Below are 143,517 nucleotides of genomic sequence, written 5' to 3' on the forward strand. Positions count from 1 at the left end.
TGCTTAAGGAAATCGAGGCTCAGGTGATTTTTAGTGCGATTCTGCCTGTTCCTAGAGAAGGGCAACAAAGGTGTGACAAGATTATGACTATCAACAGATGGATTAGGCAGTGGTGCTATAAGGAGGGCTTTGGGATGTATGCCCACTGGGATGCATTCATGGACAGAGGACAGTTCTCTTGGGATGGACTTCATCTGAGTAGGGAAAGAAATAGACTTTGAGGATGGAGGCTGAAACAACTGATTAAGAGAGCTTTCAACTAGGAATTTGGGGGAGATGTCCAGGTAATCTCCACGCCGGATTTTAGCATTGAGAGGGAAGAAAACGAAGTAAGAAAGGATACAGCCGTGGGTAGGAGAATGGACATAAGGAGGAAGGGCAGGATACTTTTTAACAAAGTAAATACTAATGGAAACTGAGTGATCATAGGAGACTTTAACTTTCCAGATATAGACTGTGGGACAAGTGCTAGTAATAATAATAGGGCTCAGATTTTCCTAGATGCGATAGCTGATGGATTCCTTCATCAAGTAGCTGCTGAACTGACTAGAGGGGATGCCATTTTAGATTTGGTTTTGGTGAGTAGCGAGGACCTCATAGAAGAAATGGTTGTAGGGGACAATCTTGGTTCAAGTGATCATGAGCTAATTCAGTTCAAACTGAACGGAAGGATTAACAAAAATCTGCAACTAGGGTTTTTGATTTCAAAAGAGATGACTTTCAACAATGAAGGAAATTAGTTAGGGAAGTGGATTGGACTGAAGAACTTGTGGATCTAAAGGCAGAGGAGGCCTGGGATTACTTTAAATCAAAGCTGCAGAAGTTATTGGAAGCCTGCATCCCAAGAAAGGGGAAAAAATTCACAGGCAGGATTTGTAGACCAAGCGGGATGAGCAAGCATCTCAGAGAGGTGATTAAGAAAAAGCAGAAAGCATACAGGGAGTGGAAGATGGGAGGGATCAGCAAGGAAAGCTACCTTATTGGAGTCAGAACATGTAGGGATAAAAGGAGACAGGCTAAAAGTCAAGTAGAGTTGGACCTTGCAAAGGGAATTAAAACCAATAGTAAAAGGTTCTATAGCCATATAAATAAGAAGAAAACAAAAAGAAAGAAGTGGAACCGCTAAACACTGAGGATGTAGTGGAGGTCAAGGATCTTCTAGGCACAGATTAATAAACACAAGTGATTTTATTAAGTATAAAAAGTAGGATGCAAGTGGTTTCAAGTAATAACAGACCGAACAAAGTAAGTGGCCAAGCAAAATAAAACAAAACATGCAAATCTAGGCCTAATACATTTAAGAACCTTAATACAGGTAAATCTCACCCTCAGATGTTCCAATAAGCTTCTTTCACAGACTAAAAGAAAAGAAGTACTTGTGGCATCTTAGAGACTAACCAATTTATTTAGTCTCTAAGGTGCCACAAGTACTCCTTTTCTTTTTGCGAATACAGACTGACACGGCTGCTACTCTGAAACCTTTCACAGACTAGACTCCTTCTTAGTCTGGGCCCAATCCTTCCCCTGGTACAGACCTTGTTAGTTCCAGCAGGCATCTTATGTGAAAAGCAGGGGATTCCACATGACTGGGACCCCTTTGTTCTGTTTGCATCATTAACTGGATGCAACCTAGTTACAATGTCACCAGGCTTCAAGGTAAGCAGAGCCATCTACAGTCAATTGTTCTAATTAATGACAGGTTTCAGAGGAACAGCCGTGTTAGTCTGTATTCGCAAAAAGAAAAGGAGTACTTGTGGCACCTTAGAGACTAACCAATTTATTTGAGCATGAGCTTTCGTGAGCTACAGCTCACCTCACGAAAGCTCATGCTCAAATAAATTGGTTAGTCTCTAAGGTGCCACAAGTACTCCTTTTCTTTGTTCTAATTAATGGGAGCCATCAAGATTCCGAGCCATTATGAATGGCCCACACTTTGAAGTCCTATTGGAATTATTCAGAATTATATTTCATATTTCTAGTTTTAGATACAAGAATAATACATACATAGAAATAGGATGAACACACAGTAGATTATAAACTTTGTAATGATACACATTGAAACACGTTCACAATGAAACCCACAAAAGAAAGGAAATAAAAAGCACAGCCAGTTCCCATGACATGGCTCCAACTTCTCCAACACAGTCACACTGTGTCATTACCACAGCTTCCGTGCTCCACAAGCCCCCCGAAACGCCAGCTTTTCATCAGCTGGGTGCACTCAGTGCTCCCGACACAACCAGCCACTGCATCGAACATCCACAACACTAGTGCTGCTGGGGAAGAACTGCTCTGGCGCGGGGACAGCGTTCCAGTTGCAGTGTGTGGTCTGTGTTGTGTGGGGGACGTGAAGCTCAGCCTATGCTGGGAGCCTCACTAGCCCTTGCAGTCTGGGCTTGGTCTCCTGCATCAGCTCAGTGTTTTGGCTCAAACAGCCTCTGTGCTGAGCCTGAGTTTAACTCCCCCAGGTTAGACATAGAACACTTCTGAAGAGCTTCTTCATTCTCGTTAATTACCCCATCTCGTCCCTGCCCTAGTTCTGGGCATGACCCTACGCCCAAGTGTGTGGAAGTTCATCATACAGGGCCAGATCCTCAGCTGGTGTGAATGGGTGTTAGGATATAGATATTCAGGTCTGTCTGTAAAGGCCTATACTCTAAGAATTTAGGTGTATTCTTATCACTTGGCTAATTATAGAGGTATAAAAGAATCAAAATCACTGTTTGCCGGTGTAAGGGCCTTCTCTTACTGTGACAGTCTGAGGCCCTGTTCTTAGGCTAAGGCCTTTGGCTAAGCAGCAGAGGCAGCCATAAGCTGGGAAGCGACCGGTCACCTCCTCACATTCCAAACTAGTCACATTGAAATAAGGTGCTATTGGGCTGTTAGGAACACAATCCTGTCCTGATAATGCCTACCGCCTCCAGAGAAAGGGAAGTGCCTAGAAGATGTAAAAGGAAACTTAGTTTGATAGCATCCTGTCTGGCAAGAACTCACTTATCACTAGCTGGGATGTGGAATCCTCACTTCTGTATTGTTTTGTCATTATAGTTCCTACTTTGCTATTGTTTGTCTGTATCATCTCTGTCTGGTTCTGTGATTGTTCCTGTCTGCTGCATAATTAATTTTGCTGGCTGTAAACTAATTAAGGTGGTGGGATATAATTGGTTACATAATCATGTTACAATATATTAGGATTGGTTAGTTAAATTTCAGGAACATGATTGGTTAAGGTATAGCAAAGCAGAACTCAAGTTTTACTATATAGTCTGCAGTCAGTCAGGAAGTGGTTGGGGGTGGGGAGGAATGGGGGTAAGGAAATTGGAATCATGTTTTGCTAAAGGGGGAGATGGGCACAGGGAATGGGAGTGGGGAAACTGGAATCCTGTTTGGCTAAGGGCAGGAATCGGAACAGGGACACAGGTGTAAGGCTCTGTGGTGTCAGAGCTGGGAAGGAGGATACTAAGGAAGGAAACTGGAATCATGCTTGCTGGAAGTTCACCCCAATAAACATCGAATTGTTTGCACCTTTGGACTTTGGGTATTGTTGCTGTGTTCCTGCGAGAAGGACCAGGGAAGTAAGTGGGTGAAGGAATAAGCCCCCTAACAGGTGTGTTGACTCCAAAGGAGCTTTGCCCATTTAACCAGCTGGGGATCTGGCCACATTGACTTCAATGGAGCGATGCTGACTGACACCAGTTGGGGATCTAGAGCATTGACAATCTGTTTCTTGAAGGAGATAGTTGCAGATGTGAGCTATAATCATAGCTGAGATAACCATCTCACTGATAAGGAGCCACACTGCCATCTGGATGAAGGTCTGGGTTTTTATTAAGATATGTTACGTTCCAGTAAGTGTATTCCTGGGTTTAGGAGAGTGTATATAAGTGACCTAAGCATTATATTTGTACTGCCTTAGGATGAATAGTTAAAGACCCCAAGACACTGCTTACCATCAGAATGGACTGAGATTTCAATGTTCAGTCTGGGCATTACGTACGTTCCGTTGAGGCCAGGACTCTAATGGTGCTGAGCCCTCTGCTCTGTGGTAAATTTCACCCATGAGGAATAAGTTACTTGGGGAAGCAAATGATTATGAGGGGCCCAGGCTGGGCGGTGTGGTGGGGCAGCAGGAAGTGTGAGCAAGGCAGGGTGGGAAGATAGCTCTTTCCTGTCTGCAATACTTTTGGCTGATATGATGGCATGTAATAAGATGTACATCAGGTTGGCTTCCTGTGTTTGTTTTTCTGAGATAAGGGATCTGCAAAGCTCAGAAGCCTCAGCGCTCGTCCTTTCCTGATAGCCTCTGAGTCGCCGTGGGAAGCCGAGGTGACAGGACTCTGTCCAGTGAGTGGAATGAAGTCAGTGGGATGAATTCAGGGGTGGATTAGGAGAGTCCAGAAGGGTCTAAGTTGATGTAATTTGCAATTACTTCTGGTCCCTCCAAAATGAATGTTCCACCAACTGAGATGCTGTCCTGACAGTGAAACATCCTTAGATTCACAGGGCTAGATTCTCTGGTGTGCCTGCGCCAAGAGGAATTGTTCAGAGTCACAGATTTTAAGGCCAAAAAGGATCATTAGATCATCAAGTCTCCTCTCCTGTGTAACACAGACAATAGAATTTCATCCAGTTACCCTCTATTGAGCCCAGTAAGGGGTGCTTGAGTAAAGCATCTTCCAGAACGGCAGCCAGTCTGGATTTGAAGACTCAGGAGCTGGCAAATTCCCCTCTTGATCTTCATTTTGATATGCTAAACAGATTGAGCTCTCACTGTCAGGCATTTCTTCAGCTCTTGAATCATTTTTGTAGCTCTTTTCTGCACCCTTTCCAATTGTTCAACATCCTTTTCCAAATGTGGACCTCAGAATGGGAGGCAGTATTCCAGTTTGTGCCTCCTCAATGCCATATGCAAAGGTGAAATCACCTCCCTGCTCCTACTCACTCCTGGGATCACTGCTCAGTCCCTCACCTGTTGGTTGGGAGTGAGCGCCTGTGGTACTTACTCCTTGTGAAGTAGCCAGCCCTGGAGCAGGAATTGGTTTAGTGGCTGTTTGCTCCGTTTCTAGGTGCTGCTTTGTTTTTTCTGTTAAACACACTCTTCTGAGCTGCGGGTCTCACTAGGCAGACCCCAGCCACCAGTTTTCATGTACTGCATGTTGGGTAATAATAGGAGAGGATTCCATGCTTGTAAAACTAAACTGCTTTTTTTTATCAAGACAATTATTTCAGATGTGTGACCACCACAGATAGACTTCCAGCCATGTGCACACAGACTGACTTCCAGCTGCCTGGAAGGAGAAAGTAGTTAAGGACATTGAGGTCAATGGTAATTAGGACAAAATACAACATGGTTTTACAAAAGGTAGATTGTGCCAAACCAACCTGATCTCCTCCTTTGAGAAGGTAACAGATTTGTTAGACAAAGGAAATGCAGTGGTTCTAATTCACCTCAGTTTCAGTAAGGCATTTGATACAGTTCCACATGGAGAATTATTAGCTAAACTGGAAAAGATGGGGATCAATATGAAAATTGAAAAGTGGATAAGGAACTGGTTAAAGGGGAGACTACAACGGGTCAAACTGAAAGGTGAACTATCAAGATGGAAGGAAGTTACCAGTGGAGTTCCTCAGGGATCGGTTTGGGGACCAATCTTATTTAATCTTTTTATTACTGACCTTGACACAAGAAGGGGGAATGTGCTAATAAAGTTTGCACATGACACGAAGCTGGGAGGTATTGCCAATACAGAGAGGGACTGGGATATCCTACAGGAACATCTGGATGACCTTGTAAACTGGAGTAATATGATGAAATTTAATAGTGAAAAGTGCAAGGTCATGCATTTAGAGATTAATAACAAGAATTTTTGTTCTAAACTGGGGAAGCATCACTTGGAAGTAACAGAGGAGGAAAAAAACCTTGGAGTATTGGTTGACCACAGGTTGACTATGAGCCGCCAATGTGATGTGGCCAGGAAAAAAGCTAATGCAGTCCTGGGTTGAGGTATCTCCAGTAGAGATCAGGAGGTGTTAGTACCGTTATACAAGGCACTGGTGAGGCCTCACCTGGAATACTGTGTGCAGTTCTGGTCTCCCATGTTTAAGAAGGATGAATTCAAACTGGAACAGGTACAGAGAAGGGCTACTAAGATGATCCGAGAAATGGAAAACCTGTCTTATGAAAGGAGACACAAAGAGCTTGACTTGTTTAGCCTGACCAAAAGAAGGTTGAGGGGAGATATGATTGCTCTCTATAAATCTATCAGTGGGATAAATATCAGGGAGGGAGAGGAATTATTTAAGCTCAGTACCAATGTGGACACAAGAATAAATGGGTATAAACTGGCCATCAGGAAGTTTAGACTTGAAATTAGACGAAGGTTTCTAACCATCAGAGGAGTGAAGTTCTGGAATAGCCTTCCAAGGGGAGCAGTGGAGGCAAATCTGGCTTCAAGACTAAGCTTGATAAATTTATGGAGGGGATGGTATGATGGGGTAGCCTAATTTGTTGATTCATTGATCTTTGACCATTAGCAGTAAATATGCCCAATGGCCTGTGATGGGATACTGGATAGGGTGGGATCCGAGTTACTACAGAGAATTTGTTCCTGGGTGTCTGGCTGCTCAGTCTTGCCCACATGCTCAGGGTTTCGCCATATTTGGGGTTGGGAAGAAATTTTCCTCCAGGGCAGAATGGCAGAGGCCCTGGGGCATTTTCGCCTTCCTCTGCAGTGTGGGGTACAGGTCACTTGCTGGAGGATTCTCTGCACCTTGAAGTCTTTAAACCACGATTTGAGGACTTCAATAGCTCAAATGTAGGTCAGGGATTTGTTACAGGAGTGAGTGGGTGAGATTCTGTGGCCTGCGTTGTGCTGGTCATCAGATTAGATGATCATAATGGTCCTTTCTGACCTTAAAGTCTATGAGCCTCCTCCAAACTCCAAGTTCCATGTGTTTGCTAGAGAGTTTGTGAGGTTCTGAGTGTCCCCTGGGAAACGCAGAGTTCCCCTCACACAGAAGGAATTGAGGTTGCTCACCAGTGCCTCCTGGAGGTGATTGGCCCATCTCAGGGTAGGGCTAGTCTTGAGCAAGTATAGCAAAAAACAGATGTGACTATTCTTGCATCACTTCACAACCCTTTTGATTCAGGAGCTTTCGGGAGAGTGACACTTCTGCTTTCCATTGACTTGGCTGAGATCAACAGTGAGAGAAGAATGGGACCCAATGTGATGCTGTGTCCATTAGCAACTGATGATAGCAGACACCATCCAAGGTGATGGGGCAAAGGAAGAGCCCCTCAGGTCCCCATCCCTTTTCTCCAGCCCCACAGAAACTCCTGACCTGAGGGGTTGGCTCATGATAGACTGGAGAGATCTCTGCTCCGACCAGGGTCACTCATCAACATGGATTTCATCCCATCACACCCTGCAATCCCCCTCCCTCCAACTGCAGTAGCAGAAAGAGACTGACACCTGCCCAGGAGCCCAGGATCCTGAATCCCAAAGCCATGTCCCCCCAGGCATCCTGCCTCCTGTGCAAACCCTCTGCACAGGCTCCACCTCCCCTGGGTTCCCAGCTGGTTTCATTGTCTCCAGCTGTCAAGGTTCCTTCCCCACTCTGAACTCTAGGGTACAGATGTGGGGACCTGCATGAAAACCTCCTAAGCTTACTTTTACCAGCTTAGGTTAAAACTTCCCCAAGGTACAAACTATTTTACCCTTTGCCCCTGGACTTCCACTGCCACCACCAAACTTTTATCTGGGTTCCCAAAAAAATGGAGTTTGGACACGTCTTTCCCTCCAAAATCCTCCCAACCCTTGCACCCCAGTTCCTGGGGAAGATTTGGTAAAAATCCTCACCAATTTGCATCGGTGACCACAGACCCAAACCCTTGGAGCTTAGAACAATGAAAAAGCATTCAGTTTTCTTACAAGAAGACTTTTAATAGAAATAAAAAGGAATCATCTCTGTAAAATCAGGATGGTAGATACCTTACAGGGTAATTAGATTCAAAACATAGAGAATCCCTCTAGGCAAAACCTTAAGTTACAAAAAAGACGCGCAGACAGGAATATTTATTCTATTCAGCACAGCTATTTTCTCAGCCATTTAAAGAAATCATAATCTAACACATACCTAGCTGGATTACTTACTAAATTCTAAGACTCCATTCCTATTCTGTCCCCGGCAAAAGCATCACACAGACAGACACAGACCCTTTGTTTTTCTCCCTCCTCCCAGCTTTTGAAAGTATCTTGTCTCCTCATTGGTCATTTTGGTCAGGTGCCAGCGAGGTTACCTTTAGCTTCATAACCCTTTACAGGTGAGAGGATTCTTTCCTCTGGCCAGGAGGGATTTTAAAGGGGTTTACCCTTTGCTTTATATTTATGACACACACCCCAAATCTCAGCTAGGGTAAAATGCTGGCTGGGATTTTTTCCTGGAGCTCTAGGAAAAAACAAAGTTAATAAGACACATGCACCTCTAAATATACTACCAAGTACATAAAGACTAACAATATTTTCCACATCTCAAGGACGATTTTAATCAGTTGATTCTGGGAAACTTTCACAGGAGAGTGCATCAGCCACTTTGTTAGAGGCTCCTGAGATGTGTTGGATGTCGAAATCAAAATCTTGGAGAGCTAAACTCCACCGAATAAGTTTTTTGTTATTTCCCAGGGCGGTAAGAAGTGTGGAAGTATAACATTGTATAAGTATAACGTTGTATAAGGGGACATGCTGGATACATTGTATATGAGAGGGCATGCCAAAACATGTTACAAAGTATCTGAGGGAGCACACGTAGGGACAGTTAGCTTTTGAATGGAGAAGCAATTAAGATAGAGCCAGCACATCTAAGAAGCAGGCATCAGAATGGAAGGTGTGAAGGGCAATTAGTTAAGTTAACTGGAAGCTGTTAAAGGAGATTGTTAAGGGTGGCAGGTAATTGAAGATACGTGACTGGTCTCAGGGATCTCAAAGGGTGATGACTAAAATCTTTTTCTTCTTTTGTCCGTAACTTCTCTGTAACTTGTTCTCCAGCAAGCTGTATAAATTAAGAGACACAAGCCTCACTCGGGGGGCTCACTTCTAAATGTATTAGCAGAGCAGCTTTTCTAATAAAACAGAGTGGTCTGATAAATTGTGAGTCTGAGTCAAACTTTGACAATTTGGAGGTCCCACCAAGATGGCAAGCAGCTTCACTGGGGCTGTGTGATCCCTGACTGCCTTGCAGGACGATCGTGGCAGCCGGCGCCTGGACGCTTAGTCCAAGCGATCCTCCACAAAACAGAAAGGTACACAGCAGCAACGCAGTCTACGCCATTGAACTTGTTGGTTCCCACTCTGTTCGGGTAGGGGTCTTTGGATCCAGCTTCTGGAATCAGACGTCTCAGGTAATTATTATTTTTGTGCTTTAACCGGTTTGAGGACTATCTTGTCTTTGTGTCTGTCCGTCTTCCCCGTGGTGTGTGTGTGAATCTGGGAGCCATCTCTGTCCGGAGACTGGCTGACCAAGGGGTCCCCATCCCCACGGTCTGAATAAGTGGAATCTGCACAGCTGCAGCCGCACCACGCCTTGGGTATAACCCCTGGTGTGAAAGCAAGGGCAGTTGAGGCAGTAGCCTGTGGGCTCCTTTCTGTGTGTTGCACCGGGTACTGCTCTGCTGAGCCCGAATTTCCTTTTTGTGTGAGCGCTGTGTGAAGTCCTCCTGGATGGGTAATCAGAAGTCTAAGGTAGAACAGTTCCCTAAGGGAACTCCAGCTTATTTTATGTATTTTAGGAGGGGTCTGGACTCTTGTAGGTTTCTTGAAAAATGGTACAAATTAGCTCTAGAGAACCCCAAATTACAGTGGCCACTGTTAGGTTCTTGGGACAAGGATCGAGTGGATGCTTTAAAAAGCAAACTCGTCCTCCCAAAAACCAAATTGGAGAGACGAGAAGTAGACTGCTTCATGCAGTGGTGGGAAGAGGCAAATTGTAGATGGACTGAGTCAAAACTCACCTCTCTTAAAAATTCTATCAAAAAACTAACAGTTCAATTGGATGCAGTCTCTCCCACCACTAGTCTGAGCGCTCCCCTTTGCCCAGTCCTGTACAATGATCCAGATCAAACCCGACCCCCACCATACTCCTGCGCAAATAAGAAATCAGAAAAGGAAAAATCTTCAGTGACTACAGATAATGAAAGTGAAGAAGATACCCTCATTGGCCTCACAGCTCTGCAAAATATTATGAAGAAGAAATCCAAAGCAGACTGCAAAGATTCTGTTGACATCTCTTCTTGGAAAAGAGAACCTGATGGGAGGTTAATGAGAGACTGATCAAACTGTTGTGGCACCCTTACGAGTCCTTAAGATGGGAGAAAGTGAGTCCATATGGGATTATAAGCCCTGGACTCATACGGAACTTTTATCTATAGTTAAAAGTTTTCCCAAACCACAGGAAAACTGTCAAATTTGCTGAGGCGTTTCTGTTAATCTGTGAAACCTATGAACCCTCTGAGACAGATCTCCTCCAACTGTGTAAATTGTTAGCTCCTGCCAGTTATTATGAAAAATGGTTGGCTGCCGCAGACTGGCCAGCTGAGGCACGCCACTCAACCATAAAAAGAACTGGCCCAGATTCGGCATACAGAGACCGGTGTATGGCTCTTTGGAAGCGCCTGCATCAAGCCATTCCCAAAGTGTGGTCTCCTAAAACAAACTGGACAGCAATACCTTGCTGTAAGCAAGGGCAAGGAGAAAGCCCAGGCAACTATAGGTCCCAGCTAACTGATATTTTCCTACAACATTCAGGAATACAAGAGCCCGATGTAAATGGGCAGGGGGCCTTGGCACATGCATTGGTTGATGGTCTTCTCCTTGCCACAGGCAGCATGTTAAAACGAATAAGTGTGGGATGGGAGACTGAAACCATGGACAAATTGCTGACAGTAGCAGAGCATTGCCACCACACTTTAAAAGGAAAGGAGGAACAGTCCTCCCAAAAGTTAATGGCTCTGCAGATACAGCATTATTCAGGATTAAGCAGACCACACCGGGGACAGGGACGGGGTTGCGGAAGGGGGCAGGGAGCTGGATTAACTGGGGTTTGTAACTACTGTAAACAGCCTGGACACTGGAAAAAAGAGTGTCCGAGATGACCTAATAATTGTATGGGAAATCAAGTGAACCCCCCGCTGGTTCCTCCAGCTGATCCCCAACCCTATTTTTCACCCCAACAATGACGGGATGCTGGGGAACCTCACAAAGTTTTAGCTCCCTTATTACCTCTGTCCCCTACAGTGTCCTGACTGTAAATGATCTCTCTCTCCCTTTCCTTGTTGATACTGGAGCTTCTCTTTCTACAATCCGCACCATTGACTTGCCTGAGGTTCCCCGATCTGGAAGATCTGTGTCTGCTGTTGGCATTACAGGGATCCCTACCTCTTTTCCCCTCTCAAAACCTTTGTCTGTTCAGGTCGGTCCCCTCTCTGAGGAGCATGCATTCCTCCTCTCTGATTCCACCCCTGCAAACCTTCTGGGACGGGACTTGCTATGCAAACTTGGCTGTTCTATTTACTGCTCCCCAGATGGTGTCTATCCGCAAATCCCTCTGTCTTCCTTATGTGATTCTGTAGCCTCCCTGCTGTCTGAAACTTCCCTCTCCACTCCGGTCCCTTGCTGTCCCTTAACTCTGTCCCTAGAGCACCTAATCTCTCAGGTTCCTTCCTCCCTATGGCCATCTCACCCATCTGAAGTGGGCCGATTAAATACTGACCCAGTTCGGATTACTGTAGACAATTCCAAACCTCTGCCTCTCCTGTCTCAGTATCCTTTGAATCCTGAGGCAGAGGCTGGGATTGCTCCAGTTATATCTGCATTAAAAGAACAAGGAATTATTGTCCCTTGTTCCAGCCCCTGTAACACCCCTATCCTCCCAGTTCAAAAGGCTGATGGCAAATTGTGGTGATTTGTTCAAGACCTTCGAGCTATTAACCGTATTGTCAGACCTCCTTTTCCAGTGGTTCCTAACCCTGCTACAATACTAGCGTCTATTCCCCCAAATGCAACCCACTTCACTGTTGGAGATTTGTGCTCCGCTTTCTTCTCTGTCCCAGTTCACTCTGAATCCCAGTATCTCTTTGCCTTCTCCTACAAGGGTCAGCAATATACATGGACTACCCTTCCCCAGGGGTATACAGAGAGTCCATCCTATTTTTCTCAAGCCCTAGCCAGGGATCTTGCTGATCTAGTTTTCCCATCAGGATCCACACTGATCCAATATGTGGACGACTTACTCCTGTGCTCCCCCTCTCTGTCTGCCTCAGAAACTGATTCACTAACACTTCTCACAGCTTTAGCGAACAAGGGTCATAAGGCTTCTCGCACAAAATTGCAGCTCTGCCAAACCTCTGTCACATACCTAGGCTTCCTTCTCTCCCAGGGCTCCCGTGCACTCTATCCAGCCCTGGTACAAGTCCCTCCAAGAACTCACTCGATCCTCTGTACCTAACCCCATGCCATGGCCACTTGAAGCAAATGCTGCTTTCATCTCCCTTAAGCAGAATTTAGCCTCTGCCCCTGCCTTAGGGTTACCTAACTATGAGAAGCCTTTTAACGTTTTCTGTCACGAACAATCTGCTTGTGCCCTCGGGGTTCTTACTCAGGAGCACGGTGACAGAAATCGCCCAGTGGCTTATTTTTCTGCAACCTTGGACCCTGTAGCCCAGGGTTTATCCCCTTGCCTACGCGCTATCTGAGTCCCTTGTCCTCCGCTCTCCTCTCACTCTCATGGTTCCCCATTCTGTGGAAACTCTCCTTCTGCAACACAACACTGCTCACCTCTCCTCTGCTCACCTCACTAGGTATGAACTTTTGCTGCTTTCAGCCTCACATATCACAATTAAGCGCTGCTCCCGGTTAAACCCTGCTACCCTCCTTCCTTTACCTAGTGATGGTGAACCCCATGACTGCCTTGCAACTGTCTCTGCTATCACTGTCCCGCGCCCCGACCTTTCAGATGTACCTCTCCCTAACTCTGACCTGGTATTATTCACTGATGGGTCCTGTTATAGAAATGACCAAGGCTACCTTCTTGCAGGGTACGCTGTGGTCTCTCTCTCTGAGACCACAGAAGCTGCGCCCTTACCCTCTGTGACCTCTGCCCAGGTGGCTGAACTGATTGCTCTAACCCGTGCCTGCTTTCTAGCCAAGGGGCTCTCTGCCACTATTTTTACTGATTCTCGGTATGCCTTTGGGGTTGTGCATGACTTTGGCACCCTCTGGCAGGCTCGAGGTTTTCTTACCTCTACTAGTACCCCATCAAGAATGGACCCTACATTGCCGCCCTCCTGTATGCAGTTTTACTACCGTCTGCCTTGGCAATTGCTAAGTGTACTGGCCACTCAGCGGCAGACACCGAGGTGGCAAAAGGTAATGCACTTGCTGATGCTGCTGCAAAACATGCCGCCACTATAAAACCTTCACCAGAAGCGTTTCTTGGTCCCCTCTCTGTCTCTGTAACGCCACCATCCCTGTCTCATCTCGCTCAGCTCCAGGATTCTGCCCCAGAAACAGAGAGAGACTCCTGGAGTGCTTTGGGTTGCTCTTTGCATTCTGATTCCCTTTGGCGATCACCCACCAGTACCTTTGTAGCCCCCCTCTCACTCTACCTGTCTCTAGACACGCTGCTACATGGTGTTTCGCATGTCGGCAAGGAGGGGATGGTCTCTGCTATGAGTAAGGCGGGGTGGTGGGCTCCCCATTTCAGCTCCTTTGCAACCCGCCACTGTGCCGCTTGTGTTACTTGTCAAAGCCACAATGTAGGCAAATCTGTAAAAGTAACACAAGGGTTCCAGGGTTTGCCTCAAGCACCTTTCCTACACTGGCAACTTGATTTTGTACAAATGCCAAAGTGTCAGAAATATGAATTCATTTTAGTTATAATATGTCTGTTTTCGGGTTGGATTGAAGCTTTTCCCTGTCGCAAAGCTGATTCATTGTCCGTTGCAAAATGTCTGTTAAACCACATTATCCCTACCAAGGGAATTCCTGCCACTTTTTCTAGTGACCGGGGAACACATTTTACTGGAAAAATTGTTCAACATCTAAACCAGGTATTACATGTCACCCACCTATTGCACTGCCCTTACCATCCACAGAGTGCAGGGGCAGTTGAAAGGCGAAATGGTGTGCTTAAAAATAAGTTGGCAAAAATCTGTAGTTCCATAGGGTTAAACTGGCCAGCTGCTTTACCACTGGCCCTTATGGAAATTTGGTCATCCCCATCCCAGAGACACAAATTGAATCCATTTGAAATCATCATGGGACGCCCTATGCGAACAATGGTTACTATTACCCCAGCCCTAAACCTAACTCACAGCATGCTCCTCCAGTACTGCAAAGGGTTAATGCAAGCTGTGAGCTCCTTCCATTCGCAGGTGCGAGCAGCTTGGCTGAGGGAACCCACCTCTGCTGCCTGTCACACTCTTGAGCCTGGTGCTTGGGTCTGCCTGCGGCACCACCTTCGGAAGCACGCCTTGGAACCCCGGTGGAAGGGTCCATACCAGGTACTGCTCACCACCCAGACAGCAGTGAAATTATCCGGCATCGCTGCATGGATCCACGCCTCACAGTGTAAGCCAGCGCCACCTCAAGGGGACCAAGCACCTCTGCAAGACCACGCCGAACCAGCTTCAACCCCAGAAGACACAGAGGAACAGCCTGCAATACCTTACAATCTCTGCTCTCATAAGGGTTGCCAGAAGCAGAGGGTAAGCAGGCAGCAGGACCCAACAAACAAGAAGCAGCAGTGAGCCTAGCGCCTGCTGCCTGGTGGACGTAAAACCGTGACTGCGGTTCCCTCGAAAGGGGTTGTCGGAACCAGAAAGGGTCCTGCTTCCAACATGTGTCCTTTGAGAAGCTTAATCCTCAGCTCCTGTGTCCTGAGGGTCTGGGGAATCCAGAGTGACAGTGACAATTCTTTCATCCAACAACAGGTGCAGATAGCCCAGATCCTGAATATTTCTAATTGCTGGGTCTGCAGCCACATCCCAGCTCACTCACAAGCTAGTATCCCCACCATGGCAATCCCTTTGAATTCCTCAGAGCTTGCTGGAGAACCCTATCCACTTAAAAGGACATGGAAGGAAAATGACACTTGGGGGCTGGGAAAAACATATGTTCCTAAACTTACAAGTGTGGTGAAAGGAAAGGGCCACTGGTGCTGGGTGTGTAGTGGGACAGGGCTGAATCTAGGGAGGAGCAGCTGTCTCCAATACATCGTGTCCCATGGTGTATGGGACTATTCAAACAAGGTTGGAGAATGGCGAACCGGGTATGGAAAGATAAACTTCCTCTCAACCTGGGACCAAACCAAAGATTCAATCTCTTGCTCCCCCTACAGCCTCCCTGAGAAAAACAGCACCATCTACAAATGTCATGTGAATGCTACCTCTTCTCCCAGTGAAAATCATCCTGTGCCCTTTGGGGGATACTATTCCTCCTTCGTAAATTCTTACATGTCAAAGGGTTGCAGTCAACACTTCCCAGCTTTAATGGGACATCATTGGGTTTGTGGGGAAAATGCTTACACTGTGTTACCAGCAAATTGGTCAGGTATCTGTTATCCTGCTCAGCTTTTCCCACAATTCCGGGTGCTTCAATCCCTCCCACGAAATCGCCTCCGTAATTTCAGGCGAAAAAGGAGGGACTTGCCAGATGCTAAATGGTATGTGGATAACATAAGCCCCCTAACTTGGGAAGAAGCTGTTGGCATTTCTTTAGTCCTGGTAGAGGGGGTAATCCACCATGCAAAAAGGCTTTTAAGGTTACAAGCAGTGGTTGAGATCATGGCCAATGAAACAGGAGAGAGCTTAAAAGCTCTAGCCAAAGAAGCAGGAGCGGTCCGACAACTGGCCCTCCAAAACAATCAAGCATTAGATATAATACTGGCAGCCAAAGGAGGGACCTGTGCTCTAATTGGAACAGAATGCTGTGTATACATACCTGATAATACTAATGAGGTAATAAATCATGCTAGCCATCTGGAGCAAATTGCATACCTTCCCCATGAAGAACCAAGTTCCTTGTGGAAATGGGTAAGTAACTTATTCAATTTCTCTAGTCTGGGAAACTGGTTGTTTCAAGGAATCCTGACTATCCTATTTGGAATTCTAATAATCTTTGTGTGTTTTCAATTGATTTCTTGTTGTATCCAAAACTGCACAAGACACACCATCCATCAGAGTGCTAATCTAATGTTGTTAAATGTCACCAGTGAAAGTAATGAAAAAGAACGATTGATGCATGGAATCCAGTAAGTCATTGGTCATGGGCGTAGCCTTGACCAAAAGGGGGGATTGTGGAAGTATAACATTGTATAAGGGGACATGCTGGATACATTGTATATGAGAGGGCATGCCAAAACATGTTACAAAGTATCTGAGGGAGCACACGCAGGGACAGCTAGCTTTTGAATGGAGAAGCAATTAAGATAGAGCCAGCACATCTAAGAAGCAGGCATCAGAATGGAAGGTGTGAAGGGCAATTAGTTAAGTTAACTGGAAGCTGTTAAAGGAGATTGTTAAGGGTGGCAGGTAATTGAAGATACGTGACTGGTCTCAGGGATCTCGAAGGGTGGTGACTAAAATCTTTTTCTTCTTTTGTCTGTAACTTCTCTGTAACTTGTTCTCCAAAAAACTGTATAAATTAAGAGACACAAGCCCCACTCGGGGGGCTCACTTCTAAATGTATTAGCAGAGCAGCTTTGCTAATAAAACAGAGTGGTCTGATAAATTGTGAGTCTGAGTCAAACTTTGACACTACATATGCCATGTGACATATCTTTGCAAAGGTTATGTTCTACGGAATGTATTCTTCCTATCCATATGCATGTATCATTTTTATATATGAAGTTATGAGCATTGGCTCTATGCTTGTATTTAAAGTGTTTGCTGTAGGAAGCACATAAAACAGATGTGGTCAACATAGTGTGAAGTGGTTATTCAAGTAATTAGGAGTACTTAACTAACGATGAACATTGAAAGACGCCAATCCACAGCTGAGTTTCCTGGGAACGCTCAAACTAACATGTAGTCAATGGTGTTGGCCGGTAAAGAACTGAGTCATGCATGGACATGTGACTTGCCCATGTGACTCCAAAACTCCATCTTGTAGCTGTGATTCTGCATAGTAAAACACAAGGGGTTTCCACCCATAAGAGAGACTATGTAAGACCATTGGAAACCCCTCCATTTTGTCTTCATCTGGCTCAAGAGAGAGCTTCTCCACCCCAAAGAAATGCCTGAAAGAAACTGGAACAAAGGACAGTAACTATAGGGGTGTGAGTGATTGCTGGACCCAGACTAGGAAGGAGTCTAGTCTGTCAAAGAAGCTTACTGGAACATCTCTGAGAGTGAGATTTACATGCATTAAGTTTCCTACTGTATTAGGCTTATACTTGTGTGGTTTTGTTTTATTTTGCTTGGTAATTCACTTTATTCTCTCTGTCATTACTTGGAACCACTTAATCCTACTTTTTATATTTAATAAAATCACTTTTTACTTATTAATTAACCCAGAGTAATACTTGGGAGGGCATACAACTGTGCATCTCTATCAGTGTTATAGAGGGCGAACAATTTATGAGTTTACCCTGTATAAGCTTTGTACGGAGCAAAAGGGATTTATTTGGGGTTTGGATCCCATTGGGAACTGGGTATCTGGGTGTTGGAGACAGGAGCACTTCTTAAGCTGTTTTTAGTAAAGCCTGCAGATTTTGGGGGACGTGGTTTGGACCTGGGTCTGTGTTTGTAGCAGGCTAGTGTGTCTGGCACAACCAGGCAAGGCACTGAAGTCCCAAGATGCCAGGGAAAACGGGCTCAGAGGTAGTCAGAGCACATCAAGTGGCAGTTCCCAAAGGGGTTTCTGTGACCCAACCCGTCACACCCCATCTTTGCTCCAGTGGCTGAAAAGGGGTAATAGACTCATATTAATGTCACTCAGCTGGGATAATGCGCTTCTTCTTCTTCCTCCCTGCCTGTACCTGCTGGCTCAGCCTGTAGAGAGCCTTTCATTGGAGCTTCCTGGGTCCAGTCTGTGCCATAATCCCAGAAATCAGTGGGAGCTTACCCTGAGGACAGCAAGAGTTTGGTCTAGTCCAGTTACTGACCCAAGGTATGAGGAAGGGAGGGGCTGCACCATGCAAGTATTTGGTGGGGGAAAGGATCTACATTGGGTGGAGTGAAGATGACAAAAGTCCATGCGGTTTCTTCCCAGAGCTCGGGATGGAGAGATTAGTTGCAGCCTAAAAGTGGCAGGGAAGAGCCTAAAGACAGGCGCTGGAAACTCTGACTCAGATCCTGCACTCAGTTACGCTGGTGTAAACTGAGCCCACTGGAATCACTTCATTTTTAACTCTAAGCAGAATCTGGCCTCTGTGATCCCATTGATCCATCTCAGCCCTGGCAGTGCCATCAGCTCTGTGCATGGGGAGGGACCGAGAGCTGCCAGAGGATATTACAGAAGAGGGGATCAATGGTCCCTGGTACTGCAGTGTTCAGATCTGTCCCCTGGGATCGTTCTCTGCCTCAGCTCGAGTCATTGGCCCCGGATGAAACGTTTCACAAGAAATATTTTCAGCTGTTTCCACAGATAAATGTGACGTTCTTTGCCCCGACCCTGTGGATCTTGAGAAACAGACTCTCCTCCCTCGGCGCAGATGCGTCCACTGTCAGAGACCATAGTTGAGAAGGCAACAAAGCAACCCTGGAGGGTCAAATGCCTTGGTTTGGAAGGTCCTTGGCATGCGGAGGGTGTGAGGGATTGCAGGAGGGGAACAGCATATCTAGGATCCATGGGAACAAATTCCCAATGTGTTCTCACTGACAGTAGCCCTGTCCCACACAGGAAGCAGGGGCTGGTAGCTCCACGCCACTCTGCCCAGATCCTCCTGACCCAATTGCTCTCCATAGGGTTATTGTAACGGGATCTCTCCATCTGCCTGTATCCAGGTTACTGACCTTTAAAGCTATTGCCCAGCTCTTCCTTCTGGGCTGCACATGGAGCTTTGGTCTCCTCCAAGTCGGCCCAGCAGTCCCCATTGTCAACAGCCTGCGGGGAGCTTTCATCTTCCTGGGTGCAGTGTCTCCTCAATCGCCAGGTAACGTCAAGAGCATTTAGTGGTGCAGTGACAATGCTGAAGCTGAAACGCGGTTACAGGCCAGGTCCTCAGCTGGTGTAAACTCGTGCATTTCCAAGGGTCCTTCGGGGCCTTGGGAAGCAGACAATAGCCACGAAGCAGTGTGCCTCAGCCATGCCCTCAGCAGCACCTCCACCCCACCAGTCACAACCCCCATGCCAGGGGCTGGGAGCAGGGCTAATGGAGAGATTTTATGCCAGTTCCACAGCAGCCAGGAAGGACTCCTGCCCAGGAGGGCTAATCACAGGGCCATTGCTGCCCACTTTAAAGCCCCTTTACACCTTTAAGCCAGACTGGCATAAAGAGGCTTTAGAACTGGGCCCTAGGTTTCCAGGACAGGCAGAACCTGACAGCAAACCCTCAAACCAAAGAAGCAACCAAGCTCCATAAGCAGGTTATTTTATTATTTACGCATTACAGTGAAACAGCAGAGCTAGCTCACACACACAGCACGCGAGGCCTCTGCAAATCGCCTCCCACCCCCCAAACCCCCCCACATGTTGTGCTTTCCCTAAGAAATAACTGCTCTCTGACCTGGGATCTGGCCCTTTAAATCTGGGAGACACAAGCAGCTAAAGCCCTAGGGTGGCCTTTGAATTCAGTAGGAGTTTTGGATTTGGATTAGAGAGAGGATTTTGTCCAATCCCGCTTCCCCTTCCAGGTTTTGTATGTAGTTGGGATGAAGAACGGCAACTGCCCCGCTGGCACAGCAAAGCCGGCTGTATGATAAACATCGTTGGTTGGAAAGATGATTGTTTCATGGAGATGAAGTGGAGGGCTCTCCCCAACTCACCTGCCAGCAAAACAAATATACATTGAGTGCCAATCCCATGGGAAAACTCCAGTCAACTTCAATGGGATCAGGACTGGGTCCTCATTCAGGAATAGTGCAGAGTCTGCAAAAATTCAGCCAGCCTCCACTGAAGTGACATCACGTGCAGGAAAATAACTAGACAGCAGCACAGACAGCTGCAGCAGCACAGGAGCTAGCAAACAGAGCTGTAAACAGGGGAGTTTGAGTGGGAGTTTGAAAGCGGAGTTTGTCTTGTGGTGCTTGTGTGGGGTTTGGTTTTGCTGTGGGTGGTGGTGTTTTGGTGTGGTTTGTGTTTCCCAGATTAACAGGATTTAGGTGGGAAGGCTATGACAGATTCAGAGGTGGCAGTGGGAGTGACCCATGTAGCAGATGACACAATGAAGATGACTGGATGTGGAAGCTGTGGTATGTACATGATCCTGGAGGGGGCACCTGGTAAGAGTTTTGTCTGCATGAAATGCCATCTGAGAGAGCTGATGGAGGAAAAGATCTGAGGTTTGGAGATGCAGGTGGAAAGTCTGGTAGAGTTTAGGAAGGGGTTTGAGCAGATTATGGAGCAAAGACATGAGGTATCTGAAGGGAAAAGCTCAGACTTGCAGATGGAAGCAGGACTAGGGAATTCTGAGGGGAGACTGGGTGAGGAAAGTGGTCAGTGGAAGCATGTGACTAAAAGAACTAGGCAGAGGAAAAGACGGGCTAGTGAAGGAGAAATAGAGCTTCAGAATAGGTTTGCAGAGTTGGAAAATGAAGAAGGGGCTCAGCAGGTAGTCACTGAAGGTGACAGGGCAAGGAAGAAGAGAAGAGCGGTTAGTCCTATAGGAAAAGGGGAAGAGTTAATGGAGATTACACCAAATATGAGCCCCAGGAGGATACAGGATGGGTTAAAAAGGATTACAAGGGAGAATGGGAATGGAAAAAACTTGCAGCCAGAGGGAACAGGGGATAGACTGGAGAATAGCACCGTCACTAGGAAAAGGCAGGTCTATGTGATTGGGGACTCTTTATTGAGAAGAATAGATAGGCCTGTAACCAGAGCTGATCCAGAAAATAGGAGGGTGTGCTGTCTTCCAGGTGCTAAGATACGGGATGTAGACCTGAGGTTAAAAAGGATTCTAAAGGGAGCGGGAAAGAATCCCCTAATTATCCTTCATGTGGGAACAAATGATACGGCTAGATTCTCACTGGAAAGTATTAAGGGAGACTATGTTAGGCTGGGGAGGACGCTTAAGGAAATTGAGGCTCAGGTGATCTTTAGTGGGATTTTGCCTGTTCCTAGAGAAGGGCAACAAAGGTGTGACAAGATTATGACTATCAATAGATGGCTTAGGCAGTGGTGCTATAAGGAGGGCTTTGGGATGTATGGCCATTGGGAGGCATTCATGGATAGAGGACAGTTCTCTCGGGATGGACTTCATCTGAGTAGGGAAGGAAATAGACTTCTAGGATGGAGGCTGGCACAACTGATTAAGAGAGCTTTAAACTAGGAATTTGGGGGAGATGGTTGGGAGATGTCCAGGTAATCTCCACGCCAGAATTTAGCATAGAGTGGAAAGAAAATGAAGTAAGAGTGGATACAGCTGTAGGTAGGAGGAAGGGCAGTGTAGATACAAGTCTAATAGGTTATACTGGTAGTAAAATAACCGTGCCTAATAGGGTACAGAATGTGAGTGAGGCCAAACAGCAAAAATTAAGATGTTTGTACACTAATGCAAGGAGCCTAGGTAACAAAATGGAGGAACTAGAGTTACTGGTGCAGGAAGTGAAACCAGATATTATAGGTATAACAGAGACCTGGTGGAATAGTCGTCATGACTGGGCTACAGGTATTGAAGGGTATGTGCTGTTTAGGAAAGACCGAAATAAAGGTAAAGGTGGTGGAGTAGCACTGTATATCAATGATGAGATAGAATGTAAAGAAATAAGAAGCGATGAAATGGATATGACTGAGTCTGTCTGGGCAATAATTAAATTGGGGAAGAAAACTATTAGAGCCTCCCCTGGGATAGTGCTTGGGGTGTGCTATAGACCGCCGGGATCTAATTTGGATATGGATAGAGCCCTTTTTAATGTTTTTAATAAAGTAAATACTAATGGAAACTGTGTGATCATGGGAGACTTTAACTTCCCAGATATAGACTGGAGGATGAGTGCTAGTAATAATAATAGGGCTCAGATTTTCCTAGATGCGATAGCTGATGGATTCCTTCAACAAGTAGTTGCTGAACCGACTAGAGGGGATGCCATTTTAGATCTGGTCTTGGCGAGTAATGAGGATCTCATAGAGGAAATGGTTGTAGGGGATAATCTTGGCTCAAGTGATCATGAGCTAATTCAGTTCAAACTGAATGGAAGGATTAACAAAAATAAATCTGCAACTAGGGTTTTTGATTTCAAAAGGGCTGACTTTCAAAAATTAAGGAAATTAGTTAGGGAAGTGGATTGGACTGAAGAATTTATGGGTTTAAAGGTAGAGGAGGCCTGGGATTATTTTAAATTAAAGCTGCAGAAGCTATCGGAAGCCTGCATCCCAAGAAAGGGGAAAAAATTCATAGGCAGGAGTTGTAGACCAAGCTGGATGAGCAAGCATCTTAGAGAGGTAATTAAGAAAAAGCAGAAAGCATATAGGGAGTGGAAGAAGGGAGGGATCAGTAAGGAAAGCTACCTTATTGAGGTCAGAATATGTAGGGATAAAGTGAGACAGGCTAAAAGTCAAGTAGAGTTGGACCTTGCAAAGGGAATTAAAACCAATAGTAAAAGGTTCTATAGTCATATAAATAGGAAAAAAACAAAGAAAGAAGAAGTGGGACCGCTAAAAACTGAGGATGGAGTGGAGGTCAAGGATAATCTAGGCATGGCCCAATATCTAAACAAATACTTTGCCTCAGTCTTTAATAAGACTAAAGAGGATCTTAGGGATAATGGTAGCATGATAAATGGGAATGAGGATATGGAGGTAGACATCACCATATCTGAGGTAGAAGCGAAACTCAAACAGCTTAATGGGGCAAAATCGGGGGGCCCAGATAATCTTCATCCAAGAATATTAAAAGAATTGGCACAAGAAATTGCAAGCCCATTAGCAAGAATTTTTAATGAATCTGTAAATTCAGGGGTTGTACCATATGATTGGAGAATTGCTAACATAGTTCCTATTTTTAAGAAAGGGAAAAAAAGTGATCCAAGTAATTATAGGCCTGTTAGTTTGACATCTGTAGTATGCAAGGTCTTGGAAAAAATTTTGAAGGAGAAGGTAGTTAAGGACATTGAAGTCAATGGTAAATGGGACAAAATACAACATGGTTTTACAAAAGGTAGATCGTGCCAAACCAACCTGATTTCCTTCTTTGAGAGAGTAACAGATTTTTTAGATAAAGGAAATGCAGTGGATCTAATTTATTTAGATTTTAGTAAGGCGTTTGATACTGTGCCACATGGGGAATTATTAGTTAAATTGGATAAGATGGGCATCAATAGGAAAATTGAAAGGTGGATAGGGAATTGGTTAAAGGGGAGACTACAACGGGTCCTACTGAAAGGTGAACTGTCAAGTTGGAGGGAGGTTACCAGTGGAGTTCCTCAAGGATCAGTTTTGGGACCAATCTTATTTAATCTTTTTATTACTGACCTGGGCACAAAAAGTGGGAGTGTGCTAATAAAGTTTGCAGATGATACAAAGCTGGGAGGTATTGCTAATTTAGAGAAGGACAGGGATACCCTACAGGAGGATCTGGATGACCTTGTAAACTGGAGTAATAGGAATAGGATGAAATTTAATAGTGAGAAGTGTAAGGTCATGCATTTAGGGATTAATAACAAGAATTTTAGTTATAAGCTAGGGACGCATCAACTAGAAGTAACGGAGGAGGGAAAGGACCTTGGAGTATTGGTTGATCATAGGTTGACTATGAGCTGCCAATGTGATATGGCTGTGAAAAAAGCTAATGTCGTCTTGGGATGCATCAGGAGAGGTATTTCCAGTAGGGATAAGGAGGTTTTAGTACCGTTATATAAGGCACTGGTGAGACCTCACCTGGAATACTGTGTGCAGTTCTGGTCTCCCATGTTTAAGAAGGATGAATTCAAACTGGAACAGGTACAGAGAAGGGCTACTAGGATGATCCGAGGAATGGAAAACTTGTCTTATGAAAGGAGACTCAGGGAGCTTGGCTTGTTTAGCCTAACTAAAAGAAGGTTGAGGGGAGATATGATTGCTCTCTATAAATATATCAGAGGGATAAATACCAGAGAGGGAGAGGAATTATTTAAACTCAATACCAATGTGGACACAAGAACAAATGGATATAAACTGGCCACTAGGAAATTTAGATTAGAAATTAGACGAAGGTTTCTAACCATCAGAGGAGTGAAGTTTTGGAATAGCCTTCCGAGGGAAGTAGTGGGGGCAAAAGATCTATCTTGCTTTAAGATTAAACTCGATAAGTTTATGGAGGAGATGGTATGATGGGATAACATGGTTTTGGTAATTAAATATTCATGGTAAATAGGCCCAATGGCCTGTGATGGGTTTTTAGATGGGGTAAGATCCAAGTTACCCGGGAAAGAATTTTCTGTAGTATCTGGCTGATGAATCTTGCCCATATGCTCAGGGTTTAGCTGATCGCCATATTTGGGGTCGGGAAGGAATTTTCCTCCAGGGCAGATTGGAAGGCCCTGGAGGTTTTTCGCCTTCCTCTGTAGCATGGGGCACGGGTCACTTGCTGGAGGATTCTCTGCTCCTTGAGGTCTTCAAACTACAATTTGAGGACTTCAATAGCACAGATATAGGTGTGAGGTCTTTTTTAGGAGTGGTGGGTGAAATTCTGTGGCCTGCATTGTGCAGGAGGTCAGACTAGATGATCATAATGGTCCCTTCTGACCTAAATATCTATGAATCTATGAAACTAAACAAATGTAGACAAAGCCCGCTCCCTTCCCCAACCCATGCACAGGTAAGCCATAAAGTAGCGCTTAATAGAGGCTGCTCTAAATAAACCAGAAATGTGTACTTCCAGACAAAGGTTGTGGCGTCTCATGCTGGGACTGGAGCAGGGAGATTTTCCCAGATATAAGTCTCCACTTTTCACTCCAGACAAAGCTTCTGGATCCTTTCCCAGTAGAAGAGCCAGAGGAAATTCCATCCAGTGCTAACTCTTCGTTGGCCTGGCTCATCTACACTGGGAAGATTTCCACCCAGGTTTTGGTTTGCAAACTTCCCCAATTGGATAATTACCTGAATTTGTATCCCAGCCCATTCCACAGTGAGTGATGCATGGAGCTTGCAAAGAAGCAAAGGAAAGGGAATGTGGAGGTGCGCAAGAAAAGAGGAGTTCTGTGCTGGGTTCTAGGAGACCTGGGATTCCCCCTTGATTTGGATGCAATTGAATTTCACTAAGACTCCCAGTGCCGTTCTCAGATGGGTTAAAACAAGCATGTGTCACTCAGGGGACAGACCCAGATGGATGCGACTTTTGGATGCTGATATTGGAACAGAATAGAGGATCTCTTACCACCTTGGTGTTGGTAGCGACAGTGGCCACAGACGGACTAAACGTTTGAGTTGTGGGGCTGGGTTTTCTTGTGCCTTTAATCCATCTCCTGTACTCCTCTCTCACCTGCAGAATAAGGGACATGTTCACTACATCATGTAACTAACACCCTCAGACAGGCCACTGCTAGTCCCGTGAAGTCACTGGGTGGCTGATGACATGCCATGGGCGTTACCTGGCGATTGAGGAGACAGTGCACCAGGAAGATGAAGGCTCCCTGCAGGCTGTTGACAATGTTGAATAAATACGCCATGACCATTTTTGCTGAGCCAACTTGGAAGAGACCAAGACTCCATGTGCAGCCCAGAATGAATAGTTGGGCGATAGCTTTAAAAGTCAGTAGTCTGGATAAAGGCAGACGGAGAGATCCCATTATAACAATCCTCTGGTGAGTGACTGAGTCAGGGGACTGCGGGCAGTGTGGGGCGAAACAGCTGGCACCCGCTTTACTGTGACTTAGGGGTACTGTCAAGATGAACACAATGGCAACTTACGCCTATGAATCCAAAATACAATATTGTGCCCAACCATCTCTCCCACACACACACACCTTAACCTCCCACAGGTGGCTCTTCCAAAGCAAATGGTTCAACCTCTCATTACGGTTTTGTTTTGAATCCCTTCACATCAGGCCCTGGCAATGTGACAATCAAGAGGGAACAGGATATTGGGCTCTCGGGAACCCATCTATCTTGGTCCATCGATAGACAGAGGGGTTGCTACAGAGCAACAGCAAGCCACACTTGCCTTCCTCCTCAATGGATGGCACTTTACCTCGACAGTATCCACAGCCACAGGGAAAAGAGATGAGTTTCCTCCCTAAGTAGCACACGGCCCAGCTCTCACTATCAGCACAGACTTGCAGTTCTCCTTACACAGCACTACGCACGGGCAGTAAGACCATGGCTTTCTGAAGCCTCAACATTCTGAACTGGTTCCAAAATCTTTTTCCCCTCTCATGTCTCCACCCAGCACTCCCAGCTGGCGGCCCTGATCTTGTTCCTCCCTAACAAACAGATTTCATGATGAGCTAATTGAAAGACAATTTGCATGCCACAATCTGAATGTGCCACAGGACTTACTGCAAGAGCCTCACTGATCTAGCAGTCTCTTCCGTACCAATACTTCCACTGACTTCAGCAGGCTTCGGAACAGACTGCAACTGTCATCTCAAAATCCATCCAGGGACGAAGATGATACACATGGCAGAAAAGTAATTCCCATGATGATCCTTTTCTGCCATAGACCTCTCCTCTCTCCTAACCTGACCCTTCCTTTGCCACCCTGGCTGTGGTGTGTCTAATTTAAGGTCCGATCCAGCATACTCTTACTCATGCAAATTGTCCTTATTTTGGCAGATGGTCCCATGGACAACTTTAGGACTCATGAGTAAGGGACTGCTGATGTGAGTTAGGGTTTATCAGCTCCTTGGACAGTGAGACTGTTACTCTCTCATCAAGCAGAAGGTCACCAAGATAACCTGGAAACCCTACAGTGGCATCTGCTCAGCTGTATTCTAGCAGCACTCTCTGGGGAATCCCACAGGAATTCCCATACAGGAGGCTCACTGGACCCTTCTAGTACAGGGGTGGGCAAACTACGGCCCACTAGCCAGATCTGGCTCATCAGGGCTTTCGATCCGGCCTGCGAATTGTCAGCCCTGTGGTGCCGTGGGCCCCGCACCACTCCCAGAAGCAGCTGGCACCACAGCCCTGCAGCCCCTGGGGGAAAGGGAGAGGAGAGGGCTCCGCACGCTGCCCTCGCCTGCCGACACCGCTCCTCTACCCCTGCCCCCCTGCAGCTCCCATTGGCCAGGAACAAGGAACCATGGCCAATGGGAGCTTTGGGGGAAGTACCCGCAGACGAGGGCAGCGCACGGTGCCCTCTGCCCCCTCCCCTCCAGGGGCAGCAGGGACTTGGTGCCGGCCACTTCTGGGAGCAGTGCAGGGCCAGGGCAGGCAGGCAGGGAGCCTGCCTGAGCCCCGCTGCCACCCCGGAGCCACTCCTAGTAAGTGGCGCCGGGACGGAGCCTGCACCCCGAACCCTTCCTATAACCCAAATCTCAACTCCCTTTCCTGAGCCCCCTCCTGCACTCCGGACCCCTCCCTGCACCCCTGCCCTGAGCCCTTTCCCCCACTCTGCACTCCATCCTGCACCCCAACCCCCTGCCCTGAGCCCCATCGTACACCCCTCCTCCACCCCAACCCCTTGCCCTGAGCCCCTTCCTGCACACCGAATCCCCTCCCACACCCCACACTCCCTCCCGCACCCCAACCTCTGTCCCAGCCCTACTTTCATGGCCCTGCATGCAATTTCCCCACCCAGATGTGGCCCTCGAGCCAAAAAGTTTGCCCATCCCTGTTCTAGTAGATATAGTGCTGTCCTACCTGGTGTCTTTGAGAGTGGACACATCTTCATTAAGGGAGGAGAGTTTGTCTCTCAGGATCCAGAGGGTTACAATAAAAAATGTTAAATTTATCTGTGGAAACAGCGTGAAATATTCCTTGTAAAACATGCTAGCCAAGGCCAGTCTCTCTGCCTGAGGCACAGAACAATCCTATGGGATCAGACTGCTGCAGACCAGTGACTGCTCGTCAAGGTGGGTCATATACCATTCGCTACCAAATCTTGGTCCCAGGCCATGCAGGGAACAGTTGGCAAAGGCAGGGCTGCAATGCATCACATGTGATCATACAGCCAGAGGGCCACATTCTGCTCTTATCTGAATCTGGAGTGACTCCACTGATTCCAGATTTAGAGCTGTGTGATTTGGCCCAAAGCTTCTAGGTCCTGTCTATAGAGGATTCCCTTCAACCTCTGTTTTACTGGCTGGCTGAGAGTCACGTCTGACTGCGAAGTTGGGGTGCAGGACCCTCTGGCTTCCCCAGGACCCCGCCTGGGTGGACTCGCTGTAGGAAGTGCACGGAGGGGCAGAGGATGCTGAATGCTCTGAGGTCAGACCCAGGAAGATGGAAGCTGTGTGGGCTGTGTGTCCTGAAGACAGGCTGCTCACAGGAAGGAGACTTCCACAGAGTCCTGACTGGCTTCGTAGGGAGCAGTTCCAGAGCATCGCCCGGGGACTCCGTGACACCTGCCTCTTCCCACCCCCACCCCACCTCTTCCCACCCAGTTCCACCCCCTCCCCCACCGCGCGTCCTGCACACCACAGAACAGCTGACTGCGGGAGGCGCTGGGATGGAGGGGGAGGAGTTGATCCGCACGGCCGCCGGCAGTGGGGAGCTGGCTGCCAGTGGGTGCTGAGCATCCGCTATTTTTTTCGGTGCCTATGAGCAAGACAGACAAAGGGTGGGAGGAGAAACAGAGGTACAGCGAGGGGAAGCTACTTCCCAAGTTAACACAGCAGGCCAGTGGCAGAGTCAGGTCCCCTGACTCACAACCCAGTGCCCGACCCATTCGCCCGGACTGCCTCCATAGAACGTAGGCTATTCTGTTAGTGGGAAATCCTGCACTGGCCAAAGAGGGAGGAATGAAATGGGATCTTCTTGGACTCTTTCATCTTAAATTCTCTGGGAGATATTCCTCTCTTGGCTCCACAGGACTCCACAGGGTCGCAGAGGAGAGAGGAAAATGGGGCCCTGTGGTTCTGTGAGGTACCCACCAGGATTATGGCACAGACTGGTCCCAGGAAGCTCCAATGAAATCCTCTCTCCAGGCTGAGCCAGCAGCTACAGGCAGGGAGCAAGAAGAAGGTGACTTTAATGGGATTATGACCCTTTTTCAGCACCGTGGGCAGAGAGAGGGTGTCACAGGGCAGCTGGCTCTCAAAAGCAAGATAGATCTCAGCCAGCCTGTGACATGGCCGACTCTCCTGCGGGCTGCAGGCTAACAGCTCTCCCCATCTACCTCAGCACCTCAGCTTTCAGCCACCACTTCCTCTTCCACCTCCTCAAATGACCCTTCCTGGTGGATGGGCGCAGTATTGAGGGAGGGCCAGACATGCAGCGGATGTATATGTGCCTAGCTGCACTGAAGGAAGTGAAGCTACCCTGATTTACACCAGCTGAAGATCTAGCCTGGGGTGTCTAGAATCTGCCATGCCCTGTTTTAGTGGAGTCGCTCACTTGAGAGAGGGGATCCTCAGGGATTTGCCCACAGTAAGAAGGTGCATTTGTTTCCTACCCACCAATGCCACAAATCCAGCCTGGGAGCTGGAAGTCAAGCTGGGATCTTTCTGGCTTGTTCTTCCACATCATCAGTGTGGCGAGGAGTGTAGATGTCTGACAGGTGGGTAACTCAACTACAGCACTCAGGGCAGCCTAGTGTCACAGTCAGCTCCCAGGCAGGGTGAGCAGGGAAATCTAGGTTCAAGTCAGACCTGGGGTGAGCCGAACACCTCCATGGAAGCCAGATCCCAGCTCCCCTTTGGGATGGGCACTGCACTTACTGGTTGGAAGTTCCGTAGCCTCCAGGATTCACCGCTGCAGAAATAGCCACCACCAGGGCTGGGAATCCATAGCCGAACGGGTACATAAATCTCTTCTTGAACCGGCTGGCGCTGGTGTAATTCACGACCTTCAGGTTCCGGACTGTGAGGAAGAGGTGCAGTCCCTCCAGGAACATCCAGGTGAAGCCGGCCAGGAAGAGGTAGTGTAGGAAGCCAGCAATGACAGCACACACCACCTGAGGACAGGACGAGAGAGAGCTCTGGGACACTGCTTCTGGGAAGGGAAACACTGAATTTGGAGGTGGGGGGACTTTTGTGAGGATCATATAGGGCTTTTTATTAACACATCTCTCCAGTTACGGCTCTCTCCCAGAGAAAATACATTCTTCAGTCTACGAGGGCTTGTCTAAGGGCAAGCTGGCTGGCCCTTTCAATCATTCAGAGACCAGGCCGGTCCTGATCTCCACTCAGAAAAGATGGTTTCTGGGGGTTGTAGTTCCCAAATGAATCGTGGAAATTGTTGGATACGGTGAGGAATCCTAGGATAGGGAGCAGGGACATAAACAAGTTTCCGGTCCTCATAATAGGGAGAGACCAGGATGGTGTCGGTTCTCTTCTCTGTATCTGCTTCAAGATATAGGTGCCTTGCATCTGCCCATCAGTGTGGGGGCAGAGAGGACAGGCAGGGGACTGTGACTCTGGAAATCGAGGTTCCTTTGTCTGATGAAGGATGGAGCCCACAAGGGAAAGGGAAGGACTGGTTTCACCCAGAGAGATTTCTTTTGGAGGGGAGTAAATAATTATTTCTTCAGGACTAAAGAGCATGGAATAAATGTTACCATCCAGCTGAGGGTATAAAAAGGTGCTGGAGTGAGGGGAGCGTTAGAAATGCTGACAGAGGATCTGGACACAGCTCAATTTTAAACCAAGAATAAAAGTGGGTAACAGACCTGACTGCGGGTGCGGGTCACCGTGGTGAGGAAGAGCAGGTCGGCCAGGAAGAGGCAGAGGCAGAGCTGCAGGTGGAAGGAGGTGCTGACATTGTGGATGGAGCGGCAAAGGAGGAAGGTGAGGATGGCGAGGAGGAGGCACAGCAGGGAGAAGGTCAGTCCCACGTAGGTGACGACGGTCAGTGGATAACTCTCCTGTAACACAGCAAAGGGAGACTCACCAGTGAGCCCTAAGATGCTGCATGGGAAATAAAGGGAAGTAAGGACACCCCGGGGAATTACAGACCGGTCAGCTTAACTTCCGTATCCGGAAAGATAATGGAGCAAATAATTAAGCAATCAGTTTACAAACACCTAGAAGATAAAAAGGTGATAAATAACAGTCAGCATGGATTTGTCAAGAATAAATCATGTCAAGCCAGCCTAACAGCTTTCTTTGACAGGGTAACAAGCCTTGTGGATGGTGGTGACAAGGTAGATGTGGTATTTCTTGACTTTAGCAAGGGCTCGTCTACACTGGCAATGCTAAAGTGCTGCCATCGCAGCGCTTTACCGCGGCTTGTGTAGTCGCAGCAGAGCGCTGGGAGAGAGTTCTCCCAGCACTTTAAAAAACCCACCTCCACGAGAGGCGTAGCTACCTGGTGCACTGCTTCACTGGCGCTTTATAGCGCTGAAACTTGCTGTGTTCCAGGGGGTGTTTTTTCACACCCCTGAGCAAGAAAGTTTCAGCGCCATAAATTGCCAGTGTAGACAAGCTCTAAGGCTTCTGAGACTTCCCATAAACAAACTAGGCAAATACAACCTAGATGGAGACACTTTTAGGTGGGTGCATAACTGGTTGGAAAATCGTTCCCAGAGATTAGTTATCCGTGGTTCACAGTCAAGCTGTGGGTGGGGGGAGAAGGATGAGGCAGCAAGGATACTGAGCCACCCGGCCCGCCTCACGGAGATGGAGAGTCACAGTTCCCCACAGAGACCCCCGTACCCTCTCCCTACGCAGAATGTGCGCGTGACGTTGCACTCCATAATGTTTTATGAAAATATGCTTATGAGTGTAACTATGATGTTTCTGAAATATGCTTTACGCAAAAGGTCTCTTGTAAGGTATCATTACAAAGCTTAGGATCTACTGAGTGTGTTCATCCCATTTGTTTGCATGTATTATTTCTATGTTTGGAGTTAGGAGAATAAGATATAAACTTGTATCACTGATGTACACATGTTAAGTGGAAGCCATTAAGGGTGCTTCAGAAGCAATCACCTGTAAATGGCTCTGTTTACTTGCAAACATTCCGGTACCTGCAGGCCAGCCCTGGAGGAATGGAGACTAGGGGGGTCTCACAGGACATGTGACCATGTCACACGATACTGGAATCCATCTTAAATCTGGCACTTTCCCAGATTTAATCTGGTACTTTCCCAAGGTAGCTCCCCAGCCCACCTCTTCTGCCTGTGGCTCCGCCCATACTTCACCCCTGCTCCACCCCAGGCCCCGCCCCCACTCTGTCCAGGCCCCGACCCTCCCCACTGTCTCCCTCCTCTCTTCCCTTCCACTCCCTGCTCATCCCCTTCCAGCCAAATCCCTGAATCCAAATGAAGCAAATGACATTAGAAAGAAATTGCAGAAGATGGGGAGGGGGGGTTCAAAAGATAATGGAGCATGTTTTCCACTGCATGCCAGAAGGTGAAGACTGGACATGCAGAAGGTACCTAATTAAAAGCACTAAATTTAGGAATAAAAAATGTCAGTCTCAACTATTTTGATATACCCTGAAGTTTGTCAGAGATTTATTTGAAAAAACTTTGTAGTAAGGGCAAGTCAGCTGTCCTGCCGAATACAACATTAAATATTATGGAATACATGATGCAGCTCTTCTCTGTTTTATATTTTCTTAATCAGTATTTCTACACTCGTTTTATTTTTTAAATGTACTCTTAAGCCTTCATAAAGTAATCATTCCAGATGACTACATATTTAACTCACTGAAACAAAGATATTATTTTAAATTAATCAGTCACAGAGGTTTAGTGTGTTCATAACAATGTTCATTGCTTTTAGAGAAAGGGAAAACTAATTTACTTTGTGTGATCTCCATAACAACAGACACATTTATAAAATTTCACCAACTTTAAAAAATATGTTTCCAAAGATTTTAGGCATAACAAAGGATTTTATATCTTACTAAGGTACTGATTTCGCTGGATGGTTCTCTTAAAACTAGTTCATCAAATAGTCAGAAGTAAAGAAAGGGAAACTCGTTTGTCCAGCTATTTGGAAGGAAGGGGGTGTTGTCCCTTTAAGAGCTAGCCTCTCTTCAATGAGGGGTGGGGGAGAAAGGGATAGACAGGAAGACTTTGGAAGTAAGTTTTTTGTACTATAGTAATTCAAATTAAAATGTGTATTTTAGATAAGAGTGGTTGTTTGAAGGATTTATTTAAAAAACTAGATGTCTGATGATCCAAGCATTTAAAGCTAAAGATGAATACTCCGATTGTGGATCTTAAAATCTATGCAAGGATTCTTTAGAGATGTGATTTTATGATCTTCAGCAATCTTGTAATGAAATACTTTTAAAGCACATTTTAAACTAAGGTCCTGTAGACTAATATGTTCTGAGTAAATATTACAGTAATGCACAACTGTTTTTGTCAGTAAATTCAGAAACTGACAGTATATACCTAGGGGTTGGCAAATGCCTGTTAAATGGCTTCATTACCACTTGAATGGCTCTTTAACAGTTTCAGTGTTGTGCTAATAGGTCTGGCAGACTGGAGGCTTTCACTTTTAAGTTACTGGATCCCCTCCAGAGTAGAGTCACCAGGCTGCAGCAGCTAGCTGTGTGAGCCTGCAGGAAGAGTCAGAACAGGGATAGGAAGAGGCAGAAGGGTGGACACTAAGCCCCAGCAGTGCCCCAAATTTTCAGGTGCCCTACACAGCCACATATGCAGCTACGTATGCCTAAGGACGGCCCTGAGTGGATCACAGAATAAATATGAGTGAACAGTGTAACGCTGTTGCAAAAAAAGCAAACATCATTCTGGGATGCATTAGCAGGAGTATTGTAAGCAAGACATGAGAAGTAATTGTTCCGCTCTATTCCGCGCTGATTAGGCCTCAACTGGAAAATTGTGTCCAGTTCTGGGCGCCACCTTTCAGGAAAGATGTGGATAAATCGGAGAAAGTCCAGAGAACAGCCACAAAAATGATTAAAGGTCTAGAAAACGTGACCTATGCGTGAAGAGTGAAAACAATGGGTTTGTCCAGTCTGGAGAAGAGAAGACTGAGAGGGGACATAATAACAGTTTTCAAATACATAAAAGTTTGTTACTAGGAGGAGAGAGAAAAATTGTTCTTAACCTCTGAGGATAGGACAAGAAGCAATGGGCTTAAATTGCAGCAAGGGCGGTTTAGGTTGGACATTAGGAAAAACTTCCTAACTGTCAGGGTGGTTAAGCACTGGAATAAAGTGCTTAGGGAGGTTGTGGAATCTCCATCATTATTTTTAAGAGCAGGTTGGACTAACAGCTGTCAGGGATGGTCTAGAAAATACTTAGTCCTGCCTTGAGTGCAGGGGACTGGACTAAATAACTTCTTGAGGTCCCTTCCAGTTCTATGATTCTATGGAATATGGGTGACCATTTATATGTGTAACAATATTACAAAATTTCAGTGAATCTTACCTTACCATGTAAGGTATTAGTCGAAAAGTTACGATTTGTAAGTATGAACATCTTGTTTATATGTATGTATCATCTTTGCATCGTGAGTTATAAATGTGTGATATGTCTGTGCTGTGTTTCTGGGTGACACCCCCAGACAGACTGGCATCAGCACTATCCAGTTTGTTTGATGGCCCATCAAGGGTAATCAGCTATATCTGTTGGGTCGCCCTCAAAGCTATATAAGTAGGATAGAATTATAATTATGTAGTAGTAGAAATAAAGATAGACAAAAGAGTATATAGGTATTGTAAAAAGGTATAAACATCAGTTCCGTGCCGTTGAATTTCACTCTGTAACAAATGCAAGGCCAAAGCGCTAATTATTTCAGGCTGATACAGGACAAAGAGTCTGTGCTGGAAAGTGATAAGAACTTTGAGGAAACAAACGCTGTTCTTTAAAACAACACCCTGATGCTCTTCCCCCGCAGGGACTCCTTGTCATGCCTATGTAAATCTTGGTATCCAAAGAGGGAAAAATAGATAGTGGGATAAAACTTGTTAAATGAATCAAGAGTCATAGATTGTGTTGTTAAGTAAAAGAATGAATGATGAGTGCATGGAATTGAGAGCCTGAAGCAGGGACATAATTGGTTAATAAATGGTGCCAGCCTAATCCTAAGAATTTCAACCTTGATATCCGTGGGCCGAAGAATATGCAAAGTGGAGATAACCGGGTGACCCCTGGAGGGCGAACCGGAATCCACCCAAAACGCATCAAGGAAGAGCAAGAAGATAACACCTAGCCATCATGGAGCCATCATGGATGTACCACCTGCTGATTGAGCTGATTGATGGTCATCTCAATTGTAAATTCAGCATGATGAAGCAACTTCCATAGACTTGTATTGAACCAGAGACCTATAAAAATTGGGTCCAGGGACTGTGTTCTTTGAGTCTGGTTCTACGACCACCCTTCAGGAGCATCGGATGCGCATCTGACAACGACTCGGCTCCACTCTCGTGTCCAGGCCACCTGGCCAGTGACTTGGCACGAGCAACATCTAGGCTGGTAACTATAACAACCTTTATGTAGAACCTGTGTGTGAATGTCTGTGTGTGTGATTGGATCTATATAGAAATTGCATATAGGAATATTTTGTTGTATTTACAATAAACGTGGCAATTTGCCTTGTCCCTCTCACAAGATCCTGTTGGTATCATTTTTATTGGTGTAACGTACCAGCATTTCTCAAACGGGGGTCCGCAAGGACACTCCAGGGGGTCCGAAGACCCTGCTGACCAAGTCCTCTACCTCCCTCCCAGTGCCTTCTGCATGCCGGAGAACAGCTGTTCAGCAGCATGCAGGAGGCACTGGGAGGGAGGGGAAGGAGTGGGCATGGGGGGCGCTCGGGGGAGGGGGCAGAAAGACACAGGGAAGAGGAGGAGCAGGGGTGGACCAGGGGCGGGAAGATGTGGGTGGGGCCTTAGGGGAATAGATGGAATGGGGGTGGGGCCTTGAGCTGAGCAGGGGGTTGGGGGTCTGCGAAAAATTTTAAATCAAAATGGGGGTCCTCAGGTTCCTCAAGTTTGAGAATCGCTGAGCTCTAGAATGAACGCATTGAGAGAAGCCAGGGGCTATGCCCAAGAGTCAGTAGGACATGTAGGAACATGCCTATGAACAGGAGACTCCAAGTACCTTTCCATGCCCATGTGCTGTGATCTTCTCTTTGGGACAGAGGAAGTACAAGCCACATGGAAAAGGATAGAAAAAGGCAGCTGCATCACCACTATTTTGTCTTCAATCCTGCTTCTCACCTCTGGAGTAACTTCTCGACAAACTGAAGCTTTGAACAAAGGTCAGACAGACCCATCTAAGCTTTGGATGTGTTCCAGAGGGACTTTACAAGCCAGCAAACTCACCAACGCTGCTAAGAACCTGATATATGGACCTTGAAGTCATATGTATCGGATTGCTTTGATCATTTAACAACTCTCTTCTCTTTCTTTTCTTTTTATTTATAACAAAAACCTTTAGTTTTAGATACTAAAGGATTGACTGGCAGCATGGTATTTTGGGTAAGAGCCAAACTAATATTGACCTGGCAATGTGGCTGCCCCATGGGAGATCAGAAGAACATTTTGTTAACTGAATAGAGCTTTTAAGTAACTTCTCATTTTACAGGCCCTATCTGCTGATTGGGAGCCAGAGACTGGAATTCAATAAAGGGGGCTGTGTGATTTCTTTTTTTCAGCTTCTCAATAACCAGTGTTGGGGATCTGGAGCACAGATTGTGACTGGTTGGTGATTCTAACTACAGTGTTAACCAGCAGTTTTGGGGAAATCTGCTCTCCTTTTTGCAGCCTGCCGTGACCTTGGCATTTTCAGTGTGGGCTACTCTAGGCACCTCAGATCAAAACCCCACCCATCCTGTATAGCCACAGATTATACCCTGAGGTTCCTACTCAGCGGTCATTCAGACAAAATTCCCACTGATTTTATCCAAGTAGGAGCTCAGAGTTCAGCCCTTTGATCTGAGTCTGACACTGAGATACCTCCACTCTGGTGTGACCCATCAGGAGTGCGAAGCTGGAGAGATGGTCACAGCTGCAGATGGTGTGAGTGCTGTTCGTCTGGAGATTTTTGCAGCCATCCTCAGCCCAGGTGCCTTTCCCAGGGATGAATTTCCAGTGAACGCAGAGAGCCTCTTCCTCCTCTTTCTTTGCCTGGAAACCAAAACACCCCATCATCATCCTCACTGGGTCATGGGGAGAATACTGTTTCTTTTGTCACACGTTTCAAATAGACAATAATAAACCTGAAGTCATCAACGGCTTCATGACTCTCATTGTGCTGCACGTAACAGCCATTTGGGACTTCCCATTGGCAGTGGAAATACAAGCGAGATCCTCCCGCTCCAATAGCACAAGTCCCTGACCCCAGAGCTAAAGTGGTAATTCCCTTAACTCTGGGCACTGTGGGGTCTATGACACACAATTGTGAAGTTTTGATTTGAGCCATTAAAAGGCATTCACACACCCGCCCACATATACCCACATGCACTCTAGCAAGTTCATTACTTTGTCAAAGACGGCACCATCTCATGCCGTTTCCCTGAACTCTTCTGTCTATAGGGCAGAGGTCCCCAAACTGTCCTTTGGAGGGACATGACAGGTCCTGGGTCAGCCCCCATGGGGGGCAGAGAGGGAGCACCACCCAGCCCCTCCCCACCCTGAGCTCTGCTCTGGTCCCACCAGTAGTCGCATCCCTGACTTCCAGCCCCAGGTCTGGCACCGTCCCCAGCTTCAGCATGGCTCCTCTCCCAGCCCCAGCCTCTTGCAGCTCCATTCCCGGCCCAGGCTGGGGGAAGGGGCGGGGCTGGGAGTGGAGCCGCACCTCGCCATGGACTCAGCTGCTGGCCCCCACCGCAGCCTGGCTCCTGCTCCATTCCTGCTCCCAGCCTCAGCTCCCGGCCACGGCTCTGGCCCTGCTTCCAGACCCAGACCCACCACCAGCTGCAGTCCCAGCCTTGGCCCCCTTACCCCTGTCTGTGTCCTTTGCTCCTGCCCCCGAGCCATGGCCCCGCTCCTGGCCCTGGCTCAGGGGAAGAGCTGTGAATGGGGTCGGGGGGGGTGAGACCCTCAAAACTTTGGGGACCACTGCTATAGGGAATTGCCTTCCATTTATTCCTGCTCTAAGGGGTGAGCCAGGCACAATTGTTATTCCTGAGCATTTTACATGATTAATCATAACCCAGTCAGGCCTGGTGTGAAAGCTATGTAATGTCCTCCCCAGCGTCAGGACTGAAGAAGCTCCCTCTCTTTCTCAGATAACTGTTTCTCAGTCCAGAAAGGCAGCAGAACTCAAATGCCCTACAGAACACGCACCTTTCAAGTGACCAGCTGGAGTCCTGGGCACACAGCAAAGTAAAAGGATCTACACTTACCTGTCTATGGCGCAGGGTGAAATTCACAGGTTTGGAGAGGTTCATGGGCCTCCCATCTCCGATAGCCCCACTCACCACCCTGGAATTCAGGTGAAAATTCCTCATTTTCTCATCAGCCATTAGATCTCCCTCATCAAGTAATGTCGTGCTAATGATGCAGTCCAGGGTGGAGTAAGAAATAAAAGCAACAGCCCAAGGATCTGAAAACATGAAATGATGCCTCATCATAGAGACAGGGACACTGAGACAAAGAAAGTGCAAGCCAGGTGCCAAAGGTCACAGCGAGTCTGGGGCAGAGCTGGGAAAAGAACCCAGAAGTCCTGGCTAGCATTTTGAGCTTTAACCACTCAAATATGTTGCCTCCTCCCTCTTCTTCCACAGAAGCACTTCTGTGTTGGAAACATCTGGCGTGCACTATGGGAGTGTGATTCCTAAAGTGCACGAATGTACATTAAAGCACACTAGGGAACCTTTAGTGCACACTAATAGGGTCTATATGGACCAATTAATGCACGGTTAGTTAGTGCTCTTTAGAAATTGTATCCCCATACTGCACATTATCCAGCTCGGTACACAGCCCTAGGTGAAAGGCACTGAGGTGAAGCCATAGTTTTTCTTGGTTAGGAGAGGCAGAGGGGTTTGGTTAGTGAGGAGCTTTCCCTGGGGCTAAAGAATTAAGAACCAGTCCTGGTTCCATTCCAGGAAGTCACACACGTCAACCTGGGGCCCAGCTGGGCTCATCCTCAGGACATCATGTGTTGGGCCAACGGATCTCTGATCTTTCCATTCTCTGGACCAATTCATATGCCCATCAAAGCTTCTCTCTCCTCTCTGCCCCACATGGGTTGGTTTTCATGCTGAGGGACAGCCAGGAATGAAGGGCTCTGCACAGCTCAACGGCCTGAGAAACACTGGCTCAGCCAACAAGGTCCACACTAGTGTCAGGATAACAAAGGCAAGCAAGCCAGCGTGGGGCGAGAGGAAGGGGAGAACTAGGGCCGGGGTTTGGTGTCTAAAGGGGTGAGTGCCTGGGAAGCACCAGGATGGTACCTTCTGTGGCTGCTCTGGTGACGGCATTGCAGTGAATGTCCATTGTCTCCTCCTGACCTCTCAGCCTGAAGACCTCATCACAGCGACTTGCAGCTTGGATGAGGAGAGTCTCAATAGCTGTGGAGTGAAATGGCAACGCCTCTTGCTGCAAAAGTAAGGCAGGTTTGGAGCTACACTATCTCAGAATCCCACCACCCCTCCCCCTTCCTCCTCATCTCCATCTCTCTGTTTCCCTGAGCCCCTCTGGCTGACCTTCTGTGATCCATCATGCCTGCGCCCCCATGAAGATGCCACTGTGCCAAGAGGCAGAAGGCAACTTCTCCCTGCTGCCTCACCTCTGCGCTTTAGCAGGGGAAGCAGCAAGAAGGGGTATTGCTGGGGTAGGGAGTGAAAGGAGGAATTAATGGCAGCTGCCTGTGGCGACAGGAGATTGGCATTGCTTTTAAACCCCTCTCAGGCAGCTGCCATTGCTGAAAGCCCCAGGGCTGGGTTTATGGGTGGTGGGTAGCATAAGCCAGGGAAGGCTGTGCCTCCCTAAACAGCCTGGCATGGCCCCGCCCATGCTTTGCCCCCAGGCTCCCTCCTGCCTGCTTCCAGTTCCCTTCCGACTCTTCCATGGCTGAGAGGCTGGGGCAGGCAGGCTGGGGCAGGCAGGTGCTCACAAGGCCCAGGGCTGGGGGCGCTGGGGCTGGGGCCATGCCACGTCACGCTGTCTGCCCATCTGCCCGGCGCTGGAGTTGGGGACGCTCCAGGTCTGGGGTAGTGCGGGGTGCAAGGCAGGTTTCTCTGGGCTCTAGTGGAAGATGGGGGATGGAAGAGGAGGGGATGGGCCTTGGGCAGAGAGGGAGGGGCCTGGGGCTAGTTTCTCTCAATGGTTAACGTCTCTCAGTGGCTCATTCACCTGCTGCCCAGGGCTGGGTTTTAAACCCTGAGGGAGGGGCAGTGAGGCTGCAGTGGTGTTCTGCACTGAAAAGTGTATAACCCCCATCTCACAGCTGCCACGAGGCGATGTGGGAGCCTCTCATCCTCCTCACCCATAAACTCTGTTGTCACGTTCTGGGTCTTAGTCTCCGGAGACCGCAAAGCAACCGTCAGTGCAGCCAATTCCACACTCTGCAGGAGGAAGGTCACGGAGGAGGCCACCTCCCACTTGCTCTTGCTCCCACCAGTACTGAAGATGGAGCTATTCAGCAAGGAACCAAAGGGGAGAGCAACTTCCTGGGTGAGGGAAAGGAAACACCCTGAGAAGGACGGAGGATTTCAGTGGTTCATGAGCCACATTCTTCAGACTCCCAGGGGAACAATGACCCTCTTAGGGACATACGGGTTCATAGTGACCTTCCCACTCAGAGGGACTGCAGCTTTCTCAAAGAGGGAGCCCTTTACTGAGCGAGTGAGGCTACTGAGGCTTGCTCAGGACTTCACAGTAACCTGAAGCCAGGGACGTCTAACACCGTGTGTCATTCGCGCCTCATCCCTGGTCCCTTCAGTGTAGGTGCCAGAGAACATTACAACCAATCAGCAGACATCTCGGTTCTCTCTGTGTTGCCCCCAGAAACAATTTGGATCTTCCTAGGACCAGTGGGGACAGAACCCAGATCCCCTGCCACTTCATGCACATGCGCACACACACCCCTTTTCTGAAGAGCAGCTACAATTTCCCCCAAAGTGAGAGGACTATACCAATGCGCAGGGCATTTGGCCATGGAGCGCCCACCCACGTAGGGGCAGAACCTCTAACCTCCAGTGATGCTGCTCTGTCCTCTGCACACATGGTCTCCAAATTCACTAAGGTTGAATTCATGAAGGAGCAAAATTCACTGGTGCTGCCCTGCAGAACCATCAGAGGAAATGGGTTATTTCTACAAGCATGGAAAGGCCACCCAAAATTAAGGTAAATGGTTCCTCATCGTGATCTTGCTTTGACCTATGGTTGGCTGGCTGTCCCACTACAATGCCCACAGATTAAGACATGTTAAGGCTAAGTGTGCTGAAGCCCACAGACGTGCTGATATTTCACATAGTATTGAAGGTTGAGTTTTCAAAAGCACTTTGTGTTGGACTGATTCTGCTCCCACTGAAGTCAGTGGTAAACCTTGGATAAGCAGAGAATCCTCAGGCTCAAAGTTTTCTGTGTACTCTTTGTGAAAACCCTCAAAGCCCAAATAAACCCCTTACACGTACCTGCTGAAAGATATCTTTGCACATCTTCAACAGCTCTTTTATCTGTTGAGTCTCAGTCTGGCATTTAAAGGTAACATCTAGCAACAGAAAGAGAGACACGGACAATTACATCAAGTCAATATCTGCAGTTTTCAAAAGTGTCTCATGATTTCAGACATCTTAAAAGGGCCCTGACTTTCAAAAGTGCTGAGCACTCACCCTTTAAGGTGTCAGGTTAGGCAACCAAAATCACAAGGCGATTTTGAAAATCTTGGCCAAAGTGACACACCTAAGACCACACTCACACGGACTCTATGACGGAGCTGGAAATGGAAGCTTGATCAATTGCGTCCCAGCCTAACATTTTAGCCACAAAGGCCATCCTTTCTTCCTTCCAGAATACAAAATTGATGATCTCCTGAAACCCAGCAGGTGTTTTCTCCCTTTAGCTCCATTGATCCCTTTAGCCCTGTCTGACAACTTTCAACTGAGTTTATAATCAGTTAGCAATACATTCAGCCCTAAAAGCCTGGTCTCATCAAGGTTTGTCTACATGACGATGGTGATGGAAGGGTTCTTCCATTGCTGTAGTAAATCCGCCTCTCAGAGGTGGTAGCTAGGACAAGAGAAGAAGTCTTCTGTTGACCTTGTGTTGCCTACCCTGAGGCTTAGGCTGCCTTATGATTGACTGAAGTTTTAGGTGTTGAGCAGGCCTCAGTTACACTAAAAGCCTTACATTGCTCTGGCCTGGAAAAGGCGGTTCAAGTGGCTGGAAAAGGATTCTAAGAATGTTCCCTGTGGAGGGACCCTCCACAGTGAGTGTGGAACTGGTATAAGGGCCTTTATATGATCTTGGCTTCATCTACAAGGCAGATCAAGGATGTGGTCAGAACATACCATGCTACAGCTACTTTCTGGTTCTCAGGGGCCATGGGAAGCAGAGGGTAAATTACAGCAACCCTGCATGGTCCCAGAATGCACAGAGCACAAAGGTGGCTCAAAGCGACCTGTTCCTCCACCATTGCTGTTCCCTGGTGCAAGCACAGGACTGGTATAAGTAAGAATCAGGCACAAAATTCCCTTGGGTACCCAGAGGGCATCACAACCAAGTGTGGGAGGAAAAGTGCAATGGTCCTTAAACCAATTCAGACCAGCTGGCGAGCAGCTGCCTAACTGCATGAGCTGGGCGGAAACTAGTAGAGTGCAGCTAGCAACACAGGTACAATCTTAGGCCTGGACTACGCCTAAAACTTCGGTAGATCTAGCTATGTCACTCAGCGGTGTGAAAAATTCACACCCCTGAGAGACGTAGTTAAGGCGTCCAAAGCCCAGTGTCGACACCACTAGGTTGACAAAAGAATTCTTCCGTCAACCCAGATACCAGCTCGCGGCGGGGTGGATTCACTACAGTGACAGAAAAACCCCTTCCATCGCTGTACCAAGTGTCTACACGACAGTGCTTCAGAGGCACATCTGCAGCGCCGTACCTGCTGCTGTAGCTTCTGTAGTATGGACACAGCCTGAGTAACTGTGGCTAGTGGTGGCCTAGGATGGCATGCTGGGCCAAATTCTCAGCTGGTGTAACTCAATGGAGCCCCATCAAAATCAACAGACTTTACACCAGGCCCATGGTTGCCTCCCCGGTTGTGACACTGTTTTCTTTGCATCATGCACAGAAACTGTGGTCAAAATAGATTTAAAACCCAGGCTACTCACTCTTCCTGCAGGAACCTGGAGTCCCATAGCTGTCCATGGGAGCAGTGCCAACACTCAGGAGTGCGAATGGAGAGCTGGCATGTTCCACAGCATGGGATCTCATGGCAGGTCCAAGCGTACGCATGCCCCAAACGAACTCAGTGCCAGGGACTGGGTTCCACTTCACATCCTTTAGAGGCTGATTGTCTAAGATGATGGCGCCAGTCTCTGATCTATTGGCCACCATCAAGGCAAAGTTCTTGAAGCCCTCCTGCTCATTTATAGAATACATCAGGCAGTAACTGGCAACATCTGGAACATTCATCAGGAAGGCGTGGGAGGAATTAGGGATAGCTGCGCCCAGGCTGTAGAACACCACCTGGATGCTCACGTTAGCAGAGATGTAGACTGGGATTGAGGGCTTGACAGGAAGTTGGAGTACATTGCCTCCTGTTAGAGTAACATTTTCTTGCAGGTCCCCTCGTTGATACAACACAGTCGTGCTCTGGGAAGCAGTGATATAGACTATGTCATCTACTTTCTGCCAGGGTAAGGGAGGAATGATGTATGTTGTTCCCCAGCTGCAGACTGGTAGGAGCTGCTCAAAGACGTGGTTGCATTTTGTGCTATTACAAAAACACACCTGGCCAACCAAGACGGCCACTGGCTTTTCTGAGACAATCCTGGTGCCAGACAGATCTTCTATGCCTTGTAACTGGATGACATGGAAACTGAGGGGCTTAAATTTCAGTTTGCTGCCAGTGGTGTGAACCTGTGTTAGGTAATGTAACTTGCCTTTCACATGGACCTCCACGGAGTTGGGCTCCTGGTACGTTATAATAGAGAACTCTGGGTAACTATCGAAGGATTCCGTGGAGGGAGTCACTACGTAGTGTTCATTTCCCAAGCTGGAGACAGGATACAGCACAGTGGTCTCAGGGCTCACATGTTTGTTGCTGACAGACGCTACCGAGATATCTTTGTCAGCCTTGACTAGGACCACCTTGGAGACCACGTCACTGCCCTTAACTCCCACTGACTCTGGTAGCCTGACCCGCACCATCTCTCCCTGATTTACCATAGTCTTATTCTCAAACCTTGCCCCGTGAAACAGGTAATTGGGGATGGAAACAGACACTGAAGTGAAGGCAAAGTAGCCAGTAATTTGCATTTCAAATTGACTCGAGTTCCCACAGTCCTCCATGTAGGAGGTGATGAATTCTCTTCCCAGAGTCTCAGTCTGACATGTGCCTGCAAGGAAAAATAGCAATAAAACATTGGAGGTAGAGAGAGACACTGTCAAGAGGTGGATAGAGTAAAAGGGACTGGATCAACTTTGTTCAGGTCAAAAATTAAGACCCAGTAAAAAGAAATGGAGCTTGAAAATCTTAATGCAGCTAGAAATTTTCCCCATTATATTTTTAATCTAAATGAAAATATTTTTTATTAATAGTACACATTATTTTAAATAATGAACAAGGACAACTTAGACAGCTTAGAACCCAACAAAGACTTTGGAACCAAACATGACTTCGGGGAATGTTCCAATCTGGATCAGAACTCCATGATTGTCCCTGATCTCTATAATTGTTGAGAACTAGAATCCTGGATCCAAACACTCATGGAAACACAGAAAAATGTCAGATCCAGATGCACACTTAATGATTTGGACTCAGCTCTAAGAATAATTGTTTCCCCTTCCCTAGCACCTCCTGTCTAAGCTCCAAACACGTTACAGACAGACATTCAATAATTCTTAGTCCCACCAGGAGATGGATCAATATTACTGTCCCCATTGCACTGAGCGGAAAACTAAGGCACAGAGAGGATTAGGAGCTTGCTCAAAGTAACCCCACAAATCAGCAGTAGAACTAAGAATAGAATCCAGGTTTCCTAATCTCAGTCTCTTGTGCTCTAAGCGTTAAAACCTATAGAACTGTAGTCTGTTGTGTTGAGAAGGGTAGGTGCCTTGGGCCTATTTGGCTCAGGTGATAATAAAACCCTTTTGTACTGTTACAACATTAAACCCATAAGTGTGGTTTGGGTCTTGTGTCAAGTTATCGCTGGCACCGTTTCCTGTTGTGACCACCACCGTTAAATATATATATACAGAAAGAGACAGAGAGAAAGAGAGAGAGAGAGAGAGAGAGAGAGAGAACCTTTCTTTAAACATACATAAGAAACAGATTAATAAAATTACAATTTAAAAAGTTCAATAAAAGTTTCATTTAATCAGTTTCCTTTATTTCCCTTTTAATTATATAGGGCCAGATCTTCAGACAGTGTAAATCAGTGTAGCACCACTGAACCCCCTGAACATCCGGAGTATTACAGTTTTGGTACCCCCGCTACAGAAGGGATGTGGACACATTGAACAGAGTCCAGTGGAGGGCAATGAAAATTATTAAGGGTCTCGGGCACATGACTTACAAGGAAAGGCTGAGGGAACTGGGGTTAATTTAGTCTACAGAAGAGAAGAGTGAGGGGGTTTTGGTAGCAGCCTTCACTACTTGAAGGGGGGTTCCAAAGAGGATGGAGCTCAGCTGTTCTCAGTGATGGCAGATGACAGGAAAAGGAGCAATGGTCTCAAGTTGCAGTGGGAGAGGTGTACGTTGGATATTAGGAAACGCTATTTCACGAGGAGCGTGGTGAAGCACTGGAATGGGTTCCCTAGGGAGGTGGTGGAATCTCCATCCTTAGAGGTTTTTAAGGCCTGGCTTGACAAGCCCTGGCTGGGATAGTTTAGTTGGTGTTGGTCCTGCTTTGAGCAGGGGATTGGTCTAGCCCAGTGCTTCTCAAGCTATCTGATGTGGGGGACCAGCAATTTTTTTTCCAATGTGCGCACAGACTTACAGCCGATGGCTTGCAGACCAGCTCCAGTCCACGGACCACCACTTTGAGTAGCACTGGTCTAGATGACCTCCTGAGGTCTCTTCCAAACCTAATATTCTATGATTCTATGATCCTACAAATGGAGCTAAATCCTGAGAGGCATTGAGGACCGGCAGCCAGGGCCGGCCCTAGACCAAATGGTGTGCATCCCCTTCCATTTGTTAAACCTTTATATACCTTATTTTTGATTGCATTTGTAGTCCATTTCATGACTTTGATGCACAATTTGTATGCATGATTTATCCCTGTCTCATGAGATTAACGGGTGATACTAGGGTTGCCAGGCATCCGGTTTTCAACTGAAACGCCCAGTCGAAAATGGGCCCTGGTGGCTCCGGACAGCACCACTCACTGCGCCATTAAAAGTCAGGTCAGTGGTGCAGTGAGGCTATGGCAGGCTCCCTGCCTGCCCTGGCTTTGCATAGCTCCCCGGAAACAGCCAGCACGTCCGGCCCCTAGGCTCAGCGGTGATCAGAGAAGCTCCAAGTGCTGCCGCTGCTCCCAGGGCCAGCTCCGCAGCTCCCATTGGCTGGGAACTATGGCCAATGGGAGCTGTGGAGACAGCGCCTGTGGGCATGGGCAGTGCACACTGCACAGAGCCACCTGGCTGCTCCTCTGCCTAGGGGGCAGAACATGCCGGCCACTTCTGGGAGCAATGTGGAGCCAGGGCAGGAAGGGAGCCTGCCTTAACCCCGCTGCGCCACCGACGGGGAGCTGCCTGAGGTAAGCGCTGCCCATCCAGAGCCCCCACCCTGAACCCCCTGTGTCCAGTTTGGACCCCACACTACAAGAAGGATGTCGAAAAATTGGAAAGAGTCCAGCAGAGGGCAACAAAGATGATTAGGGGGCTGGAGCACGTGATTTATGAGGAGAAGCTGAGGGAACTGGGATTCATAGAATCATAGAATATCAGGGTTGGAAGGGACCTCAGGAGGTCATCTAGTCCAACTCCCTGCTCAAAGCAGGACTGATCCCCAACTAACTCATCCCAGTCAGGGCTTTGTCAAGCCTGACCTTAAAAACTTCTAGGGAAGGAGATTCCACCCCCTCCCTAGGTAACGCATTCCAGTGCTTCACCACCCTCATAGTGAAAAAGTTTTTCCTAATATCCAACCTAAATCTCCCCCACTGAAACTTGAGACCATTACTCCTTGTTCTGTCATCTGCTACCACTGAGAACAGTCTAGAGCCATCCTCTTTGGAACCCCCTTTCAGGTAGTTGAAAGCAGCTATCAAATCCCCCCTCATTCTTCTCTTCTGAAGACTAAACATCCCCAGTTCCCTCAGCCTCTCCTCATAAGTCATGTGTTCCAGTCCCCTAATCATTTTTGTTGCCCTCCGCTGGACTCTTTCCAATTTTTCCACATCCTTCTTGCAGTGTGGGGCCCAAAACTGGACACAGTACTCCAGATGAGGCCTCACCAGTGTTGAATAGAGGGGAACGATCACGTCCCTCGATCTGCTGGCAATGCCCCTACTTATACATACCAAAATGCCATTGGCCTTCTTGGCAACAAGGGCACGCTGTTGACTCATATCCAACTTCTCATCCACTGTAACCCCTAGGTCCTTTTCTGCAGAACTGCTGCCTAGCCATTCGGTCCCTAGTCTGCAGCGGTGCATTTGATTCTTCCGTCCTAACTGCAATTGTCCTTGTTGAACCTCATCAGATTTCTTTTGGCCCAATCCTCCAATTTGTCTAGGTCCCTCTGTATCCTATCCCTACCCTCCCGCGTATTTACCACTCCTCCCAGTTTAGTGTCATCTGCAAACTTGCTGAGGGTGCAATCCACACCATCCTCCAGATCATTTATGAAGATATTGATCAAAACCGGCCCCAGGACCGACCCTTGGGGCACTCCACTTAATACCAGCTGCCAACTAGACATGGAGCCATTGATCACTACCCGTTGAGCCCGACAATCTAGCCAGCTTTCTATCCACCTTATAGTCCATTCATCCAGCCCATACTTCTTTAACTTGCTGACAAGAATACTGTGGGAGACCGTGTCAAAAGCTTTGCTAAAGTCAAGGAACAACACGTCCACTGCTTTCCCTTCATCCACAGAGCCAGTTATCTCGTCATAGAAGGCAATTAGATTAGTCGGGCATGACTTTCCCTTGGTGAATCCATGCTGACTGTTCCTGATCACTTTCCTCTCCTCTAAGTGCTTCAGAATTGATTCCTTGAGGACCTGCTCCATGATTTTTCCAGGGACTGAGGTGAGGCTGACTGGCCTGTAGTTCCCAGGATCCTCCTTCTTCCCTTTTTTAAAGATGGGCACTACATTAGCCTTTTTCCAGTCATCTGGGACCTCCCCTGATCGCCATGAGTTTTCAAAGATAATGGCCAATGGCTCTGCAATCACGTCTGCCAACTCCTTTAACACTCTCAGATGCAACGCATCCGGCCCCATAGACTTGTGCACATCCAGCTTTTCTAAATAGTCCCGAACCACTTCTTTCTTCACAGAGCGCTGGTCACCTTCTCCCCATGCTGTGCTGCCCAGTGCAGTAGTCTGGAAGCTGACCTTGTTCGTGAAGACAGAGGCAAAAAAAGCATTGAGTACATTAGCTTTCTCCACATCCTCTGTCACTAGGTTGCCTCCCTCATTCAGTAAGGGGCCCACACTTTCCTTGACTTTCTTCTTGTTGCTAACATACCTGAAGAAACACTTCTTGTTTCTCTTAACATCTCTTGCTAGCTGCAACTCCAGGTGTGATTTGGCCTTCCTGATTTCACTCCTGCAAGTCTGAGCAATGTTTTTATACTCCTCCCTGGTCATTTTTCCAATCTTCCACTTCTTGTAAGCTTCTTTTTTTGTATTTAAGAGCAGCAAGGATTTCACTGTTAAGCCAAGCTGGTCGCCTGCCATATTTACTATTCTTTCTACACATCGGGATGGTTTGTCCCTGTAACCACAATAAGGATTCTTTAAAATACAGCCAGCTCTCCTGGACTCCTTTCCCCCTCATGTTATTCTCCCAGGGGATCTTGCCCATCAGTTCCCTGAGGGAGTCAAAGTCTGCTTTTCTGAAGTCCAGGGTCTGTATTCTGCTGCTCTCCTTTCTTCCTTGTGTTAGGATCCTGAAGTCGACCATTTCATGGTCACTGCCTCCCAGGTTCCCATCCACTTTTGCTTCTCCTACTAATTCTTCCCGGTTTGTGAGCAGCAGGTCAAGAAGAGCTCTGCCCCTAGTTGGTTCCTCCAGCACTTGCACCAGGAAATTGTCCCCTACATTTTTCAAAAACTTCCTGGATTGCCTGTGCACCGCTGTATTGCTCTCCCAGCAGATATCAGGGTGATTGAAGTCTCCCATGAGAACCAGGGCCTGCGAACTAGTAACTTCTGCGAGTTGCCGGAAGAAAGCCGTCCACCTCATCCCCCTGGTCCGGTGGTCTATAGCAGACTCCCACCACGACATCACCCTTGTTGCTCACACTTCTAAACTTAATCCAGAGACTCTCAGGTTTTTCTGCAGTTTCATACTTGAGCTCTGAGCAGTCATACTGCTGTCTTACATACAGTGCAACTCCTGCACCTTTTCTGCCCTTCCTGTCCTTCCTGAACAGCTTATATCCATCCATGACAGTACTCCAGTCATGTGAGTTATCCCACCAAGTCTCTGTTATTCCAATCACATCATAATTCCTTGACTGTGCCAGGACTTCCAGTTCTCCCTGCTTGATTCCCAGCCTTCGTGCATTTGTATATAGGCACTTGAGGTAACCTGCTGATCGCCCCTCTTTCTCAGTATGAGGCAGTATGAGATTATTTAGTCCGCAGAAGAGAAGAATGAGGGGGGATTTCCTTTCAACTACCTGAAAGGGGGTTCCAAAGAGGATGGATCTAGACTGTTCTCAGTGGTACCAGATGACAGAATGAGGAGTAATGGTCTCAGGTTGCAGTGGGGGAGGTGTAGGTTGGATATTAGGAAACACTGTTTCACTAGGAGAGTGGTGAAGCACTGGAATGCGTTACGTAGGGAGGTGGTGGAATCTCATTTCTAAGAGATTTTTAAGGTCAGGCTTGACAAAGCCCTGGCTGGGATGAGTTAGTTGGGGATTAGGTCCTGCTCTGAGCAGGACGTTGGACTAGATGACCTCCTGAGGTCCCTTCCAACCCTGATATTCTATGATTCTATGTGTGGCCTCACCAGTGCTGAATAGAGGGGAATAATCACTTTGCTCAATCTGCTGGCAATGCTCCCACTAATACAGCCCAATGTGCCACTGGCCTTCTTGGCAATAAGACTTTCCCCGCGCTTCTAGTTTCTACATGAAATTGATCAGGATCTCAATTTTCATTTGCAATTCTGTAATACTCACAGCTCCTTAAAGAGGAAGCTGCCAAAACGACAGATCCAGAGTTACTGCTACTTCATTCTCCCTCGCTCCTTTCTGACAGACTTCCAGGGACTGCAGTCCAGTATAGGAAGTCACCAGCTACCGCTTTCTGGGCCCACCTCTGGCTTTTCAGTGTGGCCTAGTGACACTATTAAAAGACCTCTCAGTGGGACATGGAAGCAGAAAGAGGTTCTTGTCCACCATGGGACAGAGTGTGAGCAGACTAAAACTAGAATACCCTAAGGAGTGACAGAGGGAGAAAGAGGGAGTGAATGAATAAACGAGCACAGAGAAGGAGGAATTATCCCTGACACCCAATCTTCCCTGTTCTCAAAATTCTGGGTTTTCCCTTCAGGGCCTGTTTAGAACCTGAGGTGGACCCACCCCTCTGGGCATTCTGCTGCGCCTAATGACCCAGATGCAGTGAACCCCCACATTAGAGTCCAGAGAATGCTGCTGAGAGCTGCCAAGCCAATACCAGCTTCATGACAGACACTCTCCATGGGATTCACTTATTATGGGCACAGAAACGTTACACAAGGCATTATGTTTCACTAACCTGAGAATTTACCAATTCTGTTTGTCGTCTGGGCGCTTGCTGGTGGTAGAAACCAGAACAGTCCAAGGAGGAAAAACACTTGAGAGAAGATGAACAAAGTTTGTTTAAAATCTAAGATATGGCAATAAACAACACAGGGAGACATTACTAAATAGAGGAGTCTAAGCACCTTTGTATGAGTCTGACCCTAAACTCAGTTACACTGGTATCAATTTGGAATGACTCCATTGATTTACTTTTATTGGCGTTATCCTGAATTTATCCTGGGACTTAGCAGATCAGAAATAGGATCAGGGCATTGGACCTCATTGATGTGGGGAGAATGGAAGGTAGACACTGGATTTTTCCATTCTAGTCTCATCCTCTGATGCCCTGTAGGAGGCAGCTGGGAAGCTGGAGTCTGAGTAGCTTCTCAATGGCCTGGGGCAGGGTGTCATGGAGTCACAGGGTCTGGTCTATGCCACAGCCTGTAACCAGTCCCTTTGGAGAGATCCCTGTAGTGTGCTGGGCCCCAAGGACCTACACAGTTCCACAGGGGCAGACCCGTGGCCTCCAAAACTAGGCCTTTGGGTGCCAGCAATCCCCATCATTTTCCATGGCTCCCAGTAGTAAGTCCAGCAGAGCCAGACTCCAGTGGGAGGTTTGTTCTTTACTCCTTCAGGGAACAATGCTCTCAGTGAGTATTTTCAGTAATGCCAGGCAGCCTTTTCAAAACAAGCTAAGAATGTATTAGCCACCTGGCCTGCAGAATCCGACAGTCCTTACTGTAGCATAGAGAGGCACAGATTAAGACATGGTCCATGCTGACCAATGCCAGGGCTCCCATGAAGCAGGCTGCTGTAGGAACAAACCATCTTGGCGCTCTCTCGCCGTCTCTGTTCCTTTAGTTCCAGGTGTGTTTCCTGTGTCTCTGAGAGCTCAGCTCTAAATCCAGCCACCTGTCACCTTTCCCCTTTGTTCTCCCGCTCAGTGCATTTGGTTTGCTGCCCTGCAAGCCTCCAGCTATTCAGAGGATAGCGGCTTGCCTGCCACACTCTCCCATACACCACGGCTGTCATCACTAACTCGGTTCTACTTACTTGGAGGAAACGCGAAAGCTCGGTGTTCCATGGCTGCTCAGAAGACAAGCTCTGGGATTCTGACCCTGGCACCTTCCAGATTAACCCGAAACAAAACCAAAAGCAGAACTGACACAAACTCGCTCACAGCAACTTCCTCTTTACTCCCCTTATCTCTGGACTGTGGAAACAGAGTCTATGAGCCAAGTTCACCTCAAGGAAGTCAGCAGCTGATCCCACTAAGGGGATGGGCCCTTTATTATTTATTATCTTCCCCAACCCCTGAAGTGTGCTAGGTGCCTGTCACGGAGTCCCCGGGCAATGCTCTGGAACTGCTTCCTACGAAACCAGTCAGGACTCTGGGGAAGTCTCCTTTCTGGGAGCAGACTGTCTTCAGGGTACACAGCCCACACAACTTCCACCTTCCTGGGTCTGACCTCGGAGCATTCAGCATCCTCTGCCCCTCCGTGCGCTTCCCACAGCGACTCCGCCCAGGCGGGACTCCTCGGGAAGCCAGAGGGTCAACTCCGCAATCAGACGTGACTCTCAGCCACCAGTAAAACAGAGGTTTATTAGACGACAGGAACATGGTCTTGTCATAAATATAAAGGGAAGGGTAAACCCCTTTGAAACCCCTCCTGGCCAGGGGAAAGCTCCTCTCACCTGTAAAGGGTTAAGAAGCTAAAGGTAACCTCGCTGGCACCTGACCAAAATGACCAATGAGGAGACAAGATACTTTCAAAAGCTGGGAGGAGGGAGAGAAACAAAGGGTCTGTGTCTGTCTGTATGCTGGGTCTTTGCCAGGGATAGACCAGGAATGGAGCCTTAGAACTTTTAGTAAGTAATCTAGCTAGGTATGTGTTAGATTATGATTTCTTTAAATGGCTGAGAAAAGAATTGTGCTGAATAGAATAACTATTTCTGTCTGTGTATCTTTTTTGTAACTTAAGGTTTTGCCTAGAGGGGTTCTCTATGTTTTTGAATCTAATTACCCTGTAAGATATCTACCATCCTGATTTTACAGGGGGGATTTCTTTATTTCTATTTACTTCTATTTTTTATTAAAAGTCTTCTTGTAAAACACTGAATGCTTTTTCATTGTTCTCAGATCCAAGGGTTTGGGTCTGTGGTCACCTATGCAAATTGGTGAGGCTTTTTATCCAACATTTCCCAGGAAAGGGGGGGTGCAAGTGTTGGGAGGATTGTTCATTGTTCTTAAGATCCAAGGGTCTGGGTCTGTAGTCACCTAGGCAAATTGGTGAGGCTTTTTACCAAACCTTGTCCAGGAAGTGGGGTGCAAGGTTTTGGGAAGTATTTTGGGGGGAAGGACGCGTCCAAACAGCTCTTCCCCAGTAACCAGTATTAGTTTGGTGGTGGTAGCGGCCAGTCCAAGGATAACGGATGTAATATTTTGTACCTTGGGGAAGTTTTGACCTAAGCTGGTAAAGATAAGCTTAGGAGGTTTTTCATGCAGGTCCCCACATCTGTACCCTAGAGTTCAGAGTGGGGGAGGAACCTTGACACAGGGCCAGATCCTCAGAGGGTGTGAATGGGTATTGTTTGGATATAGATATTCAGGTCTGTCTGTAAAGGCCTATACTCTAAGAATTTAGGTGTATTCTTATCACTTGGCTAGTTATAGAGATATAAAAGAATCAAAATCACTGTCTGCTGGTGTAAGAGCCTTCTCTTACTGTGACAGTCTGAGGCCCTCTTCTTAGGCTAGGCCTTTGGCTAAGCAGCCGAGGCAGCCATAAGCTGGGAAACGACCGGTCACCACCTCACATTCCAAACTAGTCACATTGAAATAAGGTGCTATTGGGCTGTTAGGAACACAATCCTGTCGTGATCATGCCTACTGCCCCCAGAGAAAGGGAAGTGCCTAGAAGATGTAAAAGGAAACTTAGTTTGATAGCATCCTGTCTGGCAAGAACTCACTTATCAATAGCTGGGATGTGAAATCCTCATTTCTGTATTGTCTTGTCATTATAGTTCCCACTTTGCTGTTGTTTGTCTGTATAATCTCTGTCTGGTTCTGTGATTGTTCCTATCTGCTGTATAATTAATATTTTGCTGGGTGTAAACTAATTAAGGTGGTGGGATATAATTGGTTACATAATCATGTTGCAATATGTTAGGATTGGTTAGTTAAATTTCAGGAACATGATTGGTTAAGGTATAGCAAAGCAGAAGTCAAGTTTTACTATATAGTCTGCAGTCAGTCAGGAAGTGTGTGGGTGGGTGTGGGAGATGGGAGCAGGGAATGGGGGTAAGGAAATTGGAATCATGTTTTGCTAAAGGGGGAGATGGGAACAGGGAATGGGGCTGGGGAAACTGGAATCCTGTTTGCTAAGGGCAGGAATGGGAACAGGGACACAGGTGTAAGGCTCTGTGGTGTCAGAGCTGGGAAGGAGGATACTAAGGAAGGAAACTGGAATCATGCTTGCTGGAAGTTCACCCCAATAAACATCGAATTGTTTGCACCTTTGGATTTCGGGTATTGTTGCTCTCTGTTCATGCGAGAAGGACCAGGGAAGTAAGTGAGTGAAGGAATAAGCCCCCTAACATCTTGGTGCCGGTGACTCGGATGCATCGCATTGGATAGGTGAGTAGCAGCCTGTAAGTCCCCCTTCCCAAAGAGTCCGCACAGCTGCTTGGAGGGGGTATCGCCAACTCTCGTGATGGTAGTTGCGGGTTCTGGCAAGCCAGGGTAAAGGATTTTTTTTGGATAAATGGATAAGGAAGAACCAGGGCCAATACCAGGTGCAGGGGTCAACCTGGAATGAGATTAAAAAGGAAATGGAGGAAGTGTTAGGGGACCCAGAGGGATGGGGGGTGGCTGAGGAGCCCACCCTCCTTGGTATATGGGTAGTAGAAGAAGGTCCCTGCCCATGGGGACTGAATGCCTTCCAGGGAAAGGAGGCACTTCAGTCCGCTTGTGAGAGGTTTGAAGTAAGGGCAGCATTATGGGAAGCTGCCAGTAATCTTTCAAGTTTGGTGCTGCTTCAGCAAGGGCTGCTGAAGGGTTGTAAATTAGTTAGGGGTAGTGAAAGATGATTTGGCACAACAGAGAGTTAACAGACTACCTTTAGAGACTGGAGCTGGGACTTGGTCCTGGGGGAGTGGAGAGAAAGAAGGGGAATAAAAAAAAAAGAAAAAAAAAAAAGAAGAAAGTTTCAAAGTGCAACCTGCCTTTCCACACTCTTGTTTTTCTGACGTTTTAATGGAGGGTACTTTGGATACTTATGTGAGATGTCAAGAAGGAAGTTTTTGTTTAACGATAAAACCCAGTTATATAAATGTAACTGTATGTGCAACTCTGTGGAGTCACATTGGATGTAAGCTTGGTAATTAAATTATCCAAGGGGGTCAGGTAGAGTGGCTACTATCACCACTACGCTTCTGTTCCCAGAAGCCTTTACAGCTATTCTGAGGGAAAATGGGCCCTTTTCCCACAGAAATGGTCTATAGGGGACTGCTGCAGGCAGCAGGTGGAGAGAGAATCTGATCCAAATGATTTGACTTTGGGGTAATGTAATCAAAATCACTAAAGGACGGAAGGGGTTTCTATTGGAACTTAACTTGGCTGCCCCTGGTTGTGTCTAGTTGTACAAGATGGCAATGTAATCGGGGTACAGTTGTGTAAAAGAGTAATCACAGTGCAAAGGATGTTAGGCAAAAGAGAATTGTGTGTGTGTGCATGGGAAAAAGAAAAGGAAAAGGGGAGGAATGATGGGAACTCTCAGCCTTGGGGTGTCTCTGGGGGATCAGATTGTTGCTTTGGTGGGTGTGCATGAAAACTCTGGGCATGGGGGAGGCAGTTAAACCTTGTGTAAAATTAATATGGCTAATATAATGTTATAGAGGTTAAACTATATGGAAGGAATTTGCATTTTCCCAGGATGTGTGCAGAGTATATTGGAGAAGGGGTAAAAGAAATGCAAATAAAACATGGTACTTCATTAAAATCCTAATAGGGCTCCAAAAGGAGCCACAATAGGTTGTGCTTTCTTTTTCAGATCTCTGTGTTTTGGAGCAGGAGATGAAAGTGGAAATTAATCAGAACTCTAGTGGAAGTGGAATGTTTCCCTTTTAAGACACTCTCTAAACTGCTAACAGCTTTGGATCCAAAGCAAGCCAGTAAGCCTCTGTGTGTATGCAAATTACCTAGCTGATGGGCACAAAGGAACTGCAAATAACGAATACATCTGGTCAGCAAACAAGCTACTAAAAGACTATGGCAACACATTTCCTCCAGGAAAGGGAGGTGAAAAAACAAGTCAAGCCTGAAAATAAGGGACAGGTTAACCTTAAGGGGTGTGTGTGTGTGTGTACAGTGCTAGAATGTGAAGCTGTGTCTCAGCTATTACCTGAGAATAAACTTAAAGCTTGGTACAGCAGAGAAACTATTGCAAACTTGGTCTGTTGTATAAGAGGGGAAACTGAGGTACACCACCTCATGAATTTCATAAATGACCAGTGAGTGGGGTAATTCACTAGCTTGACTATAGAACAGCCTGACTATAGAACAAAATAAGTACAGCCTGGAGGTAATTCTTCTGTTTTTCCTGCAATTAGCAAGGAAATTTCTAAAAGAAAGTGGTATTATTAGTAAGCAATAGTCTGTCCCCACCAGGGGGGTGGAAATTGTTTCTTTTGTTTTTCAGACACTCTACAAGCAAGCTGGCACCAGCAGAAGAATAACTCAGAATACCATGGATCTGTGTTTTGTGGTGTTTGTCTGTGGTGTTTGTCTTGTTGCTAGCATTGCTGTGTTTTAATGAACAGAAAACCGCATGACGTGGGTGGGGGATGGCTTCAAAAGGCTGACCCTGGGGGGAGATGTGTATGGGAATGCAAAATGCTCCACTAGGAGGCCAGCATCTGTGTAATAGCTACCGTGGTACCTGGAAATGGAATGGCAACTAAGGTGGCCCCCACAAGCCCTATGGAACTAATGAGAAGGGGAGGAGCTCACTGGGAATCAATGAAGGGGTGTGTCAAATAGTGTTAATCAACAGAAGATGTTTGGATGTGCCCCTCTCCTATGACTATAGAGGAGCGGGATCAATGGCCTATGCAAGGGGTGGACAATTGGGTGTACTGTGTATAAGGTGTTTTGCTGGGAATGTACATATTACTGGGGGCACAATTACACCAGCCCATAACCAAACTACACACATCTACATGCTGCTATCTGGACTTTGGTGCACAAATGGATCTGTCAATCTTATTGCTGTGAATAAGTCAGGGCCTACTGCCTGATTCCATACCAAGTGGTCAAGCTGGTTTTGACAATATCCCATTTCTCTGTGAACATTCAATGGACTTATGATATGGACAAAAGCAAGCAAAATCTGCAGGGGCAGCTTGTTGCAACTACCAGCAACAGGACACATAAGATCGTGACCTCATCGAAGGAGGAGAGGCAGTGTTTTGGTGGTTTCTCAGATGTTGGACCATACTGCACTGGTCAGGACTCAGTGTTGCTGTGGATTTTGTATTGTTAACTGTACTTGTATTACGTTGCATATGGAGATAACCTATAAGTAATGTAATAAGTCCTCCAAACCCTACAGTGTACTAGACAACCCGGACCCAGCCTTCTTGGGCCCACTCTAATGGGAAGTCTGGAACACCAATTGGAATAGGTGTGGTATGCCCATACGAGAGAAGGTGCAGGGCACTATACTGCACAAGGGGCAGTGGGACAAATGGAATATCGACACCTTCCACCTTGATGCCTGGCCCTATCAGGAAATGTGTCGCCATATGTCCTATGCTTTTCCAGGGATACCTGGGCAGGAGGATCCCAAAAGGAAAAAAAAAAAAAAGGGTGGAGTATTAGGATATAGATATTCAGGTCTGTCTGTAAAGGCCTATACTCTAAGAATTTAGGTGTATTCTTATCACTTGGCTAGTTATAGAGATATAAAAATTAAAATCACTGTCTGCTGGTGTAAGGGCCTTCTCTTACTGTGACAGTCTGAGGCCCTCTTCTTAGGCTAGGCCTTTGGCTAAGCAGCAGAGGCAGCCATAAGCTGGGAAGCGACCAGTCACCTCCCCACATTCCAAACTAGTCACATTGAAATAAGGTGCTATTGGGCTGTTAGGAACACAATCCTGTCGTGATCATGCCTACTGCCCCCAGAGAAAGGGAAGTGCCTTGAAGATGTAAAAGGAAACTTAGTTTGATAGCATCCTGTCTGGCAAGAACTCACTTATCACTAGCTGAGATGTGGAATCCTCACTTCTGTATTGTTTTGTTATTATAGTTCCCACTTTGCTATTGTTTGTCTGTATAATCTCTGTCTGGTTCTGTGATTGTTCCTGTCTGCTGTATAATTAATATTTTGCTGGGTGTAAACTAATTAAGGTGGTGGGATATAATTGGTTACATAATCATGTTACAATATGTTAGGATTGGTTAGTTAAATTTCAGGAACATGATAGGTTAAGGTATAGCAAAGCAGAAGTCAAGTTTTACTATATAGTCTGCAGTCCATCAGGAAGTGTATGGGTGGGTGTGGGGGGGGGAGATGGGAGCAGGGAATGGGGGTAAGGAAATTGGAATCATGTTTTGCTAAAGGGGGAGATGGGAACAGGGAATGGGAGTGGGGAAACTGGAATCATGTTTGGCTAAGGGCAGGAATGGGAACAGGGACACAGGTGTAAGGCTCTGTGGTGTCAGAGCTGGGAAGGAGGATACTAAGGAAGGAAACTGGAATCATGCTTGCTGGAAGTTCACCCCAATAAACATTGAATTGTTTGCACCTTTGGACTTCAGGTATTGTTGCTCTCTGTTCATGCGAGAAGGACCAGGGAAGTAAGTGGGTGAAGGAATAAGCCCTCTAACAGGTGTGTTGACTCCAAAGGAGCTTTGCCCATTTAACCAGCTGGGGATCTGGCCCCATTGACTCCAATGGAGCAACGCTGATTGACACCAGTTGAGGATCTGGCGCATTGACAATCTGTTTCTTGAAGGAGACAGTTGCAGATGTGAGCTATAACCATAGCTGAGATAACCTTCTCACTGATAAGGAGCCACACTGCCATCTGGATGAAGGTCTGGGTTTTTATTAATATATGTTACGTTCCAGTAAGTGTATTCCTGGGATTAGGAGAGTGTATATAAATGACCTAAGCATTATATTTGTACTGCCTTAGGATGAATAGTTAAAGACCCCAAGACACTGAAATCTCAGTCCATTCTGATGGTAAGCTATGTTCAGTCTGGGCATTACGTACGTTCTGTTGAGGCCAGGACTCAAATGGTGCTGAGCCCTCTGCACTGTGGTAAATTTCACCCATGAGGAATAAGTTACTTGGGGAAGCAAATGATTATGAGGGGCCCAGACTGGGCAGTGTGGTGGGGCAGCAGGAAGTGTGAGCAAGGCAGGGTGGGAAGATAGCTCTGTCCTGTCTGCAATACTTTAGCTGATATGATGGCATGTAACAAGATGTACATCAGGTTGGCTTCCTGTGTTGTTTTTCTGAGATAAGGGATCTGCAAAGCTCAGAAGCCTCGGCGCTCGTCCTTTCCTGATAGCCTCTGAGTCCCCATGGGAAGCCGAGGTGCCGGGACTCTGTCCAGTGAGTGGAATGAAGTCAGTGGGATGAATTCAGGGGTGGATTAGGAGAGTCCAGAAGGATCTAAATTGATGTAATTTGCAATTACTTCTGGTCCCTCCAATATGAATGTTCCACCAACTGAGATGCTGTCCTGACAGTGAAACATCCTTAGATTCCCCAGGCTAGATTCTCTGGTGTGTCTGTGCCAAGAGAACTTGTTCACAGAGTCACAGATTTTAGGGCCAAAAAGGATCATTAGATCATCAAGTCTCCTCTCCTGTGTAACACAGACAATAGAATTTCATCCAGTTACCCTCTATTGAGCCCAGTAAGGGGTGCTTGAGTAAAGCATCTTCCAGAAAGGCAGCCAGTCTGGATTTGAAGACTCAGGAGCTGGCAAATTCCCCTCTTGATCTTCATTTTGATTTGCTAAACAGATTGAGCTCTCACTGTCAGGCATTTCTTCAGCTCTTGAATCATTTTTGTAGCTCTTTTCTGCACCCTTTCCAATTGTTCAACATCCTTTTCCAAATGTGGACCTCAGAATGGGAGGCAGTATTCCAGTTTGTGCCTCCTCAATGCCATATGCAAAGGTGAAATCGCCTCCCTGCTCCTACTCACTCCTGGGATCACTGCTCAGTCCCTCACCTGTTGGTTGGGAGTGAGCGCCTGTGGTACTTACTCCTTGTGAAGTAGCCAGCCCTGGAGCAGGAATTGGTTTAGTGGCTGTTTGCTCCGTTTCTAGGTGCTGCTTTGTTTTTTCTGTTAAACACACTCTTCTGAGCTGCGGGTCTCACTAGGCAGACCCCAGCCACCAGTTTTCATGTACTGCATGTTGGGTAATAACAGGAGAGGATTCCATGCTTGTAAAAGTAAACTGCTTTTTTATCAAGACAGCTATTTCAGATGTGTGACCACCACAGCTTGAATTCCAGCCATGTGCACACAGACTGACTTCCAGGTGCCTGGAAGGAGAAAGTAGTTAAGGACATTGAGGTCAATGGTAATTAGGACAAAATACAACATGGTTTTACAAAAGGTAGATCGTGCCAAACCAACCTGATCTCCTCCTTTGAGAAGGTAACAGATTTGTTAGACAAAGGAAACGCAGTGGATCTAATTCACCTCAATTTCAGTCAGGCATTTGATCTGGATGACCTTGTAAACTGGACTAATAGCAATAGGATGAAATTTAATAGTGAAAAGTGCAAAGTCATGTATTTAGAGATTAATGACAAGAATTTTTGTTCTAAACTGGGGAAGCATCACTTGGAAGTAACAGAGGAGGAGAAGGACCTCGGAGTATTGGTTGACCACAGGATTACTATGAGCCTCCAATGTGATGTGGCCATGGAAAAAGCTAATGCGGTCCTCGGATGTATCAGTTGAGGTATTTCCAGAAGAGATCAGGAGGTGTTAGTACCGTTATACAAGGCACTGGTGAGGCCTCATCTGGAATATTGTGTGCAGTTCTGGTCTCCCATGTTTAAGAAGGATGAATTCAAACTGGAACAGGTACAGAGAAGGGCTACTAAGATGATCCGAGGAATGGAAAACCTGTCTTATGAAAGGAGACATAAAGAGCTTGGCTTGTTTAGCCTGACCAAAAGAAGGTTGAGGGGAGATATGATTGCTCTCTATAAATCTATCAGCGGGATAAATATCAGGGAGGGAGAGGAATTATTTAAGCTCCGTACCAATGTGGACACAAGAATAAATGGGTATAAACTGGCCATCAGGAATTTTAGACTTGAAATTAGATGAAGGTTTCTAACCATTAGAAGAGTGAAGTTCTGGAATAGCCTTCCAAGGGGAGCAGTGGAGGCAAAAGACATATCTGGCTTCAAGACTAAGCTTGATAAATTTATGAAGGGGATGGTATGATGGGGTAGCCTAATTTGTTGATTCATTGATCTTTGACCATTAGCAGTAAATATGCCCAATGGCCTGTGATGGGACACTGGATAGGGTGGGATCCGAGTTACTACAGAGAATTCGTTCCTGGGTGTCTGGTTGCTGAGTCTTGCCCACATGCTCAGGGTTTAGCCATATTTGGGGTCGGGAAGGAATTTTCCTCCAGGGCAGAATAGCAGAGGCCCTGGGGGGTTTTCGCGTTCCTCTGCAGTGTGGGGTACAGGTCACTTGCTGGAGGATTCTCTGCACCTTGAAGTCTTTAAACCACGATTTGAGGACTTCAATAGCTCAAATGTAGGTCAGGGATTTGTTACAGGAGTGAGTGGGTGAGATTCTGTGGCCTGCGTTGTGCAGGTCATCAGAGTAGATGACCATAATGGTCCCTTCTGACCTTAAAGTCTATGAGCCTCCTCCAAACTCCAAGTTCCATGTGTTTGCTAGAGAGTTTGTGAGGTTCTGAGTGTCCCCTGGGAAACGCGGAGTTCCCTTCACTCAGAAGGAATTGAGGTTGCTCATCAGTGCCTTCTGGAGGTGATTGGCCCCTCTCAGGGTAGGGCTAGCCTTGGGCAAGTATAGCAAAAAACAGATGTGACTATTCTTGCATCACTTCACAACCCTTTTGATTCAGGAGCTTTCGGGAGAGTGAGGCCTTGACACTTCTGCTTTCCACTGACTTGGCTGAGATCAACAGTGAGAGAAGAATGGGGCCGAATGTGATGTTGTGTCTATTAGCACCTGATGATAGCAGACACCATCCCAGGTGATGGAGCAAAGGAAGAGCCCCTCAGGTCCCCATCCCTTTTCTCCAGCCCCACAGAAACTCCTGACCTGAGGGGTTGGCTCATGATAGACTGGAGAGATCTCTGCTACGACCGGGGTCACTCATCAACATGGATTTCATCCCATCACATCCTGCAATCCCCCTCCCTCCAACTGCAGTAGCAGAAAGAGGCTGACACCTGCCCGGGAGCCCAGGATCCTGAATCCCAAAGCCATGTCCCCCCAGGCATCCTGCCTCCTGTGCAAACCCTCTGCACAGGCTCCACCTCCCCTGGGTTCCCAGCTGGTTTCACTGTCTCCAGCTGTCAAGGTTCCTTCCCCACTCTGAACTCTAGGGTACAGATGTGGGGACCTGCATGAAAACCTCCTAAGCTTACTTTTACCAGCTTAGGTTAAAACTTCCCCAAGGTACAAACTATTTTATCCTTTGCCCCTGGACTTCCACTGCCACCACCAAACTTTATCTGGGTTCCTGAAAAAACGGAGTTTGGACACGTCTTTCCCCCCCCAAATCCTCCCAACCCTTGAACCCCTCTTCCTGGGGAAGGTTTGGTAAAAATCCTCACCAGTTTGCATCGGTGACCGCAGACCCAAACCCTGGGATCTTAGAACAATGAAAAAGCATTCAGTTTTCTTACAAGAAGACTTTTAATAGAAGTAAAAAGGAATCATCTCTGTAAAATCAGGATGGTAGATACCTTACAGGGTAATTAGATTCAAAACATAGAGAATCCCTCTAGGCAAAACCTTAAGTTACAAAAAAGACACACAGACATTCTATTCAGCACAGCTATTTTCTCAGCCATTAAAAGAAATCATAATCTAACACATACCTAGCTAGATTACTTACTAAATTCTAAGACTCCATTCCTGTTCTGTCCCTGGCAGAAGCATCACAAAGACAGACACAGACCGTTTGTTTTTCTCCCTCCTCCCAGCTTTTGAAAGTATCTTGTCTCCTCATTGGTCATTTTGGTCAGGTGCCAGCGAGGTTACCTTTAGCTTCTTAACCCTTTACAGGTGAGAGGAATTTTTCCTCTGGCCAGGAGGGATTTTAAAGGGATTTACCCTTCCCTTTATATTTATGACACCCCCCCCAAATCTCAGCTAGGGTGAAACGTTGGCTGGGATTTCTTCCTGGAGCTCTAGGAAAAAACAGAGTTAATAAGACACATGCACCTCTAAATATACTACCAAGTACATAAAGTCTAACAATATTTTCCACATCTCAAGGATGATTTTAACCAGTTGATTCTGGGAAACTTTCACGGGAGAGTGCATCAGCCACCTTATTAGAAGCTCCTGAGATGTGTTGGATGTTGAAATCAAAATCTTGGAGAGCTAAACTCCACCGAAGAAGTTTTTTGTTATTTCCCATGGCGGTATGAAGCCACTGTAGCGCAGCATGGTCGGTTTGCAGGTGGAAACGCCGTCCCCAAACATATGGGCGTAGCTTTTCCAGAGCGTAGACAATGGCGTAACATTCTTTTTCACTGACTGACCAGTTGCTTTCCCTCTCAGACAGTTTTTTGCTGAGAAACACTACAGGGTGGAATTCTTGATCCAGTCCTTTTTGCATTAAAACTGCTCCCACACCACGCTCGGACACATCTGTGGTTACCAGGAACGGTTTGTCAAAGTCTGGGGCCCTTAGTACAGGGTCAGACATAAGTGTTGCTTTAAGCTGGTTAAAGGCCTTCTGACACTCTTCGGTCCACTGAACGGCATTTGGCTGTTTCTTTTTTGGTTAGGTCTGTCAGTGGGGCGGCGATTTGGCTGTATTGCGGTACAAATCGTCTGTAATAACCGGCCAAGCCTAAGAAGGATTGAACCTGTTTCTTTGACTTTGGGACAGGCCACTTTTGGATAGCATCCACTTTGGCCTGTAGGGGGCTGATAGTTCCTTGATCCACCTGGTGTCCAAGGTAAGTCACTCTGTTTAGGCCAATTTGACACTTCTTAGCCTTAACAGTTAGTCCTGCCTCCCTTATGCACTCAAAGACTTTTTGTAGATGTTCCAGGTGTTCTGCCCAGGAGTCCGAAAATATGGCCACATCGTCAAGTTAGGCGACTGCATATTCTCCTAATCCCACTAGGAGACCATCTACAAGTCTTTGGAAGGTGGCGGGTGCATTTCGCAGCCCAAAAGGGAGCACATTAAATTCATACAGCCTGACATGTGTGGTGAAGGCTGACCTTTCCTTGGCGGATTCATCTAGCGGTACCTGCCAGTACCCCTTGGTTAAATCCAAGGTAGAGATGAACTGGGCCTGTCCCAGTTTCTCTAATAGTTCATCTGTGCGAGGCATTGGATAGTTGTCTGGGCGAGTTACAGCATTTAGCTTAAGGTAGTCCACGCAAAAATGTATCTCCCCATCTGGTTTGGGAACTAGAATCACTGAAGATGCCCATGCACTTCCAGAGGGACGGATTACACCCATTTGTAACATATCCTAGATCTCCCGGTCTATAGCAGTTTTAGCTTGAGGAAACACCCAGGAAGGTTGGACTTTAATTGGGTGAGCATTACCTGTGTCAATGGAGTGGTATGCCCGTTCAGTCAGTCCTGGGGTGGCTGAGAACATCGGTGCATAGCTAGTGCACAGCTCCTTGATCTGCTGTCGCTGCACACGCCCAAGGGTCATGGAGAGGTTAACCTCTTCCACACCACCAGCACTTTTCCCTTCGTAGTAGACACCTTCTGGCCACTCAGCGTCATCTCCTCCCTGGGCTGTAAACTGACAAACCTTTAATTCTCTGGAATAAAAGGGCTTTAGAAAATTAATATGGTACACCTTAGGCTTTTGGTTGGAGGTGGGGAATGCTATGAGATAATTAACAGCTCCCAGGCGCCCCTGGACCGTGAATGGCCCTTCCCACGATGCTTCCATTTTATGGGCCTGGAGCGCCTTTAAGACCATGACCTGGTCCCCTACTTTGAAGGAACGCTCTCTGGCATGTTTATCATACCAGACTTTTTGCTCTTTTTGAGCATCCTGTAAGTTTTCTTTAGCAAGGGCTAAAGAGGTTCAGAGGGTGTTTTGTAGGTTGGTTACAAAGTCCAGAATGTTAGTTCCTGGAGAAGGTGTAAATCCCTCCCATTGCTGCTTCACCAACTGTAATGGCCCCTTAACCTCACGGCCAAATACAAGTTCAAATGGTGAAAACCCTAAACTGGGATGTGGTACAGCTCTGTAGGCAAAGAGCAACTGCTGCAACACTAGGTCCCAATCATTGGAGTGCTCATTTACGAATTTACATATCATGGCCCCCAAAGTTCCATTAAACTTCTCCACCATGCCATTTGTTTGATGGTGGTAAGGAGTGGCAACCAAGTGATTTACCCCATGAGCTTCCCAAAGGTTTTCCATAGTTCCTGCCAGGAAATTAGTCCCCGCATCTGTGAGGATGTCAGAGGGCCAACCTACCCTGGCAAAAATGTCTGCTAGTTCCTGGCACACACTTTTAGCCCTGGTGTTGCTTAGAGCTACTGCTTCCGGCCATTGGGTGGCAAAATCCATGAAAGTCAGTATGTACTGCTTTCCTCTGGGTGTCTTTTTCAGAAAAGGACCCAGAATATCCACAGCTACTCACTGAAATGGAACTTCAATGATGGGGAGTGTCTGGAGAGGGGCTTTGACCTGGTCTTGGGGTTTTCCCACTCTTTGGCATACTTCACAAGATAGACATAGGTAGAATCATCCTTGCCCATTCCCTCCCAGTGGAATGACCCCCCCAAATGGTCTTTGGTCCTGTTCACCCCAGCATGGCCACTAGGATGATCGTGGGCTAAGCTCAAGAGCTTGGCCCGGTATTTAGTTGGAACTACCGACTGTCTCTGAGGATGCCAGTCTTCCTGGTGTCCACCAGAAAGAGTTTCCTTGTATAAAAGTCCTCTTTCTACAACAAACCTGGATCGATTAGAAGAGCTGAGAGGTGGTGGGTTGCTCCGTGCCGCTGTCCAAGCTCTCTGGAGGCTTTCATCTGCTTCCTGTTCGATCTGGAACTGTTCCCTTGATGCTGGAGACATCAGTTCCTCATTGGATTGTGGACCTATCCTTGATCCCTCTGGAAGCGATGTAGGGGATGGGGCTGTTTCCGTTGACTGTGAACCGCTTTCCTCTGGGACACTCTGTTGGGGTTCAGGCTCTGGCTGAGCCTCTTGTGTAGGGTTATGGGCTGCTGCAAGTTCAGGTTCGGTGGGGCCCTCTGGTGTTGAGGTTGCAAGTACTGGATTCAGTGCTGGCAATGGGTCTGGTGCTGGTTGTTCTGCTGGTTCCAGTTCTGGGACTGGTTCCATCTGGGTCTCTGGGACTGGATCCACTACTGCTGTTGCAGACCTTGGCCTGGCGTCCGGGTCCATCACCTCTGACCGGGTCCTGATAGAAGTTTCCGGAACAGAGCTAGGCCTCACGGCTTGTTTAGCCTGGCTGCGGGTGACCATTCCCACCCACTTCACATGACTGGCCAAGTCTTCCCCCAACAGCATGGGGATGGGATAATCATCATAGACTGCAAAAGTCCACGTTCCTGACCAGCCCTGGTACTGGACAGGCAACTTGTCTGTAGGCAAATTGAAAGAGTTGGACTTGAAGGGTTGAATCGTCACTTGGATCTCTGGGTTGATTAAATTGGGGTCCACTAAGGAAGCATGGATAGCTGACACTGCATTAGGAAGGGCAAAATTACTGGAGATTCAACACTTGCTCCTGATATCCAGGCATCCCAATGTTTCACAATGTGGTAGGCATGTCAGGTAAATGACACGTCTGGTTTCCACCTTAGGGCTCTGAACCTCCGACGAGAATGCTCGGGTGTTATCCCCATTCTGACTCTCGCCTTGGATTCATACAGTTCATACTTCTTCGTGTGTTCTTTAGGCATTTCAGCCGCCACCTCAGCTAAGTGTCCACTGAGCTGCAGCCTCAGCTCTACCATGTATTGGTCGGTAGAGATGCTGTACCCAAGGCACACCCTTTCAAAGTTTTCTAAGAAGGCCTCAGTATCTTTGCCTGCCTTGTAGGTGGGGAACTTCCTAGGATGGGACTTACAAGGAACAGACTGTGAACTGCCCTGACATCCCAGAGACCCTGTATGTGATGTTCCCTGCCACAGGGCAGGTTGATGTGTTTCCTTTAACCTTTCTCATTTTTCCTTATTCTTTTTAAAATTAATTGTTGATTAAATAACTTGTATGTAATGGTCAGTGGGTCAGAGAAGAGTACCCCAGAAGAAGAGTGCCCAGTGCAGAGAGAGTACCCCGGATTGGGGACACCCTAGCCACTGTCCTAGGTGACCACAGCAGGGTTGGGGGTCGAGCCCCCCAGGAATCCTGGGCCCAGCCTTGTTGGGGTTACGAGGACTCTGCCAGACAGGAGAGTGGAAGGGGAGTCCTCAAGGGCAGGAAGGCCACTGGGTAAAGGAAGTGGGAGCGAGGACTCAGATCCTTTTGCTAGCCCACTTCACCGGGGTAGTGCAGAAGCCGGGAAAGTTCCCCACAATAGCGGGACTATTCCCCCGCTTACACTTGGAAATGACCGGGGTCACCTCATGTGCAGACGCTTCACAAAGTGCCACAATATCACTGGAAGTTCCCACTGCATCTGTGTAGATGGATAAAAGCCTGATCCCATAAAAGGGAATTTCACGGATGTGAGTGAGAACACCTGCCAGGGTGAGGTCCCCCCCATCCCTCCCTGCTGCCTGGCTGCCCTTGGTTAACTTTTTTGTTTGATTTTGTTGACAAATTCTGTAGGAATAACCCCATTTTGGGACCAGCTCTGCTCTGCTCCCACCTTTCCATTGTCACTGAATTGGGCCCAAGGTCTCACTGACAGTTTTGTCAATATCTGCAATGAGAAAAGGGATAAGTGTCAACAAAATGCCATCCTCTGTGAACTGCATGGGAGATGCATCAACACTCCTGGAAATGACACTTGTAAATGTCACTCGGGATTTGGGCAAAATCACAAGGATATTTTCAAACTCTGCATAGATAGGACAGGTGAGACCATTTAACAATGATCCCCACCACTCGTGTCCTCGAGGTGAGGAGAGATACCAGAGTCCACTAGGCAATTTCTAGGCAGCCTGATAGCAAAGTCCTGGGATGGACAGTAACCAGGCAGTGAGCCCATCTTGCGGAATTGGCCGATGTCCCCATCTTGCGTCTGTCCACCAGGAGGATAACAACCTGCTGCTGCTGCCAGCTATTGAAACTATTCCTTTAACTTGCATGGTTGAGGCCTGCACTGTGATGCTGAAAGTCTGGGATCAAAACACTGCTGATAACAACTCCATGGTCAGTGATTCAAAACAGCTTCTCAGTGGGACGTCTCTCATTTCCCTTCCCAGATTTTAATGAATGCAGCTGATCCCCAGCCATCTGTGGGCCGGGAGCCTGATGCATCAACACCATTGGGGGGTCACTGCTGTGAGTGCCCAACTGGTAGCATCGCTTCCACCAGGGTCGGGACCTGCGTACAGAAAAAAACACATGTAAAGGTGAGTTCTCCCCCAGCGAGCAGAGGTGTCTGTATCCAGCAGGTCTGTCTGTGGGGTAGATGGAAACCCATCAAGAGATCTATGAAGCTGGCTTGCAGGTATGGTAGGAGGATGGGGTAAGAATTAGTTTCTCCCACCCTCCCAGACAGGGTGCTCTCTAGCGCTGAGGCACAGGCTCAAGGCCACCAGCTCCCCTGTGTTTGCAGGAGGTATGCCTTAAATTCCTTCCGTCACCCTGTGAAACACTCTGATCAGCTGAAGGGAGGCAGAAGCCCAGGCTCATGTGAGGGATCAAAGGAACAGGAGCAGGGAAAGGGAGATGGGAGTGTAAATGGAGGGAGAGAAAGGCAGAGTGAGAGGGGGAGGAAGGGAGAGGATTTTTGCAGCAGGCACTGACTAGACTATCGACAGCACAGGACTGGCAGGCAGACCGAGGGCAGCCTTCGGGGTTGGGAAGATAAGGGGATTTTTCCCCCAGTGTGATCTGATGTAAAAGCTCTAATATCTGCGCCTCTCTTTCCATTGCTCCAAGTGCCCATCTTTAACCGCAGCCCTGAGTTTGCAGGAGTCCTAGAGAGGTGCAGGAACTTCTCTCTGCAGGTACCTTTGAACTGATCCTTCATTTGTTGGGTGTTTTGCTCAGTGTTTCTGCCAACACTACAGAAACGTCGAGACTAAAAGCTTTGGTGTTTGTATTACGGTAGTGCCTAGAAGCACCAGCCAAGATCAGCTCCCCATTGTGCTAGGCCCTTCCAAAGAGCGAGTCACAGACACGCTGTAGTGGTGAGTGTACATTTGCGTGCAGCACCCCTAGCTGGGAAAAAACAGTCTGACCCCCAGTGTCCCCAAGCAACTCGCCCTTTCGACTCCCTCCTGAACAGCAGCTCCCTCTGGGCCGGTGCCAGCGAGGAAGAGGTGGCATCGGCTGTGATGCTCCTGATACAGGCCATAAAACAGGCCATGCTGGCCACTCTGCTCCGGTCTCCAGAGATGAACACTCAGAACGGGAGGACAGGATCTACAGGTGAAGGGGCCATCTGGCTCTCAGCTGCTGGGGGATAGAAGATTATACAGTGCATTCAATACAGACACAGAACAGCACTGCCCCCTGCCCCAGGAATTTTAATCCAGCCCAGCCAGTGCCCTGAGGTGTATCAGAAAATGCCTGAGGTTTTCAATGCAGCACTTGCAGTCTGCCCCTAGGGTCAGCTATGCTGAGCCAGGCACTTCTCCCCCCATTCTGCCCCCACCCCAAACGCCACTCCACCAGCTGGGTGAGTGCAGAGGGGATGCAGAACCCACAAGGGAGGTACAGCCAGCATGTGGGGAGGGGATACGGGGAGATGGGCCAAGGACAGGCAGAGAGGGGGAGCCCCAACCATCCCCTTCCCCAACAGGGAAGAACCCCGAAGACCTTCACACCCCAGGAAGAGTGGGAGAGGGGTAAGGATCTGGGCGAGAATGGACAGATTCCTGGGGAAGTGGTTTCAGTGTGGGAAGCTCTGTCACTTCCTCTCCCCCATCCCTCCCACCAGGTACTGAGACTCGCGTTTCACAGGGAACTGCAGTGCAGACAGCGGGGCCTCAGGCTGAGAGCTCAGGAGGAGACGATGGACATTCCCTGTGATACAGTCACCATGGCAACCGCACAAGGTACCATCCAGGAGATGGAGATGCCCAGGGACCAAACTGCAGCACAGAGCGATTCCCAGGCACCAAACCCCCGTCCTGGTTCTATCCTTGCTCTGTCCCCATGGATCCCCAGGCCAGGAGCCTCGTCTCTGGCTCCAGCACGAGTGGGGACCTTGCTGACTGTGCCAGTGGTTCTCAGCTGTTGGCCAGGGGACTGTGCAGACACCTTCATTTCTGCTTGTCTCACAGAGGTGGGGGCTCCGAGGGGAGATGGCTCAGCAGAGGGCCTCCGTGGTATGAAGTGGGCCCAGCGAATGGAAAGGGGAGGAGATTCTTAGCCAGCTAAACCCCAGGCTGGGAGTTGAGCATCTCCCTGGGTGGGAACCAGAATAACATTTCCCCTCAACTCCCACTTTCAGGCTCATACGACCTAACTGAGAGTTTGTCTACATGACAAGATGCTGCGCTGCAAGCCAGGTTGTGAATCTCCAGCGTACCAGCTTGCGGGTCAGTAAAATCCCCTGTCAGCATTGCTGCAGTTCAGCGTGCTACAGCAGTGCCTGCAAGGGATGTTATTGCGCAGCAAGCTGGTGTGCCATAGATTCTCCACCTCGCTTGCAGCACAGTAACTTGCAGTGTAGACAAGTCCTGATACTGCTCCCAAATCCTCCAGCACCAGGGAAAGCTCCTCCCTGACCAACTTCTCTGCTTGTCTTCACTGAAAAAAGTCATGTCTTCGCCTCGGCTTCCTGCAGCTTAATGTTTCCAAGATGGAATGCTTCTCTGGCCTCAGACCGGGGAGGTAGCCTGCTCCAGTGATTACGCAGGACTCCTGAGTTCGATGCCCATTTCTGCCACAGTCTCACTGGTCATTGGGTGTCTCATAGAGTTTAAGGCCAGAAGGAACCATTGGATCATCTGGTCTGACCTTCTGCATAGAACTGGCCCCGTGAATTGAGCCCAATAACTTGTGTTTGTCTAAATTGCCTGGTGCCTTCCAGAAGGGCAGTCGGTCTGGATTTGAAGACAGCATGGGGTGGAGAATCCACTGCTTCCCTTGGGAGTTTGTTCCAATGGTTAATTGCTCTCGCTGTGGTGTCTGATTTCCAGTTTCATTTTGTCTGGCTTCAGCTTCCAGATGTTGGTGGTTCTTCTGCCCCCCACAGAGACAAGAACAGACTTCTCTCACCCGACCTCTCCAGGGGACCCAAATTCCAGCTACATGGAGACAAACCACCACAGAACAGCTCAGCAAGTCTCTCTAGCTCCAACCATAGGCTCTGCAGCTATGCTCTCTGAAATTCCCGTTAGCTACACCTGGCTGGCTCTTTCTTCAACTTCAGCATCCCTATGTCCAGAACGAGGTATCATCTCCTGTTCCAACAGGTTTCACGGCTGTTGCTTGTATTACTTATTCTACCCCAGACTCCATCATTAACAAGACATTTCTCAGTGAGGGGAATCTACCAGCTGGTGAGAGGCTGAGGAATGTTCAGCTGAACTCCAGGGTGGTGAGTGGGTCCATCAGAGATGGGAGACCCCTTCACCTCTCCAGAGCTGTGAACTTGACCTTGCACCATAGAAAGGTGTGGGGATCCCCTCACTTTGCTCCCTGTCGGGGGCTCACCTGCTGAGCCTTTGGATTGTGCTGCCTTTCTGGGCTCCCACTGTGTCTGAGAAGTGGAGAGACCTCCTTATTCCTGATGCACTGGAGCTGTTTTACTGGGGGAGGGTTTGCACCGTGTCACACTGGGTTATGATTCATCGTGGAAAGTGCTTAACAGCTCTGTCTGGGTCACCCCTGATCCAAACTAATGAGAAAGCAGCTTCCTATACCTTATGCGGTTCAGGGAATCAGCATGAAACAGTGCTTTCTTTGATACAGAAATCAGCTTGCGGGGGCAGTTGTACCCCTGCCCTCTGCTGGATGGAAGGAGAAAGGCTTGGCCATGTGCCACATGCCCTGTAGTCCTCTGCTGAAGTCCCAAGATGCCAGGGAAAATGGGCTCAGAGGTAGTCACAGCACATCAGGTGGCAGTTCCCAAAGGGGTTTCTGTGACCTAACCCGTCACACCCCATCTCTGCTCCAGTGGCTGAAAAGGGGTAATAGACTCATATTAATGTCACTCAGCTGGGATAATGACAGGTTTCAGAGTAACAGCCGTGTTAGTCTGTATTCGCAAAAAGAAAAGGAGGACTTGTGGCACCTTAGAGACTAACCAATTTATTTGAGCATAAGCTTTCATGAGCTACAGCCTGCGCTTCTTCTTCTTCCTTCCTCCTGTACCTGCTGGCTCAGCCTGTAGAGAGCCTTTCATTGGAGCTTCCTGGGTCCAGTCTGTGCCATAATCCCAGAAACCAGTGGGAGCTTACCTTGAGGACAGCAAGAGTTTGGTCTAGTCCAGTTACTGACCCAAGGAATGAGGAAGGGAAGGGCTGCACCATGCAAGTGTTTGGTGGGGGAAAGGATCTACATTGGGTGGAGTGAAGATGACAAAAGTCCATGCGGTTTCTTCCCAGAGCCTGGGATGGGGAGATTAGTTGCAGCCTGAAAGTGGCAGGGAAGAGCCTAAAGACAGGCGCTGGAAACTCTGACTCAGATCCTGCTCTCAGGTACACTGGTGTAAACTGAGCCCGCTGTAGTCACTTCATTTTTAACTCTAAGCAGAATCTGGCCTCTGTGATCCCATTGATCCATCTCAGCCCTGGCAGTGCCATCAGCTCTGTGCACGGGGAGGGACCGAGAGCTGCCAGAGGATATTACAGAAGAGGGGATCAATGGTCCCTGGTTCTGCAGTGTTCAGATCTCTCCCCTGGGATCGTTCTCTGCCTCAGCTCAAGTCATTGGCACCGGATGAAACGTTTCACAAGAAATATTTTCAGCTGTTTCCTCAGATAAATGTGACGTTCTTTGCCCCGACCCTGTGGATCTTGAGAAACAGACTCTCCTCCCTCGGCGCAGATGTGTCCACTCTCAGAGACCATAGTTGAGAAGGGAACAAAGCAACCCTGGAGGGTCAAATGCCTTGGTTTGGAAGGTCCTTGGCATGCGGAGGGTGTGAGGGATTGCAGGAGGGGAACAGCATATCTAGGATCCATGGGAACAAATTTCCAATGTGTTCTACAAGCTTACAAGAAGTGGAAGTTTGGACATATGACCAGGGAAGAGTTTAAAATATTGCTCGGGCATGTAGGAATGAAATCAGGAGGGCCAAATCGCACCTGGAGCTGCAGCTAGCGAGAGATGTCAAGAGTAACAAGAAGGGTTTTTTCAGGTATGTTGGCAACAAGAAGAAAGCCAAGGAATGTGTGGGCCCCTTACTGAATGAGGGAGGCAACCTAGTGACAGAGGATGTGGAAAAAGCTAATGTACTCAATGCTTTTTTTGCCTCTGTTTTCACTAACAAGGTCAGCTCCCAGACTGCTGCGCTGGGCATCACAAAATGGGGAAGAGATGGCCAGCCCTCTGTGGAGATAGAGGTGGTTAGGGACTATTTAGAAAAGCTGGACGTGCACAAGTCCATGGGGCCGGACGAGTTGCATCCGAGAGTGCTGAAGGAATTGGCGGCTGTGATTGCAGAGCCATTGGCCGTTATCTTTGAAAACTCGTGGCGAACCGGGGAAGTCCCGGATGACTGGAAAAAGGCTAATGTAGTGCCAATCTTTAAAAAAGGGAAGAAGGAGGATCCTGGGAACTACAGGCCAGTCAGCCTCACCTCAGTCCCTGGAAAAATCATGGAGCAGGTCCTCAAAGAATCAATCCTGAAGCACTTGCATGAGAGGAAAGTGATCAGGAACAGCCAGCATGGATTCACCAAGGGAAGGTCATGCCTGACTAATCTAATCGCCTTTTATGATGAGATTACTGGTTCTGTGGATGAAGGGAAAGCAGTGGATGTATTGTTTCTTGACTTTAGCAAAGCTTTTGACACAGTCTCCCACAGTATTCTTGTCAGCAAGTTAAGGAAGTATGGGCTGGATGAATGCACTATAAGGTGGGTAGAAAGCTGGCTAGATTGTCGGGCTCAACGGGTAGTGATCAATGGCTCCATGTCTAGTTGGCAGCCGGTATCAAGTGGAGTGCCCCAAGGGTCAGTCCTGGGGCCGGTTTTGTTCAATATCTTCATAAATGATCTGGAGGATGGTGTGGATTGCACTCTCAGCAAATTTGCGGATGATACTAAACTGGGAGGAGTGGTAGATACGCTGGAGGGGAGGGATAGGATACAGAAGGACCTAGACAAATTGGAGGATTGGGCCAAAAGAAATCTGATGAGGTTCAATAAGGATAAGTGCAGGGTCCTGCACTTAGGACGGAAGAATCCAATGCACCGCTACAGACAAGGGACCGAATGGCTAGGCAGCAGTTCTGCGGAAAAGGACCTAGGGGTGACAGTGGACGAGAAGCTGGATATGAGTCAGCAGTGTGCCCTTGTTGCCAAGAAGGCCAATGGCATTTTGGGATGTATAAGTAGGGTCATAGCGAGCAGATCGAGGGACGTGATCGTTCCCCTCTATTCGACATTAGTGAGGCCTCATCTAGAGTACTGTGTCCAGTTTTGGGCCCCACACTACAAGAAGGATGTGGATAAATTGGAGAGAGTCCAGCAAAGGGCAACAAAAATGATTAGGGATCTAGAACACATGACTTATGAGGAGAGGCTGAGGGAGCTGGGATTGTTTAGCCTGCAGAAGGGAAGAATGAGGGGGGATTTGATAGCTGCTTTCAACAACCTGAAAGGGGGTTCCAAAGAGGATGACTCTAGACTGTTCTCAATGGTAGCAGATGACAGAACGAGGAGTAATGGTCTCAAGTTGCAGTGGGGGGGTTTAGGTTGGATATTAGGAAAAACTTTTTCACTAAGAGGGTGGTGAAACACTGGAATGCGTTACCTAGGGAGGTGGTAGAATCTCCTTCCTTAGAGGTTTTTAAGGTCAGGCTTGACAAAGTCCTGGCTGGGATGATTTAACTGGGAATTGGTCCTGCTTCGAGCAGGGGGTTGGACTAGATGACCTTCAGGGATCCCTTCCAACCCTGATATTCTATGATTCTATGATTCTCATTGACAGTAGCCCTGTCCCACACAGGAAGCAGGGGCTGGTAGCTCCACGCCACTCTGCCCAGATCCTCCTGACCCAATTGCTCTCCATAGGGTTATTGTAACGGGATCTCTCCATCTGCCTGTATCCAGGTTACTGACCTTTAAAGCTATTGCCCAGCTCTTCCTTCTGGGCTGCACATGGAGCTTTGGTCTCCTCCAAGTCAGCCCAGCAGTCCCCATCGTCAACAGCCTGCGGGGAGCCTTCATCTTCCTGGGTGCAGTGTCTCCTCAATCGCCAGGTAACGTCAAGAGCATTTAATGGTGCAGTGACAATGCTGAAGCTGAAACGCGGTTACAGGCCAGGTCCTCAGCTGGTGTAAACTCGTGCATTTCCAAGGGTCCTTCGGGGCCTTGGGAAGCAGACAATAGCCACGAAGCAGTGTGCCTCAGCCATGCCCTCAGCAGCACCTCCACCCCACCAGTCACAACCCCCATGCCAGGGGCTGGGAGCAGGGCTAATGGAGAGATTTTATGCCAGTTCCACAGCAGCCAGGAAGGACTCCTGCCCAGGAGGGCTAATCACAGGGCCATTGCTGCCCACTTTAAAGCCCCTTTACACCTTTAAGCCAGACTGGCATAAAGAGGCTTTAGAACTGGGCCCTAGGTTTCCAGGACAGGCAGAACCTGACAGCAAACCCTCAAACCAAAGAAGCAACCAAGCTCCATAAGCAGGTTATTTTATTATTTACGCATTACAGTGAAACAGCAGAGCTAGCTCACACACACAGCACGCGAGGCCTCTGCAAATCGCCTCCCACCCCCCAACTCCCCCACATGTTGTGCTTTCCCTAAGAAATAACTGCTCTCTGACCTGGGATCTGGCCCTTTAAATCTGGGAGACACAAGCAGCTAAAACCCTAGGGTGGCCTTTGAATTCAGTAGGAGTTTTGGATTTGGATTAGAGAGAGGATTTTGTCCAATCCCGCTTCCCCTTCCAGGTTTTGTATGTAGTTGGGATGAAGAACGGCAACTGCCCCGCTGGCACAGCAAAGCCAGCTGTACAATAAACATCGTTGGTTGGAGAGGTGATTGTTTCACAGAGATGAAGTGGAGGGCTCTCCCCAACTCACCTGCCAGCAAAACAAATATACATTGAGTGCCAATCCCATGGGAAAACTCCAGTCAACTTCAATGGGATCAGGACTGGGTCCTCATTCAGGAATAGTGCAGAGTCTGCAAAATTCAGCCAGCCTCCACTGAAGTGACATCACGTGCAGGAAAATAACTAAACAAGTATAGACAAAGCCCGCTCCCTTCCCCAACCCATGCACAGGTAAGCCATAAAGTAGTGCTTAATAGAGGCTGCTCTAAATAAACCAGAAATGTGTACTTCCAGACAAAGGTTGTGGTGTCTCGTGCTGGGATTGGAGCAGGGAGATTTTCCCAGCTATAAGTCTCCACTTTTCGCTCCAGACAAAGCTTCTGGATCCTTTCCCAGTAGAGGTAATGGAGCCAGAGGAAATTCCATCCAGTGCTAACTCTTCGTTGGCCTGGCCCATCTACACTGGGAAGATTTCCACCCAGGTTTTGGTTTGCAAACTTCCCCAATTGGATAATTACCTGAATTTGTATCCCAGCCCATTCCACAGCGAGTGATGCATGGAGCTTGCAAAGAAGCAAAGGGAAGGGAACGTGGAGGTGCGCAAGAAAAGAGGAGTTCTGTGTTGGGTTCTAGGAGACCTGGGATTCCCCCTTGATTTGGATGCAATTGTCTTTCACTAAGACTCCCAATGCCGTTCTCAGATGGGTTAAAACAAGCATGTGTCACTCAGGGGACAAGGCATCTCAGCAGCTCTGACAGACCCAGATGGATGCGACTTTTGAATGCTGATATTGGAACAGAATAGAGGATCTCTTACCACCTTGGTGCCGGTTGTGACAGTGGACACAGACGGACTAAACGTTTGAGTTGTGGGGCTGGGTTTTCTTGTGCCTTTAATCCATCTCCTGTACTCCTCTCTCACCTGGAGAATAAGGGACATGGTCACTACATCATGTAACTAACACCCTAAGACAGGCCACTGCTAGTCCCGTGAAGTCACTGGGTGGCTGATGACATGCCATGGGCGTTACCTGGCGATTGAGGAGACAGTGCACCAGGAAGATGAAGGCTCCCTGCAGGCTGTTGACAATGTTGAATAAATACGCCATGACCATTTTTGCTGAGCCGACTTGGAAGAGACCAAGACTCCATGTGCAGCCCAGAATGAATAGTTGGGCGATAGCTTTAAAAGTCAGTAGTCTGGATAAAGGCAGACGGAAAGATCCCATTATAACGATCCTCTGATGAGTGACTGAGTCAGGGGACTGCGGGCAGTGTGGGGCGAAACAGCTGGCACCCGCTTTACTGTGACTTAGGGGTACTGTCAAGATGAACACAATGGCAACTTACGCCTATGAATCCAAAATACAATATTGTGCCCAACCATCTCTCCCACACACACACACCTTAACCTCCCACAGGTGGCTCTTCCAAAGCAAATGGTTCAACCTCTCATTACGGTTTTGTTTTTAATCCCTTCACATCAGGCCCTGGCAATGTGACAATCAAGAGGGAACCGGATATTGGGCTCTCGGGAACCCATCTATCTTGGTCCATAGATAGACAGAGGGGTTGCTACAGAGCAACAGCAAGCCACACTTGCCTTCCTCCTCAATGGATGGCACTTTACCTCGACAGTATCCACAGCCACAGGGAAAAGAGATGAGTTTCCTCCCTAAGTAGCACACGGCCCAGCTCTCACTATCAGCACAGACTTGCAGTTCTCCTTACACAGCACTACGCACGGGCAGTAACACCATGGCTTTCTGAAGCCTCAACATTCTGAACTGGTTCCAAAATCTTTTTCCCCTCTCATGTCTCCACCCAGCACTCCCAGCTGGCGGCCCTGATCTTGTTCCTCCCTAACAAACAGATTTCATGATGAGCTAATTGAAAGACAATTTGCATGCCACAATCTGAATGTGCCACAGGACTTACTGCAAGAGCCTCACTGATCTAGCAGTCTCTTCCGTACCAATACTTCCACTGACTTCAGCAGGCTTCGGAACAGACTGCAACTGTCATCTCAAAATCCATCCAGGGACGAAGATGATACACATGGCAGAAAAGTAATTCCCATGATGATCCTTTTCTGCCATAGACCTCTCCTCTCTCCTAACCTGACCCTTCCTTTGCCACCCTGGCTGTGGTGTGTCTAATTTAAGGTCCGATCCAGCATACTCTTACTCATGCAAATTGTCCTTATTTTGGCAGATGGTCCCATGGACAACTTTAGGACTCATGAGTAAGGGACTGCTGATGTGAGTTAGGGTTTATCAGCTCCTTGGACAGTGAGACTGTTACTCTCTCATCAAGCAGAAGGTCACCAAGATAACCTGGAAACCCTACAGTGGCATGTGCTTAGCTGTATTCTAGCAGCACTCTCTGGGGAATCCCACAGGAATTCCCATACAGGAGGCTCACTGGACCCTTCTAGTACAGGGGTGGGCAAACTACGGCCCACGAGCCAGATCTGGCTCATCAGGGCTTTCGATCCGGCCTGCGAATTGTCAGCCCTGTGGTGCCGTGGGCCCCGCACCACTCCCAGAAGCAGCCGGCACCACAGCCCTGCAGCCCCTGGGGGAAAGGGAGAGGAGAGGGCTCCGCACGCTGCCCTCGCCTGCCGACACCGCTCCTCTACCCCTGCCCCCCTGCAGCTCCCATTGGCCAGGAACAAGGAACCATGGCCAATGGGAGCTTTGGGGGAAGTACCCGCAGACAAGGGCAGCGCACGGTGCCCTCTGCCCCCTCCCCTCCAGGGGCAGCAGGGACTTGGTGCCGGCCACTTCTGGGAGCAGTGCAGGGCCAGGGCAGGCAGGCAGGGAGCCTGCCTGAGCCCCGCTGCCACCCCGGAGCCACTCCTAGTAAGTGGCGCCGGGACGGAGCCTGCACCCCGAACCCTTCCTATAACCCAAATCTCAACTCCCTTTCCTGAGCCCCCTCCCGCACTCCGGACCCCTCCCTGCACCCCTGCCCTGAGCCCTTTCCCCCACTCTGCACTCCATCCTGCACCCCAACCCCCTGCCCTGAGCCCCATCGTACACCCCACACCCCTCCTCCACCCCAACCCCTTGCCCTGAGCCCCTTCCTGCACACCGAATCCCCTCCCACACCCCGCACTCCCTCCCGCACCCCAACCTCTGTCCCAGCCCTACTTTCATGGACCTGCATGCAATTTCCCCACCCAGATGTGACCCTCGAGCCAAAAAGTTTGCCCACCCCTGTTCTAGTAGATATAGTGCTGTCCTACCTGGTGTCTTTGAGAGTGGACACATCTTCATTAAGGGAGGAGAGTTTGTCTCTCAGGATCCAGAGGGTTACAATAAAAAATGTTAAATTTATCTGTGGAAACAACGTGAAATATTCCTTGTAAAACATGCTAGCCAAGGCCAGTCTCTCTGCCTGAGGCACAGAACAATCCTATGGGATCAGACTGCTGCAGACCAGTGACTGCTCGTCAAGGTGGGTCATATACCATTCGCTACCAAATCTTGGTCCCAGGCCATGCAGGGAACAGTTGGCAAAGGCAGGGCTGCAATGCATCACATGTGATCATACAGCCAGAGGGCCACATTCTGCTCTTATCTGAATCTGGAGTGACTCCACTGATTCCAGATTTCGAGCTGTGTGATTTGGCCCAAAGCTTCTAGGTCCTGTCTATAGAGGATTCCCTTCAACCTCTGTTTTACTGGCTGGCTGAGAGTCACGTCTGACTGCGAAGTTGGGGTGCAGGACCCTCTGGCTTCCCCAGGACCCCGCCTGGGTGGACTCGCTGTAGGAAGCGCACAGAGGGGCAGAGGATGCTGAATGCTCCGAGGTTCCCAGTTCCACCCCCTCCCCCACCGCGCGTCCTGCACACCACAGAACAGCTGTCTGCAGGAGGCGCTGGGATGGAGGGGGAGGAGTTGATCCGCACGGCCGCCGGCAGTGGGGAGCTGGCTGCCAGTGGGTGCTGAGCATCCGCTATTTATTTTCGGTGCCTATGAGCAACACAGACAAAGGGTGGGAGGAGAAACAGAGGTATATAGCGAGGGGAAGCTACTTCCCAAGTTAACACAGCAGGCCAGTGGCAGAGTCAGGTCCCCTGACTCACAACCCAGTGCCCGACCCATTCGCCCGGACTGCCTCCATAGAACGTAGGCTATTCTGTTAGTGGGAAATCCTGCACTGGCCAAAGAGGGAGGAATGAAATGGGATCTTCTTGGACTCTTTCATCTTAAATTCTCTGGGAGATATTCCTCTCTTGGCTCCACAGGACTCCACAGGGTGGCAGAGGAGAGAGGAAAATGGGGCCCTGTGGTTCTGTGAGGTACCCACCAGGATTATGGCACAGACTGGTCCTAGGAAGCTCCAATGAAATCCTCTCTCCAGGCTGAGCCAGCAGCTACAGGCAGGGAGGAAGAAAAAGGTGACTTTAATGGGATTACGACCCTTTTTCAGCACCGTGGGCAGAGAGAGGGTGTCACAGGGCAGCTGGCTCTCAAAAGCAAGATAGATCTCAGCCAGCCTGTGACATGGCCGACTCTCCTGCGGGCTGCAGGCTAACAGCTCTCCCCATCTACCTCAGCAGCTTCTGCTTTCAGCCACCACTTCCTCTTCCACCTCCTCAAATGACCCTTCCTGGTGGATGGGCGCAGTATTGAGGGAGGGCCAGACATGCAGCGGATGTATATGTGCCTAGCTGCACTGAAGGAAGTGAAGCTACCCTGATTTACACCAGCTGAGGATCTAGCCTGGGGTGTCTAGAACCTGCCATGCCCTGTTTTAGTGGAGTCGCTCACTTGAGAGAGGGGATCCTCAGGGATTTGCCCACAGTAAGAAGGTGCATTTGTTTCCTACCCACCAATGCCACAAACCCAGCCTGGGAGCTGGAAGTCAAGCTGGGATCTTTCTGGCTTGTTCTTCCACATCATCAGTGGGGCGAGGAGTGTAGATGTCTGACAGGTGGGCAACTCAACTACAGCACTCAGGGCAGCCTAGTGTCACAGTCAGCTCCCAGGCAGGGTGAGCAGGGAAATCTAGGTTCAAGTCAGACTTGGGGTGAGCCGAACACCTGCATGGAAGCCAGATCCCAGCTCCCCTTCGGGATGGGCACTGCACTTACTGGTTGGAAGTTCCGTAGCCTCCAGGATTCACCGCTGCAGAAATAGCCACCACCAGGGCTGGGAATCCATAGCCAAACGGGTACATAAATCTCTTCTTGAACCGGCTGGCGCTGGTGTAATTCACGACCTTCAGGTTCCGGACTGTGAGGAAGAGGTGCAGTCCCTCCAGGAACATCCAGGTGAAGCAGGCCAGGAAGAGGTAGTGTAGGAAGCCAGCAATGACAGCACACACCACCTGAGGACAGGACGAGAGAGAGCTCTGGGACACTGCTTCTGGGAAGGAAAACACTGAATTTGGAGGTGGGGGGACTTCTGTGAGGATCATATAGGGCTCTTTATTAACACATCTCTCCAGTTACGGCTCTCTCCCAGAGAAAATACATTCTTCAGTCTACGAGGGCTTGGTTTCACACAGAGAGATTTCTTTTGGAGGGGAGTAAATAATTATTTCTGCAGGACTAAAGAGCATGGAATAAATGTTACCGTCCAGCTGAGGGTATAAAAAGGTACTGGAGTGAGGGGAGCGTTAGAAATGCTGACAGAGGATCTGGACACAGCTCAATTTTAAACCAAGAATAAAAGTGGGTAACAGACCTGACTGCGGGTGCGGGTCACCGTGGTGAGGAAGAGCAGGTCGGCCAGGAAGAGGCAGAGGCAGAGCTGCAGGTGGAGGGAGGTGCTGACATTGTGGATGGAGCAGCAAAGGAGGAAGGTGAGGATGGCGAGGAGGAGGCACAGCAGGGAGAAGGTCAGTCCCACGTAGGTGACGACGGTCAGTGGATAACTCTCCTGTAACACAGCAAAGGGAGACTCACCAGTGAGCCCTAAGATGCTGCATGGGAAATAAAGGGAAGTAAGGACACCCCGGGGAATTACAGACCGGTCAGCTTAACTTCCGTATCCGGAAAGATAATGGAGCAAATAATTAAGCAATCAGTTTACAAACACCTAGAAGATAAAAAGGTGATAAATAACAGTCAGCATGGATTTGTCAAGAATAAATCATGTCAAGCCAGCCTAACAGCTTTCTTTGACAGGGTAACAAGCCTTGTGGATGGTGGTGACAAGGTAGATGTGGTATTTCTTGACTTTAGCAAGGGCTCGTCTACACTGGCAATGCTAAAGTGCTGCCATCGCAGCGCTTTACCGCGGCTTGTGTAGTCGCAGCAGAGCGCTGGGAGAGAGTTCTCCCAGCACTTTAAAAAACCCACCTCCACGAGAGGCGTAGCTACCTGGTGCACTGCTTCACTGGCGCTTTATAGCGCTGAAACTTGCTGTGTTCCAGGGGGTGTTTTTTCACACCCCTGAGCAAGAAAGTTTCAGCGCCATAAATTGCCAGTGTAGACAAGCTCTAAGGCTTCTGAGACTTCCCATAAACAAACTAGGCAAATACAACCTAGATGGAGACACTTTTAGGTGGGTGCATAACTGGTTGGAAAATCGTTCCCAGAGATTAGTTATCCGTGGTTCACAGTCAAGCTGTGGGTGGGGGGAGAAGGATGAGGCAGCAAGGATACTGAGCCACCCGGCCCGCCTCACGGAGATGGAGAGTCACAGTTCCCCACAGAGACCCCCGTACCCTCTCCCTACGCAGAATGTGCGCGTGACGTTGCACTCCATAATGTTTTATGAAAATATGCTTATGAGTGTAACTATGATGTTTCTGAAATATGCTTTACGCAAAAGGTCTCTTGTAAGGTATCATTACAAAGCTTAGGATCTACTGAGTGTGTTCATCCCATTTGTTTGCATGTATTATTTCTATGTTTGGAGTTAGGAGAATAAGATATAAACTTGTATCACTGATGTACACATGTTAAGTGGAAGCCATTAAGGGTGCTTCAGAAGCAATCACCTGTAAATGGCTCTGTTTACTTGCAAACATTCCGGTACCTGCAGGCCAGCCCTGGAGGAATGGAGACTAGGGGGGTCTCACAGGACATGTGACCATGTCACATGATACTGGAATCCATCTTAAATCTGGTACTTTCCCAGATTTAATCTGGTACTTTCCCAAGGTAGCTCCCCAGCCCACCTCTTCTGCCTGTGGCTCCGCCCATACTTCACCCCTGCTCCACCCCAGGCCCCGCCCCCACTCTGTCCAGGCCCCGACCCTCCCCACTGTCTCCCTCCTCTCTTCCCTTCCACTCCCTGCTCATCCCCTTCCAGCCAAATCCCTGAATCCAAATGAAGCAAATGACATTAGAAAGAAATTGCAGAAGATGGGGAGGGGGGGTTCAAAAGATAATGGAGCATGTTTTCCACTGCATGCCAGAAGGTGAAGACTGGACATGCAGAAGGTACCTAATTAAAAGCACTAAATTTAGGAATAAAAAATGTCAGTCTCAACTATTTTGATATACCCTGAAGTTTGTCAGAGATTTATTTGAAAAAACTTTGTAGTAAGGGCAAGTCAGCTGTCCTGCCGAATACAACATTAAATATTATGGAATACATGATGCAGCTCTTCTCTGTTTTATATTTTCTTAATCAGTATTTCTACACTCGTTTTATTTTTTAAATGTACTCTTAAGCCTTCATAAAGTAATCATTCCAGATGACTACATATTTAACTCACTGAAACAAAGATATTATTTTAAATTAATCAGTCACAGAGGTTTAGTGTGTTCATAACAATGTTCATTGCTTTTAGAGAAAGGGAAAACTAATTTACTTTGTGTGATCTCCATAACAACAGACACATTTATAAAATTTCACCAACTTTAAAAAATATGTTTCCAAAGATTTTAGGCATAACAAAGGATTTTATATCTTACTAAGGTACTGATTTCGCTGGATGGTTCTCTTAAAACTAGTTCATCAAATAGTCAGAAGTAAAGAAAGGGAAACTCGTTTGTCCAGCTATTTGGAAGGAAGGGGGTGTTGTCCCTTTAAGAGCTAGCCTCTCTTCAATGAGGGGTGGGGGAGAAAGGGATAGACAGGAAGACTTTGGAAGTAAGTTTTTTGTACTATAGTAATTCAAATTAAAATGTGTATTTTAGATAAGAGTGGTTGTTTGAAGGATTTATTTAAAAAACTAGATGTCTGATGATCCAAGCATTTAAAGCTAAAGATGAATACTCCGATTGTGGATCTTAAAATCTATGCAAGGATTCTTTAGAGATGTGATTTTATGATCTTCAGCAATCTTGTAATGAAATACTTTTAAAGCACATTTTAAACTAAGGTCCTGTAGACTAATATGTTCTGAGTAAATATTACAGTAATGCACAACTGTTTTTGTCAGTAAATTCAGAAACTGACAGTATATACCTAGGGGTTGGCAAATGCCTGTTAAATGGCTTCATTACCACTTGAATGGCTCTTTAACAGTTTCAGTGTTGTGCTAATAGGTCTGGCAGACTGGAGGCTTTCACTTTTAAGTTACTGGATCCCCTCCAGAGTAGAGTCACCAGGCTGCAGCAGCTAGCTGTGTGAGCCTGCAGGAAGAGTCAGAACAGGGATAGGAAGAGGCAGAAGGGTGGACACTAAGCCCCAGCAGTGCCCCAAATTTTCAGGTGCCCTACACAGCCACATATGCAGCTACGTATGCCTAAGGACGGCCCTGAGTGGATCACAGAATAAATATGAGTGAACAGTGTAACGCTGTTGCAAAAAAAGCAAACATCATTCTGGGATGCATTAGCAGGAGTATTGTAAGCAAGACATGAGAAGTAATTGTTCCGCTCTATTCCGCGCTGATTAGGCCTCAACTGGAAAATTGTGTCCAGTTCTGGGCGCCACCTTTCAGGAAAGATGTGGATAAATCGGAGAAAGTCCAGAGAACAGCCACAAAAATGATTAAAGGTCTAGAAAACGTGACCTATGCGTGAAGAGTGAAAACAATGGGTTTGTCCAGTCTGGAGAAGAGAAGACTGAGAGGGGACATAATAACAGTTTTCAAATACATAAAAGTTTGTTACTAGGAGGAGAGAGAAAAATTGTTCTTAACCTCTGAGGATAGGACAAGAAGCAATGGGCTTAAATTGCAGCAAGGGCGGTTTAGGTTGGACATTAGGAAAAACTTCCTAACTGTCAGGGTGGTTAAGCACTGGAATAAAGTGCTTAGGGAGGTTGTGGAATCTCCATCATTATTTTTAAGAGCAGGTTGGACTAACAGCTGTCAGGGATGGTCTAGAAAATACTTAGTCCTGCCTTGAGTGCAGGGGACTGGACTAAATAACTTCTTGAGGTCCCTTCCAGTTCTATGATTCTATGGAATATGGGTGACCATTTATATGTGTAACAATATTACAAAATTTCAGTGAATCTTACCTTACCATGTAAGGTATTAGTCGAAAAGTTACGATTTGTAAGTATGAACATCTTGTTTATATGTATGTATCATCTTTGCATCGTGAGTTATAAATGTGTGATATGTCTGTGCTGTGTTTCTGGGTGACACCCCCAGACAGATTGGCATCAGCACTATCCAGTTTGTTTGATGGCCCATCAAGGGTAATCAGCTATATCTGTTGGGTCGCCCTCAAAGCTATATAAGTAGGATAGAATTATAATTATGTAGTAGTAGAAATAAAGATAGACAAAAGAGTATATAGGTATTGTAAAAAGGTATAAACATCAGTTCCGTGCCGTTGAATTTCACTCTGTAACAAATGCAAGGCCAAAGCGCTAATTATTTCAGGCTGATACAGGACAAAGAGTCTGTGCTGGAAAGTGATAAGAACTTTGAGGAAACAAACGCTGTTCTTTAAAACAACACCCTGATGCTCTTCCCCCGCAGGGACTCCTTGTCATGCCTATGTAAATCTTGGTATCCAAAGAGGGAAAAATAGATAGTGGGATAAAACTTGTTAAATGAATCAAGAGTCATAGATTGTGTTGTTAAGTAAAAGAATGAATGATGAGTGCATGGAATTGAGAGCCTGAAGCAGGGAAATAATTGGTTAATAAATGGTGCCAGCCTAATCCTAAGAATTTCAACCTTGATATCTGTGGGCCGAAGAATATGCAAAGTGGAGATAACCGGGTGACCCCTGGAGGGCGAACCGGAATCCACCCAAAACGCATCAAGGAAGAGCAAGAAGATAACACCTAGCCATCATGGAGCCGTCATGGATGTACCACCTGCTGATTGAGCTGATTGATGGTCATCTCAATTGTAAATTCAGCATGATGAAGCATCTTCCATAGACTTGTATTGAACCAGAGACCTATAAAAATTGGGTCCAGGGACTGTGTTCTTTGAGTCTGGTTCTACGACCACCCTCCAGGAGCATCGGATGCGCATCTGACAATGACTCGGCTCCACTCTCGTGTCCAGGCCACCTGGCCAGTGACTTGGCAAGAGCAACATCTAGGCTGGTAACTATAACAACCTTTATGTAGAACCTGTGTGTGAATGTCTGTGTGTGTGATTGGATCTATATAGGTTTCAGAGTAACAGCCGTGCTAGTCTGTATTCGCAAAAAGAAAAGGAGTACTTGTGGCACCTTAGGGAATAACTAATTTATTTGAGCATGAGCTTTCGTGAAAGCTCATGCTCAAATAAATTGGTTAGTCTCTAAGGTGCCACAAGTACTCCTTTTCTTTTTGGATCTATATAGAAATTGCATATAGGAATATTTTGTTGTATTTACAATAAACGTGGCAATTTGCCTTGTCCCTCTTACAAGATCCTGTTGGTATCATTTTTATGGCGAGGAAACTCCAGAGGGTCCGAAGACCCTGCTGACCAAGTCCTCCACCTCCCTCCCAGTGCCTTCTGCATGCCAGAGAACAGCTGTTCAGCAGCATGCAGGAGGCACTGGGAGGGAGGGGAAGGAGTAGACATGAGGGGCGCTCAGGGGAGGAGGCAGAAAGACACAGGGAAGAGGAGGAGCAGGGGTAGACAGGGGGCAGGAAGAGGTGGGGTGGGGCCTTAGGGGAATAGATGGAATGGGGGTGGGGCCTGGGTCTGAGCAGGGGGTTGGGGGTCTGCGAAAAATTTTAAATCAAAATGAGGGTCCTCAGGTTCCTAAAGTTTGAGAATCGCTGAGCTCTAGAATGAACGCATTGAGAGAAGCCAGGGGCTATGCCCAAGAGTCAGCAGGACATGTAGGGACATGCCTATGAACAGGAGACTCCAAGTACCTTTCCATGCCCATGTGCTGTGATCTTCTCTTTGGGACAGAGGAAGTACAAGCCACATGGAAAAGGATAGAAAAAGGCAGCTGCATCACCTCCATTTTGTCTTCAATCCTGCTTCTCACCTCTGGAGTAACTTCTCGACAGACTGAAGCTTTGAACAAAGGTCTGATAGACCCATCTAAGCTTTGGATGTGTTCCAGAGGGACTTTACAAGCCAGCAAACTCACCAACGCTGCTAAGAACCTGATATATGGACCTTGAAGTCATATGTATCGGTTTGCTTTGATCATTTAACAACTCTCTTTCTTTTCTTTTCATTTATAATAAAAACCTTTAGTTTTAGATACTAAAGGATTGACTGGCAGCATGGTATTTTGGGTAAGAGCCAAACTAATATTGACCTGGCAATGTGGCTGCCCCATGGGAGATCAGAAGAACATTTTGTTAACTGAATAGAGCTTTTAAGTAACTTCTCATTTTACAGGCCCTATCTGCTGATTGGGAGCCAGAGACTAGAATGCAATAAAGGGGGCTGTGTGATTTCTTTTTTTCAGCTTCTCAGTAACCAGTGTTGGGGATCTGGAGCACAGATTGTGACTGGTTGGTGATTCTAACTACAGTGTTAACCAGCAGTTTTGGGGAAATCTGCTCTCCTTTTTGCAGCCTGCCATGACCTTGGCATTTTCAGTGTGGGCTACTCTAGGCACCTCAGATCAAAACCCCACCCATCCTGTACAGCCACAGATTATACCCTGAGGTTCCTACTCAGCGGTCATTCAGGCAAAATTCCCACTGATTTTGTCTGACACTGAGATACCTCCACTCTGGTGTGACCCATCAGGAGTGCGAAGCTGGAGAGATGGTCACAGCTGCAGATGGTGTGAGTGCTGTTCGTCTGGAGACTTTTGCAGCCATCCTCAGCCCAGGTGCCTTTCCCAGGGATGAATTTCCAGTGAACGCAGCGAGTCTCTTCCTCCTCTTTCTTTGCCTGGAAACCAAAACACCCCATCATCATCCTCACTGGGTCATGGGGAGAATACTGTTTCTTTTCTCACACGTTTCTAATAGACAATAATAAACCTGAAGTCACCAACGGCTTCATGACTCTCATTGTGCTGCACCTAACTTCCCATGGGACTTCCCATTGGCAGTGGAAATACAAGCGAGATCCTCCCGCTCCAATAGCACAAGTCCCTGACCCCAGAGCTAAAGTGGTAATTCCCTTAACTCTGGGCACTGTGGGGTCTATGACACACAATTGTGAAGTTTTGATTTGAGCCATTAAAAGGCATTCACACACCCGCCCACAAATACCCACATGCACTCTAGCAAGTTCATTACTTTGTCAAAGACGGCACCATCTCATGCCGTTTCCCTGAACTCTTCTGTCTATAGGGCAGAGGTCCCCAAACTGTGGGGTGCACCCCCCTTTGGAGAGACATGACAGGTCCTGGGTCAGCCCCCATGGGGGGCAGAAAGGAAGCACCACCCAGCCCCTCCCCACCCTGAGCTCTGCTCTGGTCCCACCAGTAGTCGCATCCCTGACTTCCAGCCCCAGGTCTGGCACCGTCCCCAGCTTCAGCATGGCTCCACTCCGAGCCCCAGCCTCTTGCAGCTCCATTCCCGGCCCAGGCTGGGGGAAGGGGCGGGGCTGGGAGTGGAGCCGCACCTCGCCATGGACTCAGCTGCTGGCCCCCACCGCAGCCTGGCTCCTGCTCCATTCCTGCTCCCAGCCTCAGCTCCCGGCCACGGCTCTGGCCCTGCTTCCAGACCCAGACCCACCACCAGCTGCAGTCCCAGCCTTGGCCCCCTTACCCCTGTCTGTGTCCCGGAGTCCTGGAGTCCTGGGCACACAGCAAAGTAAAAAGATCTACACTCACCTGTCTATGGTGCAGGGTGAAATTCACAGGTCTGGAGAGGTACATGGGCCTCCCATCTCCGATAGCCCCACTCACCACCCTGGAATTCAGGTGAAAATTCCTCATTTTCTCATCAGCCATTAGATCTCCCTCATCAAGTAATGTCGTGTTAATGATGGAGTCCAAGGTGGAGTAAGAAATAAAAGCAACAGCCCAAGGATCTGAAAACATGAAATGATGCCTCATCATAGAGACAGGGACACTGAGACAAAGAAAGAGCAAGCCAGGTGCCAAAGGTCACAGCGAGTCTGGGGCAGAGCTGGGAAAAGAACCCAGGAGTCCTGGCTAGCATTTTGAGCTTTAACCACTCGAATATGTTGCCTCCTTCCTCTTCTTCCACAGAAGCACTTCTGTGTTGGAAACATCTGGCGTGCACGATGGGAGTGTGATTCCTAAAGTGCACTAACGTACATTAAAGCACACTAGGGAACCTTTAGTGCACACTAGTAGGGTCTATACGGACCAATTAATGCACAGTTAGTTAGTGCTCTTTAGAAATCATACCCCCATACTGCACCTTATCCAGCTCGGTACACAGCCCTAGGTGAAAGGCACTGAGGTGAAGCCATAGTTTTTCTTGGTTAGGAGAGACTGCGAGGTTGGTTAGTGAGGAGCTTTCACTGGGGCTAAAGAATTAAGAACCAGTCCCAGTTACGTCATACTGGCCTGAAAATTGGAGTAAAATTGGTCAATATTATCTGGTTCCATTCCAGGAAGTCACACACGTCAACCTGGGGCCTAGCTGGGCTCATCATCAGGACATCATGTGTTGGGCCAACGGATCTCTGATCTTTCCATTCTCTGGACCAATTCATATGCCCATCAAAGCTTCTCTCTCCTCCCTGCCCCACATGGGTTGGTTTTCATGCTGAGGGACAGCCAGGAATGAAGGGCTCTGCACAGCTCAACGGCCTGAGAAACACTGGCTCAGCCAACAAGGTCCACACTAGTGTCAGGATAACAAAGGCAAGCAAGCCAGTGTGGGGCGAGAGGAAGGGGAGAACTAGGGCCGGGGTTTGGTGTCTAAAGGGGTGAGTGCCTGGGAAGCACCAGGATGGTACCTTCTGTGGCTGCTCTGGTGACAGCATTGCAGTGAACGTCCATTGTCTCCTCCTGACCTCTCAGCCTGAAGACCTCATCACGGCAACTTGCAGCTCGGACGAGGAGCATCTCAATAGCTGGAGAGAGAAATGGCAATGCTTCTTGCTGCAAGGGCAAGGCAGGTTTGGAGCTCCACTATCTCTGAATCCCACCACCCCTCCCCCTTCCTCCTCACCTCCATCTTTCTGTGTTTCCCTGAGCCCCTCTTGCTGACCTTCTGTGATCCATCATGCCTGCGCCCCCATGAAGATGCCACTGTGCCAAGAGGCAGAAGGCAACTTCTCCCTGCTGCCTCACCTCTGCACTTTAGCAGGGGAAGCAGCAAGAAGGGGTATTGCTGGGGCAGGGAGTGAAAGGAGGAACTAATGGCAGCTGCCTGTGGCGACAGGAGATTGGCATTGCTTTTAAACCCCTCTCAGGCAGCTGCCATTGCTGCAAAGCGCCAGGGCTGGGTTTATGGGTGGTGGGTAGCATAGGCCGGGGAAGGCTGTGCCTCCCTAAACAGCCTGGCATGGCCCAGCCCATGCTTTGCCCCCAGGCTCCCTCCTGCCTGCTTCCAGTTCCCTTCTGACTCTTCCATGGCTGAGAGGCTGGGGCAGGCAGGCTGGGGCAGGCAGGTGCTCACAAGGCCCAGGGCTGGGGGCGCTGGGGCTGGGGCCATGCCACGTCATGCTGTCTGCCCATCTGCCGGGCACTGGAGTTGGGGATGCTCCGGCTGCCCAGCACTCTAGGGCTGGGGGTTCTCTGGCTGCAGTACCCATCTGACGCTCTGGGTCTGGGGTAGTGCGGGGTGCGAGGCAGGTTTCTCTGGGCTCTAGTGGAAGATGGGGGATGGAAGAGGAGGGGATGGGCCTTGGGCAGAGAGGGAGGGGCCTGGGGCTAGTTTCTCTCCATGGTTAACCTCCCTCAGTGGCTCATTCAGCTGCCGCCCAGGGCTGGGTTTTAAACCCTGAGGGAGGGGCAGTGAGGCTGCAGTGGTGTTCTGCACTGAAAAGAGTATAACCCCCATCTCACAGCTGCCACAAGGCGATGTGGGAGCCTCTCATCCTCCTCACCCATAAACTCTGTTGTCACATTCGTCTTATTCTCCGGAGACCGCAAAGCAACCGTCAGTGCAGCCAATTCCACACTCTGCAGGAGGAAGGTCACGGCAGAGGCCACCTCCCTCTTGCTCTCAGTCCCACCAGCACTGAGGAAGGAGCTATTCAGCAAGGAACCAAAGGGGCGAGCAACTTCCTGGGATTGGGAAAGGAAACACCCTGAGAAGGACGGAGGATTTCAGTGGTTCATGAGACACATTCTTCAGACTCCCAGGGGAACAATGACCCTCTTAGGGACATACGGGTTCATAGTGACCTTCCCACTCAGAGGGACTGCAGCTTTCTCAAAGAGGGAGCCCTTTACTGAGCGAGTGAGGCTACTGAGGCTTGCTCAGGACTTCACAGTAACCTGAAGCCAGGGTACGTCTAACACCGTGTGTCATTCGCTCCTCATCCCTGGTCCCTTCAGTGTAGGTGCCAGAGAACATTACAACCAATCAGCAGACATCTCCGTTCTCTCTGTGTTGCCCCCGGAAGCAATTTGGATCTTCCTAGGACCAGTGGGGACAGAACCCAGATCCCCTGCCACTTCAGCTAGAGATCATGCACATGCGCACACACACCCCTTTTCTGAAGAGCAGCTACAATTTCCCCCAAAGTGAGAGGGCTATACCAATGCGCAGGGCATTTGGCCATGGAGCGTCCACCCACGTAGGGGCAGAACCTCTAACCTCCAGCGATGCTGCTCTGCCCTCTGCACACATGGACTCCAAATTCACTAAGGTTGAATTCATGAAGGAGCAAAATTCACTGGTGTTGCCCTGCAGAACAATCAGAGGAAATGGGTTATTTCTACAAGCATGGAAAGGCCACCCAAAATTAAGGTAAATGGTTCCTCATCGTGATCTTGCTTTGACCTGTGATTGGCTGGCTGTCCCACTACAATGTCCACAGATTATACATGTTAAGGCTAAGTGTGCTGAAGCCCACAGACATGCTGATATTTCACATAGTATTGAAGGTTGAGTTTTCAAAAGCACTTTGTGTTGGACTGATTCTGCTCCCACTGAAGTCAGTGGTAAACCTTGGATAAGCAGAGAATCCTCAGGCTCAAAGTTTTCTGTGTACTCTTTGTGAAAACCCTCAAAGCCCAAATAAACCCCTTACACATACCTGCTGAAAGACATCTCTGCACTTCTTCAACTGCTCTCTTATCTGTTGAGTCTCAGTCTGGCATTTAAAGGTAACATCTAGCAACACAAAGAGAGGCACGGACAATTACATCAAGTCAACATCTGCAGGGCTAAGGTTTTCAAAAGTGTCTCGTGATTTCAGACATCTTAAAAGGGCCCTGACTTTCAAAAGTGCTGAGCACTCACCCTTTAAGGTGTCAGGTTAGGCAACCAAAATCACAAGGCAATTTTGAAAATCTTGGCCAAAGTGACACACCTAAGACCACACTCACACGAACTCTATGACGGAGCTGGGAATGGAAGCTTGATCAATTGAGTCCCAGCCTAACATTTTAACCACAAAGGCCATCCTTTCTTCCTTCCAGAATACAAAGTTGATGATCTCCTGAAGGTGTTTTCTTCCTTTAGCTCCATTGATCCCTTTAGCCCTGTCTGACAACTTTCAACTGAGTTTATGATCAGTTAGCAATACATTCAGCCCTAAAAGCCTGGTGTGTGTCCACACATCACCTGGTTAATACTCACTTAAGCTTTGTCTGTGTGTCTCATTGATCAGTGTGTCTTATGTGTCCTCTGGGGCTGCTCCACCAAAGGTCTGGTTCTGCTACAGCTCCTAGCTATGGGAGTTTGTCTCTTAGCTCAATCAGGAGTGGGTCATGGAGTTAAAAGGTCCTGGGTTTGATCCTTGGGGTTACCAAGAAGACAGTTGTTACATCAATACTCAAGAAGTTTCCCTTCCCAAGAACTGTTCTAACCCTGCTCTTGTACTTCTAAAAGGCCTAACTCTCATCAAGGTATGTCTACACTAGGAACGCTAAAGTGGTGCAGCTGCAGCTGTGTCACTGTAGTGTAGACACTGACGATGGTGATGGAAGGGTTCTTCCATTGCTGTAGTAAATCCGCCTCTCAGAGGTGGTAGCTAGGACAAGAGAAGAAGTCTTCTATAGTCTTCCCCAGTGCAAGCACAGGAGTGGCATAAGTAAGAATCAGGCACAAAATTCCCTTGGGTACCAGAGGGCATCACAACCAAGTGTAGGAGGAAAAGTGCAATGGTCCTTAAACCAATTCAGACCAGCTGGCGAGCAGCTGCCTAACTACATGAGCTGGGCGGAAACTAGTTGAGTACAGCTAGCAACACAGGTACAATCTTAGGCCTGGACTACGCCTAAAACTTAGGTACATCTAGCTATGTCACTCAGCGGTGTGAAAAATGCACACCCCTGAGAGACGTAGTTAAGGCGTCCAAAGCCCAGTGTCGACACCACTAGGTTGACAAAAGAATTCTTCTGTCAACCCAGATACCAGCTCGCGGCGGGGTGGATTCACTACAGTGACAGAAAAACCCCTTCCATCGCTGTACCAAGTGTCTACACGACAGTGCTTCAGAGGCACATCTGCAGCGCCGTACCTGCTGCTGTAGCTTCTGTAGTATGGACACAGCCTGAGTAACTGTGGCTAGTGGTGGCCTAGGATGGCATGCTGGGCCAAATTCTCAGCTGGTGTAACTCAATGGAGCCCCATCAAAATCAACAGACTTTACACCAGGCCCATGGTTGCCTCCCCGATTGTGACACTGTTTTCTTTGCATCATGCACAGAAACTGTGGTCAAAATAGATTTAAAACCCAGGCTACTCACCCTTCCTGCAGGAACCTGGAGTCCCATAGCTGTCCATGGGAGCAGTGCCAACACTCAGGAGTGCGAATGGAGAGCTGGCATGTTCCACAGCATGGGATCTCATGGCAGGTCCAAGCGTACGCATGCCCCAAACGAACTCAGTGCCAGGGACTGGGTTCCACTTCACATCCTTTAGAGGCTGATTGTCTAAGATGATGGCGCCAGTCTCTGATCTATTGGCCACCATCAAGGCAAAGTTCTTGAAGCCCTCCTGCTCATTTATAGAATACATCAGGCAGTAACTGGCAACATCTGGAACATTCATCAGGAAGGCGTGGGAGGAATTAGGGATAGCTGCGCCCAGGCTGTAGAACACCACCTGGATGCCCACGTTAGCAGAGATGTAGAGTGAGATTGAGGGCTCGACAGGAAGTTGGAGTACATTGCCTCCTGTTAGAGTAACATTCTCTTGCTTGTCCCCTCGTTGATACATCACAGTCGTGCTCTGGGAAGCAGTGATATAGACTATGTCATCTACTTTCTGCCAGGGTAAGGGAGGAATGATGTATGTTGTACCCCAGCTGCAGACTGGTAGGAGCTGCTCAAAGACGTGCTTGCATTTTGTGCTATTACAAAAACACACCTGGCCAACCAAGACGGCCACTGGCTTTTCTGAGACAATCCTGGTGCCAGACAGATCTTCTATGCCTTGTAACTGGATGCCTTGGAAACTGGGGAGCTTAATTCCCAGTTTGTTGCCAGTGGAGTAGACCTGTGTTAGGTAATGTAACTTGCCTTTCACATGGACCTCCACGGAGTTGGGCTCCTGGTACGTTATAATAGAGAACTCTGGATAACTCTTGAAGGATTCCGTGAAGGGAGTCACTACGTAGTGTTCATTTCCCAAGCTGGAGACAGGATACAGCACAGTGGTCTCAGGGCTCACATGTTTGTTGCTGACAGACACTACCGAGATATCTTTGTCAGCCTTGACTAGGACCACCTTGGAGAACTTGGTACTGCCCTTAACTCCCACTGACTCTGGTAGCCTGACCGGCACCATCTCTCCCTGATTTACCATAGTCTTATTCTCAAACCTTGCCCCATCACCCGTGTAATTGGAGATGGAAACAGACACTGAAGTGAAGGCAAAGTAACCAGTAATTTGCACTTCAAATTGACTCGAGTTCCCACAGTCCTCCATGTAGGAGGTGATGAATTCTCTTCCCAGAGTCTCAGTCTGACATGTGCCTGCAAGGAAAAATAGCAATAAAATGTTAGAGGTGGAGAGAGACACTGTCAAGAGGTGGATAGAGTAAAAGGGACTGGATCAACTTTGTTCAGGCCAAAAATTAAGGCCCAGTAAAAAAGAAAAGGAACTTGAAAATCTTAATGCAGCTAGAAATTTTCCCCATTATATTTGTAATCTAAATGAAAATAATTTTTATCAATAGTAAACATTATTTTAAATAATAAACAAGCGCAACTTAGACAGCTTAGAACCCAACAAAGACCTTGGAACCAAACACGACTTCGGGGAACGTTCCAATCTGGATCAGAACTCCATGATTGTCCCTGATCTCTATAATTGTTGAGAACCAGAATCCTGTATCCAAACACTCATGGAAACACAGAAAAATGTCAGATCCAGATGCACACTTAATGATTTGGACTCAGTTCTAAGAATAATTGTTTGCCCTCCCCTAGCACCTCCTGTCTAAGCTCAAAACACTTTAAAAAATTCTCAGTCCCACCAGGAGATGGGTCAATATTACTGTCCCCATTGCACTGAGGGGGAAATTAAGGCACAGAGAGGGTTAGGAGCTTGCTCAAAGTAACCCCACAAATCAGCAGTAGAATAAGAATACAACCCAGGTTTCCTGACTCTCAGTCTCTTGTGCTCTAAGCATTAAAACCTACAATCCTTCTCAGCATTGGGAATAGAACCTTAGTCTGTTGTGTTGAGAAGGGTAGGTGCCTTGGACCTATTGGGGTACAGTAGTAATAAAACCCCTTTGTACTATTACAACATTAAACACATATGTGTGATTTGGGGTCTTGTGTCAAATTATCACTGGCATGGTCTCCTTTTGTAACCACCACTGTTAAATATATATATATATATATATATATATATGTATATACACACACAGAAAGAGAGAGAATTCTTTATTAAACACACATAAGAAACAGATAAATAAAATTACGATTTAAAAAGTTAAATAAAACTTTAATTTAATAAGTTTCTTTTATTTCTCTTTTAATTATATAGGGCCAGATCTTCAAATAGTGTAAATCAGTGTAGCACCACTGACTACAAACAGACCTTTGCTGATTTACAAAACATGAGGATTCTGCCCATTACCCCCCAGCTGACATCCCACTTGGCTCTTTATAGAGAGATCCAGAAACATCATATCCCTCAATAAACATTTTATCCTCACTCCCAGAGCTCTCTCTCTGCCCTGAGTGGAAAGAAAATTAAGGCCAAATGTGTTATAGCTTCTCAAATTTCCACTAGCTGAGAATCTGACTGTCTAGCTTCAGGCCCTTTAATACGATCAGTGAGGGGAGATATTGTGAAATGCTGGGCTTCCTTCTCCTGTCCCTTACACCATATGACCTCCATTGATTTCAGTGCATTTCTCCTGATTTACATTGATGTACGTGAGAAGAGAATGAGGCCCATCATTCTTAGCCTGAATGGGAGCTGGCGGCAGGGCTGGATTTAGGGGCAGGTGACCCAGGCAACCACCGGTGGCGCCAGGTTTGGGGGGCCCCGGGCTCGGGGTGCTGTTTTGGTTGTTAGCGACAAAAGGGAAAACAGAATGTTTGAAGTAAAATGTTTCAGGTATTTCATATATGGATTCATTTTTCACTAGCCTCCTAGAATGTTCTGGACCTTTATAGGATCTCATGGAACCTTCCAGATTTTCTGAGAACTACATTTTCCTCCAGCCTCCTAGAATGTTGTCAGCCATGCCCTTGTGACTATACACGGAGCAGGGCAGCACCTGCTTGGCAACTTTCTGATTGCACAAAACCAAACACCCTGGCCCCTGCCCCCTTCCCCAAGCCCCGCCACTTCCCCAAGGCCCTGCCCTCCACTCATTCCAGCCTCCCTACCTCCATTGGTCACTCTCTGCCTCCCTCCCTCACTTTCACTAGGCTGGGGCAGAGGGTTGAGTTGTGGGAGGGGGTGAGAGCTCTATCTGGGGGTGCGTGCTCTGGGATGGAGTTTGGATGTGGGAGGGGGTTCCAACCTGGGGCAAGGATTTGGGATGCAGGTGAGGGTGCAGGGTCTGGGAGGGAATTAGGGTGCAGAATTGGGTTCTGACCTGCGGCAGGGAGTTGGAGTACAAGTAGGGGTGTGGGGTCTGGGAGGGGGTTTGGGTGCAGGATGCGGTTCCAACCTAGGGTAGGGGGTTCAGGGTGGGGGCTCTGGCTGGGCGGCACTTACCTCAGGCAGCTCCCAGTCGGTGGCGCAGCGGGGCTAAGGCAGGCTCCCTTCCTGCCCTAGCTCCACACTGCTCCCAGAAGTGGCCAGCATGTTCTGCCCCCTAGGCAGAGGAGCAGCCAGGTGGCTCTGTGTAGTGTGCACTGCCCATGCCCACAGGCGCTGTCTCCACAGCTCCCATTGGCCACAGTTCCCAGCCAATGGGAGCTGCGGAGCTGGCCCTGGGAGCAGCGGCAGCACTTGGAGCTTCTCTGATCACCGCTGAGCCTAGGGGCTGGACGTGCTGGCTGCTTCCAGGGAGCTACGTAAAGCCAGGGTAGGCAGGGAGCCTGCCATAGCCTCACTGCACCACCGACCTGACTTTTAATGACCCGGTGAGTGGTGCTGTCCGGAGCCGCCAGGGCCCATTTTCGACTGGGCATTTCAGTTGAAAACCGGATGCCTGGCAACCCTAGTATCAACCGTTAATCTTATCAGACAGAGATAAATCATGCATACAAATAATGCATCAAAGTCATGAAATGGACTACAAATGCAATCAAAAATAAGGTATATAAAGGTTTAACAAATGGAAGGGGATGCACACAATTTAGTCTAGGGCCGGCCCTGGCTGCCGGTCCTCAATGCCTCTCAGGATTTAGCTCCATTTGTAGGATCATAGAATCATAGAATATTAGGGTTGGAAGAGACCTCAGGAGGTCATCTAGACCAGTGCTACTCAAAGTGGTGGTCCGTGGACCGGCGCTGGTCTGCAAGCCATCGGCTGCCAGTCTGCGCGCACATTGGAAAAAAAAATTGCTGGTCCCCCACATCAGATAGCTTGAGAAGCACAGGGCTAGACCAATCCCCTGCTCAAAGCAGGACCAACACCAACTAAACTATCCCAGCCAGGGCTTGTCAAGCCAGGCCTTAAAAACCTCTAAGGATGGAGATTCCACCACCTCCCTAGGGAACCCATTCCAGTGCTTCACCACCCTCCTGGTGAAATAGTGTTTTCTAACATCCAACATATACCTCCCCCACTGCAACTTGAGATGGTTGCTCCTTTTCCTGTCATCTACCATCACAGAGAGCAGCCGAGCTCCATCCTCTTTGGAACCCCCCTTCAAGTAGTTGAAGGCTGTTATCAAATCCCCCCACACACTCTTCTCTTCTACAGACTAAATTAACCCCAGTTCCCTCAGCCTCTCCTCGTAAGTCATGTGCCCCAGCCCCCTAATCATTTTCATTGCCCTGCACTCAACTCTCTTCAATGTGTCCACATCCCTTCTGTAGTGGGGGGACCAAAACTGTTTGCAATACTCCAAGTGTTATTCCTTGACTTTAGCAAAGTTTTTGATATGGTATCGCACAGTATTCTTGCCAGCAAGTTAAAGAAGTATGGGCTGAATGAATGGACTATAAGATGGATAGAAAGCTGGCTAGATCCTTGGGCTCAACAAGTAGTGATAAATGGCTCCAAGTCTAGCTGGCAGCCGGTATCAAGCACAGTGCCCCAAGAGTCGGTCCTGGGGCTGGTTTTGTTCAATATCTTCATTAACGACCTGGAGGATGGCGTGAATTGCACCCTCAGCAAGTTTGCAGATGACACTAAACTGGGAGGAGTGGTAGATATGCTGAAGGATAGGGATAGGATACAGAGGGATCTAGACAAAATAGAGGATTGGGCCAGAAGAAATCTGATGAGGTTCAACAAGGACAAGTGCAGAGTCCTGCACTTAGGACGGAAGAATCCCATGCACCCCTACAGACTAGGGCCTGAGCGGCTAGGCAGCAGTTCTGCAGAAAAGAACTGAGGGGTTACGGTGGATGAGAAGCTTTATACGAGTCAACATTGTGCCCTTGTTGCCAAGAAGGCTAACGGCATTTTGGGCTGTATAAGTAGGAGCATTACCAGCAGATCGAGGGACATGATCGGTCCCCTCCATTCGGCATTGGTGAGACCTCATCTGGAGTACTGTGTCCAGTTTTGGACCCCACACTACAAGAAGGATGTCGAAAAATTGGAAAGAGTCCAGCGGAGGGCAACAAAGATGATTAGGGGGCTGGAGCACGTGATTTATGAGGAGAGGCTGAGGGAACTGGGATTATTTAGTCTGCAGAAGAGAAGAATGAGGGGGGATTTGCTTTCAACTACCTGAAAGGGGGTTCCAAAGAGGATGGATCTAGACTGTTCTCAGTGGTACCAGATGACAGAATGAGGAGTAATGGTCTCAGGTTGCAGTGGGGGAGGTGTAGGTTGGATATTAGGAAACACTGTTTCACTAGGAGAGTGGTGAAGCACTGCAATGCGTTACCTAGGGAGGTGGTGGAATCTCCTTCCTTAGAGATTTTTAAGGTCAGGCTTGACAAAACCCTGGCTGGGATGATTTAGTTGGGGATTAGGTCCTGCTCTGAGCAGGACGTTGGACTAGATGACCTCCTGAGGTCCCTTCCAACCCTGATATTCTATGATTCTATGTGTGGCCTCACCAGTGCTGAATAGAGGGGAATAATCACTTCGCTCAATCTGCTGGCACTGCTCCCACTAATACAGCCCAATGTGCCACTGGCCTTCTTGGCAATAAGAATTTCCCAGCGCTTCTAGTTTCTACATGAAATTGATCAGGATCTCAATTTTCATTTGCAATTCTGTAATACTCACAGCTCCTTAAAGAGGAAGCTGCCAAAACGACAGATCCAGAGTTACTGCTACTTCATTCTCCCTCGCTCCTTTCTGACAGACTTCCAGGGACTGCAGTCCAGTATAGGAAGTCACCAGCTACCGCTTTCTGGGCCCACCTATGGCTTTTCAGTATGGCCTAGTGACACTATTAAAAGACCTCTCAGTGGGACATGGAAGCAGAAAGAGGTTCTTGTCCACCATGGGACAGAGTGTGAGCAGACTAAAACTAGAATACCCTAAGGAGTGACAGAGGGAGAAAGAGGGAGTGAATGAATAAACGAACACAGAGAAGGAGGAATTATCCCTAACACCCAATCTTCCCTGTTCTCAAAATTCTGGGTTTTCCCTTCAGGGCCTGTTTAGAACCTGAGGTGGACCCACCCCTCTGGGCATTCCGCTGCGCCTAATGACCCAGATGCAGTGAACCCCCACATTAGACTCCAGAGAATGCTGCTGAGAGCTGCCAAGCCAATACCAGCTTCATGACAGACACTCTATATGATACTCACTTATTATGGGCACAGAAACGTTACACATAGAATCATAGAATCATAGAATATCAGGGTTGGAAGGGACCTCAGGAGGTCATCTAGTCCAACCCCCTGCTCGAAGCAGGACCAATTCCCAGTTAAATCATCCCAGCCAGGGCTTTATCAAGCCTGACCTTAAAAACCTCTAAGGAAGGAGATTCTACCACCTCCCTAGGTAACGCATTCCAGTGTTTCACCACCCTCATAGTGAAAAAGGTTTTCCTAATATCCAATCTAAACCTCCCCCACTGCAACTTGAGACCATTACTCCTCGTTCTGTCATCTGCTACCATTGAGAACAGTCTAGAGCCATCCTCTTTGGAACCCCCTTTCAGGTAGTTGAAAGCAGCTATCAAATCCCCCCTCATTCTTCTCTTCTGCAGACTAAACAATCCCAGCTCCCTCAGCCTCTCCTCATAAGTCATGTGTTCTAGACCCCTAATCATTTTTGTTGCCCTTCGCTGGACTCTCTCCAATTTATCCACATCCTTCTTGGAGTGTGGGGCCCAAAACTGGACACAGTACTCCAGATGAGGCCTCACCAATGTACACAAGGCATTATGTTTCACTTACCTGAGAATTTACCAATTCTGTTTGTCATCTGGGTGCTTGCTGGTGGTAGAAACCAGAACAGTCCAAGGAGGAAAAACACTTGAGAGAAGATGAACAAAATTTGTTTAAAATCTAAGATATGGCAGCAAATAACACAGGGAGACATTACTAAATAAAGGAGTCTAAGCACCTTTGTATGAGTCTGAACCTAATCTCAGTTACACTGGTGTCAATTTGGAATGACTCCATTGATTTACTTTTATTGGCGTAATCCTGAATTTATCCTGGGACTTAGGAGATCAGAAATAGGATCAGGGCACTGGACCTCATTGATGTGGGGAGAATGGAAGGTAGAAACTGGATTTTTCCATTCTAGTCTCACCCTCTGATGCCCTGTAGGAGGCAGCTGGGAGGCTGGAGTCTGAGTAGCTTCTCAATGGCCTGGGGCAGGGTGTCATGGAGTCACAGGGTCTGGTCTATGACACAGCCTGTAACCAGTCCCTTTGGAGAGATCCCTGTAATGTGCTGGGCCCCAAGGACCCACACAGTTCCACAGGGGCAGACCTGTGGCCTCGAAAACTAGGCCTTTGGGTGCCAGCAATCCCCATCATTTTCCATGGCTCCCAGTAGTAAGTCCAGCAGAGCCAGACTCCAGTGGGAGGTTTGTTCTGTACTCCTTCAGGGAACAATGCTCTCAGTGAGTATTTTCAGTAATGCCAGGCAGCCTTTTCAAAACAAGCTAAGAATGTATTAGCCACCTGGCCTACAGAATCCAACAGTCCTTACTGTAGCATAGAGAGGCACAGGTTAAGACATGGTCCATGCTGACCAATGCCAGAGCTCCCATGAGTCAGGCTGCTGTAGGAACAAACCGTCTTGGCACTTTCTCACCGTCTCTGTTCCTTTAGTTCCAGGTGTGTTTCCTGTGTCTCTGAAAGCTCAGCTCTAAACCCAGCCACCTGTCACCTTTCCCCTTTGTTCTCCCGCACAGTGCATTTGGTTTGCTGCCCTGCAAGCCTCCAGGAAATCTCCTTCCTCTCAGCTGTTGATCACAAGGAGTGAATGTCCTGGCCACTGGGGTTTCCGCTGTCTTTTCCAGACCCTCCATTCACAGGTGTAAATTTTCTTTACTTAGTTTGTTAATGACTCTGGTCTCCAGCCAGACTGTTGAGTCAAATACCACATCATATCCCTTTACGCTCAATGCACAGAAATGCAAAGGCCGGAGGGAAACTGAAGCATGCACAGGAATCATAAATCATTACCAAAATTCACACAATCACCATATAACATTCATAAACCAGTCGGAGAACACTTCAATCTCTCTGGTCACGCAATCACAGACATGAAGGTCGCTATCTTAAAACAAAAAAACTTCAAATCCAGACTCCAGCGAGAAACTGCTGAATTGGAATTCATTTGCAAATTGGATACTATTAATTTAGGCTTAAATAGAGACTGGGAGTGGCTAAGTCATTATGCAAGGTAGCCTGTTTCCTCTTGTTTTTTCCTACCCCCCCCCCAGATGTTCTGGTTTAACTTGGATTTAAACTTGAAGAGTGGTCAGTTTGGATGAACTATTACCAGCAGGAGAGTGAGTTTGTGTGTGTATGGGGGTGGGGGGGATGTGAGAAAACCTGGATTTGTGCAGGAAATAGCTCAACTTGATTGTCATGCACATTGTATAAAGCGTTGTCACTTTGGATGGGCTATCACCAGCAGGAGAGTGAATTTGTGTGGGGGGGTGGAGGGTGAGAAAACCTGGATTTGTGCTGGAAATGGCCCACCTGATGATCACTTTAGATAAGCTATTGCCAGCAGGACAGTGGGGTGGGAGGAGGTATTGGTTCATATTCTCTGTGTATATATAAAGCCTGCTGCAGTTTCCACGATATGCATCTGATGAAGTGAGCTGTAGCTCACGAAAGCTTATGCTCTAATAAATTGGTTAGTCTCTAAGGTGCCACAAGTACTCCTTTTCTTTTTACAATCACCACACAGGGCTTTCCCCCTTTGCCCTTGTCATTTGGGTTCTGTCAGATATAACCTTCTCCCATCTGTTCCTCATGGGTCAGCATGCCCAATGCTCAGCAAGGAAACAAACACATGCCCTAGAGAGGGGCAAGATGCACCGTAAGCTTGCAGGAGAGCATGTATCTTGCTAATCTGTTTAGCCAAGAGTTGGTGCTGCAGCTGCTCTCTGTCCACCTGTGAAGCCCAGCTGGTAACAGAATGTACATCTACACCGCGCAGCAGACTGCAGCAGCAGGGCTCAGAACCCAGCTCGACAGACTCGGGCTCGGGCTCCTGTGCTAAAAGTAGCTGAGTACACAGAGCTTCTAAGTTGCGGGTGGCTTGGACTGGAGGTCAGGCTCTGAAGTCTAGGGAAAGGAATGGGCCTCAGCTGGTCCAAACCACAACTTAAAAGTGCTGACTACACCGCTCTTTTTATCATGGTAGCAAAAGCCTGAGTCTGTCAAGGTGGGCTTGGAGGGTCCCTGCCACAGGCTGTGTAGATGTACCCTGATAGGCCAGGGAACCTCCGAAGTACTTCAGGACAGAACCCTTCTAACTTCCCCTCCCTGGCATCTCCAATAAGTTGCCAGCTGGCTACTCCCAGCTATTCAGCGGATAGCGGCTTCCCTGCCACACTCTCCCAAACACCACGGCTCTGTCATCACTAACTCGGTTCTACTTACTTGGAGGAAACGCGAAGCCTCGGCGTGCCATGGCTGCTCAGAAGACAAGCTCTGGGATTCTGACCCTGGCACCTTCCTTATTAACCCAAAACAAACCCACAAGCAGAACTGACACAAACTCGCTCACAGCAACTTCCTCTTTACTCCCCTTATCTCTGGTGTCTGGAAACAGAGTCTTTGGGCCAAGTTCACCTCAAGGAAGTCAGCAGCTGATCCCACTAAGGGGATGGGCCCTTTATTATTTATTATCTTCCCCAACCCCTGAAGTGTGCTAGGTGCCTGTCACAGAGTCCCTAGGCGATGCTCTGGAACTGCTCCCTACGAAACCAGTCAGGACTCTGGGGAAGTCTCCTTTCTGGGAGCAGCCTGTCTTCAGGACACACAGCTCACACAGCTTCCATCTTCCTGGGTCTGACCTCGGAGCATTCAGCATCCTCTGCCCCTCCGTGCGCTTCCCACAGCGACTCCGCCCAGGCGGGACTCCTCGGGAAGCCAGAGGGTCAACTCCGCAGTCAGACGTGACTCTCAGCCAGCCAGTAAAACAGAAGGTTTATTAGACGACAGGAACATGGTCTAAACAGAGCTTGTAGGTGCAGAGAACAAGGACCCCTCAGCTGGGTCCATTTTGGGGGGCAGTGAGCCAGACAACCACATCTGCCCTTCACTCCATGTCCCCAGCCAGCCCCAAACTGAAACTCTCTCCAGCCCCTCCTCCCCTGGGTTTTGTCCCTTTCCCGGGCCAGGAGGTCACCTGATCTCTTTATCTCCGACCCTTTAGCTCTCACCTTGCAGAGGGGAAGGGCCCAGGCCACCAGTTGCCAGGAAACAGGGTGTTGGCCATTCTCTGTGTCCAGCCCCTGCACACACCTACCCTCTAGGGCTCTGCAATGATCATACACCCTTATCCCACCACCTAGATACTTAAGAACTGCTTAGGGGAAACTGAGGCACCCCCACAATATTCAGAGGAAACGTTAAGAACAGTCCCGCTTCATCACAGTGCCCTCACAGGCCAACAGGGAATCAGACTGTTCTTATGCTGCATATCCCTTAGCTAAAAGGGTACAAGGCTCATGCTTTCAGTGCAGAAGATTCTAGGTACAATCCCTGCTGATGACCCACAGTAGAATGTGTCTTAGGAGAGGGCCCAGAGGAGGGAACTGGGGAAGGAATAATGGGGGTACAGGAATGTCTCCTCACTAGTCACTCGGCGCAGGATGCCCGGGACACTATGAGGGTGGCTGGGTCAGGATCTATGCACCCAGGCACTCAGTCTGTGACCCAGGTTTTGACAAGAAGCCTCCTGGAGGGGAGCAGTCACACAGCTGACTTCTCAGGGACAGAGAAAGGGGTGGCGGAGGGTACCCCAATCCAGGTCCCTGTTCTTCAGGATGCTATTTCTGATAAGTTTTTGGAAAGTAACCTTGTCTCTTTAAATCAAGATGCAGCTCCAATGCCTGTGATAACAGAGGAGTTGGGACCAGGAAATTGCCAGGGGGTAGTTTGCCGGAATACAAATGACCCAACTGACAGAGAAGGGGGTGTTTTCCCCCAGGCTGGTGAGAAACAGGGAGCAGTTACGGGAAGGCTGCTGGGAGAAGGTGAATCTGATCGAAGGGGAAAGACACCTCGCCCAGAGAGCCCCGATCACAGCCCACTAGGGGGCAGGGAAGGACTCAGTGCTGGGAGGAGGAAACACTGGCTAACCCCAAAAGGGGAGCTGGATTTTCTACCTATGTACAGTCCTGGGATTGGGAGACCACTCCCCAAAGGGCCAGCCAATGTGCAGGATCCCCCTGAACACCTATCTTGCCAGACTCTGAGGCACCAAAATTCCAGAAACATGATTATATTAAGAGCCCACACAGAGGGGAATGCTGGAGGGAAAGAAAAGCCAGTGACTGATTACATTGGAGAGAGTCAAAGGACAGCATGGGTAATGAACAAACTAACCTTACACTACGCTATCTGAAAAGAGGGTGTGATATCATAAAGATACTGGTAAACATACATCTGAGATAAACATTTTGGTATTAATGTTAAGTTTTAGGATAAAAATTTTGACATGGATGTTAAACCTTATGATAATGCTACTTTTCAATTAATACCTGTAAACAGGTTTAAAGCTTATCACAGCAGAAAAACCATAAAAAACCTGGTTTGCTGTGTGTGAATGAGGAAACTGAGGCACACCGCCTGATGGCCTTGATGGCTGGGTGCCAAGAGAACAATAACACAAACTACCTTTGAGCTCGTCAGTGACTAACCCTCTTGCAGTAAGTTAATGGGGGAGGAGTGACGTTCTGTACCTCGGGGGAACACCCTGCACCTCCATGTTCATCCTTATAATATGACTGTGTGGTATCCAATGCAAAGTATATCATATTGGGAGTCTTCGGAAGGCTCATGATGCTATATAGTGATGTTATAGTAATGGTTGTTACAGTAATGTTATAGTAATGTTATGGGCTGTAAATTCATATATATAGTTATGAGGATGACAATGTGTCCTCATGGCTTAAAATAGGCCCAGGCAAAACTCTCCAAGAGCAGAGGGGCAGTTCACACCTCATCAGGGCATGTATGGGACAAACCCAGCCCAGCCTCAAAGGAACAAAGGACACTTGCCTAGGCAGCAACAAAGGGTCTGTTGGACTCTTGAGTGAGTCACCCCACTTCCTTTGGTCAGTTTGGGACTGCGATGAGGTAATGCTCACCTGAGTCTGAAAGAGGGGGGCAAAGCCAAGAGGGAAGAAAGAACATGATAAAAGGGAGAGATGTTTGCCATGCTCTTCCTCTCTCTTCCACCTCCATCTACAGACATCACCACCAAGCGACTGAAGCACTGATCAAAGCAGAGAGCCTGGCTGAAGGGCAACCAGCCAGCCCATGGTGAGCAGCAGCTAAATATGTAAGGACACTGAAAGTGTTAAGATCAGCTTAGAATGTGTTTTGTTTCTATTTCATTTGACCAAATCCAACTTGTTTTGCTTTGACTTATAATCACTTAAAATCTATCTTTGTAGTTAATAAATCTCTTTGTTTATCCTACTGTAGCAGTGTGTTTGGTTTGAAGCGTGTCAGAGACTCTCCTTGGAATAACAAGCCTGGTGCATATCAATTTCTTTGTTGCACTGACGAATTTATATAAGCTTGCAGCGTCCAGCAGGCATAACTGGACACTGCAAGACGGAGGTTCCTAGGTTTGTGTCTGGGACCGGAGATATTGGTTAGTGTCATTCGGTTGCACAATCCAAGGAGCAGCTTATATGCCAGAGGCTGTGCGTGAACAGCCCAAGAGTGGGGGTTCTAACAGCAGAGTAGGGTAAGGCTGGCTCCCAGAGTCAAAGAATTGGACTGATCTAGCAGATCACCGGTCCAGATAACACCAGAGGGGAACATCACAGTGGGGCAGAGAGCAGGGTTGTATGTGCAGCTTGTTACTCCAAGTAGAGTTCACACTTTAAGCACCGATATTTGTGATTTTAACTGAGTCTTAAGTGCACTGGCTAAAAACAGTCAGGAGGAGGTCACAATTTTGTTATTTTCTGTTTGTTTATTTCGGGAAAGGGAAATAAGCACAAGAAAGCAGAAATATGACTACCAGTGAGGCAGCTAAAAAACTAGATCTGGCCAGACTGGAAGCGGCAGAGAAGGCAAAGGACTGCGAGTTTCAAATGTGGCAGGCAGAAATGAGGCTCAAAGAAGCAGCTGCAGCCAGGGAAACTATGGAAGCAGAGGCAGCCAGGAAGGCAGCCAGAGAGGAGGTTACACACAGAAGGGCCATAGAAGAAAAAGAGAAAGAGAGGGAAGAAAGAGAAACAGAGTGGGAAGAAAGAGAACAGAGGTAGAGAGAGAGCGAAAACACCAACTGGACCTGCTAGAGAAGCAGAACCAGAACCCCCCGACCCCAACAACTCTCATCACTCCAAAAATCCACAGATGGGAACTCTTATGTCTTGCATACAGGATGATATTGCTGAATATCTGACTACCTTTGAAAGGCTGTGTGTAATACATGAAATAATAAGAGAGTTCCTACCCTGATTGCGAAATTAACTGGTAAAGCTCGAAGTGTATTCAATGGAATGCCTATTGAAGATGCTTTAGACTACTATAAATTTAAAGATACTATTTTGTGAAGATTTCAGATTACCCCTGAAACATATAGAGTTACATTTAGGAATCTTAAGAGGGATATTGGGACGAGTAATGGGGAATATGTAAACAAAATGAAAGATTTGTTGGGGAAATGGGTGAGGGGTAAAGAGGTGGCAAGTTGATCTTGTTGCTCAAGAGCATTTCTTAAGCATATATAAGGCTGAAGTAAACCAGTGTCTATGGGACGAAGATGTCAAGTCTGTGGATGAGATGGCTCTTTTAGCTGATGCCTTCGAACAGACTCAGGCGTCTATTGACGGCAGGCCACAGAAAGAGGGGTTTAAAACTGGTGGGAAGGGAGGATCCCATTTTGCCCCTGGGAAGAGAGAAGGGGCTTGGGAGCCTAAATGAGTTATAGAATCTGGCCCTAAATTAACTTTGCCTGTTTGAAAATTTCCCCCAAATGGATTGCAATTCCCTTGAATAAAAACAACGAGGAGTCCTTGTGTCACCTTAGGGACTAACACATTTATTTGGGCATAAGCTTTCATGTATCTGATGCACCTGATGAAGTGGGTTATAGCCCACGAAAGCTTATGTCGAAGTAAATCTGTTAGTGTCTAAGGTGCCACAAGGACTCCTTGTTGTTTTTGCTGATACAGACTAAAACCGCTACCCCTCTGAAATCAATTCCCTTGAATATAGTCATGGTTCAACATTATCCATGGAATAATTTTGCTGAATGACTTATTCAATGTTCAGTTCTCAAGCTGTTTTAATTGATTGCTTAAGTCACCCAGTCTTATTTCGAACTCTTAAATTCTGGTGCCTAAGTCCCCTACAGTTACTATTTTGATAGTCACTTCCCACTAAAGCTGTGAGGGGTGGGGAAGATGCAACAACAAAATTGTTGAAAAATTGTCTGTACTTATTCAATGAAATTTTGAAATATAAAAAATTTCAGCCAGCTACATAGTTGCTCAAAAACTATAAAAACTTTGACATTTTTCCTCCCTGCATTCTCCCCCGTCCCCCTTTTGTTGAAATTCAAAATGTTCTTGATTCTTTCCCCACTCCTTTTTTTGGTTAAAGTTTACGGTTTCAATGCATTTGTGATAAATGCAGGGCGGGGGGGGGGGAGAAGCTCTCTTTTATGGACACCCAGCCAGCCAATTAGCTAAAAAGTCCCTTTTGGTGGCTGTTCTCTGCTTGCTTTACCTGTAAAGGGTTAACAAAGTCCCCCAGGTGAAGAAACGGGAGTGGGCACCTGACCAAAAGAGCCAATGGGAAGGCTAGAACTTATTCAAATGGGGAAAAAACTTCCCCTTTATGTCTCTGTTGTTATTGCTCTGGGAAAGAGGGGAACAGGGAGCAGTTATGCTATGAGAAGCTTTAAGCCAGGTATGATCATAAATCATCAGATCATACCTAGAACTACTTATTTGGAACTCCCAAATGTGTAAGTGGATCAGGAATGTTTAGAAAGACCCAATTAGGGTTATTTCTGTTTATTTCTTATGGCTAATGGTCTCCTCTGTGCTAACCCCAGATGCTTTTGTTTGCTTGTAACCTTTAAGATGAACCCTCAAGAAAGCTAGTTTGGGTGCTTAATTTTTGGAATCTAGCAAATGCCTAAATTACAGATGCATTTTTCTTTCTTTTCTGTTTTTAATAATATTTACCTGTTTTAAAGAACAGGGTTGGATTTTTGGTGTCCTAAGAGGTTTGTGCATATGTTGTCAAATTAGCTGGTAGCAACAGCTAATTTCCTTTGTTTTCTTTCTCAGCTCTTCCCAGAGGGGGGAGGAGGTGAAAGGGCTTGAGGGTACCCCACAGGAAGGAATTCCCAAGTGTGTCTTCCTGGATTCCAAAAGGGGTTTTGCATTTGGGTGGTGGAAGTGTTTACCAAGCCAAGGTCACAGAGGAGCTGTAACTTTGGGAGTTTAATACAAGCGTGGAGTGGCAAGTATTAATTTTTAAAATCCTAGCAGGCCCCACCTTCCACACTTGAAGTACCAGAGTGTGGAATCAGCCTTGACAGCATTTTTGTCAAAACTTTGAAAAAAGTCAGCCAGCTCTATTGTCTGCTGGTATTCTCCAATATTCACCTTAAACTTTCTTTCTGTACTGCCCTGTCCATATTAGAGCTACCCAATGCAGTGACGACACTGCTATTGTTACTCAAGCTAGCTTTTATCTCCTGAATGCAGTGTAGACATTCCCTGAATGTCACAGGACCCATATGCAGCAGGAGCAGGACCTGGGAGTGTTTCTAGCTATGCTCCCATAGAAAGACGGGTGCAGGCAGGAGGGTTTGAAGGGGTATTGGCCGAGCAGATGTTCCTCACAAAGACATATGGTATGGGTAGTGCAGGAGACCAGAAGCTGCAAACTTGGGAGTGGGCAAGCAGTCATAGAATGATAGAATCATAGAATACCAGGGTTGGAAGGGACCTCAGGAGGTCATCTAGTCCAACCCCCTGCTCAAGCAGGACCAATCCCCAATTAAATCATCCCATTAAGTCATCTCCTGAAAATACAAGGAGAGAAGAGTTTTAAGGTCTTCTTTCCCCATAGAAGACAACTAGAGGTAAGATGTCTTCCAGATCCCTAATAGAAATCTTTGTGCTCCCCCACTGAGCAATGAGGAGTGGATGGGAGAGTCCTGTGTAACCAGAGGCCAAATGAATAAGGGCACACAGGGAAAGCCCTGTCTCATCCTCAAAACTTGCAGTGCTAGGAGAAAGAAAAACTCCTCAGACCCATGCCCCTAAGTAATATCAGAGGATGAGACCTGAATGGAAAAAACAGAGTATCTGGGCTTTAGTCTCCTGTCATTTACATCCAGCTTTTACTGGAAATTCTCCTGATCTTATTTACACTGGTATAAATCTGAATTACCTCAGTGACACCGGAGCAACCCCATTGTCTTCAAAAGTTTTGCGCAAATCTAACTGATTGGAACTAAGGCCTTGTCTACACTAGGAAGGGTTTGCTGGTATAACTATTTTAAAGAACCCGTCAGGCTCCTTAGAATGGTACTGATAGTATGTAGTTAGGGCTGCCAAAGTTCTAATAGCACAAAACCGAACACCCTATCCCTATCCCCTGCCCTACCCCTGCCCTGAGACGCTGCCCCTGTCCCGCCCCTTCTCCAAGGCCCCGCCTCTCATTCGCTGCATCCCCCCCTCTCTCTGTCGCACGCTCTCCCCCACCCTCACTCACTCGCTCATTTTCACCAGGCTGGGGCAGGGAGTTGGGGGGCTGGAGGGGGTGAGGGCTCCAGCTGGGGGTGTCGGCTCTGGGGCGGGGCCAGAAATGAGGGGTTCAGGGTGCGGGAGGGAGCTCTAGGCTGGGCCAAGCGGTTGGGTGCAGGAAGGGGTGGGAACTCCAGCTGGAGATGAAAGCTCTGGGGTGGGGCCAGGGATGAGTGGTTTGGGGTGCAGGAAGGAGTTCTGGGCTGGGGTCGGGGGCTGAAGGCTTTGGCTGGGGGTTCAGGCTCTGGGGTGGGGCTGGGGAATAGGCCCAGGTAGGGACTGTCAAATTGTGGAGGTACGCAGGTGGTTACGCAGGTGGTGTCGGAGACAGGACTTTGGATTTTTAGACCATGGGATGTTGTTCTGGGAAGAAGGATTGCTAGGAAGAGATGGGATCCACCTAACGAAGAAAGGGAAGAGCATCTTTGCAGGCAGGCTTGCTAACCTAGTGAGGAGGGCTTTAAACTAGGTTCAGCGGGGGACGGTGACCTGAACCCAGAGGTAAGTGGAGGAGTGGGATACCAGGACGAAACACAAGGAGGAGTATACATGATGGGAAGCCTCCTGATTCATACTGAGAAAGTAGGGGCAATCAGCTAGTTTTCTTAGGTGCATGTACATGAACGCAAGAAGCCTGGGAAACAAGCAGGAAGAATAGGAAGTCCTGGCACACTCAAGGAACTATGATGTGGTTGGAATAACAGAAACTTGGTGGGGCAGTTCACATGACTGGAGCGCTGTCATGGATGGGTATAAACAGTTCAGGAAGGACAGGTATGGGAGGAAAGGTGGAGGACTTGCATTGTACGTAAGAAAGCAGTGTGATTGCTCAGAGCTCCAGTTTAAAACTGGAGAAAAGCCTGTTGAGAGTCTTTGCATTAAGTTTAGAGGCTAGAGCAACAAGAGTGGTGTCGTGGTGGGCGTGTGCTATAGACCACCGGATCAGAAGGATGAGATAGACGAGGCTTTCTTCAGACAACTATGACAAGTTTCCAGATCACAGGCCCTGGTTCTAATGGGGGACTTCAATCACCCCGACATCTGCTGGGAGAGCAATACAGCAGTGCACAGACAATCCAGGAAGTTTTTGGAGAGTGTTGGGGACAACTTCCTGGTACAAGTGCTGGAAGAACTGACATGGGGCCATGTTCCTCTTCACCTGCTGCTTTCAAACAGTGAAGAATTGATAGGGGAAGTAGAAGTGGGTGGCAACCTAGGCAGCAGTGACCATGAAATGGTTGAGTTCAGGATCCTGAAAAAAGGAAGAAAGGAGAGTAGCAAAATACAGACCCTGGACTTCAGGAAAGCAGACTTAAACTCCCTTAGGGAACTGATGGGCAATATCCCCTGGGAGGCTAATATGTGGGGGCAAGGAGTCCATGAGAGCTGGCTGTATTTTAAAAAAGCCTTATTGAGGGGGCAGGAACAAATCATCCCGAAGTGCAGTAAGAATAGCAAATAGGGCAGGCAACCAGTTTAGCTTAACAGAGAAATCTTCGGTGAGCTTAAACACATAAAGGAAGCTTACAAGAAGTGGATATTTGGACAGATGACTTGGGAGGAGTATAAAAATATTGCTCGAGCATGCAGGGGTGTAATCAGGAAGGCTAAAATACAATTGGAGTTGCAGCGAGCCAGGGATGTGAAGAGTAACAAGAAGGGTTTCTACAGGTATGTTAGCAACAAGAAGGTGGTCAGGGAACGTGTGGGATCCTTACTGAACGGGGGAGGCAACCTAGTGACAGAGGATGTGGAAAAAGCAGAAGTTCTCAATGTGGTTGTTGGGTTTTTTGGGTTGGTTTTTTTTTTTTTGGTTTTGGGTTTGGGTTTGGGGGTTTTTTTGGCCTTGGTCTTCACAGTCAAGGTCAGCTCCCAGACTGCTGCACTGGGCAGCACAGTATGGGGAGGAGGTGAGCAGCCCTCAGTGGTGAAAGAACAGGTTAAGGACTATTTAGAAAAGCTGGACATGCACAAGTCCATGGGTCCAGATCTAATGGCTCCAAAAGTGCTGAGGGAGTTGGCTGATGTGATTGCAGAGACATTGGCCATTATCTTTGAAAATTTGTGGTGATCGGGGGAGGTCCCGGACAATTGGAAACAGGCAAATACAATGCCCATATTTTAAAAAGGGAAGAAAGAGAACTGGGGAACTACAGACTGGTCATCCTCACTTCAGTCCCCAGCAAAATTATGGAGCAGGTCCTCAAGGAATCCATTTTGAAGCACTTGGAGGAGAGGAAAGTGACCAGGAACAGTCAACATGGATTCACCAAGGGCAAGTCATGCCTGACCAACCTAATTGCCTTCTATGATGAGATAACTGGCTCTGTGGATATGGGGAAACCAGTGGATGTGATATATCTTGACCTTAGCAAAGCTTTTGATACAGTATTTTTGCCAGAAAGTTAAAGAAGTATGGACTGTATGGACGGACTATAAGGTGAATAGAAAGCTGGCTAGATTGTCGGGCTCAATGGGTAGTGATCAACGGTTCGATGTCTAGTTGGCAGCCAGTATCAACCCAAACACCCGAACCCAGACCTGAGCAGCACCCAGGTGCCCGCAACTCAGAGAACCGCACCTGTAACTCCCCACCCAATCATCCACAGGGCGCGCTTCTCGGGGAGCCTTGAGCCTGGTGGGCCCAGACTATCATCGGAGCCTACCTCTAGAAGCAGTGCCTCTGCCAGCACATTGAGACATGGGGCCCTGCTTCACGTGTGGCCATTTCGGACACTTACAGCACTAATGTCCTGAGATGGATTGTAGCTTTGGCCAGGTCTGCGCCAGGGAATCCCAGACCCGCAAGCCATCCTCCCCGAAGCTGACAACGCCAGTGGAAGTAGGCCCCAAGCCAGTCACGGCCCTCCTGGATTCAGGATGTGGGCACACCCTCATATGGCAGGGAGTCATCCCGAACCCAAAAAGGACCGACGGAGAGATTTGACTCCAGTATGGTCACGGAGACATAAAGTGTACCCATGGGTCCAGGTACCCACGGGTCCAGGTTGGGTGACACGATATCAGCTGATCAACGGAAAGAAGCTCAGTGCCTCCTGGAAGCCTTCCAGAAGACTTGCACCACACAGCCTGGCCAGACCACCATCGTACGGCACACGATCCAGTCAACCCCGGGACAGGTGGTCCGGGAAGCGGCCCGCCCCCTCCCATGGCAGATGCAAGAGATCATAGAATCATAGAATCATAGAATATCAGGGTTGGAAGGGACCCCAGAAGGTCATCTAGTCCAACCCCCTGCTCAAAGCAGGACCAATTCCCAGTTAAATCATCCCAGCCAGGGCTTTGTCAAGCCTGACCTTAAAAACCTCTAAGGAAGGAGATTCTACCACCTCCCTAGGTAACGCATTCCAGTGTTTCACCACCCTCTTAGTGAAAAAGTTTTTCCTAATATCCAATCTAAACCTCCCCCACTGCAACTTGAGACCATTACTCCTCGTTCTGTCATCTGCTACCATTGAGAACAGTCTAAAGCCATCCTCTTTGGAACCCCCTTTCAGGTAGTTGAAAGCAGCTATCAAATCCCCCCTCATTCTTCTCTTCTGCAGGCTAAACAATCCCAGCTCCCTCAGCCTCTCCTCATAACTCATGTGTTCCAGTCCCCTAATCATTTTTGTTGCCCTTCGCTGGACTCTCTCCAATTTATCCACATCCTTCTTGAAGTGTGGGGCCCAAAACTGGACACAGTACTCCAGATGAGGCCTCACCAATGTCGAATAGAGGGGAACGATCACGTCCCTCGATCTGCTCGCTATGCCCCTACTTATACATCCCAAAATGCCATTGGCCTTCTTGGCAACAAGGGCACACTGCTGACTCATATCCAGCTTCTCGTCCACTGTCACCCCTAGGTCCTTTTCTGCAGAACTGCTGCCTAGCTATTCGGTCCCTAGTCTGTAGCTGTGCATTGGGTTCTTCCGTCCTAAGTGCAGGACCCTGCACTTATCCTTATTGAACCTCATCAGATTCCTTTTGGCCCAATCTTCCAATTGGTCTAGGTCCTTCTGTATCCTATCCCTCCCCTCCAGCGTATCTACCACTCCTCCCAGTTTAGTATCATCCGCAAATTTGCTGAGAGTGCAATCCACACCATCCTCCAGATCATTTATGAAGATATTGAATAAAACCGGCCCCAGGACCGACCCCTGGGGCACTCCACTTGATACCGGCTGCCAACTAGACATGGAGCCATTGATCACTACCCGTTGAGCCCGACAATTTAGCCAGCTTTCCTACCCACCTTATGGTGCATTCATCCAGCCCATACTTCCTTAACTTGCTGACAAGAATACTATGGGAGACCGTGTCAAAAGCTTTGCTAAAGTCAAGAAACAATACATCCACTGCTTTCCCTTCATCCACAGAACCAGTAATCTCATCATAAAAGGCGATTAGATTAGTCAGGCATGACCTTCCCTTGGTGAATCCATGCTGGCTGTTCCTGATCACTTTCCTCTCATGCAAGTGCTTCAGGATTGATTCTTTGAGGACCTGCTCCATGATTTTTCCAGGGACTGAGGTGAGGCTGACTGGCCTGTAGTTCCCAGGATCTTCCTTCTTCCCTTTTTTAAAGATTGGCACTACATTAGCCTTTTTCCAGTCATCCGGGACTTCCCCGGTTTGCCACGAGTTTTCAAAGATAATGGCCAGAGAAGGAAGTCCAAACAATGGTAGAACTGGGAGTCATTGAGTGGCGCAGCCCCATTGTACTGGTCCCAAAACCTGATGGGAGCCATCACCTCCGTATCGACTTTCAGAAGGTAAATGCAGTCTCGATGTTTGACGCCTATCCGATGCCCCAGATTGATGAGCTCCTCGACCATCTGGGAACTGTGAATTACAGTGGTTTAAATCGTGGTTTAAAGACTTCAAGGAGCAGAGAATCCTTCAGCAAGTCACCCGTGCCCCATGCTACAGAGGAAGATGAAAAACTTCCAGGGCCTCTTCCAATCTGCCCTGGAGAAAAATTCCTTCCCGACCCCAGATATGGCGATCAGCTGAACCCTGAGCATATAGGCAAGATTCACCAGCCAGATACCCAGGAAAGAATTTTCTGCAGTAACTCGGATCCCACCCCATCTAACATCCCCTTTGGGCCTGTTTACCATGAATATTTAAAGATACAGACTCCTGTAGCGGCACGGGAGCCAGCAAACAGAGCTGTAAACAGGGGAGTTTCAGGGGGAGTTTGTAAGGGTAGTTTGTGTTTGTGGTGCTTGTTTGGGGTTTGTTTTTGCTGTGGGGGGTGGTGTTTTGGTGTGGTTTGTGTTTCCCAGATTAACAGGATTTAGGTTTGAAGGCGATGACAGACACAGAAGCAGCAGTGGGAGTGACCCAGGCAGTGGAAGACACAATGAAGATGACTGGATGTGGGAAGCTGCGGTATGTACTTGGTCCTGGAGGGAGTACCTGGTAAGAGTTTTTGTCTGCATGAAATGCCATCTGAGAGAGCTGATGGAGGAAAAGATCTGAGGTTTGGAGATGCAGGTGGAAAGTCTGGTTGAGTTTAGAAAGGAGTTCGAGCAGATTATGGAGCAAAGACATGAGGTATCTGAAAAGAAAAGCTCAGACTTGCAGATGGAAGCAGGACTGAGGAATTCTGAGAGGAGACTGCTGAGTGAGGAAAGTGGTCAGTGGAAGCATGTGACTAAAAGAACCAGGCAGAGGAAAAGATGGGCTAGTGAAGGAGAAATAGAGCTCAAGAACAGGTTTGCAGAGTTGGAAAATGAAGAAGGGGCTCAGCAGGTAGTCACTGAACGTGGAAGGGCGAAGAAAGAAGAGAAGAGCGGCTAGGAAAAGGGGAAGAGTCAATGGAGACAACACCAAATATGAGCCCCAGGAGGATACAGGATGGGTTGAAGAGGATTACAAGGGAGAATAGGAATGGGAAGAACTTGCAGCCAGAGGGAACAGGGGATAGACTGGAGAATAGCACTGTCACCAGGAAAAGGCAGGTCTATGTGATCGACTCTTTACTGAGAAGAATAGACAGGCCTGTAACTAGAGCTGATCCAGAGAATAAAAGAGTATTAAGAGAGACTATGCTAGGCTGGGGAAGATGCTTAAGGAAATCGAGGCTCAGGTGATCTTTAGTGGGATTCTGACTGTTCCTAGAGAAGGGCAACAAAGGTGTGACAAGATTATGACTATCAACAGATGGATTAGGCAGTGGTGCTATAAGGAGGGCTTTGGGATGTATGGCCACTGGAAGGCATTCATGGACAGAGGACAGTTTTCTTGGGATGGACTTCATCTGAGTAAGGAAGGAAATAGACTTTGAGGATGGAGGCTGAGACAACTGATTAAGACAGCTTTAAACTAGGAATATGGGGGAGATGGTTGGGAGATGTCCAGGTAATCTCTATGCTGGATTTTAGCATTGAGGGGGAAGAAAACGAAGTAAGAAAGGATACAGCCATGGGTAGGAGAATGGGCATAAGGAGGAAGGGCAGTGTGGATACCAGTCTAATAGGTTATTCTGGCTGTAGAATGACCGTGCCTAATAGAGTACAGAATGTGAGCGAGGCCAAACGGCAAAAATTAAGATGTTTGTACACCAATGCGAGGAGCCTAGGTAACAAAATGGAGGAACTAGATCTACTGGTTCAGGAAGTGAAACCAGATATTATAGGGATAACAGAAACATGGTGGAATAGTAGTCAGGACTGGACTACAGGTATTGAAGGGTATGTGCTGTTAGGAAAGATCGAAATAAAGGTAAGGTAAAGGTGGAGTTGTAGCATTGTATATCAATGATGAGGTAGAATGTAAAGCAATAAGAAGCAAAGGAATGGATAAGACGGAGTCAGTCTGGGCAAAAATTACATGGGGGAAGAAAACTACTAGAGCCTCCCCTGGGATAGTGCTTGGGGTCTGCTATAGACCGCCGGGATCTAATTTGGATATGGATAGAGCCCTCTTTAATATTTTTAATGAAGTAAATACTAATGGAAACTGAGTGATCATGGGAGACTTTAACTTCCCAGATATAGACTGGGGGACAAGTGCTAGTAATAATAATAGGGCTCAGATTTTCCTAGATGCGATAGCTGATGGATTCCTTCATCAAGTAGCTGCTGAACTGACTAGAGGGGATGCCATTTTAGATTTGGTTTTGGTGAGTAGTGAGGACCTCATAGAAGAAATGGTTGTAGGGGACAATCTTGGTTCAAGTGATCATGAGCTAATTCAGTTCAAACTGAACGGAAGGATTAACAAAAATGAATCTGCAACTAGGAGGAGGCCTGGGATTACTTTAAATCAAAGCTGCAGAAGCTATCGGAAGCCTGCATCCCAAAAAAGGGGAAAAAATTCACAGGCAGGAGTTGTAGACCAAGCTGGATGAGCAAGCATCTCAGAGAGGTGATTAAGAAAAAGCAGAAAGCATACAGGGAGTGGAAGATGGGAGGGATCAGCAAGGAAAGCTACCTTATTGGGGTCAGAACATGTAGGGATAAAGTGAGACAGGCTAAAAGTCAAGTAGAGTTGGACCTTGCAAAGGGAATTAAAACCAATAGTAAAAGGTTCATAGCCGTATAAGTAAGAAGAAAACAAAGAAAAAATCTAAACACTGAGGATGGAGTGGAGGTCAAGGATCATCTAGGCACAGATTAATAAACACAAGTGATTTTATTAAATATAAAAAGTAGGATGCAAGTGGTTTCAAGTAATAACAGACAGAACAAAGTAAGTGACCAAACAAAATAAAACAAAACATGCAAATCTAAGCCTAATACATTTAAGAACCTTAATACAGGTAAATCTCACCCACAGAGATGTTCCAATAAGCTTCTTTCACAGACTAGACTCCTTCTTAGTCTGGGCCCAATCCTTCCCCCAGTACAGACCTTGTTAGTTCCAGCAGGCATCTTATGTGAAAAGCAGGGGATTCCACATGACTGGGATCCCTTTGTTCTGTTTGCATCTTTAACTGGATGCAACCTAGTTACAATGTCACCAGGCTTGCAGGTAAACAGAGCCATCTACAGTCAATTGTTCTAATTAATGGGAGCCATCAAGATTCCGAGCCATAATTAATGGCCCACACTTTGAAGTCCCATTGGAATTATTCAGAATTATACTTCATATTTCTAGTTTTAGATACAAGAATAATACATAGAAATAGGATGAACACACAGTAGATTATAAGCTTTGTAATGATACACATTGAAACACAAAAAGAAAAGGAGTACTTGTGGCACCTTAGAGACTAACCAATTTATTTGAGCATGAGCTTTCGTGAGCTACAGCTCACTTCATCACGGCTGTTACATTGAAACACGTTCACAATGAAACCCACAAAAGAAAGGAAATAAAAAGCACAGCCAGTTCCCATGACATGGCTCCAACTTCTCCAACACAGTCACACTGTGTCATTACCACAGCTTCCGTGCCCCACAAGCCCCCCCCCGAAATGCCAGCCTTTCATCAGCTGGGTGCACTCAGTGCTCCCGACACAACCAGCCACTGCATCGAACATCCACAACACTAGTGCTGCTGGGGAAGAACTGCTCTGGCGCGGGGACAGTTAGAGTGCATGGTCCACGTTGTGTGGGGGACGTGTAGCTCAGCCTATGCTGGGAGCCTCACTAGCCCTTTCAGTCTGGGCTTGGTCTCCTACACCAGCTCAGTGTTTTGGCTCAAACAGCCTCTGTGCTGAGCCTGAGTTTAACTCCCCCAGGTTAGACATAGAACACTTTTCAAGAGCTTCCTCATTCTCGTTAATCACCCCATCTCGTCCCTGCACTAGTTCTGGGCATGATCCTACGCCTGAGTGTGTGGAAGTTCATCATACAGGGCCAGATCTTCAGAGGGTGTGAATGGGTGTGTTGACTCCAATGGAGCTTTGCCCATTTACACCAGCTGGGGATCTGGCCCCGTTGACTCCAATGGAGCGATGCTGGTTTACACCAGCTGGGGATCTAGCCCCGTTGACTCCAATGGAGCTTTGCCCATTTACACCAGCTGGGGATCTGGCCCTGTTGACTCCAATGGAGTGATGCTGGTTTACACCAGCTGGGGATCTGGCGCATTGACAATCTGCTTCTTGAAGGAGACAGTTGCAGATGTAAGCTAGAACCAACACCTTCTCACTGATAAGGAGCCACACTGCCATCTGGATGAAGGTCTGGCTTTTTATTAAGATATGTTATGTTCCAGAAAGTGTATTCCTGGGTTTAGGAGAGTGTATATAAGTGACCTAAGCATTATATTTGTACTGCCTTAGGATGAATAGTTAAAGACACCAAGACACTGAAATCTCAGTCCATTCTGATGGTAAGCAATGCTCAGTCTGGGCATTACGTACATTCCGTTGAGGCCAGGACTCAAATGGTGCTGAGCCCTCTGCACTGTGGTAAATTTCACCCATGAGGAATAAGTTACTTGGGGAAGCAAATGATTATGAGGTGCCCAGGCTGGGCGGTGAGGTGGGGCAGCAGGAAGTGTGAGCAAGGCAGGGTGGGAAGATAGCTCTTTCCTGTCTGCAATACTTTTGGCTGATATGATACTTTTGGCTGATAACAAGATGTGCATCAGGTTGGCTTCCTGTGTTGTTTTTCTGAGATAAGGGATCTGCAAAGCTCAGAAGCCTCAGCGCTCTTCCTTTCCTGATAGCCTCTGAGTTGCCGTGGGAAGCCGAGGTGACAGGACTCTGTCCAGTGAGTGGAATGAAGTCAGTGGGATGAATTCAGGGATGGATTAGGAGAGTCCAGAAGGGTCTAAGTTGATGTAATTTACAATTACTTCTGCTCCCTCCAATATGAATGTTCCACCATCTGAGATACTGTCCCGACAGTGAAACCTTAGATTCACCGGCCTAGATTCTCTGGTGTATCTGTGCCAAGAGGAATTGTTCAGAGTCACAGATTTTAAGGCCAAAAAGGATCATTAGATCATCAAGTCTCCTCTGCTGTGTAACACAGACAATAGAATTTCATCCAGTTACCCTCTATTCAGCCCAGAAGGAGGTGCTTGAGTAAAGCATCTTCCAGAAAGGCAGCCAGTCTGGATTTGAAGACTCAGGAGCTGGCAAATTCCCCTCTTGATCTTCATTTTGATTTGCTAAACAGATTGAGCTCTCACTGTCAGGCATTTCTTCAGCTCTTGAATCATTTTTGTAGCTCTTTTCTGCACCCTTTCCAATTGTTCAACATCCCTTTCCAAATGGGACCTCAGAATGGGAGGCAGTATTCCAGTTTATGCCTCCTCAATGCCATATGCAAAGGTGAAATCACCTCCCTGCTCCTACTCACTCCTGGGATCACTGCTCAGTCCCTCACCTGTTGGTTGGGAGTGAGTGCCTGTGGTACTTACTCCTTGTGAAGTAGCCAGCCCTGGAGCAGGAATTGGTTTAGTGGCTGTTTGCTCCGTTTCTAGGTGCTGCTTTGTTTTTTCTGTTAAACACACTCTTCTGAGCTGCAGGTCTCACTAGGCAGACCCCAGCCACCAGTTTTCGTGTACTGCATGTTGGGTAATAACAGGAGAGGATTCCATGCTTGTAAAACTAAACTGCTTTTTTATCAAGACAACTATTTCAGATGTGTGACCACCACAGCTAGAATTCCAGCCATGTGCGCACAGACTGACTTCCAGGTGCCTGGAAGGAGAAAGTAGTTAAGGACATTGAGGTCAATGGTAATTAGGACAAAATACAACATGGTTTTACAAAAGGTAGATCGTGCCAAACCAACCTGATCTCCTCCTTTGAGAAGGTAACAGATTTGTTAGACAAAGGAAATGCAGTGGATCTAATTCACTTCAATTTCAGTAAGGCATTTGATACGGTCCCACATGGAGAATTATTAGCTATACTGGAAAAGATGAGGATCAATATGAAAATTGAAAAGTGGATAAGGAACTGTTTAAAGGGGAGACTACAACGGGTCAAACTGAAAGGTGAACTGTCAGGCTGGAAGGAAGTTACTAGTGGAGATCCTCAGGGATCGGTTTGGGGACCAATCTTATTTAATCTTTTTATTACTGACCTTGACACAAGAAGTGGGAGTGTGCTAATAAAGTTTGCGGATGACACAAAGCTGGGAGGTATTGCCAATACAGAGGGGGACTGGGATATCCTACAGGAAGATCTGGATGACCTTGTAAACTGGACTAATAGTAATAGGATGAAATTTAATTGTGAAAAGTGCAAGGTCATGCATTTAGAGATTAATAACAAGAATTTTTGTTCTAAACTGGAGACGCATCACTTGGAAGTAACAGAGGAGGAGAAAAACCTCGGAGTATTGGTTGACCACAGGATGACTATGAGTCGCCAATGTGATGTGGCCATGAAGAAAGCTAATGCGGTCCTGGGATGCATCAGTTGACGTATTTCCAGAAGAGATCAGGAGGTGTTAGTACCGTTATACAAGGCACTGGTGAGGCCTCAACTGGAATATTGTGTGCAGTTCTGGTCTCCCATGTTTGAGAAGGATGAATTCAAACTGGAACAGGTACAGAGAAGGGCTACTAAGATGATCCGAGGAATGGAAAACCTGTCTTTTAAAAGGAGACACAAAGAGCTTGGCTTGTTTAGCCTGACCAAAAGAAGGTTGAGGGGAGATATGATTGCTCTCTATAAATCAGTGGGATAAATATCAGGGAGGGAGAGGAATTATTTAAGCTCAGTACCAATGTGGACACAAGAATAACTGGCCATCAGGAAGTTTAGACTTGAAATTAGATGAAGGTTTCTAACCATCAGAGGAGTGAAGTTCTGGAATAGCCTTCCAAGGGGAGCAGTGGAGGCAAAAGACATATCTGGCTTCAAGACTAAGCTTGATAAATTTATGGAGGGGATGGTAGGATGGGGTAGCCTAATTTAGCAATTAATTGATCTTTGACTATTAGCGGTAAATATGCCCAATGGCCTGTGATGGGACACTGGATAGAGTGGGATCCGAGTTACTACAGAGAATTCTTCCCTGGGTGTCTGGCTGCTGAGTCTTGCCCACATGCTCAGGGTTTAGCCATATTTGGGGTCGGGAAGGAATTTTCCTCCAGAGCAGATTGGCAGAGGCCCTGGGGGGTTTTCGCCTTCCTCTGCAGTGTGGAGTACGGGTCACTTGCTGGAGGATTCTCTGCACCTTGAAGTCTTTAAACCACGATTTGAGGACTTCAATAGCTCAAAGTTAGGTCAGAGGTTTGTTACAGGAGTGGGTGGGTGAGATTCTGTGGCCTGCGTTGTGCAGGTCATCAGATTAGATGATCATAATGGTCCCTTCTGACCTTAAAGTCTATGAGACTCCTCCAAACTCCAAGTTCCATGTGTTTGCTAGAAAGTTTGTGAGGTTCTGAGTGTCCCCTGGGAAACGCGGAGTTTCCTTCACTCAGAAGGAATTGAGGTTGCTCACCAGTGCCTCCTGGAGGTGATTGGCCCCTCTCAGGGTAGGGCTAGCCTTGGGCAAGTATAGCAAAAAACAGATGTGACTATTCTTGCATCACTTCACAACCCTTTTGATTCAGGAGCTTTCGGGAGAGTGAGGCCATGACACTTCTGCTTTCCATTGACTTGGCTGAGATCAACAGTGAGAGAAGAATGGGGCCCAATGTGATGCTGCATCCATTAGCACCTGATGATAGCAGACACCATCCAAGGTGATGGGGCAAAAGAAGAGCCCCTCAGGTCCCCATCCCTGTTCTCCAGCCCCACAGAGACTCCTGACCTGAGGGGTTGGCTCATGATAGACTGGAGAGATCTCTGCTCCGACCGGGGTCACTCATCAACATGGATTTCATCCCATCACACCCTGCAATCCCCCTCCCTCCAACTGCAGCAGCAGAAAGAGGCTGACACCTGCCCGGGAGCCCAGGATCCTGAATCCCAAAGCCGTGTCCCCCCAGGCATCCTGCTTCCTGTGCAAACCCTCTGCACTGGCTCCACCTCCCCGGGTTTCCAGCTGGTTTCACTGTCTCCAGCTCACCGGAAAGCCCCTCTGGGTCCTTTCTAACTGACTTCTCAGGGCCCTGGACACCTGGGTTCCATGTCCCAGGTCAGTGCAGCTGGGCTATAAAAGGGAATGTCTTTGTGCTTGTGTAAGAGGACTGTTGCCCCCTTACCAACATTCAATGGGGGTGTTTTAGTTGCTAGCTCCCAGTACTAAAAAGGGGGAAGGGTTGATGGGGAATCAGGACCCTGAGACTGACAGTCCCCAGGAACAATGGGGAGAGGCCAAGGCTCCAGGTCAGCCTGAATCAGGCTGAGTCAGGAGTCAGGAGGCCAGGGAGGTCCCATCCTCCTCATGAGCTGGAATTGCCTGGTCGGACAGAGTGGGGCCGAGCTAAGGAGAAAGCAGGGGCCCAAGGTAAGCTGGGGAGCAGAGCTGTGCCAGATCCAGAGGGACCAGAAAAGCAGCCCAGAGAGAGCAGACCCTGTCCTGGGAGCAGAGCTGCAGCCCCAAAGCCAGAGGCACAGCCCAGAGAGAGCAGACCCTGTCCTGGGAGCAGAGCTGCAGCCCCAAAGCCAGAGGCACAGCCCAGAGAGAGCAGACCTGTCCTGGGAGGAGAGCTGCAGCAACCAGAGCCAGAGGGGCCAGAAAATTAGCCCACGAAGCAGGTCAGTGCTGGGAGCAAAGTCACAGAAGCAGCCTGCAGAGCAGACTTGTCCTGGGAGCAGAGCTGCAGCAACCAGAGCCAGAGGGACCAGAGAAGCAGCCCAGGGAGCTGGAGGCAGAGCAGCAGCAGTGCAGAGACCGAGTGGTGGAACTGGGGCTGGAGCAGTCCGGAGCGGGGTGCGGTGAGCAGCTGGGGAGACAGAGGGGGACCCTAGAGAGGTGCAGGAACTTCTCTCTGCAGGTACCTTTGAACTGATCATTCATTTGTTGGGTGTTTTGCTCAGTGTTTCTGCCAACACTACAGAAACGTCGAGACTAAAAGCTTTGGTGTTTGTATTACGGTAGTGCCTAGAAGCACCAGCCAAGATCAGCTCCCCATTGTGCTAGGCCCTTCCAAAGAGTGAGTCACAGACACTTCTTGTCCTCAAGCGCTTGCAAACCAAATAGAGGAAGGATGATTATCCATGCTTTGCTTAAGAGGAAACTGAGGTGCAGAGAGATTATGGGATCGGCCCAGGAGCACCCAGAGTCAACATCAGAGCCAGGAGCTGAACCCAGATCTCCTGAGTACCAGTCCTGTGCCTTACCCCCAAAGCCATTGTCCTTCAGCATGGGCCAGACCCGACTAAACTGAAAGGAAACCTACTTATCAGAAAGGTCAGAAATGCACAGCTCAGGCACCAACAAGCTTAACTCTGCCCTTCCAGTGACGCCAAATCACCAATCTTGCCTTTTTGTTTGTACCTTTCATAGCTGGGGCCCAATCCTGAAAAGCTCTATGCCTACGGTTAGGGTTGGCAGGATCAGGCCTCTGCATGCGTCTATGCCAAATGGCAATGAGGAGACACCTGCCTCAGTTCTGCACTGCCCTCCGGTGCCTGCAGAACTCACCCTTTGCCCTGGGTCTCTCTGCAGGGAGAGATGAGCAGCAGCAGCTGTGGGGTTTACTCTTTCATGAATTCAACTGTAAAGATTTTCATATCCACATGTGGAGTGTGGCGTTACCATTACAGGTGAGAGGGTCTGCCCTGGGTGTGCCCCAGAGCCCAGTGACCCCTTAGTTCATGTAGGGGTCTCACAGCAGGAAGAGGTGCAGATAGATACTCTTCAGAAAATATCTATGCTTTCCACTGGGGATGTGTGTGTGCATGCACGCTCTAGTGGTGAGTGTACATTGGTGTGCAGCACCCCTAGCTGGGAAAGGCCAGTCTGACCCCCAGTGTCCCCAAGCAACGTCACTGTCCCCACACGGGATGTGGCACTGGAGCCCCCAGATTCCTCACTCACAAGGTGTGTCTTGCCCCATCGCTAGGAAGCAACTCACCCTTTCGACTCCCTCCTGAACAGCAGCTCCCTCCGGGCCGGTGCCAGCAAGGGAGAGGTGGCATCGGCTGTGACGCTCCTGATGCAGGCCATGAAACAGGCCATGCTGGCCACTCTGCTCCGGTCTCCAGAGATGAACACTCAGAACGGGAGGACAGGATCTACAGGTGAAGGGGCCATCTGGCTCTCAGCTGCTGTGGGATAGAAGATTATACAGTGCATTCAATACAGACACAGAACAGCACTGCCCCCTGCCCCAGGAATTTTAATCCAGCCCAGCCAGTGCCCTGAGGTGTATCAGAAAATGCCTGAGGTTTTCAATGCAATACTTGCAGTCTGCCCCTAGGGTCAGCTATGCTGAGCCAGGCACTTCTCCCCCCATTCTGCCCCCACCCCAAACGCCACTCCACCAGCTGGGTGAGTGCAGAGGGGATGCAGCCAGAATGTGGGGAGGGGATACGTGGAGATGGGCCAAGGGGAGGCAGAGAGGGGGAGCCCCAAACCATCCCCTTCCCCAACAGGGAAGAACCCCAAAAACCTTCACACACCAGGCAGAGTGGGAGAGGGGTAAGGATCTGGGCAAGAATGGACAGATTCCTGGGGAAGTGGTTTCAGTGTGGGGAGCTCTGTCACTTCCTCTCCCACCTCCCCTCCCACAAGGTACTGAGATTCGCGTTTCACAGGGTACTGCAGTGCAGACAGCGGGGCCTCAGGCTGAAAGCTCAGGAGGAGACGATGGACATTCCCTGTGATACAGTCACCATGGCAACCACACAAGGTACAATCCAGGGGATGGAGATGCCCAGGGACCAAACTGCAGCACAGAGCGATTCTCAGGCACCAAACCCCCGTCCTGGTTCTATTCTTGCTCTGTCCCCGTGGATCCCCAGGCCAGGAGCCTCGTCTCTGGCTCCAGCACGAGTGGGGACCTTGCTGACTGTGCCAGTAGTTCTCAGGCTGTCGGCCATGGGACTGTGCAGACGCCTTCATTTCTGCTTGTCTCACAGAGGTGGGGGCTCCGAGGGGAGATGGCTCAGCAGAGGGCCTCTGTGGTATGAATGGAAAGGGGAGGGGATTCTTAGCCCAGCTAAACCCCAGGCTGGAGATGAGCATCTCCCTGGGTGGGAACCAGAATAACATTTCCCCTCAACTCCCACTTTCAGGCTCATACGACCTAACTGAGAGTTTGTCTACATGGCAAGATGCTGCACTGCAAGCCAGGTTGTGAATCTCCAGCGTACCAGCTTGCGGGTCAGTAAAATCCCCTGTCAGCATTGCTGCAGTTCAGCGTGCTACAGCAGTGCCTGCAAGGGATGTTATTGCGCAGCAAGCTGGTGCGCCATAGATTCTCCACCTCGCTTGCAGCACAGTAACTTGCAGAGTAGACAAGTCCTGATACTGCTCCCGAATCCTCCAGCACCAGGGAAAGCTCCTCCCTGACCAACTTCTCTGCTTGTCTTCACTGAGAAGTCACGTCTTCGCCTCGGCTTTCTGCAGCTTAATGTTTCCAAGATGGAATGCTTCTCTGGCCTCAGACCGGGGAGGTAGCCTGCTCCAGTGATTAGGCAGGACTCCTGAGTTTGATGCCCATTTCTGCCACAGTCTCACTGGTCATTGGGTGTCTAATAGAGTTTAAGGCCAGAAGGAACCATTGGATCATCTGGTCTGACCTTCTGCATAGAACTGGCCCCGTGAATTGAGCCCAATAACTTGTGTTTGTCTAAATTGCCTGGTGCCTTCCAGAAGGGCAGTCGGTCTGGATTTGAAGACAGCATGGGGTGGAGAATCCACTGCTTCCCTTGGGAGTTTGTTCCAATGGTTAATCGCTCTCGCTGTGGTGTCTGATTTCCAGTTTCATTTTGTCTGGCTTCAGCTTCCAGATGTTGGTGGTTCTTCTGCCCCCCACAGAGACAAGAACAGACTTCTCTCACCCGACATCTCCAGGGGACCCAAATTCCAGCTACATGGAGACAAACCACCACTGAACAGCTCACCAAGTCCCTCTAACTCCAACCATAGGCTCTGCAACTATGCTCTCTGAAATTCCCTGTTAGCTGCACCTGGCTGGCTCTTTCTTCAACTTCAGCATCCCTATGTCCAGAACGAGGTATCATCTCCTGTTCCAACAGGTTTCACGGCTGTTGCTTGTATTACTTATTCCACCCTGGACTCCATCATTAACAAGACATTTCTCAGTGAGGGGAATCTACCAGCTGGTGAGAAGCGGAGGAATGTTCAGCTGAACTCCAGGGTGGTGAGTGGGGCCATTGGAGATGGGAGACCCCTTCACCTCTCCAGAGCTGTGAACTTGACCCTGCACCAGAGAGAGGTGTGGGCATCCCCTCACTTTGCTCCCTGTCTGGGACTCACCTGCTAAGCCTTTGGATTGTTCTTCCTTTCTGGGCTCCCACTGTGTCTGAGAAGTGGAGAGACCTCCTTATTCCTGATGCACTGGATCTGTTTTACTGGGGGAGGTAACAATGGTTAACCCCGTGTGACACGGTGCAATGATTCATCGTGGAAAGTGCTCCAGGGTACCAGCTCTGCCTGGATCACCCCTGATCCAAACTAATGAGAAAGCAGCTTCCTATACCTTATGCGGTTCAGGGAATCAGCATGAAACAGTGCTTTCTTTGATACAGAAATCAGTTTGCAGGGGGAGTTGTACCCCTGCCCTCTGCTGGATGGAAGGAAAAAGGCTTGGCCATGTGCCACATGCCCTGTAGTCCGCTAGCTAACAAGGGCTCTCAGGTAGCAGGGCCTTTGCTTTTAGAGCTCTGGGATCGGAGTTCTCTCTCCACTGTCATCATCAAATGACCCATGGGCACTGGGTGCTGCATGGGGAGAGCCATGGAGCACTACGTGGCCTTGGGTTTGTTACTGCGTGGAATATAGACACACAATAACAGAAACAACATCATCTCTGTGATCTCATGAGGATGATAATGGTGCTATTGTGTTTCCAGGCAAAGACAGCCAAGGAAGAGGCTCCCTGCATCCACTGGGGAAGGCACCTGGTCTCCAGCCGGCTGCACCGCTCTGCACACAAACAGCACTCACACCACCTGCAGTTGTGACCATCTCTCCAGCTTCGCTCTCCTTATGGGTCCCACAACAGTGCAGGTATCTCACTCTCAGACTCAGCTCAGAGGCCTGGACCCTGAGCCATTGGTGGCTTTGCTGGGGTAATGTCTGAGTAGGAACCTCAGGATCTCACCATCCTCACCTTCCTCCTCTGCCGCTCCATCCACAATGTCATGTGGCAAAGCTCTGACCTTGTCTCAGCGAGTCCTGTGCTTCCTGGCGGATTACGCTAGCCTCAGAGGCTCACTGTGACCCTCTACATAGCCCTTCTCCCTCTAGAGGCAAAGGTCACAGCCTACTGAGCCATTTTCATCATAAGCCAACAAGAAAGGTGAGGAGAAGCTACACTCCCTCACACAGTCTCTGTTGTCTCCCAGTCTCAGTGATTAGTCAGGGAAGGGATGGGGAAGCCTGGGCCCACCCTCTACTCCAGGCTCCTGATAGTAGCAGCTCTTGGTAGCTGACTTTTTGGAAACAGGACAAGTACGATTCCCTAGGCCACTTCCCCACAGCAGCCCCCACTTCCTCAATATCTACATCACGCTTACCTCAGGGCCTCCTTCCTTGTGCCTGACAGGGTTTGTACTGCTCCATTTCTCCAGCAGCGCAGCTTCCTCCTATAGCTCCTGACACATGCGCCCCCACCTGACTGGGAGGCTTTTAACTAGTTTCAGCCAGCCCCTGATTGGCTTCAGGTGTCCCAATCAACCTAGCTATCTTACCTGCTTTCTGGAAGGATCTTAATTGGCCCCAGGTGCCTTAATTGATCTGGAGCAACTGCCATTTGCTTACCCTGGTAACAGGGATTTGTTTAGCCTGGGGCTAATATATCTTTCTCCCACTACTTTCCTATAGCCAGCTGACCTTGCCCCATCACAGTCAGCACCTCTCTCCACCTGCAGCTCTACCTCTGCCTCTTCCTGGCCTACCTGCTCTTCCTCACTGTGGTGACCCGCACCTGCAGTCGTATACGGCCTGATTCTCCCCTGCTCTGTTTCTCCACTCGCAGCAGGGCTGGGGTGTGTGGCTTTGAACCCCTTTGTGCTTCCTGGATTCTGGCTGTGCAGGACACAGAGGGGATTCCCGGGGGGATGTTTCCACCCCATGTTAAGCCCCTTCAAACTGGGCACAGTGGCCTCAGTCTCCCCATCCCCAGGAGTTTGGCCAGTTCTCTGCCCATGTCACAGGAGAGGAATTGAGGCAGAGGGAGACTAAGTGATTTGCCCACTATCCCAGGGAATCTGTGGCAGGGCTGGGAACAGAACCAGGATCCCCTGAGCCCTGCTCCCTGCTCTAACCACTAATCTCTGCTCCCTTCCTGCATCAGCAATGTGCAGCCATAGGACCCTCCATAGACCGAGGAACCTGCCGTCTCTGGGTCACGGAGCACTATAACTGGAGATCTGTGCTAACAAGAATCCCACCCTGACCCCCTGACAGGTCTCCCCCAAACTCAGCATTTCCCTTCCCCACTGCAGTGTCCCTGGGTTCTCTATCTCCCCCTGGTGGCATGTGCTGTCATTGCTGGCTTCCTACACTACCTCTTCCTGGCCTGCTTCACCTGGATGTTCCTGAAGGGCCTGCACCTCCTTCCTCACCATCAGGAAACTGAAGGTCATGAATTACACCAGTACCAGCCGGTTCAAGAAGAGATTCATGTACCCTTTCGGCTATGGATTTCCAGCCTGGTGGTGGCTATTTCTGCAGTATTCAACCCAGATGGCTACGAAACTCTCTGACAGTAAAGGCAGACCCTCCCCAGTGACACTAAGCTGCCCCGAGTGCTATAGATGAGTTGCCCAACTGCCATACATCCACAGACCTCACCCCACTAATGATCCTAACTGGACGCCTAGGTCCCAGGCTGGGTTTGTGGTGCTGGTGGATAGGAAACCAACAACTTTCTTCCTGTGTACAAAGCCCTTAGGATCCCCTCTTCCTTCTCCCTCCTCTAACATGAGGAACTTCCACTAAAAAGGGTTTGCCTTCTTCTAGACACTCCTGGCGATATCCTCGGATGGTGTAAAACAGGTAGCTCCGCTGCTTTCAATGCAGCTAAGCTGATTTACATCAGCTGAGTATCTGGCTCTCCATCAATACTGCAGCATCTGCCAGAGAGAGAGTAATCTGCATACTCTGTTGGCACCAGCAGGCCAGACTTGCTCACATCTCTCTCTAATCTCTCTCTATCCCCCCAGGTTCTTATTCCACACCCATCACCATGGTATCTGAGCTCTGAGTGTTTACACCTGTGTAAATCAGGATTAACTCCATGGATTCTTGTGGCGTGTCTTTGGATTTACACTGGTATAACTGGGGCCCACACCTGGCTCTGGGACTGTGTTCAAGGTTTTCAGTCTAATCCATTTTTTGTTTCAGGACACAATCCCCATGTGACATTGTACCCCATAATGCTTTATAGAAATATGCTTATGAATGTATATATGACATTACTGGAATATGTTTTTTGCTACATATGCCATGTAACATATCTTTGCAAAGGCTATGTTCTACTGAATGTTTCTTCCTATTCGTATGCATGTATCATTTTTATATAAAAAGTTATGAGCGTTGGCTCTATGCTTGTATTTAAAGTGTTTGCTGTAGGAAGCATTTAAAACAGATGTGGTCAACATACTGTGAAGTGGTTATTCAAGTAATTAGGAGTACTTAACTAACAACGAACACTGAAAGATGCCAATCCACAGCTGAGTTTCCTGGGAATGTTCAAACTAACATGTAGTCAATGGTGTCGGCCGGTAAAGAACTGAGTCATGCGTGGACATGTGACTTGCCCATGTGACTCCAAAACTCCATCTTGTAGCTGTGATTCTGCATAGTAAAACACAAGGGGTTTCCACCCATAAGAGAGACTATGTAAGACCCTTGGAAACCCCTCCATTTTGTCTTCATCTGGCTCAAGAGAGAGCTTCTCCACCCTGAAAGAAACTGGAACAAAGGACAGTAACTACAGGGGTATGAGTGATTGCTGGACCCAGACTAGGAAGGAGTCTAGTCTGTCAAAGAAGCTTATTGGAACATCTCTGAGAGTGAGATTTACCTGCATTTAGTTTCCAACTGTATTAGGCTTATACTTGTGTGTTTCTGTTTTATTTTGCTTGGTAATTCACTTTGTTCTGTCTGTCATTACTTGGAACCACTTAATCCTACTTTTTTATATTTACTAAAATCACTTTTTACTTATTAATTAACCCAGAGTATGTATTAATACTTGGGAGGGCATACAGCTGTGCATCTCTCTCTATCAGTGTTACAGAGGGCGAACAATTTATGAGTTTACCCTGTATAAGCTTTGTACGGAGTAAAACGGATTTATTCGGGGTTTGGATCCCATTGGGAACTGGGTATCTGGGTGTTGGAGACAGGAGCACTTCTTAAGCTGTTTTCAGTAAAGCCTGCAGATTTGGGGGGACGTGGTTTGGACCTCGGTCTGTGTTTGTAGCAGGCTAGTGTGTCTGGCACAAACAGGCAAGGCACTGAAGTCCGAAGATGCCAGGGAAAATGGGCTCAGAGGTAGTCACAGCACATCAGGTGGCAGTTCCCAAAGGGGTTTCTGTGACCCAACCCGTCACACCCCATCTCTGCTCCAGTGGCTGAAAAGGGGTAATAGACTCATATTAATGTCACTCAGCTGGGATAATGCGCTTTTTCTTCCTCCCTGCCTGTACCTGCTGGCTCAGCCTGTAGAGAGCCTGTCATTGGAGCTTCCTGGGTCCAGTCTGTGCCATAATCCCAGAAACCAGTGGGAGCTTACCTTGAGGACAGCAAGAGTTTGGTCTAATCCAGTTACTGACGCAAGGAATGAGGAAGGGAGGGGCTGCACCATGCAAGTGTTTGGTGGGGGAAAGGATCTACATTGGGTGGAGTGAAGATGACAAAAGTCCATGCGGTTTCTTCCCAGAGCCCGGGATGGGGAGATTAGTTGCAGCCTGAAAGTGGCAGGGAAGAGCCTAAAGACAGGCGCTGGAAACTCTGACTCAGATCCTGCTCTCAGTTACATTGGCGTAAACTGAGCCCGCTGGAGTCACTTCATTTTTAACTCTAAGCAGAATCTGGCCTCTGTGATCCCATTGATCCATCTCAGCCCTGACTGTGCCATCAGCTCCGTGCATGGGGAGGGACCGAGAGCTGCCAGAGGATATTACAGAAGAGGGGATCAATGGTCCCTGGTTCTGCAGTGTTCAGATCTCTCCCCTGGGATCGTTCTCTGCCTCAGCTCAAGTCATTGGCCCCGGATGAAACGTTTCACAAGAAATATTTTCAGCTGTTTCCACAGATAAATGTGACGTTCTTTGCCCCGACCCAGTGGATCTTGAGAAACAGACTCTCCTCCCTGCTACCAGCTGGTGAGAGGCTGAGGAATGTTCAGCTGAACTCCAGGGTGGTGAGTGGGGCCATCAGAGATGGGAGACCCCTTCACCTCTCCAGAGCTGTGAACTTGACCTTGCACCATAGAAAGGTGTGGGGATCCCCTCACTTTGCTCCCTGTCGGGGGCTCACCTGCTGAGCCTTTGGATTGTGCTGCCTTTCTGGGCTCCCACTGTGTCTGAGAAGTGGAGAGACCTCCTTATTCCTGATGCACTGGAGCTGTTTTACTGGGGGAGGGTTTGCACTGTGTCACACTGGGTTATGATTCATCGTGGAAAGTGCTTAACAGCTCTGTCTGGGTCACCCCTGATCCAAACTAATGAGAAAGCAGCTTCCTATACCTTATGCGGTTCAGGGAATCAGCATGAAACAGTGCTTTCTTTGATACAGAAATCGGCTTGCGGGGGCAGTTGTACCCCTGCCCTCTGCTGGATGGAAGGAGAAAGGCTTGGCCATGTGCCACATGCCCTGTAGTCCTCTGCTGAAGTCCCAAGATGCCAGGGAAAATGGGCTCAGAGGTAGTCACAGCACATCAGGTGGCAGTTCCCAAAGGGGTTTCTGTGACCCAACCCGTCACACCCCATCTCTGCTCCAGTGGCTGAAAAGGGGTAATAGACTCATATTAATGTCACTCAGCTGGGATAATGACAGGTTTCAGAGTAACAGCCGTGTTAGTCTGTATTCGCAAAAAGAAAAGGAGGACTTGTGGCACCTTAGAGACTAACCAATTTATTTGAGCATAAGCTTTCATGAGCTACAGCCTGCACTTCTTCTTCTTCCTTCCTCCTGTACCTGCTGGCTCAGCCTGTAGAGAGCCTTTCATTGGAGCTTCCTGGGTCCAGTCTGTGCCATAATCCCAGAAACCAGTGGGAGCTTACCTTGAGGACAGCAAGAGTTTGGTCTAGTCCAGTTACTGACCCAAGGAATGAGGAAGGGAAGGGCTGCACCATGCAAGTGTTTGGTGGGGGAAAGGATCTACATTGGGTGGAGTGAAGATGACAAAAGTCCATGCGGTTTCTTCCCAGAGCCTGGGATGGGGAGATTAGTTGCAGCCTGAAAGTGGCAGGGAAGAGCCTAAAGACAGGCGCTGGAAACTCTGACTCAGATCCTGCTCTCAGGTACACTGGTGTAAACTGAGCCCACTGTAGTCACTTCATTTTTAACTCTAAGCAGAATCTGGCCTCTGTGATCCCATTGATCCATCTCAGCCCTGGCAGTGCCATCAGCTCTGTGCACGGGGAGGGACCGAGAGCTGCCAGAGGATATTACAGAAGAGGGGATCAATGGTCCCTGGTTCTGCAGTGTTCAGATCTCTCCCCTGGGATCGTTCTCTGCCTCAGCTCGAGTCATTGGCACCGGATGAAACGTTTCACAAGAAATATTTTCAGCTGTTTCCACAGATAAATGTGACGTTCTTTGCCCCGACCCTGTGGATCTTGAGAAACAGACTCTCCTCCCTCGGCGCAGATGTGTCCACTCTCAGAGACCATAGTTGAGAAGGGAACAAAGCAACCCTGGAGGGTCAAATGCCTTGGTTTGGAAGGTCCTTGGCATGCGGAGGGTGTGAGGGATTGCAGGAGGGGAACAGCATATCTAGGATCCATGGGAACAAATTTCCAATGTGTTCTACAAGCTTACAAGAAGTGGAAGTTTGGACATATGACCAGGGAAGAGTTTAAAATATTGCTCGGGCATGTAGGAATGAAATCAGGAGGGCCAAATCGCACCTGGAGCTGCAGCTAGCGAGAGATGTCAAGAGTAACAAGAAGGGTTTTTTCAGGTATGTTGGCAACAAGAAGAAAGCCAAGGAATGTGTGGGCCCCTTACTGAATGAGGGAGGCAACCTAGTGACAGAGGATGTGGAAAAAGCTAATGTACTCAATGCTTTTTTTGCCTCTGTTTTCACTAACAAGGTCAGCTCCCAGACTGCTGCGCTGGGCATCACAAAATGGGGAAGAGATGGCCAGCCCTCTGTGGAGATAGAGGTGGTTAGGGACTATTTAGAAAAGCTGGACGTGCACAAGTCCATGGGGCCGGACGAGTTGCATCCGAGAGTGCTGAAGGAATTGGCGGCTGTGATTGCAGAGCCATTGGCCGTTATCTTTGAAAACTCGTGGCGAACCGGGGAAGTCCTGGATGACTGGAAAAAGGCTAATGTAGTGCCAATCTTTAAAAAAGGGAAGAAGGAGGATCCTGGGAACTACAGGCCAGTCAGCCTCACCTCAGTCCCTGGAAAAATCATGGAGCAGGTCCTCAAAGAATCAATCCTGAAGCACTTGCATGAGAGGAAAGTGATCAGGAACAGCCAGCATGGATTCACCAAGGGAAGGTCATGCCTGACTAATCTAATCGCCTTTTATGATGAGATTACTGGTTCTGTGGATGAAGGGAAAGCAGTGGATTTATTGTTTCTTGACTTTAGCAAAGCTTTTGACACAGTCTCCCACAGTATTCTTGTCAGCAAGTTAAGGAAGTATGGGCTGGATGAATGCACTATAAGGTGGGTAGAAAGCTGGCTAGATTGTCGGGCTCAACGGGTAGTGATCAATGGCTCCTTGTCTAGTTGGCAGCCGGTATCAAGTGGAGTGCCCCAAGGGTCAGTCCTGGGGCCAGTTTTGTTCAATATCTTCATAAATGATCTGGAGGATGGTGTGGATTGCACTCTCAGCAAATTTGCGGATGATACTAAACTGGGAGGAGTGGTAGATACGCTGGAGGGGAGGGATAGGATACAGAAGGACCTAGACAAATTGGAGGATTGGGCCAAAAGAAATCTGATGAGGTTCAATAAGGATAAGTGCAGGGTCCTGCACTTAGGACGGAAGAATCCAATGCACCGCTACAGACTAGGGACCGAATGGCTAGGCAGCAGTTCTGCGGAAAAGGACCTAGGGGTGACAGTGGACGAGAAGCTGGATATGAGTCAGCAGTGTGCCCTTGTTGCCAAGAAGGCCAATGGCATTTTGGGATGTATAAGTAGGGTCATAGCGAGCAGATCGAGGGACGTGATCGTTCCCCTCTATTCGACATTGGTGAGGCCTCATCTGGAGTACTGTGTCCAGTTTTGGGCCCCACACTACAAGAAGGATGTGGATAAATTGGAGAGAGTCCAGCAAAGGGCAACAAAAATGATTAGGGATCTAGAACACATGACTTATGAGGAGAGGCTGAGGGAGCTGGGATTGTTTAGCCTGCAGAAGGGAAGAATGAGGGGGGATTTGATAGCTGCTTTCAACAACCTGAAAGGGGGTTCCAAAGAGGATGACTCTAGACTGTTCTCAATGGTAGCAGATGACAGAACGAGGAGTAATGGTCTCAAGTTGCAGTGGGGGGGTTTAGGTTGGATATTAGGAAAAACTTTTTCACTAAGAGGGTGGTGAAACACTGGAATGCGTTACCTAGGGAGGTGGTAGAATCTCCTTCCTTAGAGGTTTTTAAGGTCAGGCTTGACAAAGTCCTGGCTGGGATGATTTAACTGGGAATTGGTCCTGCTTCGAGCAGGGGGTTGGACTAGATGACCTTCAGGGGTCCCTTCCAACCCTGATATTCTATGATTCTATGATTCTCATTGACAGTAGCCCTGTCCCACACAGGAAGCAGGGGCTGGTAGCTCCACGCCATACTGCCCAGATCCTCCTGACCCAATTGCTCTCCATAGGGTTATTGTAACGGGATCTCTCCATCTGCCTGTATCCAGGTTACTGACCTTTAAAGCTATTGCCCAGCTCTTCCTTCTGGGCTGCACATGGAGCTTTGGTCTCCTCCAAGTCAGCCCAGCAGTCCCCATCGTCAACAGCCTGCGGGGAGCCTTCATCTTCCTGGGTGCAGTGTCTCCTCAATCGCCAGGTAACGTCAAGAGCATTTAATGGTGCAGTGACAATGCTGAAGCTGAAACGCGGTTACAGGCCAGGTCCTCAGCTGGTGTAAACTCGTGCATTTCCAAGGGTCCTTCGGGGCCTTGGGAAGCAGACAATAGCCACGAAGCAGTGTGCCTCAGCCATGCCCTCAGCAGCACCTCCACCCCACCAGTCACAACCCCCATGCCAGAGGCTGGGAGCAGGGCTAATGGAGAGATTTTATGCCAGTTCCACAGCAGCCAGGAAGGACTCCTGCCCAGGAGGGCTAATCACAGGGCCATTGCTGCCCACTTTAAAGCCCCTTTACATCTTTAAGCCAGACTGGCATAAAGAGGCTTTAGAACTGGGCCCTAGGTTTCCAGGACAGGCAGAACCTGACAGCAAACCCTCAAATCAAAGAAGCAACCAAGCTCCATAAGCAGGCTATTTTATTATTTACGCATTACAGTGAAACAGCAGAGCTAGCTCACACACACAGCACGCGAGGCCTCTGCAAATCGCCTCCCACCCCCCAACTCCCCCACATGTTGTGCTTTCCCTAAGAAATAACTGCTCTCTGACCTGGGATCTGGCCCTTTAAATCTGGGAGACACAAGCAGCTAAAACCCTAGGGTGGCCTTTGAATTCAGTAGGAGTTTTGGATTTGGATTAGAGAGAGGATTTTGTCCAATCCCGCTTCCCCTTCCAGGTTTTGTATGTAGTTGGGATGAAGAACGGCAACTGCCCCGCTGGCACAGCAAAGCCGGCTGTACAATAAACATCGTTGGTTGGAGAGGTGATTGTTTCACAGAGATGAAGTGGAGGGCTCTCCCCAACTCACCTGCCAGCAAAACAAATATACATTGAGTGCCAATCCCATGGGAAAACTCCAGTCAACTTCAATGGGATCAGGACTGGGTCCTCATTCAGGAATAGTGCAGAGTCTGCAAAATTCAGCCAGCCTCCACTGAAGTGACATCACGTGCAGGAAAATAACTAAACAAGTATAGACAAAGCCCGCTCCCTTCCCCAACCCATGCACAGGTAAGCCATAAAGTAGCGCTTAATAGAGGCTGCTCTAAATAAACCAGAAATGTGTACTTCCAGACAAAGGTTGTGGTGTCTCGTGCTGGGATTGGAGCAGGGAGATTTTCCCAGCTATAAGTCTCCACTTTTCGCTCCAGACAAAGCTTCTGGATCCTTTCCCAGTAGAGGTAATGGAGCCAGAGGAAATTCCATCCAGTGCTAACTCTTCATTGGTCTGGCCCATCTACACTGGGAAGATTTCCACCCAGGTTTTGGTTTGCAAACTTCCCCAATTGGATAATTACCTGAATTTGTATCCCAGCCCATTCCACAGCGAGTGATGCATGGAGCTTGCAAAGAAGCAAAGGAAAGGGAATGTGGAGGTGCGCAAGAAAAGAGGAGTTCTGTGCTGGGTTCTAGGAGACCTGGGATTCCCCCTTGATTTGGATGCAATTGAATTTCACTAAGACTCCCAGTGCCGTTCTCAGATGGGTTAAAACAAGCATGTGTCACTCAGGGGACAAGGCATCTCAGCAGCTCTGACAGACCCAGATGGATGCGACTTTTAGATGCTGGTATTGGAACAGAATAGAGGATCTCTTACCACCTTGGTGTTGGTAGCGACAGTGGACACAGACGGACTAAACGTTTGAGTTGTGGGGCTGGGTTTTCTTGTGCCTTTAATCCATCTCCTGTACTCCTCTCTCACCTGGAGAATAAGGGACATGGTCACTACATCATGTAACTAACACCCTCAGACAGGCCACTGCTAGTCCCGTGAAGTCACTGGGTGGCTGATGACATGCCATGGGCGTTACCTGGCGATTGAGGAGACAGTGCACCAGGAAGATGAAGGCTCCCTGCAGGCTGTTGACAATGTTGAATAAATACGCCATGACCATTTTTGCTGAGCCGACTTGGAAGAGACCAAGACTCCATGTGCAGCCCAGAATGAATAGCTGGGCGATAGCTTTAAAAGTCAGTAGTCTGGATAAAGGCAGACGGAGAGATCCCATTATAACGATCCTCTGGTGAGTGACTGAGTCAGGGGGCTGCGGGCAGTGTGGGGCGAAACAGCTGGCACCCGCTTTACTGTGACTTAGGGGTACTGTCAAGATGAACACAATGGCAACTTATACCTATGAATCCAAAATACAATATTGTGCCCAACCATCTCCCCCACACACACACACCTTAACCTCCCACAGGTGGCTCTTCCAAAGCAAATGGTTCAACCTCTCATTACGGTTTTGTTTTTAATCTCTTCACATGTTTTGTTTTTAATCCCTTCACATCAGGCCCTGGCAATGTGACAATCAAGAGGGAACAGGATATTGGGCTCTCGGGAACCCATCTATGTGGGTCCACAGATAGACAGAGGGGTTGCTACAGAGCAACAGTAAGCCACACTTGCCTTCCTCCTCAATGGATGGCACTTTACCTCGACAGTATCCACAACTACAGGGAAAAGAGATGAGTTTCCTCCCTAAGTAGCACATGGCCCAGCTCTCACTAATAGCACAGACTTGCATTTCTCCTTACACAGCACTACGCACGGGCAGTAAGACCATGGCTTTCTGAAGCCTCAACATTCTGAACTGGTTCCAAAATCTTTTTCCCCTCTCATGTCTCCACCCAGCACTCCCAGCTGGCGGCCCTGATCTTGTTCCTCCCTAACAAACAGATTTCATGATGAGCTAATTGAAAGACAATTTGCATGCCACAATCTGAATGTGCCACAGGACTTACTGCAAGAGCCTCACTGATCTAGCAGTCTCTTCCGTACCAATACTTCCACTGACTTCAGCAGGCTTCGGAACAGACTGCAACTGTCATCTCAAAATCCATCCAGGGACGAAGATGATACACATGGCAGAAAAGTAATTCCCATGATGATCCTTTTCTGCCATAGACCTCTCCTCTCTCCTAACCTGACCCTTCCTTTGCCACCCTGGCTGTGGTGTGTCTAATTTAAGGTCTGATCCTGCATACCCTTACTCATGCAAAATTGTCCTTATTTTGGCAGATGGTCCCATGGACAACTTTAGGACTCATGAGTAAGGGACTGCTGATGTGAGTTAGGGTTTATCAGCTCCTTGGACAGTGAGACTGTTACTCTCTCGTCAAGCAGAAGGTCACCAAGATAACTTGGAAACCCTACAGTGGCATCTGCTCAGCTGTATTCTAGCAGCACTCTCTGGGGAATCCCACAGGAATTCCCATACAGGAGGCTCACTGGACCCTTCTAGTACAGGGGTGGGCAAACTACAGCCCGCGAGCCAGATCTGGCTCATCAGGGCTTTGGATCCAGCCTGCGAATTGTCACCCCTGTGGTGCCGTGGGCCCCGCACCAATCCCAGAAGCAGCCGGCACCACAGCCCTGCAGCCCCTGGGGGAAGGGGAGAGGAGAGGGCTCCGCACGCTGCCCTCGCCTGCCGACACCGCTCCTCTACCCCTGCCCCCCTGCAGCTCCCATTGGCCAGGAACAAGGAACCATGGCCAATGGGAGCTTTGGGGGAAGTACCCGCAGACGAGGGCAGCGCACGGTGTCCTCTGCCCCCTCCCCTCCAGGGGCAGCAGGGACTTGGTGCCGGCCACTTACGGGAGCGATGCAGGGTTAGGGCAGGCAGGCAGGGAGCCTGTAACAAGGGTTACAAAACAAAGATCAGACCGTTACTTATCTGTAACACGTGTCCACTTCCTCCCCAGCTCTTTCAAAGTCCCCCCACTCCAACCACTTTCTACCCTCAAGTAACCCACACTAGGGAAATGCAGCTCTCTAGTTATTTTCACATAAGAGAATAAGAATCTACTACTGCTGCACACTAGAGAAGCACATCCTTTAGCTAAAAAGGTACAAGGCTCATGCTTTTAGTGCAAAAGATTCTCGGTACAATCCCTGCTGATGACACACAGTGGATAAATAGCTAAATTCACTCCACACTGCAACCCAACAGCCACCTCTCTCTCTCTCACACATACACACACACAGCAGGAACACACACAGCCCTATCTCAGAAGGAGTCTTATTTCACATGTACAAAATGGAAAATGAGTGCCTAGAAAGGATGAATGACTGCCTTTTCCACGGAAAAGGATCTGGAGGTTATAGTGGATCACAAACAAAAATCTGAATCAACAATGTACTACTGTTGCAAAAAAAAAAACAAAAAAACAACCAAACATAATTCTGGGATATATTAACGGAAGAATTGTAAGCAAGACATGACATGAGAAGTAATTCTTCCACTCTACTCAACACTGATAAGGCCTCAACTGGAGTAGTGTGTCCAATTCTGGGCACCACATTTCAGGAAAGATGTGAACAAACTGGAGAAAATCCAGAAGAGAACAATAAAAATGATTAAAGGTCTAGAAAACATGACCTGTGAGAAAAGATTGAAAAAACTGGGGTTGTCTAGTCTGGAGAAGACTGAGGGGAGGGGAGAATGGGGGGAGACACACATGATAACAGTCTTCAAGTACATAAATAGGAGGGTGATAAATTGTTCTTCTTAACTACTAAGGACAGGGCAAGAAGCAATAGGCTTAAATTTCAGCAAGGTAGATTTAGCTGGACATGAGGAAAAACTCCCTTGCTGTAAGGTTAGTTAAGCACTGGAACTAATTACCTAGGGAGCTGTGGGATTTCCATCACTGGATGTTTTTAAGAAGAGGTTAGACAAACACCTGTCAGGGATGGTCTAGATAATATTTAGTCCTACCTTAGTGCAGGGGAATGGACTAGAAGACCTCTTGAGGTCCCTTCAAGTCCTACATTTCTATGATTCATCACTTCTGTCTTCAGAGGCTTCTAGGGCTGTAAAGGCAGTGTGACATTCTGTACCTCGGGGGAACACTCTGCACCCCCATGTTCATCCTTATAAAATGATTGTGAGGTATCCAATGCAAAGTTTGTCATGTCGGGTGTCTTCAGAAGGCTCATGATGCACTGAGAATTTTTGTTATAGTGATGTTATAGTAATTGTTGTTACAGTAATGTTATAGGTTGTAATTTCATGTATATAGTTATGAGGCTGAAAATGTGTCCTCATGACTTAAAGCAGCCCAGGCAAAACTCTTCAAGAGCAGAGAGGCAGTTCACACCTCATCAGGGCAAGTATGTGACAAACCCAGCCCAGCCTC

At 48.1% G+C, this 143,517-nt stretch overlaps 2 protein-coding genes across 2 annotated transcripts; both read right to left on the bottom strand.

Moving 5' to 3' along the window:
* Positions 1-19,568: 19,568 nt before the first annotated feature.
* Positions 19,569-38,700, bottom strand: LOC140900981 (adhesion G protein-coupled receptor E4-like). The gene is made up of 9 exons (XM_073319089.1): positions 38,507-38,700; positions 37,116-37,286; positions 30,901-31,095; positions 29,951-30,186; positions 29,165-29,231; positions 27,933-28,024; positions 25,721-25,889; positions 25,507-25,611; positions 19,569-19,978 (listed from the first exon to the last, which is right to left on the bottom strand). Exons 1-9 carry the CDS (start codon positions 38,624-38,626, stop codon positions 19,943-19,945), a joined length of 1,191 nt encoding a protein of 396 aa, XP_073175190.1. The 5' UTR covers positions 38,627-38,700; the 3' UTR covers positions 19,569-19,942.
* Positions 38,701-40,260: 1,560 nt separating this feature from the next.
* Positions 40,261-104,844, bottom strand: LOC140901068 (uncharacterized). The gene is made up of 20 exons (XM_073319225.1): positions 104,785-104,844; positions 102,107-102,184; positions 94,903-96,132; positions 93,246-93,322; positions 92,804-92,893; positions 92,088-92,268; positions 90,993-91,109; positions 89,893-90,092; positions 88,830-89,000; positions 82,517-82,711; positions 81,922-82,157; positions 81,135-81,201; positions 80,068-80,159; positions 77,849-78,017; positions 77,635-77,739; positions 75,875-75,986; positions 43,436-44,665; positions 41,741-41,817; positions 40,591-40,774; positions 40,261-40,349 (listed from the first exon to the last, which is right to left on the bottom strand). Exons 1-20 carry the CDS (start codon positions 104,813-104,815, stop codon positions 40,261-40,263), a joined length of 4,731 nt encoding a protein of 1,576 aa, XP_073175326.1. The 5' UTR covers positions 104,816-104,844.
* Between the last annotated feature and the right edge of the window lie 38,673 nt (positions 104,845-143,517).

The sequence above is a fragment of the Lepidochelys kempii genome, chromosome 20 (assembly GCF_965140265.1).
Source record: "Lepidochelys kempii isolate rLepKem1 chromosome 20, rLepKem1.hap2, whole genome shotgun sequence".
Lineage (NCBI taxonomy): Eukaryota > Metazoa > Chordata > Testudines > Cheloniidae > Lepidochelys > Lepidochelys kempii.

Excerpts from the sequence above, each read along its gene's own strand:
- LOC140900981 (XM_073319089.1), bottom strand. The coding sequence starts at position 38,626 with ATGGCTGATGAGAAAATGAGGAATTTTCACCTGAATTCCAGGGTGGTG. Across the intron at positions 30,187-30,900 it reads TGACCCGCACCCGCAGTCAG|GTGGTGTGTGCTGTCATTGC; the intron begins GTCTGTTACCCA and ends TCCTGTCCTCAG. Across the intron at positions 29,232-29,950 it reads GGCTACGGAACTTCCAACCA|CTGCTGGCTCAGCCTGGAGA; the intron begins GTAAGTGCAGTG and ends CCCTGCCTGTAG.
- LOC140901068 (XM_073319225.1), bottom strand. The coding sequence starts at position 104,815 with ATGGCACGCCGAGGCTTCGCGTTTCCTCCAA. Across the intron at positions 93,323-94,902 it reads TCCAGGTTCCTGCAGGAAGG|ATGTTACCTTTAAATGCCAG; the intron begins GTGAGTAGCCTG and ends TTGTGTTGCTAG. Across the intron at positions 92,894-93,245 it reads GCAGAGATGTCTTTCAGCAG|GGCAACACCAGTGAATTTTG; the intron begins GTATGTGTAAGG and ends ATTGTTCTGCAG.